Source organism: Varanus komodoensis, unplaced genomic scaffold (assembly GCF_004798865.1).
Source record: "Varanus komodoensis strain SLA01 unplaced genomic scaffold, ASM479886v1 scaffold55, whole genome shotgun sequence".
Taxonomy (NCBI): Eukaryota; Metazoa; Chordata; class Lepidosauria; order Squamata; family Varanidae; genus Varanus; species Varanus komodoensis.
Window position 1 is genome coordinate 2764994 of NW_025336157.1, and position 121498 is coordinate 2886491.

Below are 121498 nucleotides of genomic sequence, written 5' to 3' on the forward strand. Positions count from 1 at the left end.
GGCCATGCTGGCCGGGACGTGCTGGGAATGGTAAGTTTTTCTTTTTCCTTTTTTTTTTTTCTTCTTTGCAAAATCTAAATAAGATTGCACCCTTATTCTATTCAAAATATGTCTTGGCTGCCTTTCAGGCCATAATCCCTTCCCAGGAGGCATACAAAGTTTATGATCTTACGGTATTTCTCTTTGCATTATTGGGCTAATTATGGTCTATATTGATTTTCATATTGATCATAGGTTTTGTATTGCTTTTAAACTGCTTTCGAAGCAGGAAATGCACATCATCATCATCATCATCATCAATTTAATAGAATAATAGAAACTGCCTTCCCCCCCTTTGCCACCAGGGGGAGAGTTCACATTTGGTCACGCCTCCACCTCGGGCCGGAAGTGACGTCTCTCCTTTATCCTATATAGGCGGCATATCGCAATAATTTTAGATTTAAAAACGATGGGTATTTGTCTCCGCACTCTCTTTATAGCTTTTAGAAAAAGCTTCTGTCTCAACGCTGACCGTAATGAAAAATAAAGTAGAATGGGGCGGGACAGAAATCAAATAAATAAATAGTGTCGCGGTGAGACTCAAGTCACGTGCCGCGAGCCGCACCCCGACCACGTGATGGGGACCCAACGGCCTCAGAAACATGGCGGATCCCACAGCGGTTTTCTTCGCTCCTGGCGAAGCCGTGTTGCGGAGAGCGCATGCGCAGAGGGGAGGGTGGTATCCGGTGAGGAAGGAGAGGTGAGAGAGAGGAGGGGGGATGGGGGGTCCTGAGGAAAGGGGGGGGAATGGGGGGGGGGGGCCTAGGAGACTGGGGCCTGTGGGGGGGCGGCCGCGGCCGCCGCCCCCGGGGGGACTGGATGGGGGACGGCCTCAGGAGGGGGGTTGGGAAGGGGGGGGGGGCTGCCACAGCCCCTCGGGGACCCAGGCGTCCGGGCCCCCCGAGTGGGGGTCGTATGGGAAGGAGGCCAGGCTTCCGGGGCCGGAGGCAGCCATGGGACTGAGGAAGCTGGAGCTGAGGGACGTGGGGACCCAGGTGTCTTGGGGTCCGGGCGGGAGGACCCTTGAGAATGGGGGGACCCAGGCGTCCGAGGCCCCGCACGTGAGCGAGAACCCGGGGGGCCAGCGGCCCGCGCGGAAAGCGCGCGAGGAGCAGGTGCAGACCGAGGGCGTCCAGGTGGCCGTGGGCGGCTGGGGGGTCTTTGAGGACCCGGGCTTGTGGGGGGCGAGCCGGAGCCGGGCGGCGAGGCGGGAGAAGGGGGCCTCCTGGTATGGGGGGCTCTGCGAGTCCTGCGGGGTTGTGGCCGCCGCAGCCAAAGAAGGCGACCCCAAAGAGGTCGGGACCCAGATGTCCGGCCGGGAGGCTCTGGAGGTGGGCGCAGGGCTTGCCGGCATGGTCGGAGGGCGAGCGGGCGAGGCGTCGGGGGGCCCTGCGCGCGGGGTCAGTCGGAGCCACTCCGGGGGCATCCCGGCGCACGCGGGGCCCAAGAGGGACGCGACCAAGGGGGCTGCCCTCTGGGCCCAGAAGGAGTGGTGCCGCCGCGACCCCGCGGAGGCGTCCGGGCAAGTCTGGGTGCCCCGCGAGCCGTCCAAGGGCTCGGAGAGGATGGGCTTCCCGTGGCTGCAGGGGGCAGGGTGCCAGCAGAGGAAGCCGCCGGGCTGGGAGCCAGAATCCAAGGGGGTGCGATGTTCCCCGGAGCTTAGCCAGGTGTGGATTCCCAGGGAGAAGCCGGCCCCTGCCGGAGGGGGCCCTGGGGATGTCTGGGTGCACAAGGTGAAGGACCCCTCCGGGGCTGGGATCATGTGGGTCTGGGCCAAGGTGACCAATTGCAATGAAGAGGAAGATGTGGAGGAAGCCAGGGTGTGGACCTTCCGCAAGGAGGGCCACAGGAAGGGTGGGCGAGGAGAGGGTGGGTACGGGGTGTCTTAGGGGGATGTTATCAGGGTGGGCTGTGGGTTGGGGGAGGGAGGTATGGCAGTCTTGCACCTGGGGGGAGGGGGGAGGAAAAGTTAGGCTCATATGTGGGGAGAAAGGGGTAGGGGTAAAGCAGAGCTCAGGTGGGGAAGAACCTATATAGAGGGCTGGGTGGAGGGAGTGAGGCGCAAAGAGACCTTACTGCATTATTCCTGGGGTGGCGACAGCCCAGTATCCTTGAGAGAATCTGGACTGGGGTGGCTGCTGCTGCCACCAGGGGAGGGGACAGAATCCAAGGCACCTCCGGCTACAGGGGTAAGTCGGGGTCTGGCAGCTCCCCGTGGGGCTCCCAGACCACTGTTGCATGCCAGGGTAGGCGCTGGGGACATGGGGGTTGGGATGGTCGTGCTGATCTGAATGGGCATTAATTGCCATGGGGTGGAGACGGAGGGGATTTCTCTTTCTGTTTGTGCTTGAGTGCTGTGTCCGAGAGGTGGCAGTGCAATGGAGTGAGTGAGCTGGGGCCCTTTCCCGCACAGTTGCTTCTCCCACATGCGGCATCTCTCCCCGTATGCCCTGCAGTTGCCCCAGCTAGCTCAGGATGCACAGCAGCTCTCCCAGGTCCTCAAACACCCAGGTTATTCTGCCTGAGGGCAGGCTGGGTTCAGACAGCAAGATGCAAGGGCTTTACGTGGGTGTGGAGTGTGGGTGGTTCTTGAAGCATAGGTTGTTCTGTTGTCTGTTCCCCAAGATAAGAAACCAGGATGAACAGCCCTCTGTTTGCAAAACCCAACAACTAGCTGTGCATTCTCTTCATGAGTTCTTCATCGTTTACAAGCTGTGGCTTGTTAGCACAGCTGGATTCAGATAACACAACAACCCGCTGTTCCCCCAACTCGACCCTTCAGTGTGAGTTACCTTGTTGTCTGAACCCAGGCTCTGAGTTCTGCATTCAAGCATGTGCTCTATCCTTGAGCTTCCCCCACCATCTTTGTCCCTCACCTTTTTATAGTTAATGATGGGGCTGAAGGACAAATAAGGCACATTTTAACAGCCAGTGTCAAATGTGCAGGAGCTGAACAGAGAACAAAATTCACATTATTTTGTGCTACCGTCGGTGTTGTAGGAGATTGGGAGCCTAGGCATCTGGGAGCTCATACTTTGGAAATCAAATGGATCATTTCCCTAGAAATGTAATCCCTCCATCCCCAATTTGCTGGACACCTCTGTTCCTGAGAACGTATAGAATCTTAAAGATGCACTGAGTTATTACTGATTGCCACAGAAGCCTCGTTTACAGAGAATTACTGCTGCTCACACTAGAGGCAGGTGGGTGTGGCATTCCTGAGAGTGAGAACGTGCCCAGTGCTGGTTGGAGGGATTCCACTGACATGAAAAGCGGCAAAAATTCTGTGAAATGGAGTTTGCAGTGGGGCTAGCAGAATGAGCAGTTCTCTTGCTTCAGAACAACGAATGTGGAGTATTAAAGGCTGAAGTCCCCCTGGAGTGGAGCCCATGTCCTGGTTGGCATGCATGGGAGGCCCGGACGGGCTGTGCTTTCCCCCCATTCTCCACCCTTGTATGTCGAAAGAGTGCCTGTGTTTTTTGGGAGCTTCTGGGCCAATCCACTCCCATAACTCTGTGCTTGCCAAGGAAGGGAGCTTGTGCGCTTAGGCCGTGGACACCTCTCCCCTGCTAACCAGTCTGTCCCCCTGCAGGGACCTCCACGATGCAGGTGAGCCAGGGAGCAGCACTGGTCACCCTCGCGCTGTGGGCACTTTGCTCACCGGTGCTGAGCACAGAAGGCAAGCGGAAGCTCCAGATTGGAGTCAAGAAGCGGGTGGACAACTGCCCCATCAAATCCCGCAAGGGGGACGTGCTCCACATGCATTACGCGGTGAGTGCTGTGGGATAGGCAAATGGGATGCAGCTGGGGGGGGGGATTGTTGGCCAAGCCCCCCCACCGCTTTGGGAGGCTGCCAGGGTGTTTTTCTGGAAACCTGGAGCAGGGTCAAAGGCCGTCGGAACCGCAGCTGTGGTGCTTGTGGGGTGAATTAGAGGCGAAAAGTAACTGCTACAAGGAAGGGTGCTTGTATACTTGTTGGTAGATAACGTTTATGATTCTTTTCTGCAAGGCAGCGTGATCCAAATTCAGGGTTTTAACCAGATGGAACAAGCCACTAATAACATAAGTCCTGTGGCTAGGAAAAATTGGCAACCCTTTGTAAATTAAGCACATTTAAATAGCCTCCCTCCCTCCCTCCCTCCCCTGCAAGGGAGTTGCCCCTTGCTGACCACCGCAGCTCTTAGACAGCGATTCCTCCAGCATCTGAGGTGTCACTCGTACTTTCCCACCCACTATCAAGTTCTCCTTGTATCATCACAGGGACTAGAAGCATAGCTCTTCTTTTGAAAAGTGCGAGTCTTCTGGAAGCTGGCTTCCTGCCCCCTTGCTCCTTCCCAGCTTATCCACAGTCCTGTGTTTCAGCCACACTCCCTTCCTGACTCACAGGAGCACGGCTTTGATGACTGTGGTGTTGGGTGACGGGGGAAATGGACAACGGCAGAGAGAAGGGGGCGGGCGAGGCTGGGGCAGCGTTTGGCTCCTGCCAAAGAGCACAGCGTGCCTCAGGTTCCCATTGCTTCTCCCCTGCAGCTCCTAGCACTTTCCTTGACCGCAGATCAGCACAGAGCGCCTGCATTTTTGCCCATGGCTTCCCCGCCATGCCTGCTTTCTGCCCTCCTTGCCTGGCCCAGGAGAAAGTGCCTTGGACTGTAGGGCAGGAGCGGCTCAGGTGAGGCAGTCACCCGCAGCCTCGGCCCTCCGTGTTCTCCCTCCACTGCTGCCACGCCCCCTGTCTCTCTCTCTCTCTCTCTCGGGGCCTTGCCAAGGTGAAAAAGCCGCGGGAACTTCCCCCTACTCAGCCCAAGTGCACGGCTTCGCTCGGAAGTGTACTCCATAGCTGGATAAGCGCCCGTATGGTAAACCGCCCCGAGATGCCGGTAGTGGGGCAGGTTATAAAAGCCTTAAATAAATCAGCCAGCCAGGGTGCAAAGTTCAGCTGCTGAAATGAGAGACGGCAGATTCTCCGGATGATGTCAGACCAACCTAACCCTGCGTGGAGATGCCAAGACTGGAGTCTGGAAGGGCCATGCTTATGCTCACCACGTGGTCTTCCTGCTGGAGCAGAGCCGCCCGACTTACGCTGAGTCAGGCACACAGGAGGACTGACTCGCTGAGCACTGTTTGCAGCAGGGGTGGGCATCTGCCTTGGGTCCGGGGAGGGGGCTGTGGTTCACTCCCTCATGCCCTCAGACCCTGCCGAGGTGGCGCTCCCAGTCCAGCCCAGCGGTCCAGCTCTGGTGTCCTTGTGAATCAGTCCCCAGACGTGTGTGAGCTTGGTTTTAGCTAGTCACTGTGCGGCCGAAGCGCTCTGGAATGTCCTGCCCCTGCACGTGGGTGGCGGCGGCAGGAGCTGCTCTGGGGGTGACTAGCACAGGATTTCCGATGCGCGCACCAAGCCCGGCTTACTCACGTCCCTTCTCACTGCTGCCATTTCCCTTGCAGGGAAAACTGGAAGACGGGACCGAGTTCGACAGCAGCCTGGCTCGTGATCAACCGTTTATCTTTACCTTGGGGACTGGACAAGTCATTAAAGGCTGGGATCAGGGCCTGCTTGGGTAAACTTTGGCTTCCAGCAGAGGTTTGGGGTGGGCTGGAACCAGGCTGGGGTGGCTGTAGCCGGACAGGTGGCCCCGCAGCACCTAGGTGAGGGCAGACTGTCTCCCGTGGACTCTGTCTTATCCTTACCCTTCTCATATTGCTTTCTCCAGAGGATACTCACTGGCCAGCCACTTCTGCCCCCGTTTAGATAACTTATTGAGAATTCCGTAACCAGAGCACAACCCCAGAGAAGGCTCTTGTCTGCAGGTGCCTTTACCTGAGGCGCCTTTAGTAGAGGACCTGGGAAAGCCTCTGTGGTGTGTCTCCCTGTCTCTTCTTTTTAAAACATGCAGCTAAATCTGGCCATTCAATGCGCTTTTAGTTTACTGCTTCTTTGTGGTCTTAGTCTGTCGTATCACGTGTGGCTTTATTTTAATGTTTATTTGGTTTCAAGGGTGTGTCTATGAATTGTATGTGCTTTATATTATAACTGCTGTCTGCCTTAGACACCATGGGGGGGGGAGGATCTTGGATTTGGTAATGAAACTAAATCACAATTATTTTCAAGTAAGAATCTAGTGCTTGTATTTTCGGAGCAAAAGTGGGAATCCTTTTTGCTGTTTATACTGTTTCTGTGATTCCTTTGATCCTTCTAGGATGTGCGAGGGTGAGAAGAGGAAATTGGTAATACCCGCTGAACTCGGTGAGGAACCAAATAATGGGTTGTGGGGTGGGAGGAGGGAATGTAATCAGCCCCCCTCCCACTGGGAACAAAGCTGGTAGGGGGCGGGTGTGTTGGCACTTGAGCGCTTCTAAGTACCCACCACTAAGCACTGTCTTGGCGTAACTTGGTCTCTTGAGTGACTTTGCTTCTGTTCCATCTGCTCACAGGTTACGGGGATCGGGGGGCACCCCCCCAAAATCCCAGGTAAGTCTTACATGCACCCCCTCTCTGCCCTGCAGGATCAATCCTGTTGTGGATCCTCAGTCAGCCCCCGAGTTCAATGTGCTGCTCCCACTTCCTTGTAGGCACCTGACACCTGTCCTTCCCTGAGTGAAGTATCAGCATCATCGATGTCAGGGCTGGGCAGAAAGCTGCGCTCCCGAAGGTTGGGATGGCATCTCCCAGCATTCCTGCCCATTGGAGCGTCTGAATTTAAAATACTTGGAGATTAACTTTCTGCCCACCTCTGGCTTACCTGGCTTATCATCTGACGTCCCCCTGTGGTCTTTGGTCATGCCAGGACAAGAGCATGAAGGGGCTTGAAAACGGGTGCCCCAGTTTCGGGCTGTCAGCTTTGGACCCACCCAAATTCCCAAGTGACCCTCCAGCATCTGTCACATTGGAAGGGATCCCGTGGTCCTGCAGCCCTCTTTCCCTCCGCACTCTTGACTTCTCCTTCTGCTCTCTTTGGCAGGTGGGGCAACGTTGATCTTTGAAGTGGAGCTGCTGAAGATCGAGCGGCGGCAGGAATTGTAGCTATATCTCTTCCGGGACCAGGGGGTGGAACGTGCGGCACGTGGGGCAGGGCGTCAGAGAGAGAAGCCGGGGAGGCATCCAAAGAAGCGACTCGGGGATTGTGGATCATTGACGGGCCAAATAAAAGCACAGACCAGATTTGTACTGTGACGGCAGGAGGCGGTGTCCGTGGGCGGAGAGCCGGACCCAGTGCCGAACTGGGCCGGAGGGCGTGTGCAGAGTGCTGCAGCTTTGGGCCTGGGGGAGAGGAGGCCCCTGCTCCGTAGCAGAGTCCCCGCGTTGCACGCAGAGCACTCTGGGTCCCTCGCTGCCCTCTGCAGTTGAAATGGCCTCCAGCAGGGGGATAGGAGAGGCCTCTGTCAGAGAGCCACTGCCCGGCAAGCACAAGAGCTGGGCCTTCACTCGGTCTGCACTCCTCCTGGAGCCGCATTATGCTGTGCTCAGGGCGGCCTGCGTACAATCCGGGCATGACTGCCGCGTCTTGGCCACGTTCCCCAGCAACTGGTATCCGTCAGCAGGCTGCCTCTGAGACTGGAGGTCGCCAAGAACTACCAGGGCGTCTCCAAGCGGGTGCCAGTTCCTTTTTAAAGCCCTCCAGCTGGGCAGCCTTTGCAACATCACGGTGGGAGCAGGCGCCACAGTTTTCCTATGCACTGTGTGGAGAAGCCCCTTTCTCTGTCTTGAGTCTCCCCCGTCAGCTCCGTGGGACGTGACCCACTGGTTTCCCCGATTACAAGAGAAGGGGAAACCTCCATTTCTCACAGCAGGCATAATTCCACACCCCTCTCCTGTCTCCCATTACTGACCTTCGTTCTTCGCTAAACAACCCCGGCCGTTGCCACCTTTCCTCACTGGGGAGTTGCTAGACGACCCCCCAGCTTTCCAGTAAAGACAGCTCTGGGTTCTCCCAAGTCCTCATCCGCCGTAACGGTGCCTTTGCACCCAGCAGCCCTGGCCCAGGAAGCTGGGAGCAGCCTTCCCCCTTGGAGGAGAGAAGCATCACCCAAGTTTGCTTTTCATATTAACAGGCTGGGGAAATAGCCTTTCTCAACGGAAGACTGTAGAGGTGCAGTCTGTAGCAGATAATAGCCCCTGCCTTCTTACCGTTGGCAGCTAGTCGGGAGCAGAAGGGGCAGTCCCCACGGTGAACTCTGACCTCACCGGAGGTAAGGGAGGGAAACCCCTTTTGCTGCTTGGCATTTCCTCCTTGCTCAGACAGGTAAGAAAGGGTGGCTCCCAGCAGCATGGTGATGTGGAGTGGGGGAGCTCGTGAGCTGGGGGGCACCAGGTGCAAGAGGCCCTCTGGCTCATCCTTGCAGCACTGCCGTGGCCGCCCCCCTGCAAACTTGCTGGCAGCGGGAGGGCAAGAGCAGGTAAAGGCGGCACCCGCAGGGGAAAGGAGAAGCACCCGCCAAAGCAGTTGCCTCAGCTGCTGTCCTTTTAATTTCCCCAGAATGCCCTTGGACCTTGCACTGAGAAGTATCCTGTTAGATGGAAGCCGCTGCAGCCGGCCCGTCCCTTCTGAGCACCTGACCGTTAAGCCACAGGTGTCTACAGGTGCACGTCTTAATTTTGCGGGAGGCTCTCCGCAGCAGTGGTGGGCGGTCGTGGGGCCAGACACTTGCCCACCGGGCTGGGCACTGGCACCAGACCTGGGCGCAAGAACTTAGGAACAGCCAGGCTGGGTCTCTCTAGGCCAGCCTCCTTGTGTGCACAGCAGCCAAACAAGCCACCCCGGCGCTGTCGCAAGGAAGCAAGACGCCTGCCCTTTCTCAGTCCCGCTCAGTCCCGGCTGCCCTCCCATGGAGTCGGTTTTCCAGGAGCAGGGCCAGCACCCTGCAGCAGGTGGTGTGGGCTGCAGCGCTTGCCTTGGCAGTAATGGCCTAAGGTGAAGGGGGAGGTTTGAGCAGAGGGCATGTTGCCAGGCTGCAAGCAAGACACAGGACCCAGAAAACCCCAGGGCATGTTCAGACGACTATCCCGGGAAGGGCTGTTTAGGTGGGCTTCACTTGGCAGAAGGCTGGGGTCTCCGCCTTGGTCTAGCCCTGGTCTGATGCTGCCTTCGCTCCTGGCCAACTCCGTCCCCCATGAAGATGAGCTCCAGAGAAACTTGGCCACTGGGTGGCTTTGGTGGAAAGCGATGCATCCCAGAATCCTCCTGTGGTGGCTCAAGGTATTCTGGGCGCTTGCTTGTTTGTTTTTTGCTGCATGCCCATGTCCCTGCTGTTCGAACTGGGGTGCAGAAGCTCTTTAGCCCAAGGCCCAAATTCTTGGGCGGAGGGGTGCGTTCCAGGGGCACCTGGGACTTCAGCAAAAGGAGTGAGGCCAAGGCAAAGTAGAAATGGTTTTGTTGAGGCTCTTTTTATCAGTATTGAGAGCCCATGTAGTGGGAAGAGTGTTGGACTGGGGTGCTGGGAGAACTGGGTTTTAGGCCCCACTTGGCCATGAGACCCACTGGGCGACTCGGGGCTTGTTGCAGAATGTCAATCCAGATTGCTGGGGTTGTTTTTGGAGCTAAGCGAGCTGCCTTGGATTCCTCACAAGTGGAAAAAAGGCAGCCTGATAGCCTGAAGGAAATGTTTATGGTCTTTTAGAGGAAGATCTGCTCAAAAGCTGGGAAGCTGCCACCCCCCCCCCAAAAAAAAAAGTTGAGGAAAGGTGTGGGGTCTCCTGGGACCCCCAAGACCGAGGTTCTGCGCCCATCCTAGGGACAGGGCTTTCTCTGGCTAGGTTGCCAAGGGCCTGCAAAAGAGTCTTCCCTGACTGTTTGGTAGAAGTTGGGTTTGCCAAGGACAGAATCAACAGAAGCGGCAGCCGTTCCGGCCGTATGGAGCATGGCGAGAAAGTGAGATAACAGATGAATCTGTACTGCTGTACATAAAACAGACGAGACATGGGGTGTGCTTCTCCAGTTAAAATTGCTGAGTGCAGGCACCGCTGGACTCCCGCCAGCATTTGTGCAGTGTTAAAAAGAACAGTGGTTCTAAGCATCACAGTGGCGACGCAGGGACAACGGGCTTGCTCTATGCTTCCCCGGGACCCAGGGAGCGATAGGTAGGGTCCAGCTTGCACGGGAAGCGTTCTCCACGCTCCCTTGTTCAGTGTCAGCGAAAACAGTTGAGGCTGTGTGTCCACTGCCCTTAAGGAAAAAAAGTAACAATCACATTTGTGCCTAATTTTGCAACCTCCATAATTTATGCCAGTGAAGCAATTTGCATATGGGCTGTACTTGTTCCTGTTAGCGCTGTGGAGGAACAAAGAATTATATTTAGCAGGATGTGTGCCCTTTCTGAGATACAGCATCGCTCAGTTCTCGTCCCAATTTTGTGATTCTCACCACATACTTCCGCTAGTAGTTTCTAGGTTGCAACAGCCAGAAAGTCGTCCCCCACCCCCCCACCCCAGTGTAGAAAGAAGGGTCTTAAAAGCCGAAAGCCTGGTTGTCCATTCTAAGTCTGGAAGAATAGTAGTCTTGCTACCTTGCGCAGAAAAAATACAGGACCTGTAGAAATCCACCTTCCCAACCTGGTGTCATCCTGCTATGTTGGACAACCACCCCCATCATCCGCTGCCAGCATGGCTTAGTAAAAGGGCTTTGGAAGGACTCCTGCTTCCTTGTAGATGGGGAATGTTTGTATTATTAAATATGTGTTTCTCTTTCCACTGTAAAAACCACAAAATGGAAATCCATTCATATAATGGTTGGGTGGAGGGGGAGGCGGGACCTGAATTGGAACGAAACAGAATCAGGAGAGTAGTATAAATACTACTAAAATAAATAATAGGAAGATGTGGGCATGTGGCCCCTTTATAAGATTCTGCTTAAACCACACTGAGAAATTGGCTGGTGTCCACGTGTCGCCATCGTCTCCAGTTTAGGCCGACCCCCTCCATTTGCGTTGGCGAATAAGTCCCAGAATCCCCAGTGGCTTGCTGGGGATTCTAGGAGTTGTCCGGTCTGTCCGACGGGCATCACCGTGGGTCAGGCCACTGCAGCCTGTTGGTTCAAAGGGGAAAGGCAGGGGTGCTTTCTGGCAGAATTGTGCTTTCTTCCAGCCGCAATACAGGGCCTGACAGACGAAGTCAACACGGGAGATGCCTCCTTCTCTTTAATGATTAAATCATAATGATAATAATGCATGTAACACCAGCCTTCCAGCTCGAGAGCTGAATGAGCCACAGTTCATCTCTGAAGCGAGCGTTTTTTTACCCAGCTCGGCACACAGAAGCGGAAACGAGACCGGAGCTTATGGGCACGTCTGCCCTTTCCCTACACGCTGGCGGGGCTGCCCCACCCCTTGGGATGAGAGCTCTGCGGTCTGGAAACCCAGGACTGCTTTTTAAGCCTGCGGCGAGGCGAGGCTCTCCAAAGTGCCTTCTTGCCTTCCACCACGCCACCACGGCCGTCCTTTTGAGGCCCAGGCCAACTCCCCGTTCTCCCTCCCTGCAAAGAGGCATCTGGGTTCAAAAGAGGTGCCAAGAAGAGCGGGGAGGGCGAGACCTCCGAGCCACGTGGAGTCACAGGCCAGGAGCTGCTGGCTCCCTAGGCCAGGGCGGGCAGCTTCTGCTCCGGGACTGCTGGTGACTTCAGGCAGGAAACACGAAGGCCGATTAGTTCCAGGCCCCCAAAGACATTCTTTCCTCGCTGAGTTCAGCCACAGATGGAGGGTGGGGTGGGGGAGGCCCTGCCTGCAGCCCCCCCGGGACAGGAGAGGCCGCGTTGCTGACGGGGGGACTTGGGGCTCGGCGCGAACCTGCTCCTGTCCGTCCGCGCTTCCGGCTCCTTCATTCCGGCGTTCCCAACAGGCAACAGGCACAGAGCGGCCTTGTGGGGAGGAACCGGGTGTCTCCCTCCCAATACCCCAGGGACCAGGCTAACCAAATGCTTTGATGTCCTTTTATCTCTAGCTCGGGGAGTGTAGGAAGCGGAGGCACCAGCAAGAGCCTGTCCTTGTGTGGGGGAGCTCAGCGCTCGGAGTTACAGCCTGTTTTTTGCCTGCTACGGACGCCCCTCTTACCCACTCCCAATTTTATCCAAATCCCCCCCCCCCCCCCAGTAAGGTAGGCTGAGCTGAGGGCACACAGCTGGTCTAGGTGGGTTTATGCACATACATGTGGACAATTCGTTCTCCGTTAAGCAAACAGGATGTTACATTACAGGCACCCCCTATTTAAAAAAAAAAAAGGTACAATTCTCCCATCAAATGCCCTTTTCTCCATACTAGTCTTTCCCATCCCAGAAAAGCAGACCCCCGTTCTCAAAGCATCTTTATTAAATTTATATAAAAACACAATAATTAAAAAAAACCATTTCTAAAAAAAAAGAGAAAAAGAGACCTCCAAAACCTATTGTTTCCACCCCCTCCCCTTGGAGAAAAAGCGTCCCCCTTCCACCCCCTTCCACATCAGGAGCTGGGAACAGGAAAGGAGGAACAGGCTGATATTGCTAAAAAGATGTCCAGATAGGTTTGATTATCAAAGCATCCCAAACAAGGAACTCTTCCCTCTCTTGTAGAAGGGGGAGGAGGTACCTGATTCTCCCCAGACACGTGAAAGCACCCCTTCCCGCAAACCCCGCCTAGCCAGAGTTTCAACGACAAGCTCCCCACAGAGGATGGAAGGCAGTGATGGAAGCAGATCTGTCAGCGATTCACTTCTTCTGGGGAGTGCTGAGTTTCTGCATTCCACGGATCTTGTCTAGCAAGTCCGCCACAAAAACCTAGAAAAGGGAAGGAAGGGGAGGGTTCACCAAGCGGCAGCAGCAAAATTTCCAGTAGCAAAGTTTATGGGAAACTTTGTGCTAGTTCTGTAATCCCAGAAGTGGCCCTGGGATTTGTTTCCCCCCACACAAAATCCATCGTGCAATTACGGTGCAAACCACGGCTCTGTTCCCACCCTAAAAGGCAGCATCGAAATAATTTTAAGATTTAAAAACGGTGCCCAAAGACCTCTAAAATTAAAATAGGCTGGCTCTTTGGCCCTGCAAGACGTGGGGGCCTGAGAGCTAGCATTTTCCCCTGGGGTGGGCAGGGGTTTTGCACCCTCAGTTGCCAGACCCCGGTGGCGCAAAGCACGAGCCTTCTCGAGGCGCCTGCATTTGGCCGGCCCGTTTGGGTCGGCTCCAGCCCGCTCCCCCGCCAGGGGCAAGATGTCGCAAGCGGGAGAGCAGCTCCGATGAAGTCACCTCCTTCCACACAGCCGCTTTCACGGGAGGAGGGGGAGCCCTCCCAAAGCCCCCCTGCTCAGGCAGGCCAGGCCAGGGGCAGCCAGTCGTGCAGGGCCTCCTCGAACAGGTGCTGGAAAGCACGGGGGGCTGTATTCCCCGCTGTGGGAGGAGGAGGAGGAGGCGGCTGCGAGGCCGAGACAGCTGCCTTCCCGTCTTCCCGGGCTCAGCAGCAGCTGCCAAGGGAAGAGGATACTCGGAGCGCCACCTCCCTTGCCCCGGGCGAGGGAGGTGGGGGAGGGAAAGGATGTGAGGATAACTTTCCTACAGGTAATGGGAGCACCGCCGTGCCCTTCCAGGGAAACACTCACCTCCGTGGGCTTGTAGCAGTCAACCAAGAGCTCCTGTGTAGAGAGAGAGAGAGAGGGAGAGCGGGCAACGGATGCCGGGGCTTGGAAGGCACCAGAAGTCTGCCCTGCCCTGCCCTCCTTGCCTGTCCTCAGCCTGTGCCTAACTCCCTGGCCAGATCCTGACCGTTTGGGAAGGGAAAAGTGCAATAAAGATCCCTTCAAAAGAAAAAGACCCCCCTCCCCTCCAAAAACGACCACTTCCGGTCTCGTGCCAGCACTGCTCCCTGGGCCTGGCACACGTGCCCCTCGGCTCCAGCCACGCTAGCGCAGCCGTTGGGGAGCCTCAGGTCGGGGGACCCAACTAGTCCTCATGGTCTCCCCAAGCCCCGCCCCCTCCCCCTCGCCGCCACGGCGCGCTCCGGGCAGGCCTGTCCCCACGCGAAGGGCCAAAAGGCCTCGCGCAGGCCGGCACTGTGAGCCCCGAGCCGCCACGTGCCCAGGGCTGGGGAGGGCCGTAGCCCGGCCGGCCGGCCGTCCCCTGAGGAAGCCTTTCCGAGGGCGAGCCTGGGCCCAGGGAGGCCCCAGCCCGGCTGCCCGCCCAGCCCCACGTCCAGCAGGAGCGGGATTTCCGCAGGAGGGCCCTCCCCTCGGCCCGCGCCTACCTTCACCCTGGTGCTGCGGGACTCGTCGCTCTCCATGTCCAGGAGCTCGTCCACGTCGATTTCTAACTCGGGGATCTCTTCTTCCTGTAAGTGGAACCCGCAGCGGCGTGTGACGTTTTCCCTCATGTCTTGTTTCCCCGGCAATTTGGGTCTCGCGTCTCCGCGTGAGGGAGGGGGGAACCCAGCAACGGTTTTCATCAATAATAATTTAATCGCTGTACCAACACCCAGAAGCTGGAGCTTCCACGTTTTGTTTGGGAGCTGGGCCGGGCTCCCAGTGTGAAAGTAGGCCTCGGCTTAAATATTTCCCCCGGGGAGGGCAGAGCCTCAAAGGGGAGGCCAGCAGGTTGGAATTAGGCACCCCCACGGTGCGGGGGGAGGCATTCCTTCCACTGCCAAAATGGAGGGCTACGAAGTATTCCAATTAGCCGGGGCAAAGGGGGTGGGTGCCCCCTTTCCTTTGGCAGTACCCCCTCAGCAGTTGCTTTCAGAAGCCAGGGTAGGGGGAGCTTGGAGGTTTCATTCGTTCCCCCCAACCTCCCCCGCCATCATTTGATCACTGCAAGCATGGATCTTAAAGGGGGGCACAGGCCAAAGGAGCAGGGAATGTAAAAACCTGCCTTCTCTCAGCCTTTCCAAGGAGAGAGACCTGTTTGAGGTTTTGTTTCCAGCTTCTCCAGACCTGTGCCAGAACCAGCTCAGAGAGGTGTCCGTTACTAGTGTCTGCAAGTGTGTCATTTCACTGCTCCAGAAAGTCGCCGATTTGCGGTGAAAGTGGCTTAGCACCTTTTTCAATGCTTTCCTTCAGGAGTAACTGCAAGTTTAAGGTGGTTTCCCTCCGCCCAAAAGTCTGTGTGTGCACTGGCATCTCTGCTTATTGTTTCTGTCATCACCTGGCTCTGCTCCATCTAGGTCAGGGCTATGCCACCTCCCTTACCTGATTGACACCTGTGGCAAAATGGAGGTAGTAAAGAGGACTATACCATTCCGATAGCGGGGGGGTGGGGGTGTTCCGTTTTGAATGCTCCCCTTTGCTTCTAAATCAAATTCCCCGCAAGCCTTTTATTTTAATTAACATAAGAGCAAAGATGCGATGGGCAGTTTAGCTGCCCACAAATGGGTTTGGTCTGCAACTCCCATCATCCCCTCACCCCTGGCTGTGCTGGCCAGGGCTGATGGGCATTGTAGGCCAAGATAGCTGAACAGATACAAGTGACCCACCCCTGCAGATAAATTGTCCTCCTTTCTACTTCGCTACCTGTGTACTTCCAAGCGTGCATTCCAAAGAATGTCTCATGCGCACACATGTTGCCGTTCCTACCCAATTCTCCCGCATGTTTGTACTGGACCACAGTCCCTGCTCTAATTGTGATCTCTCAGGAGTGATCACAATGGGGGGAACCAGTAAGGGCTGCAAACTCACTCCAATCAGTTCATTAGTCAAATTATAGATTACAAGGAAAAAGACAATTCTTTGGATGATTAAAAAGTTGCCTGTTAAACGGACAGCTGGGGCAATTGTGGGGGGTGCTGGGTTTCTGTTGCTTTTGGTGCAAATACTTGGTAGGGAAGCAGTATAGTGCTCTGACCACCATTTTGCAGGGAACGGTGGGATATAGATTTTAACTTTTGTTAGCCTCCCAGAGAGCCTTGGCTATTGGGCGGTATAGAAAATGAAATGGCTATAAACGAAATAAGTGGCCATTGGTGCCATATTGAAAAAGGGCCCTTCTCTGGCTTCTATTCCACCCAGGAATAGTTACTTTCCCCAGCTGATGTGCCAGACTACAACTCCTATCATTTGCAGCCAACCATGGCTGGGAAGGCCGCACCATAAAAGGCTTCTGCTAACACAGGACTTAATTCCCCACATGTTGCTATTTATGAAAACTGGCATGAAAACCACCGCCATTCGCATGCTGCTTCTGTTGCCTATCCAAACGTTTGCTGATTGACGCACCCACCTGAATCCTAGTCAAAGGTTTAATTGAAAAATAAAAAGACCGGGGAGCCACCTTGCTCTGCACGATGAAACCCACTTAGCCTCAGCAGACGCCGGGCATGCTGGCTTTTCCCTGATCGGCACCCCAGGAGCCTCTCGTCTCGCTGAGCTCGCTCAGCCGGGTAACAGAAAAGCCCCTGAGGTGTGTTTTCTTAGCAGTCTGGGGACAAAGGTAATCCGGCCGCCCACCTGCCGAACCCCACCAAGGCTGACATTTATGGTCTTCCTGGCTAATAGTCAACTAACGTGGTTAGAAGGTCGCGGGGCAGCTTCGGAAGGCATGGCTAAGCCTTCTGCAATCTTTGACCACCTACTTATTAGCCCATTAGGCAGCTCAGACACAAGACCCATATGGCCAAATAATCCGCATCCCCCCCCCCACCGCGCAATCCATGCAGGGCCCGGGGTCGGCTGGCTGCCAGATGGTATTCCATGGGGCAGTGGAGCAAGAAAGCTAATACTGGCATTGTGTCCAGCCGGATACAAAAGACATCTCGGTCTTGCGTTCAAATGCTGCCATGATTCCGAATGTGCCGGGCAGCGACTGGGCTCAGCGGCAGTCCCTCGGCTCCTCCCAGCACCCCAAGTACCCCCACTTTGTGTAGGAGCAAAGTTGCCAAAGAGGAGGGAAGCGCAACCGGCTTTTCCTCCCTGTTTGTAACATAATCTCATTATGCCTTCGGGTTTAAGCAGCAAGAATCCTGCAGAGTTAAGAAGTGTGCACACATTAAAAAAAAAAACCCACCACATGATCCATTAATGCAGCTGCTCCTCTCAAGAGACAGCTGCCTCGGGCCCTTTCCAAATCCAGAACAATGCACCCTGCAGAGAGCCGAAGGGAACAAGATCTGGAGGTTTATAGCACACTGCAAAACCAAGAGGAGGAGGATTTAGGCCTGTGCTGGGTTGGGGAAGGGTGAAATTCGAACACAGGTTTGTGGCTACGGCAAGTCCGGAGAGCTTGCATGCTTGATGACCTTAAATGACCTTCACCGCCAACGTAAGACGCTGGGAGCGTGGCCTCCTGCCAGCCTGTGGGGTGGGCAAGCAGGGGTGGAGGCAGATCTTCCACCTGATACATCCATTTTTAGGTTTGGGGTGTGAGGGCTGCTTGAGGGGGTGGGGCTTTGTGTTGGGCGTGGCCACCAAGTGCCCTACGAAATTTGGCACATGGAGAAGAGATGATGAATAGGCAGAAGTGGCTGAGCAAAGACGCTCAGGTGTGCCAACCCCAGGAAAGGGGTATGGCTGAGTTGCTGAAATATACTCCGCTGGATGGAAAGCTTTTAAAAAGTGCTTGTTTGGGGGACCAGGGGGGATGTTTGATTCTGGCGAGGGGTTGCAGCCCGTTTCTGGAGCTGCGTGGGCAGAGTTCTTGCCACTAATGATCATGTGGGCTGAAGGAGATAGCAAAGCAATTACGGGCACCCGCGAGATACGAGCTTTTGTTTGTATTATTATTAATATTCGGGGAGGGGGAGCCCAGAGCCCTGCTGGCTATGGGGGTACATAGGCCCTCCACAAACTAAGCAAGGGCCCATGCTGGCCAGATTGGAACAGGATGGGTTAGGTGGTAGAGCAGATCCCCTATTTGGAGAGGCATCTGGGGAACCAGGAAGGACAGACAAGTCTTCAGTCCAAAGAAGAGGACGGTGTCTGTACTCCGCAGGTAACTGGACCTCATTGCCCCATGGGCTGGACCAAGTCATGACGAGTGGAGTGTACATATATGGCAAGGGGGGGGAGCAGTGTGTGGGGAGGGACCGGGGGAAGAATAATGGCCCTCATAACTGCTGTCTGACACAGAGAGGCTATTGCAGGGTGTGGGGCCGTGAACCCCTAGGAGGTTAGAACCTTTGGATCTGAGATTACAAGCGCAGTGTCGGGGTCTGGGGCTCTCCCGATCCGAGGGAGTCCGTGAGGCCGCTTGCGCTCCAAGTGAATAGGGAGTGGTCTCTCAGGGTGGGGATCGCTAGAAAACCTACCCGCGTATGTATAGACGCGGTCCAGCCATTCTCTTTGTTAGACATGACAGCTCTTCCCAGGGCTGTGCTGGGAAATTTCAAGGATATACATAAGGGGTGTGCGCGCGCGATGGAGCCGTATGGGGTGGGAGGTACTGGGGAGGAGGGTCCTGCTTGGGGACCCATTAACCCAGCCTTCCCCAGCTGGGTGCTCTCCAGATGTGCTGGGCTGCGAATCCCAGCCTGGCTGGGAGGGGGATGCTGGGAGTTGTAGTCCGCCACCTCTGGAGAGCACCAGTTTGGGGGGAAGGCTGCATTAACCCTTCCCTCTCCATTCCATCCCCCCCCGCCCCTCAAAATTTAGACTGTAACCTCCTAGCGGCAGGGATCTTTTTAAACGTCGTCGGATAAAGGCAAAGAGCCGGACACCGGGCCAGGCGGATATCGCACAAAGGCTGCCCGTTCCCGGGAACACGCTTCTCCCGGCAGGAGGGCGAGGCGGGTTCCCCGGCCTTTCGGAGGGGTCTGGCGGGGCAGGGGAGCGGGGCGTCCCGGGGAGAGCGGCAGGCCGCGGCGGGTTACCTGGCAATCGTACAGGACCGTCAGCTGCTCCAGGATCCATTCTTCCAAGTGGAGCCTCTTCCGGAGTTCTTTGCGATCGTATTTCACGGTCACCCTCCCCTGGCGCCGCACCGGGCCGTCCTCCTCCTCCGCGGCGGCTTCTCCTGCCGGGGGGCTCTGGAAATACACGCGGGGCCCCGTCCCCGCAGCCGCCGGCGGGCCGCTCTCGGGGCTGCAAGGCGCCGCCATCCGAACCGGGTCGGAACCGGAGGGCGAGAGGACGTGGAGCAGCGGCGCCGGCGACGTGGAGCGAGTCCGGCTTCTCCCTTCGCGGGCTTTCCGCTCGTGCGGAGCGGCACCACGTGGGCCCCCGGCCGGATCCCAAGAACCGAACCGGCACCGCCACCAGATGGAGCTTCTCTTCCTTCCCCCACCCCCACCCGCTGCTTCTCTTCCCTCTTCTGGGAAGGGAGCCGGAAAGCGATGCGGATCTAGACGTGTTCCGCTTTGTCCCAAACCGGCACCAGAACCGAGACTCCAGAGGAGCACGTGCGAACCGAACCGGCAAAGTGGGTGGGAAGGCGGCGGCGGGGGGGGGGGGACTCCTGGGGTGGCTTCCCCGCCCCCACCCTGTCCAGACTGTCGCACGTGCAACGGGTTCAGGATCTGGCCCCGAGAGGAACGGGACTCGACACCGAATCGGAACCGGATTCGCAAAACTCCTCCTGTCGTCTTGCTTCGCTTCGTGTCTTCGCTCGCCAAGCTGGAAACCGGGCTGGTCCTCCGCGGGCACACGCGCCCAGCCCTCGCTCCGGGCGCAACTGCTGCGCCGCGCCGCGCCGCGCCGCGCCGCGCTGGCCGGTTCCGATCCGCTTCTGCGCCCCGCCCGCGACTCGGCCCCTTTGTCCCGCTGGAGCTGCTGCCGCCGCCGCCGGTGCCGCTGGCTCCGTCTCTCCCTCCTCGCTCGCTCGCCCGCTCCCCCCGCCCGCCCCCGCCCCCTTAAAGGGGCCGCATGGCAGTCCCGCCCCCCCCCCCCGCGGCGTTCGGCCAGCTGCCCTGACCCCCGCCTGCCCCCCGGGCCACGTCTGCCTGCCCCCCCGGCCCCCCGGAGCCCGCAGCCCGCCCCCCAAGCCCCTCCCCCGGGGAATCTCTCCCCCTGCCCTGCGCAGGGTGTGTCTCCCTCCCCCCTCCCGTGCGATCCAGTCTGTCTGCTTGCCTGTCTGGTTATCTTATCAGGAAAAGAGGGAGAGGTGAGGCGGCCAGGGCGCTTCTTAGCTGAATTACATCGCAGTCGCTTTCGGTGCGGTGCTGCGTTCACGCATCTTGCCACCTCAGGCTGATCCGAGGCAGCGGGAGGCGTCTGCAGATCTGAGCCTCGGGTGCTCAGGCAAAAAGTGCACCCACTGACACATGCAAATCGGTGTGCATAATTAGGAAGAGCTGCTATCATTTAAATGTTCGGGATGGCGAGGCAATTGGTATCTTGGCTGCTTTCGGGACAGAACCCTGCGGTGTCCCAAACTCATTCTTGTTTGAGCACCGATGACGCTTTTGCAGGGTCTTTGGGGCCCAAATCTGGATGGGGAGGATTTTTTCTTAGTAAATAGAGTAGGCTTTCCTTCTGAGCAACTCCTGGCTTGCACTTCACCTCACAGCTCACCAACATGGTGGACAGCACCGAACTGGGTGAGGGGACCCAGAAGTCTTTGCAGATTATCTCATATACTTTCTTTTGAGATTCCCCAACACTCCCCCCTCCCTTTTCACTTCTTGGGTTCTAACATCTTGAAACCCTCAAATCTACACCAAATGTTATAATGTTAAATTTCTATCAGCCTTTGTAAGAAGCGGTGCAAGGCCAGCAGAGAAAAAGGGTATTTGGTTTCAGGGGAAAAAAACTCAGAAAGAGTTTTTTTTTGGGGGGGGGGACAAGAGAGAGGGGAAACATGTGGGCAGAAAGCCAGCTAATCTCGGGGATCAGAAGCAACCCCTTTGTCTTGAGTTCAGCTAATGCCATTTTTCTGCAGCGCCTTGAAAAGCAGCATCTTTCGAAAATGACTTTCTGTTCAGCGGCCGACTGCCCACGAAAGTGCATTATGCCTCAGCAAATGAGCGCACAGAAAGGCACACGAAACACTCACATCTTACCTTGTGCCAAATTCAGACATAGCTGTTCATTCAAACTTTTTGCAAGCACACCCACTGCTGTTTCCGCTCCCCCCTTCCCCAAAGTGGGCTGTGGGAAGCGGCCGGCAGATCTCCTTGGTCTGGTCAGGGCCTCCCTTCCTATAATCAGCCCTGGGCTTGTGGAAAGGCCCAGTCACAATGGATTAGGCAGTTCCTTGCAGAGGCGGCGGCACACCCGGAGAAAGCTGGGTGACCGAGGTGCTGCAGGCAATTTTGAACGCTGAACGTAATGAACATTGCAAGCAGTTTGTGGAAGGAAAGTGTGTAGGAAGGAGTTTTGGCTGTGCCCCACTCCTTCCTAATCTGCTGAGTGACTGACTCTTAAAAACTGCAAAGCTGCTGAGTTTAAAAGGTGTGTATTAAGACAGATGAAGGCAGCTAGAAGGATGCCCAGGCCGGTCTTCCCTTAACACCATTCACATGGCTGATTGCATATCACTGAAATCCATGTTATTTATGCCTATATCACTGTACCAGACTGATACTTTGTACGTCTTATTTATGTGTTGTGCACCTAATGTTTATATCTTAGTGCCTTCTACAATATCAGACAAATATTGAATCAAGACACAGTACTGTGTGTGGTTAGACGGGAAGAAAGGTGTGCGCACGGTGGGCATGTTGTGAGCGGAGCCGGCTGGAGCTGGGGGTCAGACTAGATGGCCCAGGAGGCCCCTTCTGACTCGCTCTGTTTCTATGTTTCTATGTAACTCACTCAACTCTTGTCTCGTCTGTCTGGGTATATGCAAACACACGTGTATATATTTCATGGGATGAAAAATATACATGCAGAGCTTTTAATACACACACCCTCTCTCTCGTTATGGATTGGATATAGGCTCGGTCACACTTAGCACAGTCCCATTAAAATGAACCAGACTGAAGTTAGTTATGACAAATTTAAGTCCGTTGATTTCGGACCATCTGCTTGTATGTGGCTAAATGAAGATCCAGCCCGGTTTGTTTTATGATATCTACAGATGTCCTCAGTCTACACACTGGAACATATGCACCCGTATTTCTCATGGTATTAACAGGACTGGTATTTATAAGAGCAGATGGTATATATGTTTTATTTATAGGGGATGTAAGTTTGCTTCTATATGTGTACACACGCAGCATTCAAATTGAATTGACTTTTGGAGACACAGGCCTAGGTTGCTTTGAGTTATTTCTGAAAACCCTCAGGCCGACACATTGCTGTTGTGTTGCGATGTTGTGTAATGTGCATGGTTCCCGTATTGCTTTGTGGCTTATGGCTTTTCTCCCATGTGGTTGTGATCCTTTGCTTCTGTGTGGATTCACACGTGGCATTGGTTTAAAAAAGGTTAGTTACCCTGGATACTCTTCCCTTGGTTTGTGTGTGTAACTTTCAGCTCGCTAACAGGAAACAGGGATTGCCAACCGAAGCAAGCAGAATGTGTTCATGATTTAAAATTCAGGCTTGATCAATACAGGAAGATAATTGCTTGTTTTAATCATCTCCGCTAGCCAGAGTTTATGATGCTGAGGGGTGCTTTTATTCTTCAGAGCCTGTTAAGAGCTTCATGCCAGGCCGATATGCAGTACATCGACTCCAGGAACAGGGAAGCAAAACTGGGCTTAATGGATTTTGGAATAGCTGAGCCGCACTGAAAAGCACAGGAGCCCTACTTGAGGGAAAAGGGGGCACCTTTGCCCCTGTGAAGATGAGGTGCAGGAGGGCAGAAAGTGCTGCCCACACCCTGTCCGTGTGTAGTGGGATGTGCAGACGCAAGGCAGGCCCTCACCAGATCTGAAATCCGCTCTCCTTATCTCCATCTGTGATACATCGTGATGTTCAGCACCGCCTAGCTAGTCACTAGGGAAAAGGATTTCTGTGGCTTTAAGATTCAGGATCCTTAAGGGAAGGGAGGGGAGGGGAGGGGGGAGCACGTGCTTTGGGCCCCAACAGAAGCTCAATTCAGCCACTTCCTGCCCAGGAGGAGAAGAACAAGAGCAGCTGCATGAAGAATTTAGGAAACTGAGTCAGACCATTGGCCAATTTAGTCCAGAGCCAGCCGCTCTCCAGGGTTTCGTGTGGAGATTTCCCAGCCAGTCCCTTTAGTTGCCCAGTATCTTTTCAGCTGAAGAACTCGGCGAAGCTGAAAGGGCCCACGATGATGCCCCAGAGCGGTGTCTCCGTGGCTTCGCAGCTTATAGGGCTTTGCCGTTGCTGCCCCGTTGGCAGCTTGACCCATGATACTCCCTGTTGAGTTTGGTCTCAGCACAGGGCTTTGAGTCCTACAGGACCTTCCCACCCATGCTCCCCAGAAGCTGGGGTATGTAGTCCATGCACAGTACAAAGAAGTCTGTCCCTTCAACCGATCTGAATCTATTATTATTGCATGACGTTTCTATACCACACATAGCCAAAACTCTCTGGGCAGCACACTGCCTTTTCGGTCACCCATCCAAATTTCAGCCAGGACTGACCCTCCTTAGCTTCCAAGATTAGGCACTTGAGGTGATACAGAAGGTATGGGGTCTCCCACTGACCACACCCCCTCCTCTGTTTCTTAGAGAAGGGGGTCCCCTAAGACCACGAAACTAACATGCTCTTACATGCCCCATTGTGTAGGGTTGTCGCAACCAAACATAGCATGTTCTTTTGCCTGGGACTGGACATGGGACCTGTATTTTATACATCCCCAAACTGTAAGCAGTGGGTCAGTGGGAGACCCAGAGCCTAGGATCTGCCCCTTGTCTTCGGAAACAAAATATGTTGTGCTCTGTGATGGCTTCGTGCTTGTGGTTAGGCCTGGCTTTTTTTCTTTCTCTTTTTCTAATTTTTGCTGCCCCTCTGGATCTTGTTGCCCTGGCGAGGGCTGGAAAAGGCAACCCATGCACGTGGGGGCTGGAAGGAGAAGGGTCTCCCAGCTGAACAACAATCGGCATCCTTTATGTACAACCTTGAACTAACATCTCCCCCTTCAGGCTCCGTGGAGAAGTAGTTTGGGAAAAGGACAAAGGGATCAACCCATAGAATCGAAGTGCACCTTGCAACCTTTTAAAGAGATATTTTTGTAAGTAGAAAAGGTGTGGAGAGGGCACGTCAGTTTGCTGCAGAGTTTCATTAGCACTGGGGAATCTGCCGTTCTTTCCTAAGCGAAGAGAAGTGTGCCTCTGAGCACGTGCAGGCTGCCCCCTTCCATCCCCAAATTGTAGGACCACTTTTCCTGCTTCTGCCAGAGGGGCTTTCCTAAACACCTTTGGTACACAGGTGACTATCAGCTTCTGTGAGCCTGGAAAGAGGTCCTTCTATGCATACAGATTCAGGATTGAGTTAGGTGAGCAGGAAGAAGCTAGCCATAACAGGAAAGGCCAGGTTAGATGGGAAGGTAGTCCAACCTGGCATAACCCTGCTAGTAGTTTGATCTACCTGAAGGCATGATGGATTGATTGATTGATTGCATTTCCAAACCACCTAATAGCTGCAGCTTTTTAGATGGTTCACAACAATTAAAACCATAAAAGTTAGCAACTTGACAAATCACAACAGAATACATTTTAAGATTTAAAATTATGGTATAAATCCAAAATAAAAATCACAGCAACAAACTGCAGGGTGTACAAAGATCTAAAAAACCCCCCTGAAGATTTAAATCAATAAAGACTGAGCTACTGGAATATCTGGGAGAATAAAAGGTTGGTGCCAAAAAGGTCCCAGTGTTGAGACCTCCTAGTGCCTTTAGGTTTTGCTTTAGCCCATATGATATCTGGCCAGCACAGACGTCCTTCTCCATCACTCAGGTTTAGCAATCATTTTATTGCTTAGCTATAAGCCATAACAAAAACAAGCCTCCAATGCTGAGCAACGAGTTGAGCTTTCAATTTCCTGTCCGCCAGCGCAAATACAGACCCGTGCAACCTAGGTAACCTGATTTTCGTTATCGAGAAGGAAATGGACACATGCAGCAGGTGTAACGAGAGTCTTCCGGAACTTAAACTCGGGACTAAAATGGAGGAACACACAGCTCCGTGCAGCGGGTCCCTGGGATGCAGGCGCTGGCCCTCATCCGTCTCCCAAAGCCCACTGTGTGGCCCACAGACCGGCCGTTCCAGGAAGAACAAAACAACAAGGGAGGAGAAAAAGCGAAGAAGGTGGTCTGAGTTTTGGTTTTTCCTTCTCCCCCTCAGTCCTTTCTCCTTTTGTGCTCTGACTTTTCAATCTCAAGCCTAAGGTCAGGAGCTGCCTCCTTATTACTAATCTTTGTCAGCCGTTCCCCGTGCTTTTTCCTTTCCCCTGCTTTTTTTGGCCAAAGAGCAATAAAGTTGCTTGAAATCAATAAATAATAAAGCATGAGCAAAAAAGTTGGGGGGAGGGGACACAATTTTCTCATTTTTCCAGCCACCTTTTTGGATTTTTCCAATTTATGACTCCACTTACTCCCCTCTAGTCTTCCTTATTTATTCATTTATTAGATTTGCTTAAAAGTTGCCTGTTACCATCATGCTCTCTGGGCAACCATTACGGTCCTGACTGCCCATGGGTTGCATTGCTCCAAATATTCCATTTCCGTCCCACTAGGCCGATGCTGTCCCCTGTTATCTCAAAGTAAATTTAGCCGGAGGGGCTTTTAAGGGTAGCCCCCTGTGGCTGATGCCCCAAATCTTTTATCTGGAGCCCTGCATCTCTGCCAGGCGATCTGCTTGGTCAGTTTGCTCTCCATGGACACTTGCGGAAATAAAAGGACAGAGACCCTGAGGACCGGTCTTGGATTAGCTGGCGTCCGACCCATGTGCTTCCCCTTCTCTTGCCCCCATCCTGGAATCTCTCTGCCTGAGTTCTGTTTCTGCAACCAGGTACCCTCCCTTCCTCTTTCCGTCCATCCCTTTTGAGAAATATGGTTGGCAGAATCCTTTACAGAGGCCCAAAGACAAATGGGTAGAATGTAATTCAGCATATGCGAACATGTGCTTTTTGTTTGTTTGTTTTGGCTCCCCGCTCTTTTTGGTTCCTAGCACCACAACTGATTGAAAAAAGGGCGCATGCTTGCTTGCTTGCCTAGCAAAGCTTTGAACTATTTAACCCGGGGAGGGACAGAGAGCTGAATTACTGAATGTTCACTGGAGCACTGATGTATAAAGAAGTGGCAACCACATTAAGTGAAGACTCTTTCACCTGAGATGGACCACACACTTGTTTATGCATGTTAGGTAGTTTTCACACCACCATTCCGTTCTATTTCCAAGATGGTCTCAGGCCAGTCTTTGCGAGCATGAGGTCTAGAAACTTGTTCCTCTTTTAACAATTAAAAGTTGCTTGGATTTGGGGTGAAATGGGAACACGCGAAATTCTACATCCAATATCAAGTTTTTCTTGATATTGTTTTTTACAAACAGCACACCACCCCCCTCTGTGGTCGTCCTCCTTCGTTCTTCTTTCCTCCCTAAAGTCATTTTTTGTGTAATCCTGTTTATTTGGCAGGCATAAAATTACTTTAACTGGCTATAGCGATAGACCTCCCTGCAGTTTTCCACACCTGCCACTAGATGGCAAGATTTCCTCAAGACAACAGAGATCTACAGGTGTGAAGCGAGGACACCCAAGGGACTCGCGTTCAAAAGAGTCAGAAAAATATATATATATTTATATATACATATATATATACATATATAAATATATATATATATATACACACACACACACACACACGCCCCACCCAAGTGGATTTTTTGGCCCAGTCTGCCCAAGAAACTGTATGTTTTCTTGTTTTTTTCCCATGTTACGTTGGTGATGTACTTTCCTTAGAAACACAGTTATTTCCTTGCTTTCACAGAGCTGAGCTGAAATTCACATGTTCTAAAATACACATTTTCCTGGAATTGGGCCTGCCTGTGTGATTCTAAGCTTGGTGATTAGCTCCTTCTTTAGCTAATATGCAGTTCCTCCCTTTTCCATTGTCGTCTTCCATTATTGCTTCATTTATATCCCCCTTTTTCCAGCTTTCAAGGAATCCAAGGCAGCTTGCCTAATTCTCTCTGCTGTATTCTCACAACAAACCTGCAAGGCTGGTTAGGCTGAAAGTTGCTTGGTGGGCTTCAGTCAGGACCTGGATCTCCTGAGTTGTGCTGGGGCTGAAACCAGCATCTCCCGTGTCAGAGTCCAACCCTCTAACTGCTATGCCACACCAGCTCACACAACCTTTTACTCTCTCAAATCTCTCCTTTCAAATGCTATGTAGAGGTGAGAGCCTGCCTTAGATTTGCACATGGCACTGCTGTGAGGTAGTTTCTATGACGCCTTTGGTGAGTGATTGGTAAAACTCACTTGTCAAAAAGCTGAGAAGCAGACTTAAATCGAGTGAGAAACTTGGTCCATCTAAGGCAGTATAATCCATATTCTATGGGCAGCAATGACTCTGGGAATGTTTTCAGCCTGCCCTACTTGAGCTGGAGGTTGAGCTTGCATCTAAGGCAGGTGCTCTGTAGCTGAGCTATTCTGCCCCCACCCATCCACCCAAAATAAAAGCCTTTATAAGGTCTGTAAGGTTTTGGTCTATGCCCACTATAAACTTTCTACGGGCACAAGCCTGTACGTATTTACTGAGGAAAAAGTCCCACAGCACTAACATTCCTAGGAGTTCCTGGCAGCCGTAGGGCTTTTTTCTTTCAAAACATACGTAGGATGTTCATAACATGCCTTTAGGGTGACATTTTTGTCCGTGCGGTTGCACTGTCCCCTCCACAAAGTTCCAGCCACGATTTTAGTGTTGCCTCTCTATTTATTCTGGGACATCAGATTTTCTAATGAAGAATCTGTTCTCTTCTAAATAGCCAGGAAAAATATTGGCTCACCATATTTAGAAGCATGTAAAATTGACACAAATAAACCCAGTGCCCTGTAAGGTTTCCCAATTGGAGATCATTTTGATTTAATGTTCATAGTCTTCCTTGCAATTTTGCTCTTTGTGTCTTCTTGCTTTGACTTTTATAATGCATCATGCAGGCCAGCAGGTTGAATATTGTGTGTTTTTCTTAACATTTTAAAGGAGGCTCTATTTCTTTAGAAAAATCCCTCTTAAAAGTGCTTTCCCTGCATCCCAAATATTAGACCTGGTCACTTCAGATGTTAGGTTAAACTGAAAACAATCAACAATTCTTGTTTAATAGCATTTATCAATTCATGGTGCAAATAGATCTTATTTACTCTCCACTGAGTAGGTTCAGCCAACATTTTCCTGGAGCCTTGCAATGCGTGCGTGATTCATGTGCAACATCGGTTTGTGTTAGCATCCTTCACTTCATATTTTGATCTGCTTCTTAGATTTGAATTGATCAATTATCTGAAACAAACAAAAAAGACCAGAATTCAGTGACTGGTAATTTATAGGAACTAACTAACTGACCTCAACTAAGTGTTTTCCAGTTGTGGTGGAATACAGATCCTATCATTCCCAGGCACCCTACATGTTGTGGTCCAACACTCTGAAGGACACCAAGTTAGATAAGCCAGAGGAAGCTGTCTTAGGTCTTTGAGTCCCTGTGGAGCATGCTCAAATTCTTGTTCATTTCCGCTGGGCTCTTATTACAGATCCTTTCCTGTGGATTCTGTGTGCACATATGAATTTTAGGGCAACTGTATTTAGCATTTAGTGTTTTTTTGCACAGAGAGTGTCAAACTGGAAAAAGATAGATTGAGAGTTATGGGAGCGAATGTTGCCATCTTGTCCTACTAAAATAAACTCCCCATTAATACAAGAGCAGTTGAGAATTAGAAACTAGCTTTTCACCATAAAAGGAGCCGAATTCTCAGATATTGCCCTGTAGCTGAACCATCGTGGGAGTAGAGAAACCTTGTTTGCATCTTAAAAATAAAAGGAAGTTGTGTGGGTATGTTTTCTCCCAGCCCGTCTCCTCACAAGTTTCCCACTATGACCCTAAAAGCACCATGGATGGACAAGAGGAACCAGAAGAGCCTCTTATTAAAACCTTATGGACATTTTAGCTGATGCATGTGCCTGACATCCCAGTGTTGCACAGAATATGCAAGGGCTGAGAAAAAGCGCTAGACATTTGTACTAAAAAAACCCCACACTGTTTCCATTTCTTAGCGGAGCTCTTAAAACTACAGGGGCCCTGTCTTCCGTTCCACCCTGTATATCAGAAGTGTCGAACATCTTGTGGTACAAGGACTGAATTCCTTTTTGGAGAAGCTTTGGAGGCCCACATTTTTGTTGGGGCAGGGCCAAAAGCAAAAGCAGTTTGGCCAAAATACCAGTCGCACCGGGCGATTTTCGGTGGAAGCTCTTAGTGCTGGATGGAAAGGCATTTCGGGTTTTTAGAACAGGTGCCTGGGGTGGAGTTATGGGGCGAGACTGTGCCCGGTGTACCAGACTGTGTCCCCTGCAGATTCACTCTGTGCTCCTGAGGTTGTCCACAGGTTTTGAGGTTTTCACCTGATGAAATCCAGCACGGCTCCACCAGCCGATTCCTGACAGGCCCTTGCGCTTGTTGTTTTAAAAAGATTGTGATATCATAGTGCTTTGCATATTAATACGACAGTGAACCCCATAACGGAGAGGCTAAGAAATGCCACTTTCGGGAAACAAAGAACCTTGTAGAAGCTTAAAGCAGCCTTCCCTGACTTGGTGTTCTCCAAATACGCTGGGCTACATCCAGGGTGATGGGAATTGTAGTCCAATACCTATGGAGGGTGCCATGATGGGGAATCCAGCTTCTTTCAAGGAATAACACATTTTCTGTGGGCCGCAGTCTGCTTTGTCTGATGCAAATTTCGGTGGTCAGAGCGGAGAAGCTTGGCACAGAATGCGTATGAGTAAGGAGTCCTTTTATTTTCTCTTTTTTCTCTTTTCTCTGAAGATTGACACCCCAGCTTCCTATTAAATATCCACAGCTGCCAACAATTAGGGTAAGGCTACCCCCGCCAGCTCTAAATAAAAGAGCAACCAAAAAATTAGTATCAAATACCCTCAACTGAAACTGTCCAAAAAGCATCCCAAGACAGCAGGAGAATGGAAGCGCCGGGGACGAAACTGCACATAACGTTTCAGACATAAACGCGCTTTGGCCGGCTGTCCGTGCGCGAATGGCGAAGAGGCCGTGGCAACTACCGAGGCTTTGTTTCTGCCGAGACAAGGACTCTTTTGAGACTTGGAAAAGTTGAATGGGTGCATTATCTGGGGTCTTGCTGAAAGCAGCCACAGGCTCCTTGGAAGCGGCAGCACCGGCCTTGAACCAGCAACTCTGGTAGCTAACTGCAGCCAGCCAAGCAGGCCCGGCGGTGCCATCGTGTTTATTTATTTATTAAAACATTTATATGCCGCCCCATTCGCCGAAGCCTCGGGGAGGCTTACAACATAATAAAAATTACAATAATAACAATATAAAATATAAAATAACAATATAAAAGAAGTCGCGCTGGCCAGTGTTGTGCTTGACAGGTGACATGAGGGGGCCGACAGAATTTTGCCTCGCCCCATGAATCTTCAGGCCAAAGTTGCCCTTCTCAGTATAAATCCGTGTGGTGTACTGGTGAAGAATGTCGGTCTGGGACTCCGGTGATCTGGGTTCAAGTCCCCACTCTGCCCCGGAGCTCATTCTGGACCAGTCACAGACTCTCAGCCCAACCTACCTCACAGGGTGGTTGTTGTGGGGCTAAGATTACAGGCAGGAGGAGGAGAAGGATGTAAGCGGCCTCGACTTTCTTGGAAGGAAAACAAGTGGGATATAAATATAATGAATAAATAAGCAACGTGGCTTTCTAGAGGAAACCAAGTGGACTTTCGCGACTCCCGATCATTGGCAACTGCTGTCAGGAACTTGGAAGAACGAAAGTTGGATAAACAGGATCAGTTGCAGCCTCGACATAATACTATTTCTTTAAAAAATCTCTTTTAATCCCATTTTATCCCCTCTTGGTTGTGCAAACAAACGAACCCTGCCGTGCCCAAGGAAGCGAGCAATGCATCTGTGTTTCTAATTTTTTGGAGGAAAAAATGGGTCCCCATGTTCTGGGGCTTGTTAGAGTCCTCAAGGGAGAGATTCCACATACGGTCAGGACCTGTGGGCTTCCTTTCCTCCGTGTTTACATTCTCTTCCAGTTCCCTGGAAGTCTGAAAGTGAAGACAGCTTCCTCTGTGGACAAGCGCCAAGCTGGCTAAATGCTAGGATCCTGCTAAATATCTTTTGTGAAGGCAGGGACGGGCCATATCGGTGGGAGTCCTCTCCCCGCGCAGGGAAAACCCTTAAAGTCAAAACAAAACAATAGCATTTTGTTCCGTCTACATTTTGCTTCTTTACGGCACTCAGATGACCTTCCTGAACACTGAACTATGGCAGAGGCTGCTTTTGCCTTCCACAGCAGCCTGGCAAAGGACGTTTTGGCTTGAGGGCCAGTGACTTGATCAGAGTTTTAAACATGACAACAGCGGCAGAACAGGGCCTGCAACGCATCATCTTCTCCTTCTTAGGCCTTGTTTTTGGAGTTGCTGGTTGAGGAGCTGGGAAATTCTCAGCTCAGCCAGGAGCAAAACTGAACGCTAATGATGCATCACTACAAATTCCTTGGCTTCCTGAAAAGGGCCCGCAACTTGCAACCCAAACCGCAGGCATTAGATTTTCTTTTCTTAAGGTTCATGATGTGTTCCGCCCACCTAAAGCAGCGAGGATCCCCATCTTACTGTTGATTTGTTTGCTATTTATATCGCTTCTTGTTGGATATTCTCAAAAGTATGACCCTAGGAATGCCTCCTGGGAGGTTTGTCCCCCTGCATGAAGCTGAGAAATGAAAAACCTGAGAACACCATTGAAAGGGGCCCTGGAGTGATCCACCCCAGCCCCTGTTCTCACAAACACAGAAACATAAAATCAGAGTGAGTCAGAAGGGGTCTCCAGGGCCATCTAGTCTGACCCCCAGCTCCAGCCGGCTACGCTCACATTTGTCCAGCCAACTTCTTCACTACCAAACTTAACTTCTCCTGTTGCGGATGTTTTAAAAGTTCTTCAATGTTTTCAACTATCTCAAAATTACAATTGCAAAAGATATTGCAAGTTTGAACTGCAAAGTCTCCCTTCGGTTGTTGATTCCCGGACTTAGTAATCGCTCCATGTTGTGACAGTGAATTTCAATTATGTACCGGGTAGGACAGTATTTCTTGTACGCCTTCCAGCAATTACTTCATGCCTCTTGATTTCAGTTCTTTTATGAAAGGAGAAACATCCGTCCCGTCTACACTCATCCAATCTAATTTATTTAATTGCTTAAGGCATGAAATTCTTAAGGGGGGGATGCCTCCACCGTTTGTAAGGGCTACAATTGAAAGAAAGAAACCAAGAATGCTTGCAAAACTCTCTACCCTTCCTGAAACTGGAGCTGCGCTCGACCAGGAGGAAAGCGCGTGGAACTCACTGGCGCTTACTTCCGAGTAGACCACAAGATTGCAATGCATTGCTAGGTCTGCTTTATATCCGGCGTCCCGTTTCCTCCCGGGAGCGGAGCTCGAGGCAAGGCTGACGCATTATTTTCGCCCTGCTGTTCCCAGAGGCAGTTTATATGGAACCCCAAAGGGCGCGTGTTGGGTTCGCGCTACTCTCGCCCCCCCCCCGCCCGCCCGCCCGCCCGCCCGCGCTGCCCGCGCTGCCGAAGGTCGTCCCGGTTTAACGAGCTGCAGGCTTGCACCCGCAGTGCCCTCCCTTCACAACAGCCCCGCGGAGCAGGACGGGGGCCGCGCCGCCACGCTTCCCGCCCCGCCGGGCTTGCGCGCACGGGCGGCGCACGCCAGGGGGCTCCCTGCGCGCTTTCGCTTTCGGGCAAAGCGGCGCCCGGAATGCGGCGGCCCCGCTTCCTCTCGGCCGAGGAGGAGCCGGGGCGGGCTCTTTAAGCGTCCTTCTCCGGAGCCTCCCGCGGCCGTCCCCCATCGGCTTAGTCCCCGCCTCGGCCCGGGGAGAGGCAGCCCGAGCAGCGGCCGCGGTTCCGCACGGGCGGCGGGGCGGCGTCCCCACCCAGCAGCGCGCAGCGATGGCCGGGGCGCGCCCGGGGGTCCACGCGCTCCAGCTGGAGCCCCTGCGGGTCCCGGAGACGCTGATCAAGGGCAGCAAGTTCATGAAATGGGACGAGGTGAGTCGGGCCGGCGAGACGCCCTGCCTTCCCCGCAGCCGCTGCAGGCTCTTCCGCGCGGAGCCGCGGCCCCCGGGCGCTCGTGGGGGAGCCCCCTTCCAGAGGGGAGGGGCAGCCTGCCCAGGGGGCGCGTCTCCCCTTCCCCCCAGCCCGCTCCACTCCTCGCAAGCCCCTTCTGGGCGACAGATCTGTCCCCGACCTGCCCCTGCGCTTTCGGTCCGGCTCGCGTTACTTTTGGGAACCCACTTCGCTTTTCCAAAGGGGTGCGCAGAGCGCGGCTTTCCTTCCTCCTCTCCTCCCGCTGCCTCTTGCCCTTTTCGTAGGGTGGGCATCTTCCTAGGGAGCGACCCTGCTTGCGGGATAAAAGGGGTCCCCTCTTCCTCAGGGGCTGAATTGTCCGTTCACCCCCCACGCGCTGCGCCGCGCTGCGCTTCGGAGAGGATCTTCGTTTTGAGTGTGTGCATCCTCGCTTCTTCCCCCTTATCTCAGAAGACACTCCTAAATTCCATTCCGTAGAAGCTTCCTAATTCTTTATATTTATGAGGTTTGGGCTGGAGCGGGCGTGCGGGGGGGGGGGTGGATAGGAAAGGAGCCCTCTCTCTTATGCAGACTTTCCTAAGGCAAACCAATCCCCCTTTCCTATATCTCTGCATTTCCCCCATTGTTTTTCACAGGGGACCCTCGCACACACACACTTTTCCAAGGGACTGAGCTCTGTGGAAAACTGGAAACCTCCCTCTTCCTCAACATACTTCCTTAAGTTTTCTTTCTCCATTTCACTCACGGGGACACCCCTTCCCAGTTCCTAGTTCTCCACAGTAGATCAACATTGGTATGTGGAGGAGATCTCTTTGTTTGTGCTCCTTTGATTTATATGCAAACAGTGGGATTTTCTTGGGTGGGGAACAGCCTGCTCTTTTCATGGCACCCCCTTATAGAAGTCTGTGTGCAGAAGAGCACCCCAAATTGACCCGCCAAGTTCTGTCTGCTCGCCCAGCCCCAGTGCCCTGAGATGTGACCTCTTGGAGGCTCCCTAGATCGGAGCTGTCAAAACACAGAGGGGTTGATTGGCGTTTCCTCCCGCTGGCTTCCGGCTTTCCCTGGCCAGACCTGCTCGCCTGGGTCCTTCTGGAGAAGCCCCTACTCACGCACCTTTCCCTGCTTTTCCATGCCCTCCTTCAACTTTCCCCCAAACCGTATGCTTTTGGGTTCCCTGCTCTGGATTATTTTCTAAGAAATTGCCATGTGGGGTGCAGAGTCTACGGAGACAAGAACTGTGCCCCATTGCATTTTGGTAGTCTCTCTGTGCATGCTTTCAGTGGGGTTTAAAGGGTGGGGGGAACGTGTGGATGCTCTTGTCAGCAGATAGCCAGTCTCCCCGAAAGTTGTGTGCCCCGCAAGTTGGTCTAATGCTGGGAGGTCTTGTCTGTTTATCTGGAAAGAAGGAGTTGCCCGCTTGAATAAGGGTGCTCTTTGCAGAGGTCTTGATGCTGGGGCTCCCCGGGAAACAGCGTTCTGCTGATCTGTGGGTACAGTGCACGGGGCAGATGTGGGAAGGTGTGTTCTGGGGGTGCGTATGTCCGGACAAACGTGGAAAAAGCCATTTCAGCCCATGTGGGATGGGCAGCCAGCGGTGCTTTTTAGACTCTGGCCGTCGTCATCTTGCGGGGAGGGAACACTCAAGTGCACTAATATATTTATTTTATTGCTGAGGGTGTGATCACATGCATAAAGGCCTACCGCTTCCGATATGGTCCAGCTAGTAAGTCCTAACCAGCCTGAGAGTGCTGGGAGCCGTAGGACATTTCCCCACCTAATATTTCTAGGATTGCACCCTTTGAAAGTTGCCCTTGGCTCACTTAACATGCAGTCCTTTGCATGTTTAGGAGGAAACAAGGCCTACACCTCCCATTCAGGATGGGATATGGAATCCCTGGCTTGGGAGTGAGTTAATTCTCCGTGTGGCCTGTCTCACACAGGTGCGGGGCTGCGGCACCCATGGAATTCTCTCAGGTGCGCTTGCCCCGCAGGGCTGTCATGAGGCGAGAACTTGGGAAGCCCTGCCCGGGAGGCTGGATTCCTCAGTGGAAGATCAGTGTAAAAATACAGGACATGAATTGAACCCTGGGCAAGCGCAGAGGGTTGGGTGGGTCGGTTCGTTTGGCCGGAGGGCAGAAATGAAGCCGTCCTGGGCTCCCCGTTTGGTCCCCCAGCTCCCCGCTCTTCTTTCTTGGTTCCTGGTGGGGTGGCCTGTCGCCCTTACCTGCTCCACTGCCCCAGCGTCTCCCTCCCTCAGCCCCACGTGGGGTTTCACAATCTAGGCGCTTATGACAACAGTCTCATTTCCTTCTCCATCCAACCCCAAAAAAGGAAGTGGGAGACTCAGTCCAGAAAAGGGCACTCACACAAAAAGCAAGAAGGCCTCTGTCTTTTCTCCCCTCAGATCAAAGGCGAGGGGAGGCTCTGGAGAGAGAACAGAGGCCGCTGGGCCGAAGTCAAGGAAATAAAAATTGGTGATGGGGGAGAAGGTTTGGGGTCTCCCTGAGGCAACGGGCGAGCAGAGCAGGCTGTCTTCTCTTCTGGGTTGCCTCTCCATTCCTGGATCCCGGTATTATTCTGGGGGGGCGGGGGCGAAGATGGTGGCAAAGACTGCCAACAGACCTCCTTTTGTCTCTGCCAGCTGCAAACTCCAGAGGTGGCCCTGGTGTCACTGTAATCTGTGTGTAAACACATTCTGCGTTCTGGAGCAGATCCACTTCTCCAGGCCGTTCCCCATCACATCCCTGCTCAGCTACCTCTTGTAAAAGTTTGGTCCGTCTGTCTGGTCCGTGGCCTCCTGCCGTGGGAACACCAGCTTGTTTCGGAGGCAGGGTGGATGCCTTGGGGACACCTAGAAAGCCGTGGAAGTGGGCTAAGGATGTGAAATCGAACGGCTATTTGCACAGCCCGGGGAAAATATGTTCCCGGGGTGTCTGCCAACTGGCCCTCTTTCCTCTCTTTGCCTCAGAAATGCTTCTCAAACAGCTGTGAGGGGAAAAAAATGCCTCCAAGATATCTCCCGGGGAATCCTGTTTCTGGCCTGAGCCAGTTCAGGGTAGAGCTGATCCGTGGGGCCAGTATCCGTGGGAAGCAGGAATGGCTGTGGCCTTCCCCAGCATCCACCACATCTCAATCCTGCTTTCTCCCACTCCTTTCCTTTCTGTAGGGTCTTAAGAGCTTCCCAGATGAACTGGTTTGCTCTGCTTAACAGTAGTAGCAATCCCCCATCTCTCTCTTCCCCTTCTTTTCTCTGTGAAGTTCACTTCATAGGATTATTTTGAATTTTAAGTTGGAAGGGGGGAGTCCTTATAGGTCTCCCCAAGTTTTTTCCAGAGAGAGCATGGTAAAAATTTAATATTTGTAACCACAGAGAAGCCTGGGATTCCAGTGGAGTGTTTCCAGTGGGGTCTTTCCGATGCAACCAGGGTAACCAGAATAGGATCTAGTGTGTCGAGCCCCTTTTAGTTCTTTTCAGCTGGTGGGGTACCCCTTGTTTCTTCCAAATGTGGTGAGTCAAATGTTTGGGGAGTGTTTCATTGATTTGATTTGATTGCATTTTTGCCAAGCTTTCCACATCTCTTTATTTTTTTCGGGGGTGTCCTGTGTTTTGTCTCCACTCCCCTTCCCCTGCCTGGGAGAAATATCCATGTGTGAAGATCAGATATTCCCCTGACTTGGGCCTCCACCCTGCTTTTAACAGCCGTTTCCTTATCGCAAGTGGGAGAACCGGGAACAATAATTATTCTGGTCCAATGTTCCCACGGAGATAACTGTTCAGAGGGCAGAAGATGAGGGAAGGGCCATGCCTTGGGGGGGTTATGTAAGATGGGGGGCACGAGGGTCAAAATCTTCTTGGAAGCAGTCATTTGTTTCCTCCGGATCCAGCACCCCTCCCCTGTCCAGCCACTTTCCTTTTCATCTCCAGTCCAAGAGGCTATTATCCAGGATGTCAGAGATATTTAGTGCCTTGACCAAGGGGGGTGCATATGGTCTCCATTAAAATTCTTCAGAAGTGCCCCCCACCCCCTACTCTCACAACTTGCACATGGAGCCTGAGGGGAACTCTCACAGTCCTGCAATGCCAGGGAGAAACGGGTTTAAGAGGCTGTGCTGGGAACTGCCACCCTTCCAGAGACGATAAAAGCATATTATTTCTGTGCGTGTTTTGGGGGTGGAGGTGGTGTTCCATAGTGACTTCTGTGTAATTGGATACAGACCGAGGAAAGAATATCTCTGTCTGTACAGGTAGAACTTTGTGCTCTGGTAATTAGTTCATTGCCGTTTTAGTTAAGTGTTTGCAAGGCTGCAGAATTTAAAAGACACAATGTCCGTAACCTTGTTGGAATTAGATATTCTTAGAAATGCTATGCAGGGTTCGTCGTATCATGGGGTGTTGGGACCTAGATGAGTGCTCTTGTTTTTTAAAATCGTTTTAGCATACAATGCTTTGCATGTTTAGAGAAAAGATCTAGAATTTCCCGCATTGGGATTGCAAGAGCTCCTTTCCATCTAAACCCGGTTAGGATCAGGCCCTTAGGATCCCAGCCTCCCAGCAGTGAATAGGGGTGGCAGGGGGGCAGATGAAGCATTTTATAACTGTGAGGACCCTTCAAGGCGAGGCAAGCTAAGAGAGAGGACAAAACTGGAGATTTTGTCTGAGAATTTCTGAAGTACTCAAACCTGAAACCGCTGATCTAACCAAAAGCTGTGAGTTGTAACTCAACTCGCATGCCTTGGAAAGTAGTGGAACATAAAGCTATTTTTTTACGGAATTCAGAAATGATCCAGGAAATGGAAGCTTAATATCTGTCCCAGGTGAATTGATAAGAAGTATTATTAAAGCCAGAATTCTGAAGAACAAGCCTTGCTGAGAAAGAATTGACATGGTTTCCACAAAGAGAGGCCCGCCCTTGCCAGCCTCTTAAGCGTTTTGGTACAAGCAAGCTTTGAAATGAAAATTATAAACTTGTACTTCTGACAAGTTCTGAAAAGCTGACTCTTGGCAAAGTATGCTAAATAAACCTAAATGCATTCTGCTACTAATCCTTAATTGCTTAAAGAGCAGGAAGGAGAAAGGGTAAGAACAAACTGTTAGTGTTCATAAATGATTTTGTGCTGTGGGTGACAAGAATGTACTCAGGATGATGGGAATTCAGGAAGACTGCATGGATTTCTCTGGTGGGTGAACAGCCAACAAATTTGTATGGTAGTTAAATATAAGGCAGCTTCAAGGTGTAGTGGTTAAGAGCATGGGACTGGGACTCAGAGGATCTGGGTTCTAGTCCCCGCTCAGCCATGGAGCCAACTGGGTGACTTTGGGCCAGTCACAGACTCTCAGCCCAACCTACCTCACAGGGTTGTTGTTGTGGGGATAAGATGGAGGAGGAGAGATGATGTAAGCTGCCTTGAGTCCTTTGTAGGAAAAAGGCAGGATATAAATTGCAATATATAAATAAGGTTTGGTGGGGTGGGTAAAGGCAAATGGCGACATTCTCATAAACTGGTAGTCTCTAAAGGGGGAGCAATTTACTAGCAAATTTATTAGCAATTTACTAGCAAATGGTATCCTGGGTCAAGTAAGAATATCCACTTGTTATGCAAGTTCAGTAATGATGGGAAATTCCTAGCTAGGTTTTCTTTGGTAAACAACCGAAAATAAATATGCCAGTATCCGTAATATTTCTTGCTAAGTCTGTGGTACAGCCACATTTGGAATGCTGTGTACGGGTCCAGTTGCCCTTCCCAAAAAGGGATCTTGAACAGCTGGCAAAGGTGGCCAGAAGGGGGCCTGAAAGGCCCAGGGGGCCACAGCAACATCCCCAAGAAGAGTGGGAACAAGCTTTGGGGTCTGATTAGTTTGGGTTGGGGGAACGCATGGAGGTACATGATTACATTTTATACATCTGTCATATATTAATGCTGAATTGTAAGCTATTCAGGAAGGACAAGAAGCGGTGCCTGTGTTCAAAGCAGAGGTGTTGCCAAGGAAAATTCCCCTCTTCAGGACTTGCCCCGCAGGAAGGCATTGCTGGGGTGGGGGAGGGTTAATGCCCTCCCCATCCTTCCTTTGTTTGGAGATTCAGTTTAGGTGGGGAAAAGTATCTTTGCTTGGTTTGGAATGACCTCAGGCAAGGTGCAAATGAACTGAAGGATTTAATTGTGTTTGTGTGGATTTGGATGACAACCTGTGGAGTTCACACAGGTCCCTGTGAAATGTTAAGTCAGTCCATCTGCAGATGTGTTTCCTATGGACCTGGAACCTTTAAGCTACTAGCAGCATCCCCCGGGGCATAGTAAAACTCTGGAATTCCAAGGCATACTAGCCATGATAATTGAATTGGGCTACCAAGTTCAGGGGCAGGCGCCCAGAAGGACTATATGCCCACATTTCTTTCCCTCAGGCTTTTGGGAGTCTCAGCTTCAGGTTTTGGGAATCTCAGCTTCGTCACCCTGGGCAATAGACCTTCAATCTGATCCCGCAAGATCCTTGCATTCTCAGAACCCCTCCAGAGAAGTTTGGGTGGGGGAAAGCATTCCCCTAATTCTTTCTGCCGTTCCACCATCATCGTGGCTTTTCAGTGCTGAAATCTGGGCCTCTCCTTTAAGCAATATTGCTTTTCCACCATTTTCTCTGGGTGTGTGTTTTTCCCTTCTGCATTAGTCACTGTGGCAATACAGTGATCCGCGGACTCTGGCTTCTTCCTTTCTACCTTTGTCACAAATATGCGCGCCTCCTGCTTTCAGTGTTAATTTCAGGTGTTTGCTGATGGAAGTCGAGTGTAGCTAAAAGTGAATTAAAAGCATGGATGGAGTTGAGAATTGCAGCCCCTTTAGAGCTTAGAGGGTAATAGGATAGCTTGCTTTTCCCAACCAGTGTAGCTAAACTGAAAACAGATTTAACTGACATTTCAGCTCCTCCAGCAAATTTAGGGATAAGAGTTTGGGGATCTCTAATGAAGAAACCCTAAAATGCATCATTGGGTGATATTTTTATTAGTCACCACCGAGTAGGTAAGCTTTGGTTAGGCAGAAATGGGGCAGGCGTCTGTTGGGTGGGGGTTGGAGCACTGGATTCAGGGAAAATCCTGGCTCTAGTCCCCAGTTGGCCATGGAGCTTACAGGCTGCCTTTTGGATAAGCACTGACTCTCAGCCGAAACTTGCTCCGTTTTGTTGTGATGATAAAACGGAGAGAAGGAAGATCCAGTACACTATGCTGGGGCTCCCTGAAGAAACAAGAGAAAGCAAATACATCTTGGAAAATATATCAGCACTCAGGATGCATTGGGGGAGGCACTTGGTGGTGGTGGTGGTTGTTGTTGTTAGTTGCAAAGTTGTGTCCGACCCATCGCGACCCCACGGACAACACTCCTCCAGGCCTTCCTGTCCTCCACCATCCCAGGAGTCCACTCAAGCTCACACCAACGGCTTCAGTGACCCCATCCAGCCACCTCATCCTCTGCCGCCTCCTTCTTCTTTTCCCGTCAGTTGTTCCCAGCATTAAGCTTTTCTCCAGTGAGTCCTTCTTTCTCAGGTGGCCACAGTATTTGAGTTTCATCTTCAGCATCTGGCCTTCTAAAGAGCAGTCCGGGTTGATCTCCTCTAGGACTGCCCGGTTTGATCGCCTAGCCAAGGGCAAAATCCAATGCATGTCAAGGCAAGAAAAAGACCCACGACTTCTGGCACTCCTCAGCCAGCCACAGTGTATAAAGCCCTTGAAATTGTAGGATGCTATTCTGTTTTAAGCGTACATAGCCTTGCATCTTCAAACAGGTACACAAGTCTGTACTATAGACTCTTCTGGGCACTGCAGTTTAAGAAGGGTATTAACAAACTGTCTGGAGATGGGTGGCGGAGCTGAGGTTCACAACCCCTGGGGAGAAGCTTATGTGGGTGAATTTCTTAGAATGGCGGAGCTGGGTAGCCATCTGCAAATATGTGAAGGATAGGAAAATAAAGGCTGGATAAAAGTCGCCCCAGGAGGCAGGACACGAATCCGTGGGTTCAAACATCAAGAAAAAGTATTTCAGCTAAATTTTAGGAACAATGTCTGGGTGGAACACACTGATCCATGGTAGCTTGGAAGGTTTGGTGAGGGGCAGTTAGGAGAGTAGATGGCTGGGAACCTCCAGGAGTGCAGAGACCGGACTAGAGGAACCATGAGGTCCTTTCCAACTCCAAACCCTTGGAGCGCTCCGATTCCAACGGAAATTGTGTCGGGTTGCTGTTCTCCCATCTCTGTGAGTGGAGGCTTGAGTTGGAGCTATCATGTTACATGATTTGCCTCTTTTGTGGAAAAGTTATTACGCCTAAAATACTTACAACACCATCTGTACCCTCATTCCCGTGTCGTATTCATAGTGAGAACCCTTAGCTATTTTGAAGATTTAATGTGTTGAGTTCCAGTTTAGTTCCCCATGTTGCTACATAGCCTCAAGCCAGTTGCTCTTCTGTCTGCCTCAGTGCTGAATCTGTGAAATCTGTAAAATGGGTACAGTGGTGGCCGACTTTATTTGATTTTTAAATATTCCATAAAAATCACAGTGCCTTTTTGTGCATGTAACAAGCAACTGATGCATTGCAATAACAACTCACAGCTGATTCTAGAAAATGTATGTGAGTAATTCATTCCTTACTGAACAAACAGCATTGAGAATTATTTTTAAAAATCAAAATAGGGGGCTGGACTTTTAGTTTAGCAATGTAAACATGGTCTTGCTAGACCAGACCAAAACTCATTCGGGGCAGTATCCTGCTTCTAACAGTGCGCAGTTAGATTCCTCTTGGAGGTTTCCTTACATGGAGGTTCCATTTGGTACTATGGACTTGTAACTATTAATTTGTCAAATCCTTTTAAAAAACCTCATGCACGCATCCAAACCTAATGGCTGTTGCAAACCGCTTGGAACAGATTGCATTGCTTTTGACCATGGAGTTGAAACTGACATTTACTGCCGCAGAAGGGAGTGATGCTGCCTAACCCGCATGGCTTTAAAAGGGAGCTAGGAATCCCTGGCTATTAGCTATGACTGTGGATGGCCTCCAGGATCAGAAAGAGGCAGGAGGCTTTGGTATCCCAGCTGCTGGGAGCAGGAATTTGAAGATGCTCTTGGGCGCATCTCCTGCTGGGGGTTAGCCAGCATGGGAGCAGAATGGTGAGGGCCGATCCTGCCGTGTTTTCGTATTAATCTGCTCACATGTGGCATGCATGTTTGAAAACACTCTAGAAATAAAACCAATTTTACTATTAACTTTTCTGATGGGGCCTAGCAAGCCACCCGCAGTCATCCAGAACGTAGCAGGTCTGTAGGTCTGATCTACGCCTTCAAGAAGAGGTCATGTGTTGGGTGGTGGAAAGTCATAACCTCTAATTTGGCAGAAGAGCGCTGACTTGTTCTGTTTTTCTTTTCTTTTGTAGGAACCAACCAGCCGGATTCTGGTGACCCTACGGGTTGACCCACAGGGCTTTTTCCTCTACTGGACTGGTCCAAATAACGTATGGATATCCTGTCTTAAACATGCTTTTTCTAAGCCTCTTCCCCTCGCTTTCAAACTGTGGTTTTTTAAAACGCATTTTAAAAATAAGTCATGCTTCTTATCAGTGGTAACGGATGACCAAGCCCGGAAGCGCTGGGGTACTTTTGAGCATTGGGGGCAATGTCAGGGAAGGGAGGGTGTGAACCCCGTGTTGGGAGACAATGGACAGGCCTTCCACTCTGCCCAGTTTGAGCTGCCTCTGAAGTTGAATGCTCCACCCCCCCCCACACCCCACTTCCCACCTCCACCCCAGGGGAGGGAGTGATATTCAGCAGGCCTGGATTCTTAATTCCTCTCTCTTGTCAATGCCTTGAGTAGTTGAGCTGGTTTGACTAGAATTCTGGGGTGAGGGCCAAAGGGAGAGACAGAAGGGAGGGAGCGGAGAGAGGCTAGCCTGGCCGTGGCTTAAAAAAAAATCAAAATAAAAAGCTGATATAAACAGCCGCATTTCCCTCTTTCTCCCTGGGCAACTCACTTCCTTTGCTCCCCTCTAATGAGCTACCCCAAACTTGACCCACTTCAGCGGGTCGGCTGTGCGGAAGTCCTCTTGATGTCTTTGGAAATCCTGAAAAATCTTGAAAGCAGGCTAGTCAAGACTGTAGCAGAGCTGCTTTGCTCTGGATTTTGCCTCCTTTGCTCCTTTTTATCCCACCCTCCTTCCAAAGGGATTAAGGTAAAGTGCCGTGATTCTCTCCCTTTTGACTTCTGCAACATCCCTGCAAGGTAGCCTAGCCTGGGAGGTGTGGTGACCCGATCAAGGTCACCCATGATGGCTTCAGGGCTGAGTTGCTACCCCAGCTATCTGACCAGGGGGGTAAACATGGGCGAGCAAGAGCTGAGGAAGATGGGATAGGATGATATAAACTGGGCAAGCGGCAGGGAGACTAGGTGGCACCACAGAGATGGGAATTCGGCTGAGGAGGAAGTTCTCGGGGGGCACATTCCACTAGGGGTGAGACTGAAGGCAAAAGGGACCGAGGCTGAAAATAATGTGGCCCTATTTCATGGCAAAGTTCTGCCGACAGCGGAGCCATGGGACAGGTGTTCCAGCCTTTTAAAATCGGGAAATGGGGGCAGATATGTGGAAAAGCTGCAGAATGATTCAGTGATTCAGGTGGGGTGGCTTTTTTAAGCCTGGCTTTCCACCCTACCCTACCCGTTCTAGAATTTGCTGTCACTTATTATCCCGCTGCCCAGATCGCTGCTGGGGCGATCCTCCGTCACCCACCTCGGATCCTTTTCCTGCAGCACCCTAAATGTGCCTGGGAACCCCTTTGCTTTGCTCTTGCGGAACTCCTGCCTCCGAAGGGAGTGTGCGAAGGGGCCGGGTGGAGGCGAGGTCCCATAGCAGGATTAGGGGATTCATATAAACCCCTCAGCACCCATTCAGTCATGCCGCTTCTGCAGTTTCGACTTGTGGACAACGCCAGGTGGGTGACTAAGGAACAGCAGCCCTCAGCAGGGGGTCCGGAGCGTATTTACTTACTTATTTTTGCCATTCCTTTTGAGGCTTTGTGGAAAGAGACCCCTGTATTTTCCTGGCGTGGCCTGAAAGCCTGTTTTCTCCTCTGCTCCCCTGCTTTTTTCTCAGGTTTGCCCTCTGTCTGAATCCACTTTCCAGAGCAGCAGTTTGGTTCTTCCCCCAGGCTTCCCCCTTTATTTTATTACTGCATAATTTGCCTGTGGTTAAAAGCTCTTTTGCATTGGAAGAGATCCAGGACAGAACAGTTAGTTTAAGTAGCTGCATATACAGCTGGAACTGCCTGGTCTTCTCCTTCCTTTGAGCAAGTGCTTGAATGGCCAACGAAAGAAAGAGGAGCGGGAGGGAATCTGGTCTGGCAGGGCTGCGGGGAAAGCCAACAGAGTTGGAGAAATCGTCTTGTGGATCTGAAGGTGAGCACTGCCAAACTGGCGGGTCTAGGCCCTGTCCTTGATTCGGACTGCGATATGCATTTGGTCGGTTTAGCATTGAGTGGCCTCAGGGCACAGTCCTCTGCCTGATTACTCAGAAAAAAGTCTCCCAGCATTCCCCACCCATGGACTTAGTAGTTGGGCTTAGACTAAACACGTGCAGGATTGTGGCCCTTCAGTTCAGTTGTGGCTGGGCAAGGTTTTATTTAAAAACAAAGGCATTAAAATACAAGACAGTAGTGGAAATCAGCATGATGAATTTTTATTTCGGAATTAGCTAGTCTGGGTTGTTTGCCATTGTTTAGGTTTACTTACAGTGTGAACCCTTTATTTAGCCAGTGCTTGGTTTGTGTTATCCAGGGAGACAATCAAACAAATGGCTGCTCATTTCTTTCCTTCTCATGTTCTGTCCTTTTACTCTAAATGCCTTTGCGTGATTGTAGAGCAGGCATATAGGAAATTTTTTTGTTTAAATCACTCTTGCCAGCTTCCTCTGTAGCCTGTCAAAACAACCCAGGAACAGCTCATGAGTCTGTTTCACACATAATGGCAGCCCATGGATTAAAGAATTCAGAATTCACAGTGACTTCTTTTTCTGGGGTGTTCATATTTAACAAACCACATTTGTTAGCGTGGTGGCATTCACTCATCAACCCAGTTTGCAATAATGGTGGCACATCATGGGTTAATTAATGGGGCTAATTAGTGGGGACATGTAGCGTGTATGAGCTGTTTCCAAGTAGCAGAGCAATCTGCAGATGCCCTCTTTGTAGGTTGTTAGTGTGATGTCTGAACCCAGATACTTTGGTGTGTGGGTAAAACAACCCAAAGTTAATCTATGATTTGGTCTAATTTGCTCCAGCAGCTATGCCTTACGAGAAACATTTCAACTTTTAGACTGTGCAAGGCCCAGAAAACCACTAAACCAATGTGGTCACAGGAAAGGATCGGGCCATTAGAATAGGGCGTGACCATTTGGGGAACCTCAGTAAGCCACATTGGGATTTCAGATGGGCTGGATTTGACCACCAAGCTTGAGGTCTGACAGCACTGCCCTAGATGTTGGCACTGGCTTGTTTCCACTAACTACAGTTAAGGTTAATAGTCTAGGGTTTAGCTGATAAAACTAAACTGCAGGTAATCTAAAATGAGAAAACACCTTTCTCCTGCACTGATACAGAGGTGGGGACTGCATAAGTCCTGTTCATGAAATACTAAAAACAACAGTGCCTCAACTCATCTAATTCTGATTATTTTTAATGAGAACAAAATAATAAAAATATCCAGACAGGTTGCATCCGTGTCCATGGCTTTGAGCCCAGAAGGTGGGACTAGTTTTCCATGGAGAATTAGCTTTAATCACACTCACACACCTTTTCTCTTATCTCTGTAATGAAAAGGGCCAGAATTTTTTTTCTTGTTTTAAAGAGGACTGAAAATGCATGGAGGAGGACAGAATAGCCCTGGAGATGCCAACCCCTTCCTAAGTTCCAGCACTAAGTGGCAAACATTTCTGCACTTCAATATGAGGAAGGAAATAACGGTTATAATGAAAGGAAATATTGGCTGATAAAATGTAAATGATCGCCTGAGAGGAAATGTAACATTCTGATTAGTATGAAAGGGTAAATTGCATTTAATGGATAGCCTCCAGCATTATCTAATGGATATAGATGTGTGTAGTTGTGCCCACCCCACCCCCCACCCCTAATTATGCCAGTGTATGCTTGTGCAGTTCTTTGAAATATTGCAACTGGCAGAAAAGCTAAAATTAATGCATTCCTTGTTATGGAAAGAGAGACCTCGTTATCTAGACTAATTAACACATTTTGTGGTTCTTGTTAGCAGAAGAGGCTGCTGGAAAAGGTGTCTGCATCTGCTACTAACAAACCTGAAATAAAGGGTTCCTGTTTGTCTCCTTCTGGTTTTTCTCCCCCTCTTCCTTCTAGGATGTGGACCTTCTAGACATCAGCTGTATCCGAGACACTCGGACCGGACGCTACGCCAAGCTCCCCAAGGTAACTGACTGGTGATATTCTGTGTTTCAGCCATTCACTTCTCTCTCTCTCTTCTATTGTTCATAGCTCAGATGTTTTATGACATGTTGCGTGGTGGATAAGCCTTGCCAAAGAGCCGGTGTGGTGCCGTGGTTGGGGCTTGGAGATTTGAGTTTGTGTCCCTATTATTAATCAGGACCTTTGTAGGTAACTTTGGCCCAGTCACTGACTCTCAGCCGAACCTACTCCACAGGGTTGTTGTGAAGTGTAAATAGAAGAAGAGGACCACACAAACCCCCCATAACAGAGCCTTGAAGGAACGAAGTGGGGATATTAATATCATAATATAACTAATTAATTGGAATAAGTGTATGTCACTGCAGTCTAAGCAGACTGTCGGTGAGTCTAGGCCGGTGTTGCCAGCCGCTCTCTTGGCTTCAAGGCCATGAAGGATCTTTTCCACCACCCGCTCATCTTTTTCTTGCTGAGAATAGAACCGTGCCAAGCACATGCTCCGTGGCTAAGCCATGACAGGGGATGCGTCAGTCCTGCATTCAACGCCTTGGTGTCTCCATGGATAGCTGGGAAAGGTCTGTAACCCCAGAACCTCCCCCCAGCTGGTGGGTCCAAGCTTCATACATGGCAGTCTTCTTGACTCTTTGCCCACCTGTGGTCAAACACTTCCTTGCAACCCTAAGGACTAGTCACTTTTGTAATGAATCCCCGAGATTCTTTGGAAGCGGAATCCCCTCCCAAGGAATTCTGTGCAGAAGAGTTACTGCATGCGCACAGACCCTGCTTCTGGGGAGGACCTGTATCCCGTGGCACAGGTGCATTTCAGCAACACTTTCCAGGTGAACCGGGGGCCTGCTCCTGATCTCACCATAGGTGGGGGGCACTGGGACACACCCAAATGGGGTTGGTTCCCATGTGTGGGGACATATAGGAGGCCGTTGTCACAGCGCAAATGATACCTCCCTGCATGGAAACAGCTGAGGCCCTTTTCCTGTGGCTAGAATTGCCTGATACTTTTTTTAAGAAGCAGGCATGCCAAGGCAAGGTGGGAGGAGTTTTGGTGCTGCATTCCAGTGGTGGGTGGGGCCAAAGACGAAAGGGGCGGGGCCCCGAATAGCAGCCTATTGCAGCTGAATACTCTTGCCACTGGAACTAAGTATTGTGAGAGGCTTTTGCTCTTCTTTAATGGGGGTGTGACACAAAAGCTGGGGAACCCCGAAACGATCCAGAGTGATCAGGAAAGTGCGGGGCCAAGCTTTGGCACCACTGTGCTGAGGTGGCTTAACTTGGCGGCAGAGGCCGTGGCAACCCATTTCCCCGCTCTCGTTTCCCTTCGACCTCATGGAGTTCTCTCTCTCGGATCCCCACCAGTCCTGATGCCAGTTTCCATCGGCACAGTTAACGCACCCGCTTTGCAGGGCTCAGAGCAGCATTCACATGGGCAGAGGAAGACTCAAACTCTTCCTCCCTGCCTCAGTCCCAGAAAATTCGCTCCCTGAAGTGGACATTTGAATTTCAAATAGGAAGCATTCCCTTTTGGTGAAAGTCCCCTTCTCCCACTGCCCCAGCTCTTTGCCCTTAGGGCGTTCGAGCAGGTGAGCAAAACAACCACACCACAAGGCGCGCCTGGATTAAGCTTGCCTCTGGTTTGGTCCTCAGGAAAACAGCGGGAGTAAGCACCAGGCTGAGCTGCCTGCACTGGCTCACCTCCTTCGCACCCTTCCTTTTGTAGGACCCCAAGATCAGGGAGATCCTTGGTTTTGGGGGGCCAGAGCAGCGACCCGAGGATAAGCTGCTGACTGTGGTTCATGGCCCTGACCTGGTCAATGTGAGTTTCCTCAACTTCATGACGGTGGTCCAGGACGACACGGCAAAGGTAGGGCGAGGGAAGGTTGCTGGACTGTTTTGGGGGGCAGTTGGACAGGTGAGGGTGTTTTCAGCATGGGTGTTGGACACAGAGTGGAAGGGGCCATTGGGGTTGTTAGGAAGTGGCGGGTGTAGAGAGGTGGTGACAGGAATCCGGTGCCATCTTTGTACATAAGTCTGAACCGGCAGGTCTCTGCCTGCAAGGAGCTGCAGCCAAAGGCCAGCATAGGCCTGTCATTAGATGAGTCTTTGCACTTAAAATGCAGGATCGCTGTGTGTCTTTGAATAAATAGCAAAACGCTTCCATGGTTTGTATGGGGGGCAGGGGCTGCTTCATGGAAGCGGAGCAGGCGCGGAGGGGAGAATTTTAAGCAAAGTTCCTCGTGGTTTGAATAATTGCTTTAGAAGAGGGATTTTTTCTCCTGACTGTGGCAGGTACAGAAAGGGTTACTAATTCTCTGCCTGTGCCTGCTACATACACACCCAGCTGCAATTTGCATTTTTAAAAGCCTGCAACTTAAGATGCAAAAATGCATTTATTGTCTGGTGCTGCTCAAGGGAAAGATGCCAAGGGATAATTGACTTTGGTCCAGAGATAACTAGAACCTACCAGTGCAGGCTGTTATTGTGTGTTGTGGAGGAGGCCAAATGTGGACCTGTGCCTTGACATGCTGGCTTTCTACACACGGGGAGTTTATTTCCCAGAAGAGTGGTTGAGCCACTCCACTCCCTGCCTGGCCTGCTGTGCAGCAGGAAAGCTACAGCTTTATAAACTTATAAACTGACCCCAGAAATGACTGCATCGTTTCCCCACCCCCAACTCATGCCTGCTTTGAAGTGGGGCTGGGAAGATGCAGAAGCCCCTCCAGGATTCCTGGTTACAAGCAAAGGGATGTCCTTTGATCTGCTGGATTATTCATTACACTGGGTTTCTTCGAGAACACAGGCAGGCCTGCTTCAGGCTTGGGGTCAAAGGTGCTTTTTAATGGGACCCAGAGTGGGACCAACAGGTACCAGCTACTGGCTCAGATCGGCAGACATACGCTAAGAATTAAGGACCAAGATTTCTCTCTTTGCAGGCTCAACCCAGGAATTCACAGCCAAAACTGAATTCACTCCTGGATTTCCTCCACATATTTTCTGCAGCCTGATTTAAGGGGGTGGGAACACTTCTTAGTTAACACTATTAATAGTCAATGGAGAGAGAGGAATCTTTGCCAGGGAGAAATCTTTAAATCACCCAGCAATGTACTGGTGAGTTAGTTCTGGCTTTACAAATATCTGGACTGTTAGAACCCCCTGCAAACTTAGCCCATAATACATTAATCTGGGAGAACAGTACCAAGATTATTTTATCAGGTATGTGAAGCAGGGGGCATTGCTCAATGAAGAGCACTTGCAGAAAGCGCTGTAGTCAGTCTGCAGCATTTCCTGGCAGGGCTGAAAAGCTCATGTCTGAAGTCCTGGATTGCTGCTACTGCCAGTCCGTGTTGGTAATACTGGGCTTACAAGGTCCCTTGGGTCTGAGTTTGGGATAAGACGTTTCCAAAGTTGCTAACTATGTGGCTCTTCCTTTTGGTGATCTCCTGAAGATTCCCCCCAAATCTTGTCCTCTTGATTTACCTTCTCCTACTTGAGGTCTGAGTCTTGGAGCAGATCCTGGTGGATTATGTCTGCCAGCACCCTGGGAAATGCGGCGCAGGCCAATTTCGTTGCTGCCCTTCACCAAGTTTAAAAGCTGGCCTTTATTTCCCTGGTGTCTTTGCAGTGCTGTAACTTAATCACTCTGAGACTATAATTGGCTTTAATTTACAGGTTTGTCATTGGCATGGGATGACTGCTTTTGATTCACTTTGGGGCTGCTATTCTTGCTAGTTTGCCAATGCTCGTATTTATTTATTTATTAAGTTGTCCTGGTTTTATGTCCTCAGCAAAAAATTAGAAAGATTCTACAACGCGGAGAATAAAGATGAACCTCCCAGGGTGCTTCATCATTTTAGCATGAAATTCCAAAAATTTCACATGAAATTCATAATCATAACTTTTATTATTAATCAGGAGAGGTCTTTCGGGGGGGGGGAAAGAGAGAGAGAGAGAGAGAGAGAGGGGGGGAGGGAGGGAGGGAGGGAGGGAGGGAGAGACCGACCGAGACCTGCTCACATCCTCAGTGCTGTGTGGTCTTTCCTATCCCCTTTTCCTGTGTTGTATTTTTGTTGGTAAATCTTCCTAAATGAAAACGCCACCAACTTTTTGGCTTTCCTTGATTTGCAGTGGGGTGACTGGTGTTGTTTGATTGCGGTGTTGAAAGAGCATGCTGTTAAGGAGATCGTGCGTTGTGCCCCAGGCGTAAGCAGAACGAAGCCTGGTAGCGTTGTGTCTAAAGTCACCCTATTCTTTCTTTGGCTCCTCTTCCTTCCAGTTGTGGACTGAAGAACTGTTCAAGCTCTCCACAAACATTCTGGCTCAGAATGCCTCTCGGAACACCTTTCTCCAAAAAGCGTGAGTGACTTGGCCGTCCTAAATAGGTGCAGGCTCGCTTCGGATCCTTGCAAACGGTTGGTCTGTGGGGTTTGTTCAGCCAGGTTCCTTTCAGGGCTCTGACCAACCCGCTTAGCAGAGAAGTACCATTTTATCAAGCGACGCGATTAAGTTCTGTTTCTGATGCCAGTAAACCAGCCGGACACTCCGGAAATGATCCATCCGCAAACAGCCCTGCTTCTTTCTGAGCATACACATCAAGAGCCGCCCCCTTCCACCTGGCTGCGGCATTTTGAAAAAGAGATTTAGCTCTGCGTGTTTTGTTCAGAGAACCCTTAAGGAGAATACTAAGGGGTATAAATTCCCAGGCGCTCCCGGGGTCCTGTTCATCTACATCGGAATTACAGATTGTTCCAGAGGTTTCTGTGCCAGAAAGGAACCTTGTCTTGCATCCAAGGAGGGCTGGAGCACCGGATGCTTCCAGGAAGCCCAAATCTGTTCCCAGTTAGAGAGGTCATTTAAGAAGGCGGTGCCGCTTGGCCCTGTCTTCACAACCCAGCTAAGCCGCTTTGCTTATTCTCCCCTAATATTGGACAGGAAAGGAGAAGGCCAAACTTCGTCCTTCTAATAACAAGCTCTCCATGTTGCCCCTGCAGCTACACCCGGCTCAAGATCCAGGTGAATCAGGAGGGGAGGATACCTGTGAAAAAGTAAGGCGCTCCAGTTGCCCCCATGCTGGTGTGGGTCCCGCTTGTGGTAGCGCTCTTCCAGTTTAATATCCGCTCCTCGGGCTCTCGCGCTTCAGGACGGCTTTGCTTCTGGGAGCTGTTCCCACGGGTGCTTGGTGGATGTTGCAGGGGAACTGTCCTTTCTGTCTGCTGTGGGATGGTTAGAAGGAGCGAGCTGGCAATGTGTGTTTGCGCGCGGCCTCTGTGTGTGTGAGGCGCGTGCCTTGAGGAACTCTGCCCAGGCGGCCTGAAGCAGCTACTTAGCAGGGCGACTGGCTGGCAGTCCCTTCTGCTTGACAGAGCAGGTGGGGCGCTTGCTTGTGCGCAACAGCCGGACTCGCGCTTCGCTCGTGCTGCTTGCAACAGCTCAGCCTCAGCAGCTTCAGTGCGAGGAGGAGCAGGAGGGGTTGTTTTCTGCTGCAGGGAGAATCACAGGATGGGAGGGGATGCCAGAGGCCTTCCAGTCCAGCCCCGTTTATGCACAAACCTGCAGCATTCCGGACAGGTGGCTGCCCAGCTCCTGTTTAAGACCAGACCCCCCCCCCCCCCCCCCGGCTCACTGCTCAGCTGTTTTTGCCCCTGCAAAATTCTGTCTCTGTTTAGCTGCTGCCTCGCAGTTTCCAAAACTCCACAAGGCCGTGGGAACAGCCCTGAAAGTTCACCTCGTCCTCTGGGGCAGTTGGTTGGACCTGGGAGCAGCCAACCAACATTCTCCACAGTGCAGGGCTTTACAAACCGATGTCCCCAAGCTGCCACCCTACAGAAGCGTTGGACTGCAATCCCATCTTCCTGCCTGAGAATGATGGGTGTCGCGGTCCAGTCCTGCTGGAAGGCCCTGGCTTGGGAGAGGCTGAGCTGTGCTTTTGATGAACCCTACCTGCTTGACCGAGAGATTCCCATTTCTCTCACCCCGCAGTATCCTCAAAATGTTCTCAGCTGACAAAAAGCGGGTGGAGACAGCCCTGGAGTCCTGCGGCCTGAATTTCAACAGGGTACGTTCTCCATCCTGAGAGCCCATTCTCTTCTCCATGCTTCCTTCTGCCAGCTCTCCTTCTCCATCCTGCCTTCCTCATCGTCGTCTTTTGGAGGCCAGCTGGACTTCTGCCTGCCCCCCTGCCCCAGGCGAGCTCAGTTTAGCACTAGAGTCTGGATAAGGCCTAGCTTACACGTGAGCCACTCAAATCTCTGAGACGGGGGATCATGCTCTGCCCCTTCAGCCTGTAGATGGGAGACTCGCAGGTTGGAATGCTTCCTCACATTAAAAAAAAAAAAAGCTTCCCCCTGCAAGTAGAAACCTAGCAGAGCAAGGCTGGGGAGATCCTTTTCTTTTAACCCAAAGGGAACGTCCTCCTCCTCTTTCTTCTGCCACTGCCGCCTTCAACATGGCTGCCTCCGGGACTCACAGTCCGCTCAAAGATCTCTTATTTACTGCACTCATAGTCCCAGGGCTGAGTACTGTTCCACTTGCACCCAAGTTTTGGCCTCCTCGTTCCGTCAGGCCTGCAGGAGAAAGTACCCGCCTTGCTCGGGGAGCATCCCTCACCGCATTCTACAGATTAGGGAGCGGAGGGGGCAGAAGATCCGAGGCGTTTCAGCACCGACTTAGCTGCTTCCAGAGGAATCAGCATCAAGCAGTAATTCTTTGCTTGCTCTCTGCATTTCCATCCCATTTTTCCTACTGACTTTCAGCCTCTCCTGCACTGGGCCCAAGCACCATGCCATCATCCTGTTCTGCCCCCCCCATCCAGTTTAGTCAGGGATTGGCTCAAAGGCACCCAGGAGCCCACAGGACGTAGTGGGGACTTGAACCTGAAGCTGCTGCCTCTGGAATAAAGGATGCCAGAAGAATGTGGTTTGACTCTGTAAGCTGCCCAGAGAGCCATTGTGGCTAATGGGCGATACAGATAATAAATAAATCACAGGCGGAATGCAGTAGTACCTCCACAGCCAAATTCTCTTTCTCGATACGGCTGCAGGCATTGGGATGCCGCCCTGTAGGAGCCAAGTCCAAGATGGGCTGAAAACCTGTTATTTTGCACCTTGAATTTCTTCGCTTCTCACACCCCCCATTAAACGGACGCACCTTGCTCAGCGCATTTTGTCTAGTATTAATCTGTTCGCTTGATTTCCTTCCCACCAGAGTGAGTCGATCAAACGCGACGAATTCACCCTGGAGATCTTCGAGCGGTTCCTAAACAAGCTGTGCCTTCGCCCAGACATTGACAAAATCTTGCTGGAGATGTGAGTAAAGAGAGTGCGGAGCGGACGGTGGGCCTGGAAATGCAGGATAATTGGCAGCACAGTTGGAAGTGAAACACCAGATGCCATTTCTCCTGTGAGAGTTGATTGTGGAGGAGTGCGGTATATTTTGGGATTTCCTCTGTTTAACAACAGATTATATCAATGCTCACACAAACAATGATGGAAAAACCAGCATAATCCCTTATTAAACAAGTTTGCACCCTGCATAATTCCAAAATCCACACTGAAGGTGATAGATTTGCTTGGTCCGGCCAAATGGGCGAGCTTTTGAGGTCCACAGAATTCTTTGTTGGGTAAGATGTGGGGAGTTGAGGGTCTGATGGTCGGAGTCATGGGAAGAAATGAAGGAAGAGGCACATGTTTAACTGGATTGGCCCAGGGGTGTGGCATTTGAGGTCTGTAGGCTGATCTGGCCTCCAGGACCCCCGGAGGGCCATGCCCCCTCCCTCTGTTCCTGCTCCATGCCTGTTTAATTTCAGCAACACATTTTAAAATTGATTGGCACCCTTCCACAGAGGGGCTGAGCTTCATTCCAGCCAGCCAGGTTGCCATGTGAAATGGCCGAGAATATCAGTCCCTGCGTCGCAAGGCAGCATTTAATTCCTCCGCTTCTCTCACGCGTCTGGCCCAGGCCTAATAGCTCCTCCTCCCTTGTCTCCCTCTGGCGAAAACAGCGGCGCCAAAGGGAAGCCTTACCTCAGTTTGGACCAGCTGATGGAGTTCATCAACCAGAAGCAGCGGGACCCCCGTCTCAACGAGATCCTCTATCCGCCCCTGACCCGAGCCCAGGTGCGCCAGCTGATCGACAAATACGAGCCCAACCAGCAGTTCCAGCAGCGGGGTGAGCGCCTGGGTGGGGGTGGGTGCCCCGGCTGGTGCGTCGGGCCCCCGCTCCTCTGACTCCCCGGACCTGCCCTTCTTTTCTCTCCGTTCAGACCAGATGTCGATGGAGGGCTTCGGGCGCTACTTGGGGGGAGAAGAGAACACCATCGTGCCCCCCGAAAAGCTGGACCTCAGTGACGACATGACACAGCCGCTCAGCAGCTACTTCATCAACTCCTCACATAATACCTACCTCACAGGTACCACGCTGTCTCTGGTGGCATTCAGAAAAGGGAATTGCTAGGTCCTGGGCGGCGGGGAGGTAGTTTGGGGCAAGCTGGACCTGGGAGCGATCCAGCAGGGCTCTCCTTACTTTCTTAAACGTACTGCCCTTCCCAAACTCACATTTCTTTCTCCCTTCCAGGTCCTTGAGACCAACTCTCCTTTTACCAAGCACCTAATACTTGTGTGTGTGTGTGTGTGCGTGTGTGTGTGTCTCTCTCTTTCCCATCCTCCCCACCAGCTGGACAGCTGACAGGCAATTCCTCCGTGGAGATGTACCGCCAGGTGCTGCTCAGCGGCTGCCGCTGTATCGAGCTTGATTGCTGGAAGGGGCGCCCCCAGGACGAGGAGCCCTTCATCACGCACGGGTTCACAATGACAACGGAGATCCCCTTCAAGGTACTTGAGGGCTGCTCCCCCTTATGCTCGCCCGCCCCTGCCGTCAGGGACGCCTGCGGTGGGTGGAAGCATTCAGGAGATGGGACCCATGGCTGCACAGGTGCGTGAATTTCCGTTTTTCACAGCACATCAAAAAAGATCAGAGGTAGCCGAAGAGTATTCTCGGTTTATGCATCCCGCCTCGTCCAGTTTTTGGGCGGCTGCTGAGGGGGCCTCTCAAGGACCCCCCTCCCTGGGTGGCTGAGGAATCGCCTCAGGCCTAAAACCATGAGAATATTCTGCCATGCTCGGCTCCCCAACCTTTTTGGACCGTGGGCCCACCTGGGAATTTGAGGAATGGCGTCAGGCACCTCACAAAACACCGAATCTGTAGGTTTTCTGTTTTGGCGTCTACCTGCAGATCGAGGCTTTGGCATCAGCATCCCCAGATCTTAAGCTATAATTTACTCTGCAAGAAAATTGGGTCCCTCTCGGTCGGCCACCACAGCATCACTGCCATAAGCAATTGCCTAATTTGGCTAGTTGCTGGTGAAGTAATTTGACTAATGCTTTTTTTCAAGGGTATGTTTCAGGCTTGTCCAGACTGCATCTTTTGTGGGGGGAAGTTTATGACACAGATCAGTCCTGTCCTGGGAAAATTCTTTTAATATTCCCTGATGCCTGCACTTTTTAAAATAGTTTCCTGCTTCGTGTCAATTCACCAATGGCTCGGCACACACAAATTTCTCTATCCCATTTTACAGCTAAGCTTATGTGTAATTGCTAGAAAGTTGTATGTGTTTCGTACAAATCCATATGAGGTTATTCAGGAACTGGGAAAAAGGAAGAAGATAATTTGGGGGATGAAATAATTTTTGGGAATACAATATATTGGAGGTCTTTGTGGTAGTGTTCACTGATTGTTTAATGAGTTCTTTCTTGAATTGCCTAGGAACGGCCCTTCCTTTTTTTAAAGGCTTCTTTGGGGCTGACAGAGCCCACCTCCTTACATCCCATGATTAATATTAACTATTACTTCATTCCTCTAGCACCCCATAGCTGAAGCTTTCTGGCAGTTTACCACCATCCATAAACAGTACAACGAAATTCAATGGAACTATTTGCATAAGAATCAGGAAAAAGGTTAAAAAGCTTAGAAGAGCCCAAAACGAACATCAAAGAAGGACTCTTTGGATAATTCACTCAAGTCCCTGGGGGTCTCTCCCGCCAAGCTGTGGGGGGTGTAGACTTGGTGGATCCATTCGTGATCGTGGGTGGGAACACACGGGCCCAGACTCTGTCTGATATTCCTCAAGTTTTTTCAGTGGTGGGGGACTCTTGTTTGTGCGATGGACTCCTGAACCTATGTGCCACAGTGGTGCAATGAACCCTTTTTATTTTCCCAATATTTTAACGGTTAATTGGTTTTATCCTTGCTTTTATCATCATTTATCGGGCGCAGGGTGCTGTGTGTTGTTCGTTGTATATGGTTGCTCTGCTTTTTGGTTTTTGTAAGCCATCCAGAGACTTTCAGTATCGGGATGGCATAGAAAAACTTAAATAAATAAAAATAAATCTCTGGGAAGTTCCCATACCTGCATCCCTTCCTTTTCATTGCTGTCCACAAAAGCACTTTTGATTCCTTCTGCCAGGGTTCCCCTGTGCAGAGCCCGCTCTCTTGGAGTCCACTGGGATCCTCCTGATTTTTATTTTCGTTCTTAAGATGTATTTAAAAATAGATTATTTTTAGCTGGCAGGTTGCAAGGTGAAGTACTTCCCTCCGGCACCTTTTTTAATTGGGTTCGAAAGAGTGTGTCTCACGTTGTGGAGCTTCGTCTCTGCTTTGCCCTTGCACAAGTTGGATTCCTTTTAGTCGCATCGGTTTGTCCACAGCAGTGCCTGGCCTGATAGCCGTTTCATGAATGCGCAAGTGTCCCTTCCCCACCCCGGCAGCCATCTTCTGAGGGTGGCCGCTCTTTGCAAATTCCAGATGTGCCCCGTGGCCCATAAAGCTTCCCCACCCCACTTTGACCCCTGTCCCTGCCTCCCTCTGCCACAGGAAGTCATAGAGGCCATTGCTGAAAGTGCGTTCAAGACGTCACCCTATCCGGTGATCCTTTCCTTCGAGAACCACGTGGACTCGTGAGTAGCTGCAGCATCCCCACAGCTGGAACGAAGATGCACCCCCCTTCCTCCCAGGGTTGGGTGATCCGGAGGTGCCTGCACCGTGCATAACCTTTTATTCCCCACTGTCTTTCCTTTTCCTAGGGCGAAACAGCAGGCCAAGATGGCAGAGTATTGCCGAAACATTTTTGGAGATGCGCTTCTCATTGATCCCTTTGAAAAGTATCCAGTATGTTTGGGATGAACGGGTGGGGATAACAATGTGGGTGCCACAGAGAATAAATCTTGGCTTAATCCAACCTGGCTTAATCCTGGCTTAATCCAGCCTGTTGGGTGTGTGACGAGGAGGCTTCTGTCCCCCTCTTCTAATTCCAAGCAGGCTGGTGTGTTTGAGAAGGATTTCTTGCATTGCTGGTTTGATCCCCTCGAAAAAACTACACGGAGACTACAGTTTCCCTTCATTCTGACTGTTGGCTGGGCTGATGGGAGTTGTAGTTCATCAGTGTCAGAAGGACTGCCTGCCCTTGGTCTGGCTCCAGGAGACCCTCCAAGGCTCCTGGTTCCCAGCCTTGTGGCGTTCTCCAGTGCTCCCTCGGCATTCTCGTGCAGCATCTGTTTGCAAATCCTTTAGGTACACCGGGGAGGCACTTGGAAAATCACTGCCTAATTACCTCTCAGTTATCCCAGTGCCTTTGCCTCACTGGTCTAATCCACCGGCAGGTGTATGCAAGTTTCCTTCTTAAAGCAATTGAGTTAAATACAGACTGCACACGTTCCCTTTCATGTCAAGTATACAAATTCTGATAACTGGTGTTGTTTCTTAAGTTGAGAATTCCTGGAAAGGGCCTAGAATATCTTGGAGGTCTGCAGCAGCCCCGGTCTCCAAGTTCTCCTTTGGGGGTTGTCCCGCTCGCGTTCTAACACGTATGAGCAATTTCACCGCCATTCAGTTTAACATTAACAATTAACTTTCTGCTTCTCTGCCGCTCTCTCCCCTGGCAGCTACAGCCTGGCATCGCCCTGCCAAGTCCCCAGGAGCTGTTGGGACGGATCCTGGTGAAAAACAAGAAACGGCGTGCGCACGGCAAGGGGTCCGAGGGCAGCATACGGAAGAAGCTGGAGCAGACGCCCAGCTCCTACAGCGATTCCTCAGGAGTAGGGGAACCAGGTATGTGCACATCCCTCTTCCTTTTTGAAGAGAGTTCCTTGTTGGAAGGAGTCTGTCAGAAGCAAAGCCCAGGAATGCTTTCATAGATGACTCATTCTAGAGCCAGGAAATACTATATGTCAAAGAAGTATTATACGTTATGTATTTTGGAATTTTATTTGTGCAAGTCATCCTGAGACTCTCGCAAAGGCGGCATACAAATATCTTGAATGAATGAATGAATGAATGACCTGCATCATTTTGTGATGAAAGCTTTTGGCTTTGTAGGAGAAGGAGCGAACAAATCATGCAGAGACTCTTCCCCAGGCTTAGCTGTACAGTCCACCTGCTTTGCACTTGGGAGGTTCCAGGTTTAGTCCCAGTTTCTCAAGATTAAAAGGGAACAGGAAGACAGGAAGCAGGTGCCAAACCCCAAAGATCCCCTGGCTTCTTAGATGTCTTAGCTTGCCTTTATTCTGGGTAAACTTTGCAGCTGTGAGAGCTGGAAACTTGGGTCTGAAAATGACACAGAAGCTATTTTTCTGACGACAGTGGTGGAATGTGAATTTCTGGGGTGGCACATGTCGCTGCTTCAAGCGCAAGAGTCTGTTGGCAGCGGGGATTAGAGAAAGGGGCGAGTAGATTAGGCAAAAGACCCCCTTTTTGTGCTCTCGCTGGTTCAAAGGTTTAGGAATTTTCCAAATCACAGGGACAATAGTTTGGACGTCACCTGGAGGACTGTACCTTGCTTGGGCGCCTCACTTCAAGATGGGTTCAGATGATGGATTCAGGGTCTGCTGAATTTACCGAAGGGCAGCAGAGATGATCGGGGGATAGAAACAGAGGCCTTCAAGGACTGACTGAATGAGTTGGGTGTGTTTCGCTTGGGAAGAGAAGACTGAGCAGGTTTAGGCTTTCAGTACCTAAATGGCTGCCATAAACTGAGCAATGCGCTTGAATCAGTGGCCTCTTCATGATTCCCTGAACTGAAGATTTTTCTCTTCCTTTTTCACCCGTTGCTTCTCCTTTCAGAACGGACTCTCCGTGTCGTTTGCTCTGATCATTCTCTCTAATGCATCCCTTTCCCCCTTTCACTTTCTCCTTCCTCCTCAAATTAGGTTCCCCTTTTGCAGAACAGGCCGAGACTCTCTTGCCAATCATGACCAACGGCGAGGTGAAGCCCGACAGGATAGCAAAGTTGGTTGAACCTCGCAAATCTATTGGTGAGTTTGCCTGGGTGCAGAGGAGCAAGGAGTGCCCCTTTGTCAGGCCTGGGAGGGCTGCCTTGCCTTGTCCCCAGGAAACATTTCACATTTTTCCCAGAGTGGTTCATCTGCAGTCAGTAGAACAAGAGAGTCCCGGGTTACAATCTACAAAGGCACAGCATGAAAGGAAGAAGGGATGAGGAGGGAAGAGGAAAAAAAGCACAGCAGTCATTTTTCAGCAGGGTTGGTAGAATGACCATGCTCAGCCCCCTCTGCTCATCCTGCTGGGAATGACAACAGCTGAGGGAGAAGGGACTTCATGGAGTGGCTGAATGGTCCCATTCCTTCAGTATAATACAAGCCAGGACTGTCACTCTGAGGCTGGTATTCAAGGGAAGATTCGGTTCTGACACTCATTCATATCTGCATCTTATGACACTTCCCAAGACTGTCTGGACCAGGCCTCTGTATCGCTTTAACTGTGGTGCCTTCTCTCAAAGGGCCCATAGATTTGTAGTTCAGTAAGGTCTTCCCCAGAGGATTTCCCAGGTTTTGTGAGGGACCAGAACTGCCATTAAGCCAGTGCCAGGTCCGCAGTATAGACCCCCTGCTCCTGGTCAGTGTCCTTTGGGGGGGATCAAGCTTGAACTTCACCGCACTGCTGTTGGACGTGTCCTTCTAACCCACCTCACTCCCCCCCATGCCCAGACCGTGAAGCTGAGAGCGAAGAGGAGGAGGAGCAGCAGGACCCCAAAAAGCCCACGACGGATGAGGTGCGTGCCAGAGTGCCTGCCTTTGGCTGGCGCACCCACGATTCCTCAGGACACAGGTGCCGCCTTCTAAGTGGTGTAGAACTCAATGCGGGTGGATTGTCACCGCATGCCGAAACGTTGCATCGCATTCCCTTACACCCACTTCCCCACCTGGGGCTCTCCGGGTGTTTTGGACTGGAAATCCCAGCTTTCCTGAGTATTGCCCTGCTGGCTGGGGCTGCTGGGAGCTGTAGTCTGAGAGTTGTGGGAGGCTGCAGTACCTTGCACTAACGGCAATAAACCTGCATGATGTCATCGCTTGATGGCTTGTCCCATACTTGCAGTCCCCAAAACTTGCATAAAGCGTATCACCTTGTTCAAAGATCACCTTTGTCTGTCAGGTGGGTCTGTGGGGGGACCTCGTCCATGGCTGCTTTTCTTTTGAGCTACGTGGGAGCTATCCGGAGTGCTGAACCCTCTCCAACAGCTTCTTCACTCTGGGGCACCACGGCCAGCTCCCATGAAGTGCGAATGAACTGGGGACCCCTCCAACAAAGGCCTCTCCCGCCGACTTTCTCATGAGGCGTTGTTCATGTATCTCCGCGGAAGCTCCCTGCCCATAACCTGCCTTCCTCTGTCTTGCTAGTAGTACTGCGGGAGTCTGAATCTCCCTTATGTCAATGAAATGAAATCTCTTTCATTTTGCCGCCCCGTGCTGTCGCTCTGGCTTCCACCGTGTCTGTCTCGCGCGACAGGGCACGGCGAGCAGCGAGGTCAACGCCACGGAAGAGATGTCCACGCTGGTGAACTACATCGAGCCCGTCAAGTTCAAATCCTTTGAGGTGGCCAGCAGTGAGTGAGGGCTGCGGAGGGGGGGGATGTGAGACGCCGGAGACTGGGCCGGGGCAGGACGGGCCGGCCGTGTCGCGCGAGCAACACCCGTGCCATGTCGCTCTCGTTCCCTTCTCCCAAGAACGCAACAAATCCTACGAAATGTCTTCCTTTGTGGAGACCAAAGGCTTGGAGCAGCTGACCAACAGCCCCATGGAGTTCGTCGAGTATCCTTCCTTGCGGCTGCGCGAATGGGAAACGGTGCCCGGCCAGAACGGCCCTGCCGGTCGCTTTCCAGCCGAGCGAGCCAACCCTGGGGCAGCTCGACAATTTAACGGGGGGGAATCGTCCCCGTTAGTGGTTCCCAACCCACTAAGACTTCCTACAGCGACGCTAAAAATAGATTTTTGAGCAAAGAGAAATAAGATTGGTATATATCTCTTTGTGGACGCTACGCGTGGTTGTTTCTTTACGACGCTGTGGTGATTCGTAGCGGCTCTCATTTTCCCTTCTTCTCACGAGAGGCTGAGAAGCCTTTTGTGAGAAAGCGGTTCTGTGGTCGAAGGAGTGCTAGCCTAGGGCTTGGAAGGCCCAGGTGTGGTTCATGGCATATGATGTGATACGGCGTCGAGGGCTAGTATGAAAGGAAGCCTGCAGGGCCGTGACTCAGGAGATCCGGGTTCAAGTCCTCACTCGGCCTTGACACTCACAGGGTTGTTGTGAGGATAAGCTGGGGGAGAGTTCCCTGTGCCGCCTTGGATCTCTTGCAGGAAAGAAGGCAGGGTAGAAATAAATGCATCGATGCCTTCCAGGGCTTTTTGGATATTTGTGGCACATGGTGGGTGCTGACAGCCAATCCCCAGAGAGAAGCAGCTCTTTCACCTGCTCGCGGCAACCCTTCTTCTTGATGTTACCTTGACCGACATGCCTCCCCCAGATACAACAAGAAACAGCTGAGCCGGATCTACCCCAAGGGCACCCGAGTAGATTCCTCCAACTACATGCCTCAGGTCTTCTGGAATGCCGGCTGCCAAATGGTGGCGCTCAACTTCCAGTCTCTTGGTGAGTCGCCAGCAAGATTAACAGTGAGGACTAGCAACTTGATTTGTATATACAAGGGGTTTGGTGTGGGGAGGGGATGGTCTGTCCATCCAGTATGGACAGGCAGGATAATGTGTCACACTGCAAGTCACCAAGGAGGGGAAGCTGTACCCTGGGGCCTGCAGAGGCCTCCCATCCAGAGAGTCAAAAAAGGCCAGCAGGTTGTGTTTGGCTCGGTTTGTGATAAGCAGCACAGCCCTAGGCTGGCTCTCTGCTTGTACTAAATTACTAGATGTTTTTAAATGGTTTTTAAATTGCTGTAAGTCGTCCTGAGATATTTATATAAAGGATGGCATACAAAAGCCAATAATGAAGATGATGATACAGAAGCCGGTTGGCTTTTGGAGTGAAGTTCCTGGGCCCCGCAGGATCGTGCGGTGGAAGGGAAGAGTGAAAGAAAGAGCTCACGGTTCTTACTTTCCCGATCTCCAAGCCCTTCTCCTGCTCTCCTTGTGTGCCCAGACTTGGCCATGCAGCTGAACCTGGGCATCTTTGAGTACAACCGCCGGAGCGGCTACCTGCTGAAGCCCGAGTTCATGCGGCGCCAGGACAAACTCTTTGACCCCTTCACCGAGGACATCATCGACGGCATCGTGGCCAACACCGTCAAAGTGAAGGTTTGCATGCCGGGGGGAGGGCTTATTTATTTATTTATTTAGAAAATTTCTGTGCCGCCCCATTCGCCGAAGCCTCGGGGCGGCTCACAAACATCTCTGTCTTGTGCTGGTGTCCTTTTGGTTTTCTTCTGCTTGCCATTTTCAGTCCTGTGCCCATTTCTATTCTGATTCTGAATGTTTGGCACCAGAAATTATCTTGTGGACCCGCAAGAAATATTCTGAGAAATATTTTAAATAAATACAAATATCCCCAGATAATTTCCGGACAATTCCTGTCGGACAAGCGAGTGGGCATCTACGTCGAGGTCGACATGTTTGGGCTGCCAGTGGATACCAAGCGCAAATTCCGGACGCGGACTTCTCAGGGCAATTCGTTCAACCCGGTGTGGGACGAGGAACCTTTCGTGTTCCACAAGGTGAGCTTCAGTGCGCGGAAGTGGCTCGGGGTGCAAGGTCCCCCGAAAGACCAAGAGATGGACGCAGTGCCCTTCTTATTCACATAGAGGTATATCTGTGTCGTCATGTGACACAGCCCTCCCAGGGAACCCTGGGAATAGTAGTTCTGTGTGGGGCAGCAAGGGCTGTCTGTCCATGTTCCTGGCCTGCTGCTGGGCCACATTGCCCAGGATTCCTTGTGGGAAGCCATAACAGTCAAACCTGGCATAAACTGAGAGGGCCTGTGCAAAAGAGTGACAGTGGCACTAAGAAGTTAAACTGAAAGGTTTGGCCAGTTTTGTCCTTCGCTGTATTAGCTGAGATCAATTACATCATCAGGACCAGAGGCAGTGTGGAGTAGTGGTTGGGGCAGTAGCCTGGGAAGGCCCCAGCTTCTGGTGCTGGCTGGGCAATGAAGCTCGCTGGGACCTTGGCCCAGTCACTGACTCTTAGTCTGGCCTACATCACAGGGTTGCTGGGAGGGTGCAGTAGGAAGGAGGGGGATGGCTATGCCCTTTTGGGCTCCCTGGGGGAAAGGTGGGAGATAAATAAACAAACATGGAGGTCTTCAAATGGAAACCAGGCGGGCGGCCATCTCTTAAAGATGTTCTGGCACGCTATGCTGTGCGTTTCGTAGGGGTTCAGATGGATGACCTCTAAGGCCCTCTCCAGTGCTAGGATTCTAAATACTACGAAAAGATTTGTGCTGTCACATTGCCCGTCTTTCCCCACCCCCAGCAATGAACCTTCATCTCTTCCCCATCAGGTGGTGCTTCCAACATTAGCTTCGCTCCGAATAGCTGTATTTGAAGAGGGGGGGAAATTTGTTGGCCATCGGATCCTCCCCGTTTCGGCCATCTGCTCAGGTGAGCCAGGCCCCTTTGGGTCATCCCCCCCCACACACATCCACACACACACACATACACAAAGAGAGTCTGACCTGGGCATTGTCGTTTGATTACCTCTGTGCTTTTGTGCTGTCCCACAATGCACTTCTGTGAAAGGCATGCCCCCTCCGTCGCCCATTTGGTTTTCCTTTGGCACCTAAAACGGTCCAATATTCACATCCCGTCATCTCCCTGGCTTGAAAAAATTGTGGGCCAGACTTCTGAGGAGCACTTCTTTTTTGTTCTTTAAGGTGAGATTTTATTTCACAGTCAAGTGACCAAAAGAATGGGAACAAAATGACGATTCATAACAATGAACTAATCAACATTGCTAAAGGTGTGTTCTTGAACAAGAAAAAGGCCTCTAACTTCCAGCATGCTAGAAAATTAGAAGCCTTTTTCTCCATTTGGAATTGCATATGATTGCAGCCTAACCAGACAAAGGCATTTGCTAATTATTCTTCCTCAGTAATTGATAGCCTAGTTTACTGTCAAGGTTCATAAGCCTAAGTTGGAGCTCGGTACCTAATGGAAGAGTAAAAGTACAATTGCTGTGGCGTATTAGCAAAAGATGATTTTCTGGGAGCAGGCTCCACTGTTGGGTGTATAAAATAGTTTGGTGATATTGTGTATTTATTATTATTTATGTATCTATTTTTGAGGGCTTAATTTTTTGTGAACCACCCATGGGAGTGTTGGCTGTTGGGTGGTGAAAAACATCGCCATAGTCTGCCCAGTGCGACCGGCTTCATCAGAAACCCCCAACTCTGACCACCTCCAAATATACCAGCCTTTGCTAATGGCTCCTTCCCCTGAATTTTCCACCCCACCTCGAATTTCACATTGTGTGCGTGTGTTTTCCCTCTGCCTCTCAGGATACCACTACATCTGTCTGCGCAGCGAGAGTAACCAGCCACTCTGCCTCCCGGCGCTGCTGGTCTACACAGAAGCCTATGACTACATCCCAGATGATCACCAAAGTAATTGGCGGCTTCAAGTTCCAGGATGCAAATCTGGGGAGTGGGAACTGCCACTGTCTTCTGCCACTGGCTATGTGAGCGAAGACGGGCGGGGATTCCAAGCCGGCAGCATCCAAGGGGCCGCACGTGTCCCCGGCGCTCTCACCCCCTACGGCAGATGGTGTAAACACAGTCACAGGGTCCCTGCTGGGTGGGCCAAAGATCAGGGTCATCTGGCATCCTGCTTCCTGCAGCGGTCGGCCAGAAACGTCCAGGGTGGCGTCAAGCAGAGCACAGAAACGCGAACCTCTTCATGCAGCTGCCAGCATCCGTCAAGGACCGCCTGGAGGCTTTTCTTGCTCGTTGCTCCTTCCGAGAGCGAACTTGGGCCTCGAGCGCCGACAGGATTGCATCCAAAATGGGGTGGCACGGAGGAACAAGAGGAGGGTTGTCCCAGAGCGCTTGGGCCAAGCTCTGCAGAAGAACAGAGGGGGTTCTTTTAAAACCCTGCGGGGTCTTGCATGCCGACCGGACCGGGAGCAGCGTCAGTCCACCTTGAGGGATTTCTCGAGCTCTCCTAGGGGGACAGAAAGACAGACGCGATATTCCCTGGGGGAAAGAAGGTTCGGGGGCAGAGTGAGAGAGCCAAGGAGAAGCACGGGGGAGGGGGTGAGGGCACAGACCAGTTTTCCTTGGCATCTGAGCCGCCGTGCTGGCTGGGAATCACGGCCAGCGCCAGTGCATGAAGCGACAACTCCCAGCATTCTGAGCCAGGCGGCTTGGAGATAATGGGAGTCGAAGTCCAAAGCCTCTGAAGGCACTCGGCCGAGGAACGGATCGCCAAGCATCACGCTGGCAGGTGCAGGAAACGCATTTCTTTGCACGTGACGATTTACGGATCGTGGTTTTCTCTTTCCCAATGTAGATTATGCGGAGGCATTGATCAACCCCATTAAGCACGTCAGCCTGATGGACCAGCGGGCAAAGCAACTGGTGGCGCTGATTGGCGAGAGCGAGGTGAGGGCAGCGGGGGGGCAGGCGTGGCACGGGCTGGAAGGGGGACCCTGGGCGGGTCTTGTGGGCAGCCAAAGGAGGAAAGGCGCACGGTGGGGGGGTGTCCAGCCCCCTCTCCGTCCTTGCTGATGCCGCCCGGCGTTGTCTGCAGGAGAACACGGAGAAGCCGCGGGAGAGGCTCTTGCGGAACTCCTCCAGCGCAGCCATTGGGCCCGCCGAAGAGGTGCACAAGCCGCCGCTCACCCCGCTTTCCCCGACCAGGAGCCCCAGCGTGGTCCCCACTCAGGGTGAGCGTCCGGAGCTTCGTAGCGCCCTGCCCTGGGTGTGACAGCAGCTCATCTCCGCCCAGCCGCCTGCTTGCCCCTCGCAAGACTGTGGCGGTGGGGCTCCTGGCCCTTCTGCCCCAGTCGTGGCTTGCTCCGTGCTGCCGGAGACTCGGCGTCGTGTGCGCAGTCTTTGCTCTGCCCTCCAGCCCCCAGCGTGGCCCACGAAGAGGGATAATGACCGAAAGACACCATGCAAAAGGAAAATGGATGGGGTGGGAGGAGGAAACATGCAGGCGCCAGCTCTTCGCATGGTATTCATCACATGCTCCTTGCTTCTGTGTGCGTGCAGTCCGGTGGGGCCTGTTTCCGCACCTCCCACTGCACCCCCTGCCCTTATGAGAGCATTGCTGTAGCAGAGGCTGGGCAATGCATCCACCTCATGCAGGGCTGGACCTCCCCTGGAGGAATACGCTTCTTAAGAGGTGCTCTTCCCCCCGATTTAAGCTTCAGCTCCATCTTTTTCTCCCTTTCTCCTTCTCTCAACTCCACAGTGCAAAGGGATGATCTGATCGCCAGCATCCTGGCAGGTAAGGCGGGCGCACAGGTTGGGCCAACACCGGTAGCAGTACGGGACGCGTGTTCGTTAGCTCCGTGGGTTCTCCTGAACGAGCAGTCCTGCCTCCAGCAGGATCCAGGCTGGGTTTGCGCTGCCGTGGCACTACAAGCGCGCATAATTCCCTGCTCCGGAGAATCTCCACTGCCTTGCGCTCGTGTTTCTGCCTGGCTGGCTGGCTTGTTCTCCTCAAGCTCCTAGTCCTTATAATAATGGTGGAGAGATGCTGGGGAGCGTATGGGCAGGGGCTGGCCGAATGCGCCTCGGGCTCCTTCGCCTGGGCGGGCGCATGTCACTCTCTCAGCCACTGTGTGCCGTCTGCCTCCCTAGACGTGTCCCCCCAGTCTGTGGAGGAGCTCCGGCAGCACAAGGCCTTCGTGAAGCTGCTGAAGAAGCAGTACCGGGAGCTGAAGGAGCTCCGGCGGAAGCACATGAAGAAGATCTGCAGCCTCAACAAGAAGCAGAGTGCCCAGTCTCCCGTGGGGGAACGGAGCCGGGCCCGCAGCCTCGGAGGGTAAGGGGGCCAGTCCTCGGGCGAGGGAGCTCCCGTCCGAGGCCGGCCCACCTCTCCTGCGTTGCCGGAGCACACGTCTTCCTCTTAGTGCGCAGACTTGAGTGCCGGGTGCATCCTCTTTGTGGGCTGCCAGTGCCGCGGGGAGGCTTGTTGGGGTGTCTGGCCATAGCGAGATGCTCCTTGGACACCTGCTGGGGAGGAGCCTCCATCATCCTCCGCAGGGAGCCGTGCCTGAAAAGCGTAGGTAGCTGCGGGCGATGCAAAGGGCACAGCCGGGGCACTTAAAAATATACTTGCTGGCGTTGCTCGGGTCTTTTGGTCCACTGGATCCCCCCCAGCGCTGCCACCCCCACCCAACAATAAGAGGAAACCGGATATAGTTTAAAAGTACATTGCAGCCCCAAACAGGCTTCCTTGAAAGTGAACTCTATCAAAATCCTTATAGCACGTCTGAGAAAATGTCAAATTTGAGATTAAAGCAAAACATATCAGTCCTCTTGTTCCAGAAATCTCAGCACCGGAGGATGGATAATTTTAGCCGGAAGCCAGTTTGGAGACGCTCCGGAGGAGGGTGTGGGTGGAATTCTAGTGGAGGGCAATTGAAGGCAAAAGAGGCAGAGCCAGAAATACCGGAATATTTTACCTTTCTCTCCCTAGCTCTCAGTGTTCTTTGGAAACCATACGCCAGGAGCATGAGGGAACACGCCGGAAAGTGGATCTGCAGGACTGGCAGATAAAAGGGCTGCTGCAGCTTCGGGAATCTCAGCACCAGTTGGAGAGGGACTGCAAACGGGAGCACCTGCGGCAGGTACCCGAGGGGACCAGGGCCTGGGAAGGGCAGGTCCCCGCTAAACCAGCCCCACGGCTGCAAGGAGGAGGTGCTCACAGGGAATTTTAAACTGCGTTTTTCCATTCTGAAGCGAAATAGCCAAAGCAGAATCCAAATAGCAAAGATATTTATGTTACGCCTACATACATTTAAACGTATCTATTATACATAATCTTCAAATATCCATATATTTGGTCTGGCTTATGTATAAGGCCATATGAGAGTGCTTTCTTGACGTCGTTCACTCAACTATGGAAAGCAGCTTTAGGCCTTTGTCCAGGTCACTACAGGAGGTGAGGTTTTTTTCTTTCCAGCATTGTCGTATCCATCTTGTAGCTGTCAGAGGGGTGTAAGAAATCCATTTAACGTCAGCCATGCTCTTAACTTCCAAGAAAGAGATAGGTGATTTAAAAGAAAGCATATTAAAAGACAGCATATTAAAGACTATTCCAGTCCAAAGCTGATCTGTATTACTATTTCATTTCAAGAAGAGGTCAGCGCTGGGTATTTTCAAAGGGTAAGAATTAAAAGAACCATATGGCAGTTAGCCAACTTGCTCAAATGAAATGCAGACAAACTCACAGAGCTGTGATGCATCTCCAGTTGATAGTACTGAATTGCCTAAGAGTTCGGCCCACAATTTGGGCCTGTTTGTAAAGAATCATGCCTCTAGTCCTCATGGCAAAACCTGAAAAAGTATGTGTGTTTGTTTAAAACTTTTCTATACCATCCCATACTTAAGTCTTGGAACAGTTTACAACCAATTAGTCTAAAAAACAAAAAAATAAGAATAACATTTTGCAGTTTCTTGCTTAAACATCTGAGTTGGGGATTCCTGTAATCTACTGGACTGGAAAATGGAGCTCGACTGCAAAAGAATCTAAATGACGTTCTCTATTTATGTCAAATCTGATGCTGCTGAAAAGCCTCAACCCAGAGGGGGCTGATGGGATCTCCTGTCATTTACGACAGAGCTACATAGTCACCAAGGAAGAGGCAAAATTAAGTTCAGCTTCTTAAATTTGTGCAATTCCATTATTTACATAATTGTATACAGAAGGGGATTCTGACTTTCCTTTTTTAAAATCTCAGGTTGCATGCTGACCAGGGTGCTAGCATATGTAGGGCCATTTAACGTGATAATTTTAATCTTCCCAATAACCAGTGTTCTCTGGGCAGATTGCAGACAGTTAAAAGACTAAAATGCAATTCAAGTAGCTTGTGTGAGAACAATGCAAATGTTTACAAGAATCAAATAGAGCACAGAACCATGGAGCAATGCAGGAACAGATACAGATCTATAAAAACAGCCATTAAAATGTCAAACTAGGTCTTTTAAACGCCTGGAAGGAAGGAAAGGCCTTTGCTTGGCACCAGAATGATAGCTGGATGCAGAAAAGATAACCATCTCGGCTCCAGGTGAATCTGAATGCAGAATGGGGGAGTTTCTCCCGGGTGTATCTCCTCCTTGCCCCTTTCCCACAGGCAGCTGGTTGACTGCTATGTGAACAGGACGGAGCCTTGGTCCAACCCAGCGTGGATTTTCCATTGCGCTCAGCCCCTTCGGGGAAGGCCCGCCAGAAGTGGGGTGCTTCAGCTGAGGGGCCCTGCGCCCGGTAGCCCTCTGCCCAGCCCTTTTCAGCCAGGAGTTCCTAATCCCATGTGTGTTTCTGCCCTCAGGCCCAGCAGCGCTTGAAAGAAATCGCCCGGGACTGCCAGGCTGCCCAGCTGAAAAAGCTGAAGGAGACAAGCGAGAAGTAAGTTCTGGGATGAGGTGCAGGAGGAGAGAAAGCAGCAATCCGCCCCTTAGTCTTTGCAGGAGGACCTCCTGAAGCTGCCCGACTCTTCTCCGGAGGAGCAAGGGACGCTTCCTCACACCCTGGTTCAGCTTTAGAGCTGTCTGTACTGGCTGGCAGCTAATTTCAGGATGGCTGTCTCTCCCAGCACTAGGCAGGGGTTCAGACTGGGCCTTCCTGCCTGCAATTCGGGAGCTTTGCCATCAAATGGAAGTGCTTCCCCTAAAAATAAAGTAAGACTCTAGTCCTCATGATTTTGGATGGAATGTATAAGGCCGATTCCATGGGAATGTATAAGGCTGCTTTCTGCAGAGTCAGACTGTTGGATTATCTCGCTCCGTACTTTCTACACAGGAAATGTTAAAGTGGGAAATCTGGTAGTTTCCCATCCCAGACCCGTAAACAAGCCGGGAAGTGTCCAATAGCCGTAAGCCACAAATGGAACCCATGGTCCTCTGTTGGCTTATGAAGTCTGGCTTAAACCATAAGCCTGTTTTGATGTGAGAACAGTGACTTATGTCTGGCTGGTTTCTGTCCCAGAAGAGAGGGAACCTAGTGAGAGCAACTCAAAATGAAACCGCTTTGAAGGCTGACAGAATGGATGAGAGAGCGAGGAACCAAAAGCTCCTGCCGGTTTGCTTATCTGTAAGGCAATTCACAGAGAAAGCAACAGGCCTTGATTAAAACAAAACCACAGCTTAGGGTTTCATGTGAATTCACACATCCCACTGTGGTTTTATTTACCCGTGGGAAATTCTGTGTTGCACCGAGCACCCACAAGCATCATTTTTGCCCAAGAGCTCGCAACTTGTCCTGTCATGTGAACCCAGACAGCAGAACTGGTTTAAGCTAAGCGTTAGGCAGCCCTCAGATAAGCCCAGAACAAGCTGTGGGTTGTTTGTTAGCTGTTTAACCCTGAAGTGGCCACGTCTGTGTGGTTCTTGTGACATGAGCCAGGGCAAAGTCAGTGAGTGGCCCAGGGGTGGCTGCCAGCACAGTGCAACAGCCCCCATGGGCAAGGTGGGCTGCGGGTGGCCATGATGTGAGCCGCTGCCGGGGCTTCAGGTGGGACTTGATTGTCCGGTATAGGGGAAGGACACAGAATATACCAGCCACTGACTTATGACCCCTTTTCTCTCCTGCCCGGTCAGAGAGAAGAAGGAACTTCAGAAAATCCTGGACCGCAAACGGCACAACAGCGTCACGGAAGCCAAATCTCGGGAGAAGAGCAAAAAGGACGTGTGAGTTTGAGGCGGGAATGAGAAATGGTTAATTTCATCGAATGTTTTTTAGTCTGTGTTTTCCCCGGAAGATCTGTGCCAGTTGGAAAAGATTAAAAACTCAAACCTGGTGGAACCTGAAAGGATCAAAACAGGAAATGAAAAACCCCACACGAAAAGGTTGCCTTCCAAGTTCGCTGAAATTTACCCAGCTCAAATTGGTGTTTCGAACCTCGCCTGCTTTCTGGTGATGAGCAGAGCTGAAGGGGAAAGCCGGCACAGGTTGGCAAAAATGCCAGCAAGTTTTAAGTTAAAGCGTTTATTGCCGAAGCCTCGGGAGAGAGACATTGCTCCTTTTAGGATGGGGGAAAACCGCACAAAGGTTAGGAGACCACCTGTCAGCTGGTGGCTGTGGGAAAGGTGCGTGCGACCGTGCAGGCCTGCTTCAGCATCCCTCTTAAACAGACGCTGATGGGCTGAATTGACTAGGCCCGAACTGTTAGACCGATTTCCTGCCAGGGTCATGACCACCGCCTTCTGCACTGGGTGTGTGTGAGTGTGTGTGTGTGTGAGGAAGGGAGGGAGGGCGCTGGGAAATAGCGTGTTGTCTGTTCACCTTTAAAAGGCTTTCTCTCCTCCCACAGGGAGCTGACAGAGATAAATAGAAGGCATATCACCGAATCCGTGAATTCCATCCGCAGGGTACGTGTTTCATTCCGTTCTTGTTTCATATGCCACAATAGCAAGCTCAGTTCTTCATGTGCCAGTTGCTTTTTTAGCCAAAATTACCTCACTCATCGCACAACAAGAGGGAAGTATCGGCAGACTTATGGAACCCCCAAAGTTTCCGGAAGTAGACATAATTTTTAGGGATAAACCCCCATAAAGGCCTGGAGAAGGAACCTCTCCCCAGCAGCCTCAAGGAGACGGAATATGCTGAGCGGGCATAAACAAGAGATGGATAAAAATGACACTGTGTGGCAGGAAGACAATGGAAAACCAGTGAACAGGGAAAAATGGAGTAGTGTATCCTGAATATTATGTTGTCCCTGTAACCTGTCTTGACTATTACCCCTTTTGGAGCAGGTGCAAGTGGGCCTTGTCTTGCTCTGAATAGCTCTATGCTCCAGGCAGAGCCATTATTTTAAGAGGATGTCTAATATAGAGAGTGATGGGGAACATGGGTGTAGAGTGCTTGGTGCAGTCCTTGGCCAAGGGATGAGTGTCTTTGTATTTTGAATGCTTAGTCACATCGCTAGCAAGTTCCTGAGGTTTGCTGTTTGCTTTCTTTCCCAGATTTTGTATGGTAAACGTCAAGGTCAGGGCAGTTTGTGACTGCAAATCACAGCAAAATTTAAACGCACACCTAGCTCTAAAAAGACATTTTAAAAAAGCATCGTTGGAAATGATCCCTGCAGCAAGCTAAAAACACCCTGAAGGCTCAGCTTTAAAAAAAGAAGCCTTCTGGCCTCAAGAACTGGTTTATATGCTTCTCAAGAACAGTTTACTAGTGTTGGTGGTATAGTCCTCTCCAACTGGGCTTTTAGGGGTCGAAGGCTGCAAAGAGGGGCTCAGGTCAAACACTGAGTGAGATTTGCATGGAAAGACTTCCTGAGATTCTCAAACTGCAGCAATTTGGGGTGTTGAAAATCCTTTGAAGGCAGCCTGGAAACCGATTTGGAGAATCATGAAATGCCTCCCCGCCCCCATATCTCCCCACTGTAGTCTGAGTCTTTGCGAGCTTCTGGACGGTCAAGGGCCGCCCCATGTCAAGGGCCAGCGCGTTAATGCAGCCCGGCTGTAAGTCACAAACAGCCGCACTCCGTCTGCAGGAAAAGGGACAGCTGGCAAGCCCAGCTACTTAGCAATAGCATTACATAACTATTTCCTCCTTCTTCCTTCTGTCCCAAAGCTTGAGGAAGCACAGAAACGGCGCCAGGAGAAGCTGTTGGCCGGTCACCAGGGAATACTGCAAATGATTGAGGATGAAGAGCCACGAGTGAGTGTTGCAAAGGGTTCTGGGAATACCCAGATGATGATTATGCTGCTAAGGGGACTTTTTACGATGCCCAGGCAGGGAAACATCCTGGTCGTTTTGAGGACTGTGAGGAGCGAGACAACAAGGTTCCGGATGCAAAGTTTACCTTCTAGGGAGTGTCGCCAAGTCGTTAAAAAATTCTGCAGCCTTCTGGCAGCCTCCACTGACAATTGCAAAGCGGTGGAAGCACCGTGGCTATTTCTGGCACTCCAAGGCGCCCATCGCGGGGCCAGGGAAAGCACCGGGGCTGCCACAGGAACATTTCCATGCGGCCTCCGTCCTGAGGCGGCCATCAACAGTTTGGACTCCGCAGAAACCGCAGCGACTCTGCGCAGCTGGGTCAGCCCCTGCGCACCTTCGCATCTTTCTCCAGTGCCGTCCGAAAGCGCCGGATGTCAGGAGGGGATGTTAAGAGCATATGTTTGGACCAGGCTTTCAGAGCTTTCCATGGTGGTTTTTACGACATGCTCCGCTGGTTCATTTCGCTTTCATAGTACGAGCTCGAGGGTAGTGGGTGTTGCGGTTATTTTAATGTCAGGTACGACTGTTGGGAGGACACACTCCATGCAGTTGGGGTTGGGGTTCGGTTGTAACAGCCTCCCTGTTCGGGGCCTGTGCTGCAGGAGTCGCTTTGGGCATGGCTCTCAGCTGTTGGCGCTTGGCTCAGATCCTCATCTTTCTTCCTGTCCTCCTTTTCCCTTCCGTTTCTTCCTCCCCTGTTCCCCAGTTGGCCGCCCAGCTGGAACGCGAGTGTGAGCTGGAAGGCCTGGCCCTGCCCCAGGAGATCGGACGCTACCTGCAAGAGGAGCAGGACGGAGGGGTCAGCAATGGGCATCCGCCCGGATCCAGTGTCAGCCCCAGCCCGGCGGAAGAGGACCTGACCGTCCTGTGAGACGTGGAGGGGTGGCAGAGCCGTGCCACCGGCCACACGCGTGACGGGAGCCGTCTTCCAGGCATCTTCCCTCCCTCTCCACCCGGGATGTCGCCACAAGTGTGAGGGCGGCAGGCAGAGCCAAGGGAAGGCCAGCGGAAAAAAAACACACTAAAGGCACTTCACTTTTTCTCCTCCTTTTTTTGGTTTAAAGGACAAATTTTTTATTTTTTTAAACTAATTTTTTAATTAACTAACTGTACTTTGTCATCTCCCACTTCTCAGTTTGGGGCAGAAGATGGAGAAAGGCTTGGAGGGGAGGGACATGTGTTGAACAAGCCCCCCCTTGTGCACCCGTGGCAGAAATGCGGTGGGAGCACAAATGCTTTGGGTGGTCTCCCAATGCACTATTTAGGGTGGGGGGAATCTGGAACACCCCCCATCCCAATCCTCACCTGACCAAAAGGAGAAGAGAGGAGCAAAAAGGGCTTTTAAAACACGACCTCCTGCTTTTTTATTTAAAAAAGAGAGGTTGAAACATATTGCAGCAGAACTGTGCAGAAATTTTAACTCTCCCCTGGGGTCATTTGTGCTGGTCAGGTCCCATCTCCCCCACGGCACATCAGGAGAGCAGTTGAGGCAGCTGTGTAGGGCTGAGAGCAATGCGGGAAAGACGTGTTAAAAAAAGACTTTAAAAAAGAATTTGGGAGTCCGGTCCCTTTCTTTGGAGGATGGGTGGGAAGGACCAAGACGGGGCTGCTGTCGTTCCAGGCATGCAAGCTTGTTCCGGAGTTCTAACCTGACCCCTCTCTTTTTCTGGATGTAAGTTTTCCCTGTCTTTTTTTAACATAAATAATAAACCTGTAATTCAGTTGCCTTTTGTTTTGTTGCTTGGCAAGGTCAGGGCAAAGAGCGCTTGGATCCAAAGGCCTCCAAATCTTCAGGGCCACAGTTGCCATCATCCACGGTCAGTGGCCGTGCTGGCCGAGGCTAGCAAGAGTTGTCCAAAAGGTTCAGAAAGCCCAGGTTTAGGAAGGCTGGAAAGTGAGAGAAAGAGAGAGAGAGAGAGAGAGAGGATGCGTTCCAGGCAGCCGTTCTCCAGTGGCCATCGTTGTTCCAGACTCCGTAAGTGCATTTCAGAGGAGGGGTGTCCTTGATGCGGCACTTTTCGGCTTCCAAATGTGGTACTCACCTCACGGGCCTGTCTGAAGCCGTCCAAACTGGCTGCCGTTGCTTCGGTCTTGCGGTAGTAAATTGCATTGTTTAATTACCTGCTGCGAGAGAGTCCTTTGTTTTGTCTGTCCTGAATTTCCCCCGCAAGGCTCCAGGGAACGCGTCTGCTCGGACTCTGGTGTCATGAGAGAGAGAGAAGAAACTATTCTTGTCTCCTTTCTCGAGATTTCTTCAGCTAGAGCAGCTCCTTCGTGCACGAAAGATGCATCTTCCGCCACTGAGCGACAGCCAGCTTGGTTTTCCAAAGAGCTCGCTTTCGGCCTGACTTGCCCAAGGCTGCCGCTTGCTGGCCACACCGGGGTTCTTGGCCGTGCCCTGCCTGCTAGCCCACCACTACTCCTGAGCACGTCTAGAGTGGCCCCAGTCCCAGAGCTGAAGGCAAGTTATGGTAGAAATAGACGCTGGGGAAAACATCTTTTGGTGCCAGAGTGTTTGCCCAAACATGTCCTTTGGAAACCCTGTGAATGAACCTGTGAATGTTATGGTATCCCCCCCACTCAATCAATCAATCAATCAATCAATCAATCAATCTCTCTCTCTCTCTCTCTCTCTCTCTCTCTCTCTCTCTCTCTCTCTCACACACACACACACACACACACACTTTTGCTGAGACAGCTGAATGGTTTGCTTTCCTTAACATTTTGCTTTTAAAAAGAAGGAAAGGCGTTGATGGATTTGACAGCTGACAGAACTGTCAGAGTTTGGCGACACGTCGTCTCGACCCAGTGGCCTCCCCTAGGGAGCAGTAGGCAGAGGAGAGTGAAGGAGTTTCTCACCTCTGAAATCTACTTCCCAAGATAGCCATGCCGCGGTTTGAAAGTGATCTAAATATACGACGATGCAGCTCTGTCTTCAGGGGAAGAGCCGGATTGCAAAGCCTTTGGCAAGTGGCCGGTCAGAAGCTCCGAGGAGAGCGATCTGTCCATTCCCTGGGCAATCTGCGGGGTGGGGAGGAAGAGGATGTGGGAATTGGGTGAGATGAGGAGAAGCAGGAAGAAGGGGTGTCCTTTCAGCTCCACTCATCAGCAGGCCCCCCCAGGGTGGCAGGAGTCGGCCATGATGCTCCCAGGATGACTTGGGACTGTCACAGTCTCAGCCCAGCCTACCTCACAGGGTTGTTGTTGTGAGGATAACATGAAGAGGGGGATTATGCAAGGTGCCTTAGGTTTCTTGCAAATGGAAAAGGGCAGGTTATAAGTGCAAATTAATATTAATACTATTATAATAAATCAAAATAGGAGATAACACTTTGCCTGAAATGCAGCTCATCCACCTATGCTTAGATGCATAGAGGGGAGTGTGTGATTTTAATGGCTTTATTATTGTTTTATGCTCTCATATTTTATGCTTACCATTTCAATAACTTTCTGGATACATTTGAATAGGAAACCTCTCCCTTGGTAGGACAAAAAACAAAGCCAGCATTATTGCTAGCTTGCTTCAGTGCTTTTAGTAGCAGCCTGATGGGCAGAAATCCAGCAGGTGAAGCTCCTCTGGGCATGGAGGCAAAAGGGACGGGAAAATCTTTGCCTTTCTGCATTTTTAGGCTGTCATTAAAAGTCAGAGAGGGGGAGAGCTGGAGAAAGATTGTGAACCTCCTTGGAGGAAAAAAGGGGGAGTCGGGAGGGGGGATGTTGGGGTCCTTTCAGTAAAGCTGGCAGTGGCAGCTTGAGGGCGCCCTCTTGTGGCCACTGGTGCAAAAAACACCTGCACCCTGCCTTAAATTACTCTGCTGCACTGATGAAAGTTTGGGGTATCCGGGAAGGGGTGGGTTTTTGTGTGGAAGGACTCTGTGCTCTGCCCCTTCCTGGTCCTTAAAACCAATTCCCAGGCTCTGGATTTGTATTTCTGCATTTGTGTGACTTTCACAGCAAGCTCCATCTTGCAGGATTGGAGTAAAAAACTCCAACAAATTAGCGTCCTTCTGAGCTGGAAGTCTGCCTACACCTGGAATAGAGCAAGATCTTCCATGAACATTTTAGTTCGGGTTGATTTATCATTTTTTTTAACCACCTGTATTTTTCTCTTCTGCATCAGCATCCATAGCAGGCTACTTTTTAAAAAATGTTGCACGCTTTGAAAATAATATCAAGATACACAACTGGATGCTGTTTTAAAGGAACCTGGAGCTGTCTTCTCTAACTTAGTGCCTTCCAGATGTTTTGAGCCCCATCTCCCATCATCCCCAACCAGCACCGCCTGTGGTCAGGAACCCTTGGAGTCGTAGCCCAAAATGTCTGGCGAGTTCCAGGTTAGATTAGAAGCTTTTTTTTTGCAGAAAGAGTTTAACTCCTCCGAGTGAGGCTAGCTGGACGTCTGACAAAGCACAGTGGCTTTCTGACCATACGGTTTTTGTTCTTTGATCCATGCAGACGTCTCACATCTCAGCCCTCTCACTCCAGCACTGCTCTGCTAACCTGATTAAGGAATACACTTTTTTCCCCATGGTGTATCTCTGGATTGGTAATGCTTCTGGCACAGCAGGGGGAGAACAGCTCATCTTTTATATACATCCAATGTTCAGTGATCTTTTTGTTATATAAGTTTCCAGTTTGTTCCTGTTCTACAGATGCTGTCGTTACATGTCGTCTCATCATCTTCGACTTAGAGCAACCCTAAGAATGAGGGCCTGCCAGAATATCCTGTCTTTGACAGCCCTGCTCAGCTCTTGTACGCTCATCCAGTTGGTTGTCGCCATCTTCTTTTGCTTCTGGCTTTCCCTGGTGTCTTCTCTAGTGAGTCTTTCCTTCTCATCATGAACCCAAACTGTGATAAAAGTCATTTCCCTCATTTTTTGCTTCTGAGCACGATCTGGCTTGATTTGATCCAAGACTCACATGTTTGCCTTTTGGTTAGGTCGAGGGTATTCACAGAACTCTCCCCCAACACCCATGTTTAGAATGCATCCATTTTCTTCCGGTCTGCTTTCTTCAACTTTCACATCCATACATAATGATGAGGAAGACAAGATTGTGGAAGAGAAGGTCTTGGCCTTGGTGGTCTCCAGGTGATCTTTTCTACTTCCTTCACCACTATCCTTCCAAGTCTCAATCCTCTTCAAATTTCTTAGCTGCAGTCTTTGAGTTGATGATTGAACCATGAGATGCAAAATCTTTCACAATTTCAATTTCTTCCTGGTTCACAGTAAAGTTGTGTAATTCTTCTGTAGTCATTATGTTTGTTTTCCTAATGTTGAGCTGCAGTCTTGCTTTTGCACTTCAACAGGACTCAATTCATTGCTGCTTTCTGCCAGCAATACTGCATTCTCCACATCTATTGATCAATCTTCCACCCATTTTCACCTCCTTTTCCCTTGATTCTAATCCGGCATTCCCTATACATTCTGTGTACGGACAGAACATATATGGAAATGAAATGCAACTTTGTCTGATGCCTTTGTCTATAGGAAACCATCCTGTTTCTCCAGATTCTGTCTTAATAGTAGCTTCTTGTCCACAGTACAGGTTACGTATTGGGATATTCAAGTACCTCCATTCAGCCCCATTTTTCCGGGTCCATCCAGAGCTTCTCATGATCCACACAGGCAAAGGCTTTGCTGTAGTCTATACAGCACAGAATGTTCTTCTGAAATTCTTTGGTGTGCACCAGTAGCCAACAGATATGTATATAGTTGGAAAGCCAAACCACTGGAAAATAAGTTCTCGACACACAGCAATCAGCCGCATCAAATCCTCACGCCCTGCACTGCTGTTCATCTTGCAGGAAAGTAACCCCTTTGCACAGGCCCAGGACTGTTGAGTGGGAGAGGTTATTTTCGCAAAGGATTATAGAAAGCTGCTATACAGCACGCTGGATGCTCTGGCCAAAGAGGCTGGTATTGTCTGCGTTGAGGACGCTGAATCTCTTTCAGTTGGAGGGCTGGGTTCAGGCTTGTAATAGGCTGTTGGGGCTGCATTCCAAAGACGAGCAGGGCCAAACACAGGCATCTTTTAACTGAAAAGCACTCCCAGGACCTGGGCCTTAGGAGGAGCCTTTCCACCTTTTAGAAGGGGGGCAAAACTGTGCAGAAGCTGAGACACGGCCAAATGCGTGGCGGTTGGGGTAGGGGCGGCCCGCTGAGGCTGAGAACCCCAGAGCTGAACTGAGCATGCAGGATGCAACCCTCAGGCCTTAGCCTGCACAGGGCCGCGTTGGTACGCAAGTGAAGAACGAAAGTAAAGAACCGGCGTCTTCTGCATGAAAACAAGACTTGTGCATCTCTAACCTCGATACCGCTTTTTTGGTGATGTTTTTTCTTTTTTAAAAAAGCACAACTTCCTCCAGCAAGTTTTAAATTTTTTTAAAAAAATACACACACTTGTGTACACACACACACAAAACACAAATCGAAAATAGCACAGGCACCTGGACATAAAGGGAAGGAGACGAGTCTGGGAACCGGACAGCAGCCACGAGCAACTGGCAAAAGACAAACGTGCAAGAATGAACACCGTGTGACGTACAGACACACACGGGGCTTAAGAAACTGTCATGCAAACCGAGGGCATGAAATGCACGGATGTTTTCCCCTCTTCAGGGTGGGGGTGGGACCGCTTACTGCAGCTATGACAAATGGGGGGGGGAATAAAAGGGAGCCCACATTAAGGGAAGGGACAGATGTGTCAGAGCTTTGTGGCGGGGTATCCTTCCTTTTTGTTAAACAAAAATAAGTTGTGTTTTTCGTTTCAGTTAAATAACTCTAACTCAATAGAAATCAGTTCTGTACAGGAAAAAAAAGGATATGAACGGATTTGGGGAAGCAGGGGGATCTGGGAACTGTGTTGCGAAGGTTGTGGGGATGGGGTAGGAAGACGAGCAGCGATTCTCTCTTGTTTGTTTTTTGCTGTTTGAGATTCTTGTGCTGTTCTGGTCTGTTGTAAGAACACAGATATTTGGAGAGGGAATGGAATGTGCTTGGAACAGGACCCAGTGGGAGTTTGGTACCCTTCTCCCACCCCTTTTTCTTGTTTCCCCCCTCTGTGCCTCCCTCCTTTTGATGCATTTGTTGGCCAGGAGCAGGAGAGGTAAGGCTAACCTGACCTTAGCCTTACAATCCTGGCCTGGCCGAGCCCCGTGAACGTTGTCCAGGGTCCCGGCCTTCGGGCTAGAAAGAGGTCCAGACGCAGAGGTCTCTCCCTGGCCAGTGCTGGAGGCAACAGAAGACTCGTCCATCCGCTGGACACAGAACTGAGACGCAGCACGAGCTGGCCAGGGCTTGACCTGCTCCTGCGGAAAAGGACTCCGTTCCCATCACTGCCAATTCTAGGAAAGGCCTGTCTCTACCAGCAGCAGGAGGTGTCCCACACCGGGCAGGGAAAGCAGGGCTGTGGCCCAGCATGGGTGCGTGTGTGTGTGAGGGGGTCTCCTTTCAAGTCATCCAGGGCTCAGTCTCCCAAGATCTGGGCAGGGCTCACCCTTGCACCAAACCCGCAAGTGCATCTCCCCCGTCCGGGCTCGTCCCTTAGAAGCCCTTAATGTGGCAGTAGGCCTCCAGAGCTGCCAGGAGGATGTAGATCAGCCACAGGCAAAGGAAGAGCAGAGTGGTGAGGGCTTTAGGGGTTCGCGGGCCGCCCAGTTCTCCGCTGACGGGTGCCCGGCGCCGGTAGAGCAGCACGGCGATGCTGATGAAGGCAAAGATGGTAAACAGTGTGACCGAGAAGGCCAGCGTGCCCGGCTGCACCCGGAACGGCTGGCCCTGGCTGGCCCAGTACCCAGCTGCAATGGTCCAAGCCACGCCGATCCCGAGGAAGACGTTGACCGCATTGCTGCCCGTCACGTTGCCGATGGAGGCGTCAGCGTACTGGTCTTGGATGGCCGCGACTTTGCTGGCGAAGGTGTCTGCAGGGAAGAGAGAGAGAGGGAGGCGTGGCTGGACGGCACGATGGCTGGCCTAGTGCAGGGGTGCAGAACCTCGTAGCTGGAGGGCGGAACTGGCGCAGCTCTCGGGAGGGCCGGTGCTGGGGTGGGAGGAGCCGGGGCCAAAAGTACCACCATGTTCTAGTCTGAAGCCTTTGCTGCCAGTAGTTAAGCCTTAAGAGAGAGAGTCTAACCTCTCGGGAAAGGGAGGAAGCCTCCGACCTCTTGGTAGCTGAGGAAAAAGGGGGTAAGGCTAGCGGGGGAATGTCAAGAGGGCTGGATCTGGCCCTACAGTTCCATCCTCCAACTTGGAGAATATTGTCCAGCCTTCTGTCTTGAAGCTAATTTAAGTATAGGAAGTTTATGATGGGTACCAACCGAATGGGAAACCATGATTTTCACAGAGAGGGTCTAGCATCTTACTGCTTTAAATCTTCCAGAACTAGTGCTCTGGAGTTCCTCCACCCAGCTGCCTTCATTTGGACTCCTGTTGCAATAAGCCAAAATATTGAACAAACCTTTAAAATTAAATGTAGCTATGGCTAAAGCAATAGCACTTGATGGGGAAAATACTTCAAAAATGTTGCTGGCTTTAACAGAAGCACTATGTTCTTATCTGGTTCTTTTTTTATTGCTGAACAATCGATTAAACATTTCAGCCATATATAGATATAGATTTTACTGGGGCTGCCAACCAATTGTAGTTAATCTCCCCACAAATCCATTCATTATTTGAATGCAGTTAAATCATGCCTATAACTCACAGGTTTGCCAATGAAAATTGGCCACTAGCCTTTAGCTAAAGCTTTCAACCAGCTAAAGCATGCAGCCCCTTGTAAAGCAGTTCAGGTCTGGCAAAGCGTTTTCTTTTGGAGCCGGTAGCTCAGGTTCCACAACACTTCTTTTAATTCACTTGCCAAAGAAATGTTTTAGCAAAGCAAAAATGAAGGCCGCGGGGGGGGGGGGGGAGCTTTGCCATCAATTAGCAAACTCAGCTCTTGGGATGAAAATGATTTTACCTTATGTGTTAATTATTGTGACTAGGAGCGTCAGCCGAAGGGCTCGGAACAAGCATGCAAGAGGTTTTGAAGCAAGGCCCAAGGCTCATCATCTAAGGGGTGAGTTGTTGCCCAGTGTGGATGCTGAGATGTATTCAAAAGCATTCAAAAGACTCTGCATCTTCCTAGGATGCTGTGAGATCAGAAGGAATACTTTCTGGAGGCTAAGCTTCAACAATGCGCATGTACATGGTGTTAACCCCTCCATTATGATCAAACTTTTTAAAGAGCGATGCTTCAGTGTGGGAAGGAGAAGGGAAAAGTCTTATCTCTGACAAGAGGGCGAAGATCAGTTGGGGATCTCTTACAGGCCAGAGCCAGTCGCCGTCCAGAGATTTTTCATCCCTTCTTTTAAATAAATAAATATTTCTCCCAGCGCCATAAAAGCAGCTGCTTTAAAAAATGGCTGCATCATTCCGTTTTGCAACCCTGCTCCAAATCCTCTCCAGAATCTGCTTGCTGGGACACTGCCTGTGTAATATATATTTGGGCATTTAAGCACTTTCTGGCGCTGGCGTCTCTTTCCGAATGAGATTTAGCCTTATCGTTATTTCTCCACCAGCCTGTCGAGAGCCAGCGCGAGGGAGCTTTTCTCGTTTCTAATCCCGTTCTCCAGACAGTCTGTTAAATACAGCTGCCTCTCTTCTCCGCAATCCTTGCCCCTCCGCCCCAGCCTCTGCAGCCGCTTCTGGCTTTGTCAGCCGCGTGTTCAAGAACCGTTCTGCTTTTTCATCCAAGGCATTAATATGCGCACAAGGGGAATGCAGCTTAAACGGCAAGAGCAGGCGTCGAATTTTCTGCGTCGAATTTTCTATAGCATGCCAAAGTATGTGTGTCTTTGGGGGGTGGCTCAGGAAGGGTGCTGGTGAGGGTGAGCTAGCCATCGTTATATCTTTTTGCCCAGCTCTGTTCACCTGAACGCCTGCTACAAGCTGCCTGTCGGCTGCCTTGAAACTTAAAAAGCACTTTATTTTCTAAGGTGCAAAAGTGCCTCATCTGCTCATACCGTGCCCCATTTGCTTGTGGTTTCCTGAACACTGTAATCATCACACGCATCACCACCAGGAGACAAAAGCAAACTCTAAACTGGGGTGTTGTTCGTTCACACTGGCCCTTTTTTGATGGTGGGCCCAAGTCTTTAAAAAAAAAAAAAAGGACCACCAAAACTACCTGGAAATTATGATCAATTGAGTGGTGCCCCAGTGGTGTTTTCTATGAGCACACCTGCAAAGGTACACTAGTCAGAACCCTGGCGAGCTTCCGTGTTTTTCTTCCCGTGACAACTGTCAAAGCACTAGGGGCGCTGAGCGGGGCTGGTGCCACGGGGGCATGACAGGGCACCTGCCGAGGCCCCACCCCTCAGCTGGCAAGAACACCACAGCATTGTCTCATTTCCACGGTGGCCAGTGAAAGGCAGAAGTGGGGAGAAAAGGCCAGGCTTTTGCGCAAGGATCTTGCAGCTGCTGGGTGAGCATCAGCAAAGCCGGCACGGCCCTCCGGGGAACAGTCAGAAGGCCGGATTGTGCCCTTGGTGTTACCATGCCGAGGATTTGCCCTCTTCCCTCACTTACCGGGCACGGAGGTGCCCAGGGCCACGAAAACCACTGCCGTGACGGAGTCCTTGAGGCCGATGGTGCAGCCGAAGTGGGCGGCCAGGTCTCCGGTGAGGGCTGTGAGCACCCCGATGAGACAGATGGAGACGAAGAAGCAGGCCCAGCCGCACCAGTACTCGGTCGGCGGCACGAACGCAAAGAGCACTTTCCAGAACACCGTCAGGAAGTGCATGATGTAATCGAAGCATGACGGGAGGCGCTCTTCGCCAGAATCGTCGTCCTCGTCATCACCTGGGGGAAATTATTATTTAATGCATTGTTATACGTGATTTATTCAATGCATGGGCCCAGGCACTCTGTGGCAGGGCAAACAACCCTGGGGCATCAGGGGGTGCCTGAGCTACTCCCTGCTCCATCGTCCCCACCCACCCCACCTTTCCCCTGTTCTAACATGGACCGCAGCAGCCCCCGCCTGATTGGTCCATTGCAGCCCCAAGCCAGGCTCACTCTTCTCCCCTTCCCCCCTTCCAAATGGGCCTGCAGGACTTCGCAGCCTCCTCAGCCCCCACAGAGATTTAATTTAATGAAAATAAATAGTTTTGTTGCACTTGCCCCGTCCTGCCTCTGTGCATTTCCCCCGCTGTTTCCAAAAAGCAATAAATCGGCCAATAGGAATAAAGAAAGCCATGACGCATCTGTTGCTGGGGGGAGTGGAGGGACTGATACGCAAAGGCTAGAAGTGGCCACTTTTGCGGCCGCTCTTGCCGGGAGCTCTCTATGGTGTTTCTATGGCAACCGGGGTAAAATGGCGGATCCTGGGCCTAGACGACTGGAGAAGCCTGGGAAAGTGTCAGAAAATGGTTCTCGCCGCACAGAACTGTGGAACCGGGTCCAGATGGCGCAACAGTCCCAGCACGGTAAGGTTTCCTTGCGTCGTGTGAACCTGCCCAGCATGTTGTGAGGGGGTCCCCCTGGGCGAAGACACTTGGGTGTGGCCACAGTGAGGCCGGGAAATGGCGCCATAAAAGCTTTGCTCGGAAGCCCCTGTGGTGAGGCGCTTGTTGGACGTGGGTTGAGGCAGCTGGTTAAGCACATGTAATGTCTGGGTTCATCCAACACAGCAACCTTGCTGAAAAGTTGAGTGCGGGCTGCCTCAAACAGGACTCTTTTGTTTATAAGATTTATAGCCCGCCTTTTTTCTTACAAGGAACTCAAAGCGGCTTACATAATTCTCGTCTCAGTTATACCCTCACAACAACAACCCTGTGAGGTAGGCTGTGCTGAGAGTCTGTGGCTGGCCCAAGGTCACCCAGCTGGCCCCCAGGCTGAGCGGGGGCTCAAACCCAGATTGCCTCACGCTCTAACCACTACACCACAACAGCGCTTGGTGAAAGGCGGGCCCAGCCAGACTTTGGCCCGTCAGGCCAGAATTGCCAGCAATGACTCCAAGGGCTTCTCTGGGATGTCGGGCAGGAATTTCCCCTTGCTCTGTTGCGTGGCATCGGAGGCTGCACTGGGGACGTGCACAGAAGCAGGCCCTCTGCCCCCAAGCAGCAGCCCCCATCTTTTGAGCCCCAACCCCCATGTTTCAGTGCCTTTCTTACCAGCGCTGACAGTGACGGCACTGACAAACTGCTCCCTCCAACTGCTGCTGCCAACCACAAGTGCCAGGTTGGTTTTCTTGATTAATTTATCCACAGTGCTCTGGAAGAAGAAGAAGAAAAGCGGGGGTGAGTTGCGGTGAAGGCATGCAGGCAGGTGAGGTGGTTTCTGGCCACTTTTCCCCACATCTGCCACCACGGCAGGAATTGCTGTCCGTGTTGACTTGGATGTTCCGGCCAGTGGCCAAGGATGGCTTGGGAAATGACATTTGGCACGGTGCCTTCACCATGCCTGTGCAGCCCAGCCAGGAAGGGTATTGGAGCATACGGTGGCATGAAAAACTGGGAGACAGATTCCAAGCAGGGTTGAGAAGTGAATACTGGGAAAAATAAAACACCACTCTCGGTTATTTTGGTTCCCGACTCCTAGCTGAGCAGATCAGAGGAAGCTGCCCCCACTGGTCAAGGGACTGTTGGATGCAAACAAGCAAGTTCCCAGAGAGTGTCCAGTAAGTGTGAGGGAACAGGGGGAGCTTACAGGAGTTTGGCAGCAGAATTTGGAGGGGGAGGTCAAGGGGGAAGGTCCTACGTTTTTTCTTTTCATTTACCTCTTTCCCCTGAGTCCCCCGCCCCTTGTTTTCTTCCATTTACTGGTAGGACTGTGTTGTTAACCTTTAGGGAAGAGAGGAGGAAGATCTAGTTGTTACTAGATCTGTCTGGATTTAATTTGTTGATTTGATTGTTCGATTTTATGTGGTTTTAGTTCTATCCTGCCCATTAGCCAAAATGGGTCTCTACTTGGGATACAAAATATATCAGAATAATAACAAAATACATAATGAAACATAATATAAAAGGATACATGTATTACAACAATAAAAGCACAACACTCAAAAAAAATTGCACAATAACCTCAGTTCTGAAACCAGTAGAAGGCACAGTAGCACAAATGTAATAAATACCATAAAATCTTTAAAACGACCTCCTTAACAACTAAAGTGTTGAGTAAATAAAAAGGTCTTCACCTGGTGCCAAAAAGAATAGGAAGAAGGTGCCAGGCAAACCTGTTTGGGGAGCTGATTCCAGAGTAGGGGTGCCACTACCAAGAACACCCTTCTCCTTATAGCCACCCTCTATTGTCATCAGATGGGGCTCTCTGGCAAGGACCTCAGATGGCAATTTTAGGGCTCAGGTAGGCATTTATGGGAGAAAGTGCTCCTTTAGATAACCTGGCCCCAAGCCATTCAGGGGTTTAAATATTAATGTTGACATTTTGAATTAGGCCCAGATTTCAATTGGTAGCCAGTGAAGTTTTCATTATTCATTGTTATTACATTACATTTGTACCCTGCTTTCATTCCTCTTGCAAGGAACTCAAGGTAGCTTCCAAGATTCTCCTCCACTCCATTTTATTTTCACAACAAAAATCATGTGAGGCAGGTTGTGTTAAGAGTCTGGGGCTGACCAAAGGCACCCAACGAGCTTCATGGCTGAGTGGGGACTAGAACCCAGACTTCCTGAGGCCCAGTCCAGTGCTCTAACCATTGCATCACACTGGATTTATGCTGTGATATGGATACTTACATATAAGCAATCATTAATTTCAGGTTTGTTTTTTAATAGATTTTTGTCACAATGATGCCCATGCTGGGTACAAAACTGAGTGTTATATAAAATGTTTCCATATAACTAACTTGGGAACATCATCCTTGACGACACCCACACCAAAAAAAAAAAAAAAAAAAGGTTTTGGGATCAACCGGAAGCTAAAGGACTGTCTCCAGTGCAAAGAGCATATGGAGTCTGTGAGAGCCAGTGTGGTGTAGTGGTTAAGAATGTGAGAGTGGGACTCAGAAGATCTGGGTTCGAGTCCTCTCTCATCCATGGAGCTCACTTGGCGACTTTGGGCCAGTCCCAGATTCATAGCTCAATATACTTCTCAGGGTTGTTGTGAGGATGAGATTGAGAAGAGGAAGAAAATTATGTAGGCCGCCTAGAGTTTCTTGAAAAGAAAAAAGGTGGGATAAAACCATATCCAATAAAATAAATAAACTGGGTATGAAAGAGAGGAGTACATTGAACTGGGAGAAGATTGATTAATGGGGGATACGACAGCTGTCATCTTGACATCGGAAGAGCTGCTGCGCAGCTAATGGAGCGGATTTGCTTGTAGTGGTTCCACAGGGCAGGATTAGAAGCCAAGGGTGGAAATGGCAAGGAAGCAGATTTTGGTTAAACAGTAGGGAAAAGTTTCCTCACAGTGGGAACTGTTCATGGAGGCAGCCCATGAGCCATTGTCGGGCCCCTTGTGAAAATACTGCAGGGAAGGTTTGCAAGACCAAGAAAGTCGGAAGAGGAGGGACTGGGAGGAGTCTCTGGCAGATACTAAGCTGAGAAAATCTCTAAATTGGTCTTGTTGGGAGATGAAGTGAACACTGGAGAATGAGGAAGGGGAGGTGACAGCAGTGGAGAACGTGGGGGAACTCAGGGAAACTACAGGCATGAGAAAGGGTGTTATTACCTTGAACTCGTAAGATTCTTCAATGATGACTTCGAGTTTGGGGTGCTCTCCTAGGCTGGGGCAGCCCATTTTCGCTATGATTTCTGCTTCTCCTTCAGGAATCCGGTTTTCATTGGTGTCGCCTGGAGTAGGATGGCAGTAAATTGACTGGTACCCAACATCCTACCCTCCCCTGCAGTCTCTCGTTCCTCCTCCATCTCTCTTTATTCTCAAGCCTTGCAAAACTGCCCCACTGGCAGGTCCCCAGTGCCTGAAGGTTCTGCTGCTTAAATGCCAGCTTTTCTCCTGATTCAGCTCTTGTGCCTTTTTGACATACAGAAATCTGATAAGCCAAGCCTTTTCTATTATTTTATTTCCCCACCATGTTTACTTTCTGCACATCATGTTGGTCACTTAAAACTGTAAGAGCAGGACCAAGAAATGATGTTTCCCTTTCCCTTCCCCTTCCCATACCCCACAGTATAGGAGATCTCTGGAAATGAGTCTATTACCTTATCAGTTCAGCATTGGATTTGCCTCTTGTCCAAGCTGGACAAATCAAGTTATTTCTGGTTCAATCTTAAATCTGTTCCATTCCATTTCTACATCAATCTGTAACATTTAAAATGCACAAAATGTGCATTTATTTCTCCCTTAATAAGCATATCTTGGTACATAATTTTTAAAGCTGTTAGCTGCCTCTTAACATTTGGAGAAATATGCAATTCCAAGAGTAACTTGGCAGAATCCAGTGCGGTGTTTATTCCCCACTGATTCCCTTATGCAAGTGATGGATTCCACCAACTTTGTTACACAATTTGGACCCATCATTTCCACGAGGGGGATTTTGCACTTCATCGGAGAAGCCCCAAAATGGGTAGGAATGCTAGTTTCTGGAAAGAGGCAGGGCATGAAGCTGCCTTATGGAAGCTCTGCAGACCCAGCTTCTTCCAGAATTGTGCCTTTCTGCTCATTCTGGGTTCCTCCAGAAGCACGACATCACTGTTGTACAAGAGAAGGTGGCCGACATGTAATGGAATTGGCTCTAGGGGCCACCACAGTGAGTACCTGGCACTTTGGAGTCACACCACTGTTCTGCCCGGTGCCACATTCCATTCCCTTCCTTCCCAGGTCTCTGTGCTTACCGTGCCGTGGGCCTGTGTCCAGCAGCTCTGGTAGTCCCAGTTCCAGGTGGAAGTTCTTGTTTTTCTCGTATTCCTCATCATCGATAATTTTAATTTCAATGTATTTCCTGGGGGTGAGAAAGAAGGCCCCTTTCAGGGAAGTGAGGAATACAAGGTGATTCCTCACCCACACTTCCCAGGAGTGGTCATGCTAAAGTATCAAGCCATTTTCCCCAAGTCAGGGCCAGCTTCAGGTTTTGGGGGGCTCATGGACAAGTTCCCCTCCATCCTCTCTCCATAGTGAGGGTCCTTGTTATATTGTAATAATTTTCATGTGATTTCACAGTCTTTCAACAAAAGTGAACACCTGCTGAGAATACAAAACAAGAGTAGAACCACAAACACATGTACAGAAAAAAGGGGAAAACCAAGCCTAACCTAACCACACAAAAACACACCAGCCCCCCCCCCCGCCCCGTGAATTGGCCTGCTCACCACCCTGGTCACCTGCTGAATCTCTTCCTGCTGCCCCTTCCTCACCTCTTGTTTCCATGCCAGGCAGAGAGCTGGGGGGCAAGAAAGCTGGGGCATCTGTTGCTCCGCTTTCTCACCACCCCTGGGGAATTGGGCAGGGCAAGCAGCTGGGGGGAAGGTCGCCTTGGGGAAGGGGAGGAGCGGCTCCAGGGAAGTCTGGTCTGTGGGCCCCTGCCAGAGTGGATCCCTCAGCAGGGGCCCAGTCATGCTGGTCCTGCCCAGCAAAAGGCACTTGCTGCCTTTTCTTTTTCTCCTGGTTCTGCTGTTAGGCTTCTCACTGGAGCCTGACAAATGGGAATTAAGCAGGCAAAGCTCTGTTTGGCAAGGAGATGAGGAGAGGAAAAAAGCATCGTCGGCTTAATTTTCGCGTAGCGGGCAGCTGCTGAAGATGCGGGAGAGGGGCCAGTGGCAAAAAGAGCGCTGAAGCTTCCCCCAGTAACCTCTCCCAGCGTCTCACTGGTGTTTTCCCCAGCACCAGAACAGCTTATGCAGCTTTTCCACAGCCCCATGACCTCCCTCTGGCCAAGCTGCAACCCCACGTAGCACCTTTCCCTAACCCAGCATCCTCCACAGGCATGATGTTGGGAGCTATAGTCCAAAGTAACCAGGGTGGGAAAAGGTGCTCCGTAGTCCCTTCCAACCAGGCCAGGAAGTCTGGTCCCACTTGTGCTGACAGTGGCCTAGGAGAACGGATGGTCCTAAGGGAAGATGGGTGCCCTTTATTGGCTTGATAGGGTATATCCCATCTTCCTCTAAGAAACCCAAGGCAGCAGATGTGATGCTCCTTCTCTGCAGCATATTCTGACAACAGCCCTGAGGGGTAGGTCAGGCTGAGAATCAGTGAATGGCCCAAAGTCACCTAATGAGCTTCATGGCTAAGTGGGGACTAGAACCTGGCTCTCCCCAGTCCAGCACTCGAATTGTGACGCTACACTGGGGTTGCTTGGACTGCACTGTTTCTCTACTTTATATGGCTTTTTATTATTTACCCCCATCTGAACCATGTGCCATAGACACAGACGCCCCTGCAAACTGCTGACTTTCCCTCAAAATGCAGAGGAAAGGTGTCGCACCTCCAGTGTCCCTCTTGAATAGCAGCCCGCTGCACAGAGCTTTAATGGGCAACGGGATGGAGAGAAGAAAAATAATAAAAGATTTCCTGATTTCATTTCCCTGTGCTGCTAAAAGATGTCGGAGCAGAGCCACTTATGTGCAGCTGCTCATTCTGAAGGTTCGCTCAAGCAAAAGCCGTGAAGCTGGTTTCACCTTTCCCAGGAAGAGGCGATGGTTCCAGCTAGCTCGCATGCACACCGCCTGCAGCCTTTTCTCCCACGCTTAACTCACGTCTGCCACCCCACTCCAGGTCGCACTTTTGCCCCCTCACTCACTCGCACGCGCCTGCTCTTGCGCGCTTCTGCTGAGCCACACGCGTGCCGGCTGAAATCCGCTCTTGCCCGCACCGTCTCCACCAGCTCGTGTCCCGCCAGCCCCTCTCACCCCTGCTCTTTCCCGCTTTCCTGCGTGTGCCTTTGGCCAGATGTGCCACTCATCTTCACCCCCCCACACACAACTACACCACCGCTCCCCCCCCCCCCCCCGTTCAATTAGGTCAGCGCCTGTCAAACCGAGAGCTGGAGGTTGCCGCAGTGATGCTTGGCGGGTGAAAGATTAATATTTCCAGAAATTAATTCCATGTGTCTGATGGAGCCGGAGGGAAAGCAGGGGTGGGAGAAGCGGTCGCGGGGAGAGGTTAGGGCAGCCAAGCAGAAAATGATGAGGGGAGGATTTCTGAAATGGACGGATGTGTCTGTGCTTTCATCTGCGCATCCCGAAACTGGCTTAGCAATGCCGCTTCTAAAGTTTCCTCCTGGAGAAAAGGCGCAACTGGGGATATGCAGCGTGCTTCATCCCGTGTAGCTAAAATCAGCATGATGTGCAGTAAACATGCTGTTCCCCATGTCTTCACTCTTGCCAGGTGGAGCTCTCAGGCAAAATCTCAGCGCATGTCAGACAAGGTTTAAAAGGTACAGAAGAAAGATGATGGCGGGGCGGGGGAATTGTGAAAAGGAGCTGGACTAACATTTCCCGCAAGCAATATGGGGGAACAGGGCAGGGACGCAACTTACAAGTGTTCATACAGAAAAAAGGCCTTGCCATGCTGGATGTTGCAGACCTCTTTTCTGCCTAAACATGCATAGGATTACTCTTTCAATGAATAAAGAATATAATTATGATGTTTTCTTGTGGTGCCATCAGCATAAGACTTTGGGGCAAAAAACAAGGTTGCCGCTCAGCAGAATAGGCAGTTGTGTGCGCCCTCCCTTTCCTTAAAGAGCAGCTGCAGGGCTGACTCATCACATTTCAACGGAAGTAGAGAAATACCACAACTATTTAAAGACGGTAATTTGGACTGGTAATTGGAAGATCCAGGTTTTGGTGCCCAGTCAGTCACGAAGGTCACTGGGTGCCTTTGAGCCAGTCACCAATGTTCAGCCTAGCCTACCTTGCAGGGGTGTTATGAGGATAAAATGGAAGAGGGGTTATCTAAGCCACCTTTGGTCCCTTGCAGGAAAAAAGTGGGATAGAAATACAATAAATAAATCTCTCAAGAGGATGGTGGAGTAAAACCGTTAAGTCCCATGTCTAAGAAACCTTAACTACGACACTGATCTTTTGCATGCTGCCTCTGATACTTGAGCCATCAGGAGTAGTCTTCATCCTTAGCGTTCCCTTTCATGAACGGCTCCAATTCCCTTGCAAAGTCCTCTGGCTGGTAGCCATCTCCACATCATGTGGAAGTGAATTCCATCATTCAGCCGTGTGCTATATAAAGAAGCCCTCTCTAAACTTCCAGTGGTCTTCCTTCGTCCTAGGGGAACGGCTCCCACCCAGTGATTCCTTTTGGTTCCTCTTCTCTGCCCTTTTTTCCAACTCTGAATGGTTCCACAACCAGATCTAGCCTGCTTTGTTTTTTTAACAGTGGCTGGCGGTAGCTCTCCAAATCTGTCAGCATTAGACCTTTCTCCTCACCTGCTACCAGATCCTTTTAAGCAGAATTGCAGGGGATGGAACCCAGCATCTTCTGCCCACAGAGCACATTCTCTGGCAATGAGTTAAGGCCCATCACTGACTCTTTGCCCCCTTTGATTGAGGCCCCCCGCTTTTTCCCCTTGTTCCCTTCCTCAGCTTGACCCTGAGATGAAAGGGCATGAACTGGCCCCTTCCATGGAAATTCCCTTAGAGCTGGCCCTCCCACGATGCAAGGTAAAGGCCACCATTCAGCTAGTGCCCCACACACGTCATAGCAAGAGAGCAGCCTGGCAGTGGGCTCCCCACAGCAGCCACCCCTGGGGTCCTCTCCTCTTCTGAGAGCCCAGCTGACTAGAATGCCAGGCTCAGAGAGGCTCCCAGAGGAAGGATCTCCCAAGAGAGCGCCTTTGCGACTGGCAGTCTGTTCTACGGACAGACAATAAGTTGTACACTGGGGGTCCACTTCTCTCTTGAAGTAATGTGGTACGTTTATTCTTACTCTTACTGCTATGGTTTTCTATCCTCCCCGCACCATTCTAGGCCTTTAGGGCACTCCACAGCTGCCTTTCCCCACCTGGTTCACAGGCTGCATTTTTTCAGAGCTCATACCACAAAAGAAAAGGGTGGCCATGTGCCTCCAGAGAACAGAGAACTGGCGGGGTCCTTTTTTTGAAGGGTTATCTGGTGCACATCTGGTTTAGAGAAAGATTCACCTGGCCAGCTGGCTGGGAGGTGCACCTGGCCATGGCCCTCCCTATTATGGTGAGATGGAGCTTTTCTGCATGAGGGATTTGTTGTGCAGCTCTCACCCCCTGCTCATGCTTGTTCACAGGTTTTTTATCTGGTTATACTTCTGTCTTTTAAACACCATGTTTGGAAAGTGTGTGTGTTTTTTTTAAGAAAAATAAGGTATTATTTAAAGAAGTTGAAAGAAAATGCTATTTCCCTTTGTGTTTGTGCTATTCCGCTAAACCACAGTGCCACCTAGAGGTTATGTAGCAGATAAGCAGGAAATGAAATGTTCTTCAGGTGGAGCTTAGATCTCGGCTCTGCAGTGGAAGCAAAAGCAGATACAGCAGATGGATGGCCTCATGTAGGAAAGTGCATGGGTTGTTGAAGTCATTGCTTCTAAATTTGCATCTATTCATGTTAACAAGCGTATGCAGATTTTATGCAAATCTGTGGTCTCTTGTGTCTTTCCTTTTTTTTTTTTTTTTGGTGGTGCATTTCTGCTTTCTCAGTAATGCCTAAGTGACCTCCCTATGGTGAACACAGCAAGATTTATTCCAGAGCAGGCTGGCTGCTCTAAAAATGTCATGCCTGTCTTCACCCCTGTCTTCTTTGCATGCTTATTAAAGACATTTCTCACCTGCTTTTCCAGCAAATTCCTATGGCAGCCTATCCTCCCCCCGACTGAAACAGATTAAAAACAGCAAAAACCTATAAACAACCTACTAAAAGCAGTGGAATTTTTATTATCACAGAGCAGTGTAAGACTGAGCAGAGATAAAACAGAGTGAAGGCTTAATTCAATTAGGCCTCCAAGCTGGGGGCATTAAGGCCATCCCATTCAAGCGAGGAGGATTGTGGAACGAAGGGTGTCCGGCAGTGCGGTTTCAGTGCAGGAGGTGCCACCAGGATATATAACTTGGCAGTGTTGGCCTCCTCCCATTAGAACCTCCACAAGTCCCTTCCTGGAGTCTCTTTTTGGACCTCAGAGAAGCCACATTCTTTCCAATGCCTGCCGCACAGGGATGGAGGGGAATGCGCATTGCGCACAGATCTGCAGGTCTGGGGCAGACTCTTTTCTGACCTTGTAGCTGGAAATGCAAATGTGGCATTGTGACATTGTCTGGGAGGTGTAGGATTGTGGCAGAAATCACACACTTGGAAATGGTTGTTTGCAGTATTTGGCTAGTGCTGAACTGAGAGTAGAGTAAGCGTGATTTAGGGTGGCCGTCTTTGTCTTTTGCAGAGGACTGTCCACTACTTGAAGAATGGCCAGGTGACCTTCTATACCAGAAGCTTCCTTGTTTTGAAAGGCTGCTCCATCCAGTTCCAGTTTTAAGATAAAGCTTGCCCGTTATCCAGAGCACAGCAGATTGAAAAGGCAAGTCCATTGGTCACCTGGTTATAATCTTCCACATTATGATGAGATGTGCTGTATTGCTATTTAAATCATAATAATTATTTCTGAATCTGTATTTATACATATGAATCAGCATGTGCAAGGGTAAAGCTGAACTTGAACTGTCCTGCCCTGCCCTTTCCCTCTCTCTTTCTCTGTCTTTTTCCTGCAAGGGATCCAAGGCCACATACATGTTCTTCCTCCTCTCTCACTTATGGTCACAACACCCCTGTAAGGTGGGTTAGGCTGAAAGGCAGTCACTGGCCCAAACTCACCCAGTTCACCTTCTGGCTGAGTGAAGACTTAGAATCCAGATCGTCCGAGTCGGACACTCGGAACCACCAAGCTGCACTGGCTCCCCTACTGGCATCATTAATGGGCAAATGTATACACATGAAAACTGTCGCATTGCAACCCACATGTCCCATACAGCCCTGTTTGCTACGCCTGGGAAACACATTCGGGTACTCAGTCTGAACGCAAATGTCATCAACTGTGTAGGTGATCTCTTCACGTTTTTTGTTTTGGTATTATATAATGTTTTCAGTTGTGTCGCTTGCATTGGCTGGGGTGCGTCATTACAGGGGGGTAATCAGCCATGGTGAATTATTACTGGCTTGTTATGTGGACATGGCTTGTAAGTGCTGCAGGCAAGTGGCCACCCAGAACCCTACAGCCCCCTATGCCCAGATTCACGCTGCAACAAACTGTCCTACGGAGGGTAGTTATGTGCATCTCCTCAGCGCATGTGGAGGAGGGTGAAACGACTCATTGTGACCTATTTCCCTTCCACGATTGTGTGAACTAAGTTACATATATTTAGATGTTTAATTATAGGTCTGTTGACTATAAATCAGCATATGCAATGTTTATGTGAATCACAGCCCTCCTTTGGTGATGCATTTCCCTTTCTTTGGGGTGATCCCTCAGTGGCCATCCCAGCTCTCCCAGAGGACCACATGCCGCAATGGTGGTGGAACCGCCAGGAAGGCCACTGCCCTATGAGCAAGGGTCTCTGCAGATTTTGGGGGGTGGCCTTGCGCCCGACACCTTCAGTAGGTGCACTTCCTCCTTCGCACCCTTGCAGAAATTATCTCTGCCTGTTTCACCTGTTCCCATCCCCAGGCCCAGTCTGCCTACAGCCCAGGTAGAAGAGGCACTGCAGGTGGGAGCTGGGGCTTCTTCTGTGTGTTCCCCTTGCTGTTCAGTCACTCAGGGAAGGTGAACAGACATGGACACAAAGGAGGGAGAGCAGCGGGACCAGGAAGCTTCAGGAGCTGGCAAAGTCCCACCTACCAGCACGTGGACCATGGCAGGTCCCCAGCAATGCTGGCAGTTCTGCTTCAAACAGTTGCACACAACTCTCCTCCTCACTGCTCATTGTCAACTTCCGTGCATACTTTCCTTCCCTCCCAACCTCAACGGTCACTGCCCCTTCCAGCTGGCCATCTTCTCCCACACACAGCATTCATCCCCATCATCTCACCCCCCCTGCCCCAATTCCCCCATCTCTTACATGGTCTCGTCATTCTGGAACTCCACTTTGCCAGCCACCTCCTCGTAGTCCTCTCCGGCCTTTGCAGTGCCCTCGATGGTGTGGAAGGGGATGGCCACTCGCCCACGAGCCCCCGAGGTCCTCAACACTTTGATGCGCACGGTACCCACACTCTCGCTCACCCGCATAGAGGCCCCATCAAAAGTAAAGATGCCGGCATGGTCATCGTCGAAGATTGTGACGGTTGCCTTCTTGGAAGGCCCCAGGCAGGCTTTGGGGTGAGGTTCAGGACTCGGCTCAGCCCAGGTGGCTCGCACATTGCTGAGGTGGACGTAGAAGTACTCATCCTCTTCAAAAATGTCATCATCAATTATTCCAACCCTCACCTCCTTGTGGGTCTCGCCAGGCTTGAAGAGCAGAGTGCCCTCTGCAAACTCATAGTCCGAACCTGCATTGGCCGTTCCATCCTCCGTGCGAAAGTCCACTCTCACCGTGACACGGGCCGTGTCCCCTCCTCTCCGGGCCACAGTCAGCACCACTGAGCCACAGTTCTCAAAGCACTGATAATGTGCTGGCTCAAAGCCCACTTTGATCACTGAGTCGTCCTCTTCTGTGTGTACTTCTTGCATGCTGATGGCTTTGCGGGCCTGGTCGGCTGCATGTTTCTTGAGGATGTTCCCCGCCCCGATCATCATTCGAGTGGCCTGAATGCGGTAGAAGGCCCGGCTCTTCTGCTGTTGGACCAGCACTTGGTAGTTGGCCATTTCAATTAGCTGCTCCATGTCCTTCTCTGGATGTTTTTGCTTGAGGTCCCTCAGAGTGCGTGCCATCTCATGGCGGGCCTCATCATCTTGGTCCTTTCCACCATCCACAAGGCCTTCGGATCCTTCCTTTAGTGAGTTATCCATCTCCATGTCCAGTTTTGGATAGCCAGTGTCGCCTTCCGTCTCGATAATGAGGCCTCGGGCCTTGTCGGCACGGTACTTCTTTTGGACGTACTTGTAAAAGAGGAGCCTCCGGTCCGCCACCCAAGCCTGGACCACGCAGAGCGGGAAGAAGAGAAAGGTGAGGAGACCTTCCCACAATTCTACCACGCCTGGAGAGAACCAGGCGAGGATGAGGTACAGCCAAATGTAGGCAAAGATGCTCCATGCGGCAGTGACAAAAAACACCCGCAAGTGCTTGATGCGCCGTACCTCTCCCTCTGGGACCACGTGGACACAAACGGCAATAATGATGAACATGTTGAAGGCGGCACTGCCAACAATGGTGCTGGGCCCCATGTCTCCTGCGTTGAACCCATGGCCAACGATCTCAATGATGGAGAGGAGGATCTCAGGTGCTGAGGATCCCAGCGCCATCAGGGTCAAGTTGGAGACAGTCTCGTTCCAGATGCGGATGGTGGTGGTGGTGGTCTCTCCGTTGGGCTTCTTGATGGTGATCTCCTTCTCCTGCGAGGTGATGACCTCAATGGAGGCCATGAAGCGGTCGGCAATGATGGACATGCCCAGGAACATATAGATCAAGGCCACAAAATACACAATGGCCCGTGCCACTTTATCACCCACAGAAGGGTTCTGGGGGAGCCACACTGGCAAGATCACGCCTTCCTGGCACTCCGTGATCTCCTGGCACTTGGCGCTCTGGTTGCCGCCGTCTGGAGTCACAGCCCCAGTCCCAGCGGGGCCCATGTGGTCATCCACTGTTGCCAGAGGCGAGGGGAGGAACAAAGCCAGCAGCAGGGCGGACGCCTTCAGCCGAGACAGGCGCGGCATGGTGTGGAAGACAGCGCCTGTTGAGAAGGGAGAGCGTTACTGGCAAGGTCCTGGCTGGCATTTCAGTCTCTTCCCCAGCAGAGCTGAAATGGCCAGGCGGCAGGCAATCTGGGGGGCTCTGGAGAGGAGGCGCTGGGCAATCGCATCAAGGGTGATGGCTAACATCCGTGGCTCTGGCATCTAGTTGCCCAATTACATCCTCACAGCCCACAGCCCAAATGCTCGGAACTCCAGGCTCACCTGAAGCTCCCCTTTCCCAGGCCTTTGTGCAGTGGCGACAAGGTGAGGTTGGCCAGCCCACTGGTGGGAGGACGAGTCATGGTGCCCCTCCAGCGTCTTTTCTGGGCCTTGAGCTGCCTGCTAGGAGCACCGAAACTATCGGTGGAGCAAGTTCTGGAGGAGTCAAAGCAGAACCAGACAGGGCAGGGTTGGCGTGATGAGGATGGCCATGAGGCATCTCTCTGGAGGGCTGTCAGGGTGCGGTTCTCTGCATAAGGAGTCTCCTATTTGGATGCTGCGCAATATACAGGAATATGGTGGCTTTGAGGAATTTGGGGTAGGCTGAGTTTTTAGACCTCAGTACTGGAGACCAATAGCTTTTCCTGGGCTGGTGGCTTCCCTGAAATAGCTATGGAACTCCCTGCTACCTCCAGAATTTGTGTAACCCTGGACTATGGCTCCCATCATTCCCAGCCAGCCAACTTGCTTCCAAGTGGTTGAGGATGGCTGGTATATCTGCTTTCAGTCTCTGAATTCGGTTTCCCCCTCCCTACTCCCTCCCCCTCCCTCCCCCCCCCCCCCCCCCCACACACACACACACCACCACCACCACCACCACCACTTATCCAAGAACAGATTCTGTGTTTAAAGGGTTTTGTTTCTTACATTTCCAGAATTCTTGAATAAAGTGCTTCCAAAAAGAGACTCTCCTAGCCTTCCTCCTTCATGCCTTTTCTGCCAGAGGGGAAACAGCCCCCTCTCCTCCCCCCTCCCCTCCTACGCCACTGCCACCAACTGATGCTGATAAATACGTTCCATTCCCCGGGCCTGTCTCAGGCCCAGAAATAGAAGGCAGGAGCTATTTTCTGCCTCTCCTCCACACACACGCACATTCTGATGGCACCAAGGCAAGATCACACCCCTGTGCCCCCCCTTCATTAATCCAGAACAACTCCGCGCTCTCATTCAATATTTGCCGTTACTGAGATGGATTAGAATCCTTAACCTTCCCATAAATATCCACTGAAAGGAAGCCGTAGGAGGGAATGATACACCTTTAATCGTCCTCCTTTTGTTTTGGTAGACTTCAAACTGAACTACTTTTTCATTTTCAGTTTTTACTAGCACCCCAAGATCCCCTGACTGAAACCAGGTGCAAAAGACATTCATAGAAAAGTTTTTAAAATGTTGGGCAAAGGAATTTGTTCCGAGTATGAGAACTGAACAAGACGTAAGGTTTTTTTGCACAAAAAATGACACCTGGTCACCGCTACCTTTCTTCCTTTCAGCACTGTACCTTTGTTGAGTATGTGTACCTCCTTCTATCCTTGTGATTGCGAAATGATTAGGAGTTAGAAAACTTTGTGGATCTATGGGGAATTATGCAGAAATCACTCAGAGCTGACCACTCCACTCTCTGCCTCTTTAGTCCAGGAGTGCAGAACCGGTGGCTTTCCAGATGTAGAAGGACCACAATTCCCAGCAGTCCTAGCTATTGACTGGGGCTGATGGGAGCTGGAGCCTAAAGCTTGCCCATCCTCCGTTTTTAAAATGAGGCCAGGATCTGAGAAAGCTGGACAGTTTCCCCCTGGCCCATCTCTTGTTATATTAAAAATGTGGGGTCACCCCAGTAAGAGTCATTGGCACGAGATGCAGCCCAGGCACAAGAGCACTGCTTCACCGCAGGGCTTACAATAGCGGTGCTCAAACTTTGTTTCTGGCCACACAGCGCACAGCAGACCACTTCATAAAAACATTTTCTTGGTCCTCAATCCTGCATACATACGTATCTTAGGCTTCCCCATCCTGATGCCCTCTAGGCAACACCCATCATCAGTGCCAGCACTGGTTGCACTCGCTGGGGATGACGGGAGTTGTAGGCCAGTACTTTTGGGGGCCCTCATGATGGAGGAGGCTGTAAACACGATTTAACAATTCTTGCCTTGCCATTTCCTCTCTCGTTCTTGTGGGTGGAGTGCTGCCAAGTCAGCTGGTAAGGAGAACAGAGTAGCTCTTCCCAGCATCTTACTATGAAAATGTAAGGGCCTTGTTAGCCTGTTTGATGATCTGGCCCTCATCCAACTAGCCTTAATCTCCAGGATCAGAAAGTTTGTCTGGGGGAAAATCAAAGGTAGGACCGAGTACAACTATTTTTGACTAACCCACAACCTCCCCTGAATAGAGGTTGAGGAGTAGCAGTGGCCCATAAACACCATTTGGGACATATGGCTCTGACATGTGGCTTATACTGGCACAAGAATCCAGAACTGGATAGCTTTGAAAGCAGGTTAATCACATTAATTGAAGATAAGTTCACTAATGGGCATTAATCAATGGGGCCCATGGGAAGCTTCCATGTTTAGTGGCAGTCCACCACAGAATACCAGTTTCTGGGAGAGAAACACTGAGAAGAGGGCAGGAAGCTGTTGCCCTTTTGGGCTTCTCAGGGATGTCTGCCTGAGGCCGCCATGGGGGAGACGATGCTGGATTTGGTGGACCTCTGTCTCACCTTGCAGGTTCCCCGGTTGTTTTGGTGCCACTGTCCTTCCTTTGCCAGCCCAGGAGCTGAACATGGTCTGCATGCAGAGATGCTGTTTGCAGATGACATCCTCTCCTCCCAAGTCTGTAGAAGTTAAGGGTGGTTGCAGTTTGCTCTTGGTGTGCGGGCATGACAGTTAAGGGCCATTGACGCAAAACGCCAATGCACGGCTTTCTCATTGTCTCCCCACAGCCCCACCCTAGCTGCAGATTGCAAATGCTACCCATTTCAGCTCTGTAATAAATAATACAAGCAGATTTGCTGTAGGATGAAGCCTGCTATAAAGCATCATTCGATGGCGATCCTCTACCTGTTCGCCTGGGAGTACACCCCACTGAACCCCGTGGGAGCAACTTCTGAGTAGGCTCACGCAAAATGGCCCTGTCACTCTTTTAAGAAAAGAAATTATGGCTAGCTTGCAGAAGCATTCTTTTTCAAGAGCCAGATCAGGAGAAGAGGCAATTACAGAGTTAAACAAGCCCTTTGGGATACGTGGCCAGACCTACGGCTCCTCAGGTGTGGAGAGCAGAAGAAACAAATCAAGCAGGCGGCATAAAAATAAAATGTTCCCGGTTCCTACATCTGCAGGCAAGCCTTGTACTTTTAAAGCTCCATGGTTATAGGGCTGCCAGGGGCGAAGGCACTTTATGAATGCTAAAATATTAATTTAAGCATTAACCAAGCATGGGTTTACATTTGATTGCCAGGCATGGGAATTGGGCAGTGGCAGAGAGGGAAATAAGCAGATGCCACGCTTGGGGAAATCAACCCAAGTCTCAATCCTGTTTCAGCTAAGAAACGGGAGGGAGACAAATTTCTCCAAAGTTGTGCCTTGGTTTCTCTCCCAGCCTTCTCTAGCCTGCTGGTCTCCAGATGTTTGGAACTACACACTGCATCCTTAGTGGAAGTCATAGTCCAAAAGATCTGGAGGGCACCGGCTTGGCGAAGGATGTTCTAATATCTTTCCCCCACCCATTCTGGGGAGGAGGAATCTTGGGGGGTAATTATCAGCTTAACCTACCTCCCAGGGTTGTTGTGAGGATGAAACAAAGAGGAGGAGTCATGAGCTTGCTGCGAGTGCATTCCCCTTTCAACTAAATACAGACAGTCCCAACACAAGGGTGTATAATATTTATAATTTTAAACTTTTGTTAACCGCCCAAGGAGCTTTTGGCTACTGGGCAGTATAAAAAGGAAATAAATAAATAGCAGCTCTTCCAGGCTGCGAGCATTAACGTGATGCATTGATTTCATATTACTAGTAAGTAGATTACAAGATTACAGAAATGGTGGCATAGTCAAAAAGATGCCCAGATTTAAATAGAAAGAGAATGTAAAGTGCTTTGTTGTGTCTTATCCCAGCAATCCTTAACAATGACCCTGTAACAGGATGGAATCACTATGACAGGACTTCAGAGATTGCAGAATTAGGGGGATTTAATTAGATTAGGAAGAAAGAACAAGTGGGAACGGTGCGAAGATGCAACTTGTTCCCAGGGCTGGCTCTGCCATTAGGCAGGGTGAGGCTGGGACGTGGCAACAGAGTGTTGGAAGGGAGAGCAGTGAGCCACGCAGCCCAGTGTGTGTCCTCAAGCTTAGTCCGCTGGATGCTGCTGCCCATTTCCCAGCACCGAGGAAAGATTCAACTGCCAGCCTTAGCACGTGGAGAGCGGTTAGGAAAGCAAGTTTGGGGCCCCAAAGCGGGCCCCAAATCTTTCATTTGGAGTCCCAGATCTCTGGGAGACCATCTGCCCCATCACCCTGCTGTCCAGGGGCCTGCTGTGCTTCTTACCCCGATTCCAGATGATTTCCGAAAAGCAGTCCCTCATCCAGCACCTGTAGAGGACCGAGGAGCAGCCCTGACTCACTGGGCAGGATGGGATGGGGCAGGCATACAGCCTCCTCCTTCAACAGGTTGGCTTCCTTTAGTGGTCCCAGGTTCTGTCTCTCTCCCAATATGTTGCTGTCCTAACTCGGCCCTTGTGCCCATTTGGCTGGGCAATCTGGCATTGTAATCCCCATCATTAATCCACCGCTGCTATTTGTACTGGGTCATGGGGGTAGTGAGGAGGAAAACTGATCTCCCCCCCCCCATTATTCTCCTCCTGTTTGCCCTTCTCCCATCAGGAATGACTCTATAAAACTCACTTTATGGGGATACTTTAACTGTAGCTCTAGTTAAATCACTCCTTGTTTAACCAGCCCAGCGTTTTTCTCCTTGCGAGTTCTTCCTTTCCTGTTTTCTCTGTTTGTCTCTCTAACACCCAAATTAGCCAGTTTGGGTTTGCCTTTTTCATTCTTTAAAAATATAAAAACAAAGAACCTGATTTCCCTTTTTTCAAGCATTCCTAGGATGGTAACCAACTGATTTCTTCCGTGGCCTAGGAGGGTCAGACCTCGAGTGCAAATAAGATCCTATAGAATGAATGGTATCTGGGTGTGGGGGGGATTGGAAAACTCTTAGATGGTAATATATATTGTACGTCACTTAATTTGTAAGTAGGCAAGCCAGCTTTGCTGCTAAGTCTGGGGCCCTCCCGCTCATTCTGCTGAGGAGGGTTGATAGCATTTGCCCCAAAGTCCTGTTCTGATGGTACTGCTGCAAAGCCTGCTGATTTAGAAAGCAGGAGAGTGTTCTCTCTGCTCTTTTAGTATGTGACTCCAAACATCACGGCCGAATTTGTGTCTGTCTGGAGTGGTGGGGAACGTGGCAGAAGCCTTCTGTCTCTCAGGCTTTCATTGCGTGTACATTTTACTTTATTACTAGTCTCTGCTTGTTACTGGTGCAGTGGGTATGCAGTTTCCCACAGAGCTACTTACACTGGAAATCCAGCAAGTGGGAAGCAGCAAGATCTGGGAAGGAAATGGAAGGACGGGGTTCAATTGTGGAGGACACTCGCATTGGTGTGTGAACCTTTCTTTTGTGAGTTCTGAGGCAAAGGGAGGACATGGACAGGCATATGGTTTGTGAGAATGGGCAGCCCAGGGCTTGTGAAAAGTGCCCTCTGTGGATGGGCAGGTATGTGCTTCCGGAGTCCATGCATCTGTAGTAAATCAGCAGCTCGAGGGCTGGGTTCAGACGACAAAGCTTGACCATGGGCTGTGTGTGGGTTTTGTTGAGCCATGTTCCTAAGCCCAGTTATGCTAGCGAGGCATGGCTTGGTAACAGCAAACAACCCATAAAGAGAACCCCTGGTTTGTTTTTGGGCTGGGAACTATGGTGTGTTGTCTCGGTTGGGTTCAGATAACGTGTTAACCCACACTCAAGCCACATGTAACCTAGTGGCTCAGGAATGCTTGGAAAGTCTGCAGAGGTAAGCAGAGGGATAGTAAAAACAGCACCGGCCAGCAGACAGAGCCGAGCATCTGCAAGATGCATCCGTACACAACGGATACCCAAGCACAGAGGGTTTCCGCAGGGCTCAGTGCCATGGATCTGAAAGACCTGCCAGATGCCATGCCCCTGTGACCCAGGAGTCTGTCTCTCCCACCCTGCATGCATAAGGCCTTGCTGGGCAACAGCGGATGAGCATTTTGCACATGCTCAGATATTCGTATTTCCTTTAGTATACCAGACCCTGACCCTGAAAAGCACGTCCTGAGGCTAAGCAGGGGAACCTGTGGAGTGATGTGAAGAAAGTGCCAGGATGAGATGGGGAAGAGGCATTTGCTCCGGACACGGGAGTGCATATTGATGGCGTGTTTTATGCACACCCGTGCGGGGCAAAAGCTGCAGAGGCTTTTGATCCCTTCCGGTTGTGACACAGGTAAGGGCAAGCTCGTGTCCACATCCCTTGGTGGTGCCTAGTACCACTGCCATGCCAGGCACTGGCTCCAGGAGGACATCCCGAGAAGTCCCCTGGGGGAAGTGTCATACGCCTGGGGCTCTTTGGCAGAACAGGGATGCCTTGGCACTGGAGTTTCTGGCTGGGAGGCAGCCATCCGGCACCGGCCACATGAGGCCTGCCCCCAGAACACCAGGCCCAGCCAGGAAAAGCAGCGCTTCTCTTTCCATGCTCCTTTGAACTCCGCAGCCTGGAGCACGTCTGTTTTGTGTGTTAACTGCTCAGATTATGCTGCCTTCCCTCTCGGGTGCAGCGATCTCTTGAGTGTGGTAGGTTTGCACTGCCAAGCACGTTCCTTTCTGCGAGGCTTGGGCCCCTCCACCCCCTACTTTGGCCAGTCTCAGGTACACTGAGACCCTTGGTATCAACTAATAGCTGAGGGGCAGAGAAGAAGGGCCACCCGGTAGGGCTGCGGAAACCCATGCCTAACCCACTGCTGGTGACGATCAGGGTGAACAGTTTAGGCTAGAGAAACTGACAGGCTGCACCAAATCAGACCCAGTTTCCAATATTTCCATGCGCACACGAGTGTGTGTGTATACACATACAGACACCAGAAACAGCGTGCTTCGGTTAGTATGCAGCGGGCGTCAGAGCTCGAGGCTTCGCACTCCTCTGCGCCCAATCGGCGCTGCAGTGCTGGTCGGGTACTCGGGAGCAGAAAACCCTAACAAACCCGGGGAGCCTTTGTACAACCTGTTCTCAGCCGCTGCCTTCTCGGTTGTGTGAATGCACCATCTCCCCTGCCCCCTCTCTGGAAAATCCCTCAAGCATGCATAGAGCCGAATGCAAGGCACGGAGCCATCCTCGTGCATGGCAGTGTGAGCGTCGGTGCCAGGCAGTGCACCCACGTGCTCCCTGGTTGCCCCAGCCCTCTTGCGGTGGTCCCCCCCCCCCAAGCCCTGTTGTGTTCACGACTGTTGAACCTGGAACCTTCCCCCCAAACTCATTTCATGCAGAGTTGATGGGGCAAAGGGGAAGGAAGCGCCACAGGGGAGGGAGAGGAAATCCCTGTTAAAGCCTTGGCACTAAACACTCCAGGAGGGAGTCCAAGAGGCGCCTTTTGTTGTGTTGATATAAAAGTCATTCCTGGACAGAGGGTGGTGGTGATTTTGGGGTGGCGGGGGGAGGTGGAGGATGGGGTAGAATTCCCAATGAGAAGGAAGGGCCAGGAAAGCTGCAGTCTGTGTTTTGGAAAGGAGTGGAGTACTGACCGTAATCACTGAACCCAGCAACTTCTTGTTTGGGGGGAGTCAGTGAAAATGCATGAGGTCTGTTACCCAGATCTGGGAAACGGGAAGAGCCAGAAAACGGTGGCAGGACCTGTCTCTGGTCTAGTTAAATTATTCCCCATTTTACTCCCTCCCAATTTAATCATCCCAGTTCTCTCGCTAGTTTTCCCTTTCCTAATTTCTCTGATCTCCTGTTCAACCCCAAATATTAAGTGGGTCTGGTTTGCTGCTTCCTCGTCCTCCTCCCTTTAATAAACATGATATCCCTTCTTTTCAAGCATTTCTCAGCTAGTGTCCAATGTTAGTCCTATTTAGAACAACCCCATTGAAATGAATGGGATGTAAGTTTAACAGTGGATACAACCCCCTAGCCTTGTTTTCTCTCTGTCTTCCCCATAACTTATCCTCTATCCCAACACTCCATGTTTGAACCCCTTAGCCCAGACACGTCGGAATGCAGAATATGGCTCCATAAACCCCACTCACATCCTTTTCCTTTAAAAAAAAATCCTTCTAAAATCCCAAATCTATTTCCATTCAACTTTTCTCAGGGGGACAGGAGGAGGAAAATAAATTAGGAATATATTTGCACCTGAATAGCATTGCACCCAGAAAAAACTCAAAGCTGCAACAGAGTTCTCCTCCCCCCCCCCATAACCCCCCCCCCCATTGAAATGTGCCCCCATCCCCCCCCCCCCCCCCCCGACACACACACACAGCCCAAAGCACCTTACCTGGTTGTGCAGGAGGTCTTGGCAGACACGGGGACAGAACCAGTGAGGCGGGAGGTGCTTTTTTCCGTGCCCCCCCTTCCGATCTGTGCAAACCCACCAGGCTGGGAAGAGGTCTGTGGCGGGGAAGGGGAGGTTGAGTTGTCGGCTCAGATCACTTGTCCATGTTGCAGGCGAGCTGATGTCTCTTTTTCTCGCTCTTTTTCCATCCAACCTCTCCGCCCCCCCCGCCTGATTTGCCCCCTTTTGCTTGCAAAGCCAGAGCAGATCCAATAGATTAGGCTGGGGGGGGGGGGGCGGAGAGAAAGGAGATAATGTGGGGTGCCGGGATGCCAGCAAAACAGCTCCCCCCACCTTCCCACCAGATCCTGGCACTGGAAAGATGCTTATGCGATCAGCGGCTTCTTCCTCAGCTCCACCCTGGAGTGCCTTGTAGTGTGTGTGTGTGTGGGGGGGGAGCACCGCACACAGCTTCTGCAATGGAGCGGTGGCAGCGGGGTGGTGGGGGGAACGTTGCTGCCTCCAAAACTGCTCTCAGCCTACATCTTCTTTTTCTTCTTCCACATCCTCCTCGTCATCTTGCTCCCCCCCACCTTCCTGCCATGGAACCCCAGCCGGATACCTCAAACCCATCCGTCTGTCCGGCACCCAGTGACACCCGCAGCTCCGCTGCTCTCGGAGACCTCAGGCAGGCAGGAAGCCCATCGATTTTGTCCTCGGAGGGTTGTGGTGGGTGCACAGGCAGAGCCAGAAGCGAAAATAAAGGAGAACAGGAGCCGGGGATAAGGAAGACCATGCATGCCTGGACGGGGGAGGGAGGGAGGGAGGGAGTCAAGAATTAGGGTCCTTTTCCATGGGTCAGACGGGAAGGCTCAGGTGTTTCTTAATAAGTGTTGGAAACCCTAAGTCCCTCCCCCATTGGGTCAGTAAGGAGGAACCTAGCCTCTTTAATCAGTTCAGCATATTTGACTGACCCCCCCCCCCCCCCCCCCCCCCCCCCATCCCCTTATTCTTTTCAGGGATCAGTAAAGATCACTGGATTCTTTGAGGTGGTGGGGAGAACTCTAGACCCTAATCCCGCCCCGATCAATAAGGAGGAGTGCCTCTTCCTCGAGTTCCTTCCTCGACGGGTCCTCCCCCGTCACTTAGGGGCAGTGCCTTGGTCCTCCTCACAGACCAGTAAAGGGAATCTTGGTCCAGCTACAGGAAGGACCTGAATTCCCCTATGACCAGCAAGAAGGTTGCTGGTGTCCCAGCCATCTCCCAGGGAAATCCTAACCCCTCTCCCATAGTCCAGTATGGAGAACCCCAGTTCTCCCATTCATATTGCCCCCAACATCCCCCCCCCCCAAGGCTGGGGAATGTGTCACTCCCTGGATGAAAGCCACAGAATGAGAGGCGCCCTTCTGGATCAGACCCAGTTCGGTATTCTGTTCACCCTGCGGCCAGTGCGGAAGCAGGGTGTGAACTGCACCTTCTTCTGCCCATGTTCCCCAGCAAGTGCTGTACATAACCATACCGCCTCTGATCCTGGAGGATGCATTCCACCATGAGGACTAGTGTCTATGAATTTGCCCAAGCCCCTTGGTGGCCGCCGCTGCATTTTGTGTAGTGTTGAACGAGCACTCCCATCCTCCTTCACCATGGGGCTAGGGCTAGTCAGGACTCACGGGGTTAATCCATCTTAGGGGTGTCAGTCCAGCTCCCAAAAAGGATCCATGTAAAAGGCATTAGAACCCCCCCCCCACACACACACACGATTGCCAGTCCCCCAGGCAAGCGCATCTTTTGACTCGACAAGAGTGTTGGTCTTTCTCTCTCTCTCCCAAACCTCGGGGGAGGACAGGACCGCGAGATTGGAAGAGGGGGAGCAGAGAAGAGGAAGAACAGCCCCCCACCCCATTATCAGAAAACCGCCCTGCCCCCACTTCCACTCTCTGCTGCCAGAGGGCGCTATGCAGGAGAGGTGCTTTGCGGCGCTGGCCAGCCGTTGCTGCTTCTTGGGGAGCGGGTGCTGCTGGCTAGGTCTGTATTCCGGGCACGCTGTCTTGTTTCTCTGGCTGCAGTTTCTCTCAGCTGGCTTTTCATGCCAAGAAAGGGGGTGGAGGGGAGGCGAGGGGAATGGGGGTTGGGGGGCGTCAGCCTTGTCCTGATCTGCTCCCTGCTCCCAAATCCTCCCTCCCTCAAGAAAATGCCCGATTTTGCAAAGCGGCAAAGATCTGCCCTCGCTTCACTCTCATTATAGGCAGAGAAAGATCACAAACACGCGCGGCCCGCAGGTAACATTTGAATCCTTTAGCTTTGGTGTTTTGCAGTGACTTGAGCTGGGAGGGATTCCCTCTTAATGTCACCTGGGAGTGCGGTGATCAGCCACGTCTCGGGGTGGCCAAGCGGACGAAGGGGAGATGGATTCCCTGGAATCCACCTGTCCCACTTTCTAATGTTGCACCGAGGAAAAGCCCTGGAGAGAGTTACAGCGTGGTAGGGAGGAAATCTGCGTTCAGAAGGCGCCGCAAGGAAAAGGGGTTATTAGGTTATTAAGGTGGGGTTTGTGCTAGCCAGAAAAGCACACGCGCGCGCGCAGGCCTCTGCTCCCCCCAACACACACTGCAGGAATCTCTTGATGCAGGTCCCTTGGATGCAAGCTCCTTTCGAATTTACAAGATCTGCAGCTTTTGAGGGGGAGGGGTGCTGGGTGTGGAGAACAAAAAGCGTTGCATCGAAGAAGAAGAAGAAAGATAGCGCATCCCAATAGAGCAGGAGCAAATGCCTAATTCTCTCGCCCTCTTGCCACATCTATTCCCCCAAACATTCTCGCCCAGAAATCGGTGTGTGGCGCCCTCTGCCGGCTCCACCTCGCCACTGTAGCCAAAACAGCCCTTCTTATTTTGAAATTTCCTCTCGCTCCCAACACGGCACAGTTTTTGCAGGGAGGGGGGATAGAAGTTTAGCGGAAAGTCTGTACGCTGACACATCCTTTCCCAGGGCCTGTCATCTCCCTATCTGATGATACGTTCTTGGAAGGACAACTGTGCTCAGCACTGCCACGACCTTCCGGTGGAATTGTAATCTGGTTGCAGAGTAAGGAGAGGATTATAGGAGAAGGTGCCCAGGAGCTGTGGATGAGTCCTCCAGTGATTCTGTTAGGGTATTCCAAGAAGCATGGCCAAGGAGGCACGTCTCTGCATTTGTCTAAGGACTGTCCTATAGAGTTTACTGTCCTTTAGGACACCACTTTTGAAAAAAGGGATATATGGACAGGGAAAGCAAGGCCATTGATGGGATGCCATCTGAAAAAGGGCCACCAAGAAGCAGGAGGGAGCCATGGCAAGGCTGAGGCAACACCAAGGTTTGCAGAAGTACCGAAACAAAGATCGTTAAGAGAAGACCTAAAAAGCTTGGAAAGCTTAGCACCAATTGGGAAAAAGTGGGAAATGGAACGTGGGTGTGTGGAATGCCATGTTTGAGCCCCAGCTTCGACTATCCAAGGGCCGGGGGGAGATGTGGCTGCCTGGGAGGAACCCTGAACAGAAGCTCTTCTTTTATCCTCACAATAACCCTGCGAGGTAGGGCAGAGAGTGTGCGCACTCAGGCCAGGATCGCCCCGGAAGCACTGGGTGCGCAGACAGCAGCACAGTGCACTGAGTTCCAGTGGGACGTGGCGAGTGTTGGACAGGAACTGGGGAGACTCGGGGTCTAGCCCCCACTTGACCATAAAGCTCTCAGGGTGACTTGGGGTCAGCCCCTGACGTGCAGCACAACCTACCTCACAGGGTTGTTGTAAGGATAAGCTTGATAGGAGGGAGACTATGCAAGCTGCTGTTTCTCTGGAAGCTGTCCCTCGGAGGACAAAAGGTGGGGGATACATATAATAAATAAGGGGGGAACTGGGCTAGAAATGTAATGGTCTCCCCTCCTGTGCAATACAAAGGGCCCACGCGCGTGCAAGGCGCACGATCTAATGAACGGTCTCGCATACACCACCTGTCCCTAAACGTGTGGGACTACAAGGCCTACTCTCCGCAACCAGCACCGGTAATAGGAGCTGCGGACGGCTATGCACCTCCAGCCTTTTCTCGATCGCTTCGCACGCCCTCGCGGGACGCGTCCGCCGCCTCCAAGGCCCCGCCCCTCGCCGCGCGCCCTCGTGTTCCGGTTGGATGGCGACCGCTGTCCATCCGGGCCCTGGTCCCCGCCCACCCGCCGCCGAGGGCGCGTGATCGATTCGCCATGCAGCAGGAGCTGCCCGCGTCCTGGTAAGGGGCCGGGAGGGGTCGTTTTATCCCCCCCTCCTGCTTTGTGCGCGTGCATGCAGCTGGGTGGGCAGTGCGGTGTGGCCTGCCTGCTCTCCTTGCACGGGGCGCTTGCACGAGCAAATGCGTCCCTAATGCACAGCCATCGGGGCCGATGGCCCGCTATGGCTTGAGCCCCGAATCTCTGGGAAGTCGTTCGCCCCACCAAGGGCACTTGCAGAAAGACAGGTCCAGGGGCCCTGGTGGTTTCCGGTGCATTGGAGCCCCCTGAATTAGCTGGGTCACATGGCCTTGCCCTCTGGCTGCTCCCTAGGAATTTTTCTGAAACCCAAGGCACTGTTCCTACATCCCTCCTTACAAATAGGGTGTCCTCGGGAGGAAGGGCCTCTAAGGGCCTCACACGTACTTTGCAGCATATATAAATAAGCTTATGCAGAATTTTGCGGGGGGTTTTTTCCCTCCTGGACCTGAGCCCAGATTTTGCTAGATACAAATGAAGATTTAGGAGCAAGGAATTGGCCTTCTTGCCCCATCTAAACTTGCTTCTGTTTTTAAGCAAAGTTGGAGAGTGTGTGACGGCTGGGAATGGCCGGTGGCGCAGTGGTAATTTTGAAGTGCTCCTTCTGGAAGCACTCCATAGACCTGCTTCCCAGGAGAGCCCAAAAATCCAGCTGTGTCAATCCACACCAGCCAACCTCGTGGAGCACTTTTCATTTCTACCAGGGACAGGTCTTTTGTAAATCTAATAGTTTTGAATTGCCCATTCAAGGGCAAGCTACCCACAAATGCATTCCAGTAGGAAACCATAGATTGTTGCTGGGAAATCCATTTCCCCCCAGCTCCTGGGAGGACCCCGGCTAAGCTCAGAAGAAACGGAAGTCTGCGCTCTGCTAGAAGGACAGTGGCATCTTAATATTCGGCATTCTGTCCCTTCCAGGGCACCGAAGCGCACAGTCTGGTTGAATACTGGAGCACCCATGCCGCTTTTGGGGCTGGGCACCTTCCGCCTGCAGGGCGAAGAGGCAGTACAGCTCAGCCTGGACGCTGCTCTGGAGAACGGCTACCGCTTGCTGGACACAGCTGCCGTCTATCACAACGAGGCCGCCATTGGCCACGCACTGGGCAAGCTGCTGCCACGCCACGGCCTCACTCGCAGCGACGTCTTCCTGACCAGCAAGTTGAGCCCAAGGGACCACGGAGAGGAACTGGCTGAAGAAGCCTGCCTCAGAAGCCTGAAGGAACTGGGCTGTGATTACTTGGACCTCTACCTCATCCACTGGCCAGGCACGCAAGGACGGCCCCAGGAGGACCCAGGAAACCGGGAACGCCGTCGACAGAGCTGGCGGGCTCTGGAGAGGCTGCATGGAGCCGGGAAGCTCCGAGCCATCGGTGTTTCTAATTACACCGTCCGACACCTAGAGGAGCTGCTGGAGGACTGCCAGGTGCGCCCAGCAGTTCTCCAAGTGGAATTCCACCCAGAACTGGTGCAGTCGGAGCTGCTGTCCTTCTGTCGCCAGGAGGGCATCCACCTACAGGCCTACTCGTCACTTGGGGCCGGCCAGTTAGTGGGGAGGCCAGAGGTGGCGAATATCGCTGCGAGGCGAGGGCAGTCACCCGCCCAGGTCTTGCTGCGCTGGGCTCTTCAGCAAGGCGTCAGCGTGATCCCCAAGTCGGCCTCTCCCAGTCGTGTGGCTGAAAACAGCCAGCTCTGGAGCTGGGACTTGAGCCAAGCAGATATGGAAGAACTGAGCTCAATGGATTGTGGGAAACACTACTGCTGGGACCCCAGCGGTGTGGCCTAGGAGTGCAGGGCAGAGGCAAGAGCGGTGGCAAAACCCGGTCCAGAAGAAAAGACCCACCTGGCTCCGAGGTGCAACCTGGCCTCCAAATCTGGAATGGTATGGCCTTCCTCTTCCACTGCAACCAGCATTTGAGGCCTCTCTCCGAGCTTCACCCCCCACTCCATTTTTGCTGGACAGCCGTTTTCAGCCATTTGGCTTGGAGGGAGAAAGACGGGGGCTGCAGGGGGACAAATCATGCCCTCCCCTCTGCATTCTCCCTCACTCTTTACCCCCTCACTGAGGCCGAGTTCCCAGCCTTGGTGTGGCAGGCAGTGCTTCCCATGCTGAGCACTCTTGTCACCGACCTCAGACATGGCAATCTGAAGTATTCTGCATCCGCCTAGACCATGCCTAGCCGGCAGTAAAATCGCTCGCTCCCTAATCTTGTTCCCGTTTGCGGTGGGTCATCTTTATTTATGGGAAAGGGAGCAGAGGGCTCAGCCCAGTGGGGCTGCTGCGTCCCTCATCAGAGGAGGATGGTCACAGAGGCGGTTCTCGTCTCCGGATCCCTCCTCTGCTGAAAGTCAGCTGAATGGCTGAGTTTGACTGTCTAGCTGCAGCAATTCCAATGGGGAAGGAAGCAGGCCGGAGCACTGCAGGGCATCTGGCTGACCGCCGTCCCCTGGAACATCCTCTTCTTCTGCCTTTTCTCTGAGGTCACCCGTAGGACCTCAGAGGAGCAGCCACTGTACTTTGTTCTACATCAGCGGTGAGGTGGGATTTGAGTGTGGAGTACCAGCTCTGAGGTTTGGCCTTTTTCCTCTCCTTCCAGACACATTTGGACTGCAATACCCAGAACTCCCAGTGAAGAGCCCGACCGGATGGGAATTCTGGGAGTTGCAGTCCTAATGCCTCTGAAGGCCAACCAGGTTGGGGACAGCGGCATAACAGCATACAGCCCTCGTAAGGACCATAGGATCACTCTGTAAGAAATCTGGAAGATAATTAACATCAACTGTAATCATATCGCATCTGTCCCAACAATGTTTAATTTTAACGAAGGAACAGCACAATGAGAGCTGCAAGTTTTCCTCTTCCCTGCTCAAACTATCAGGACCCAGAAACAGAATTCTAAAGCACAAGAATCCAAAATCTGTGATTCCCTTTGCGTATTTCCAGATTCTTTTGTGATGTAGCAAAGGCCCACTTATTGTTTTGACTGGCTTCTACTGCGGGATGGTGCTTCTGTCCTAGAAAAGTTGATGAGCAGGAGAACAATAAATGATGGCCTGAAATGTAGTCAAAGGCAGTGACACACCATAAGACAGAATTAACATTTAATAAAAGCTCATACAAATTTCTCCATAGGGAAATAAACTTAGGGCTCTTACGTTAGCAATGAATTCAGTGTTTTTTCTTTTGTGAAGGTACTGTCTGTAGAAGGTGTAGGATGAGATCCCCTCAGAATTAAGGGTGTAGGATACTATGTGTGAGAGAGGGTAGAAAAGGCGTCGATCCCATACAGGTCAGATTCTTACGCATCATGGTATACTGGGGGGGACTTTTGTAGGGAGGTTGGGAATAGAAGTGCTAAGCAATGACCCATACCCACCCTTCAGATATTTGGGGACAGCACAGTGAAGAGTGTGCCACACTGACCCTGTAGATGCATCCCTCTGCCCCTTTCCCTCATTTGTAACAGACAGTGGTCAAACACCATCACGGGGAGCTTGGGGGGCTCGCATTGCCCGGAGAACTTCGATGCCACCATGACTGCAGAGTCTCCTTCCAGCCAGACCTGTGGCGCATTTGGGTGGCGGTCCCAGCGCTCTTGGGGCGTGGCAACTTCTGCAAGAGAGGGGGAGATGTGGTCTTCACTCTTGGTCTCTCTGTTTCTCTGTGTCACACCCACCGACCTCCTACCCCACATTCAGACAGTCTTGTCTTGGCTTCATGATACGGGATATGAACGAGCTTTTCCTCAATACACAGAGCTCTGTCCTGTGAGCCAGCAAACAGAATGGGAAGTCTACAGCTGGCTCCTGTTTCCTGTTTCATGTGGCCCAGAAACTGAAGTTCGAGTCAGCCAGGATGTCAAGCCATGGTTTGAAGTGGGTTCTAACCAAGTCCCAACAAGCCAGGACATTAAACCAACTTTGTATCATGGTTTGATAGCCTGGCTTGTTCCAAAGCTGTTTGCCATGGCTTGCCAACTTGAACAAAACAGGAAATTATAAGGTAACCAAAGGCTTCCTGGTTTATCTCAGCTCATTCTACCATACATACCAGCAAACCTGAGAAATGATTGAACCCACCCTTTGTCTGTTTTTCTGTGTGCATGTGTCCAGTTTTGCTAGAATTATACCACCAACTGTGCACAATTGTAGACTTTTGTACCATGGGTTATACACCCAAGACAAGTGCTCTGACCAGTATAAGTGTCAATCAAAAAATGTTAATACCTTTGGTGTTTCAAGCCCCCCTTTCCCACAAGCATAATGCAACACCCCCAGTAGGTATTAACAAGAACGGTCCCCATCATGAGTGATAATGGTGACACAAACGGAGTGTGAGCGTCAGCTTTGTGTGTGCACATGCTTCCAGAAACAGGTCTTCATAAAGGTGCCTCACCTGCAGTGCACCGTGGAATTCGTCACTCATCCTGCGCAGTTCCTGCCCATACCGCTGGGCAGCCCACAAGATGGGTGGGGCAGAGCGTGAGCGTGCCCGGAAAGCGCCCACCTCATCTGGGGCTTCGGAATCCGGCAAGGGGGGGTCTGATCCAATGCGGCGTCTCAGCTCTAGCACAGGGCAGGGGAAGCAAAAATCCAAAGACAGGGATGGGGGTTACACCACGCTTGCAAAGGAGCTGTTCACGCATTGTGCAAACTGATTTTTACAGGGTTTCGGGCACAGAAAAAAACTGTAGTGGATTAGATACTGCTGTTTCCGCTAACCTGGCATTTTCCTGATGTGTCGGGGCTGCAGTTCCCGTTCTACCCAGCTTAGACCCCTGTATGAATCTTTAGAATGGCAGGCTAACATCGCAAGGCTGCAGTGCGGCGCTCAGTTACCTGGATGAAAGTCCCACTGCATTCAGTATATGGGGTTTTACCGTTAATCTCTCTATTCATTATATGTACATTGATTTGCATAGAACCATTTGTCATGAAGAAATACGGGTTGGTTGCTGCATGTCAGGACGGGGAGCCTTTTTTTCCCTCTCTCTCGAGGGCTGTGTATTTTTAAGGAGGCCCTTGACTGAGGAAGAATGGGGGAGAACTGTACAGAAGTTGCAGAACCACCAATGGTCAGTGGCTGGGAAAGGGCCTGGCCATGGGGGAGGGGGGCGAACTGGGACCCACGCCTTAGTGGGGCTGCTCTCAGGGGCTTCTTGCAGGTGGTGGGCAAGACGGATGCCCCAAATAACTACAGCATGCCCATGGTTTAATTTCTTTGCCCTGTCCCTGCTCTCTCAGCATACGGACAGAACACCATTTCACATATTTGATGAAGCAATTTCTCGTCCTTGAACTCTAGGCCACATTAACGTCACAATCTGTATACACTTCTCTTGGAGTAAGTCCCACTGATAAAGCGGGACTCCTACCTAAAGCAGGCCTAGGATTGCCCTGCTTATCTGCTTCTGTTGCCACAGGATACTAAGAAGGCCATTCCAGAATCCTGACAATGTTTGCTCAGAAGCAATTTCCTCTGCTCATCATGGGACCTGGCTCCCCTCAAAAGTTTGCTTAGACTTCCTGCTTTGGAATTGGTTTTCCAGACTAGTGTTTAAACAAGCCGGGCCAAGGTTTCCCCTACCGGCGTTCCTCAGAAGATTGGACTGCATTTCCCAGGGTGGGGAATTCTGGGAGCGTCAGTCCAGTACTAGGTTAAGCTACTACAGATGGACATGGGAAAAGAATGTAACACTTTTAAGGGCAGGAACGGCTTGACTGAGTAGTTCATCAAACAGAAAAAGCAGAAATCGGCTAAACTGACGGTGGAGGATTTACGGAGCTATAACAAAGGTTCCCCGCCTGCTGCCCATGTATGCACAGATGCACCCCAGCTGCTTGCTATCCTCAGGATCGTACGCCAAATCTGGCTGGTGCATATTCTGGCCCTCAGGTGGCCATGCCCCCATTCACCCAAGTGCCAAGGGTTTGGTGGTTCCATCACTTTCATGCAGCTCCTCCCATTTCCAGTTCTAAAAAAGCTGAGCTAAAGTTCAGTTCCTGACAAGAAGAGCTTTAACCTAAAATAGGCTGGTCTTTTTGGTCGGGCACCTTTCGTCTTCACACCTGTCCACCACTGGTGTCTGGCCCCTGACAGTTATTCTGAAGTTGAATTTGGAAAAGGTTAGTCCCCACGCAGGGGTAGACAAGAGGTGGATTGAGATCAGTTGGTAGATTTCTGGGTGCTGAGAGCCAATGTAGTGTAATGGCTAGAAGACTAGACTGGGCCTGGGGAGACCTGGAGACTGGGGAGACTATAACACCCCCACTTGGGCATGAAGCTCATTGGATATCTTCGGGCCAATCACTGACTCTCTGCCTCCTCTACCTCACAGGGTTGTTGTGAAGGTGAAATGGAAGGGGTTAAGTAACAGGACTTGGGTTCCTTGCAGGAAAAGAAAAGTGGACTATAGATAAAATAACCAGATCAGCAAGGATTTTTGACTCCCAGATGTCTAATTTTAACAACGAAGCATCTCCCCATGTCAATTAAGACTGCTGATAGCTTGTGCAACCCAGAAACAGAGTTTGGCAGGAACGCAAGTTGAGATCAGTAGTGAAACTCAAAAGCTCAGGGGGTCTCAGTTCTTTCATTCTACCTTTCTTGCATCTGGTCCTAGCTGCTGGATTATGGGATTCCGGTAAAATCCAGGGAAGATTCCATGAGTCTCAAAGGGCCCCACGAAGAGAAACATGCTTCTCAAGTTCCCAATTTCCACTGTACAAACCTGAATTTTCACCGCTAGCCACACTGGCTGGATCCTTGTTCCTTCCTGCAGCTCCTCTGCCGGTCAGCTTGGGATCTTGCGGTTCTTTCTCTCCAGTCAGGAAAGTATCATCTTCATGATACTCAGCAATCTGGAACATTGTCAGGGGGCTGGCATGGCCCCCCACCCACCCAACTTGCCGCTTTCCTGCTGGGGAAGAAAGGAAGGGGGATTATGGGAGCACAGGAAGCTTTGTATAGCATAAGGCCATTGGTCAGCTGAGTCCGGAATTTTAGACACTGCATAGTTTGGCAGACTCGGTAAGTAATTAAACCATTATGATTCTGGTTCTTTATGATGAACCAGAAATTATTATGGTTCATTATGATTGGCTTGTGCCATCCAAACCTGGGCAGTGGTGCTTATTTAAGGGTTAGTCAACCCTCACAGAACCCATGGCCTGTTTAGGGTTGTGCAAGGGTTGTTTAACCTTTGGATAACCCCTGCCAGCCACGTTTGGATGACAAGCCACAGCAGCCCCTGCTCAGGACTTGCATGTTAGAACAGCAGCCAGCGTGCCCTGCCTGGACATGCTTGGGATCAAATCTGGAACCTCCTGTGGGCAAAGCTGGAGTTCTCCTATTGAATTACCATCAGAAGCCTTTACTGAAGTGTTTGACGCCCAACCTGCTGGCTTGGGTATTTTCGGGTTAGGGTATTGTGACAGTACGCGCCATTCGTTGGCGCTTGCTTGACGACTGTTGCGCTGTTTCCCTTTTGGAGCAAAGGTGGGGGCAGAAGGAATAATGACATAGACCATGTCCATTTCGTCACTCAGTGGTTGAGCTGCGAACCAGGAAGCCTCCCGCTCAAATCATGATTTCTGCTCTGACTCATCAAGGCACAACTATCCTTCCTTGACTTCAGCCCTCTCCAAAGCCCTCCTTCTGCAACACAAAGGCAAAAACACCCGCCTAGTTTGCAGGGCTGTTTGTTCTCATCCAGATTGTTAAAATAGCTCTGTGCAAAAGAAGAGGCCTGCTGGATCCGACGGAAGACCAGGATCTGGTGTCTCCCAGGGGCAAGCCTTGGGGAAGCTCCCAGGCCAGGAGTTGAGGCTGCAGCCCTCTCAGGCAGTGGATCACCACAGCCTGATGCACAGAGGTGGACTGCTTCCGATCATGGAGGTTCTGCACAGTTAATCGCTGCGTTCCTTCAAGAAGTTGCGGGATCCCCTTGTAAAGCCCCCAGCCTTGTGGGCACATTTTGTGGCAGTGAGTTCTGTAGACTCATTGTGCACTGCACGCAGCCTTAGGAACAGAGGGATGCCGCTTCTGCCGAGACAGACCCTCGGCCCATCGTCCCCAGCATTGCCACAGCTCCGTGGCTCCAGCATTTCCGGCGCGAGTTTCACCCATCCCGCGCCGGCTGCCGACCATTTTCGCCGGCGAGCCCCCCAAACTCGAGCTCGGGGGAAAGTTCTGTCTCCGCGCCGCGCATCGGCTCGCAAAGCAACTTCCTCATCGGGAAAAGCCAAAACCTTCCACTGACAGCCAGCCCCCCGTTCTGCGCTCTATCAGCAGCCTCCCGCCTTGGCGTACTTTAATATTTGGATGTAAATCCCACAGGCACCCCTTTCAAAGTCTGCCCCTTGCTCCCCGGCAGTCTAAAATACCTTCGCTTCGACCAACTCGCTACCTGCAGCCTTGCAATCCCTCCGTCCCTGACCTGCTGAATTAGGGGCTCCCTTTTATCGATTCTCTCCCTCTCCCTCTCCCTCTCCCTCTCTCCCTCTCACTCACACACACACACACACACACACACCATTTACTCGCGGGGAGAAAACCCATCAAGATGGTGCAAAAACAATTTTGCGGGGGACACCAAAAAACAAGCCTTAGCCCGAGATAAAAGCACGATCCGCAGTAAAACACGAAAACAACGCCATAATTGAAAAGCCTAGGCGAAAAAGACGTGTCTTCGCACTGGTTCGAAAAGCCATTTCCTCAGTGATGGATTTTCCTGCCTCCATGTTCATTCTTCCCAAATCTTAGGGTTGCTTCTTCCTTTTGCTTTGGCGCGCCGGGGTTTTTCATTCCCCCCCCCCCACACCCCAGATCTCGGGGACTTTCACTTCCTCCCTCCTGGATTTAAGATTATTAATTTCTCCCGCCACTTCCTCTTTCCAACCCATGCAGCCCACCCTTCTACCCCCCCCCCCCATTACCTAAATAAGGGTCGCTTCCCTTTCTTTTTTCCTTAGCTGTTTACAGACTGCAGAGACCCGCCACTGTCGCCCGGGCGATGGAGAACTGCCACCGCTTCTGCCCAATCAAGGCCGGGGATGCCGATGCTCCGCCTCCCGTTGCGCTCAGCTCCTCCCACCTCCTGGGTTTCCACCTCCTCGCACATTTAATTAATACAGAAAGGTATGCAGGGGATCCCCAGCACTTAACCCTTTCGAGAGATGCGTTCACTGCATCTTTCATGGATGTTATTTCACGGGATCCAAATAGATCATTGAGGAAAGAGGCACATAAAGGAAATTGAGGCACGCTGCTCCCCTAGCACATCCTCGTCCATTCAGATCAGGCAGCACATTGGACTTGGGTGCCAGTTATCCCCAGACCACAGAAACACATAATGGTGTCCCCATTTTGGGAAACAGAAAGCAGAGTTGCTAACCCCGTTTTCTGTCCAGATTGCAACTGGCACAGATGGTGATAGGGCCAAAGCTGAAGCAGTTGTATGCGGCGGGAAATCTGTGCCGCTTGCCTCTGAGTAGACAAGCACAGGCTTGCGCGGTTCATATCCTGCAATTTCTGCTGCCGTCTTTTGAGTGATTATGAACCTCTGCAGTAATGCCAAAATAAGATGCACTCCACGTATGGCAGTCCTGGTCCTTGGCCTGGCAGGTGATCCCGAGGCGTGCCTCTCTACAGCTAGTTAGCCCCAGGCTAACCAGCAGCTGAAGATGGGCGTACTTGCTGGCACGGAGTGGGGAACAACACCCTGCAGCTGGGCCTTTTCGTCATTTCTACCACTTGGTCGCCTGAGGGGCAGAGAGAGCCATGGAGCAAGCAGGCCGGGTCATCTCCAGTTCCTCATGCCCCCCATTATCAGGGCCAGAGCAGAGGCAAGCAAAGAAGCAACCGTGCAGAGAAGCTGCAGAGGGCTCCTGTCCCCTGCTGGGCGTGGGACCTTCGCAGCTGCCCAGTTGTGCCTACCCTCAGTGGGATCCCAGGGTAAATGGCCGCTAAAGTCGACCACAGCTATTCATCAGCTGGTGCCAGGTGTTCTTCCCATTGCCGGGATGGTCTTCCTGGGAGGCAGGAGCACTGTTGCTTTAGGTCAAGTCCTCTGACTCGTGGCGCCCCGTGAATAAGAGCCCTCCAAAATGACCAGGCCTTGGCCAGCCCTGCTCAGCTCTCGTAAGCTCAAGTTCACAGTTGGTTTTCCTCTTCTTCTTTTGCCTTTGACTTTCTGTA

General features: G+C 51.3%; 6 protein-coding genes across 9 annotated transcripts; 3 read left to right on the forward strand and 3 right to left on the reverse strand.

Annotated features, from left to right (window-relative positions):
- The first annotated feature begins 613 nt into the window (after positions 1-613).
- FKBP2 (FKBP prolyl isomerase 2) lies at positions 614-7195 on the forward strand. 2 transcript variants are annotated; one of them, XM_044448810.1, is made up of 6 exons: positions 614-739; positions 3632-3810; positions 5482-5594; positions 6234-6280; positions 6469-6505; positions 6996-7195. In XM_044448810.1, the coding sequence occupies exons 2-6, from the start codon at positions 3643-3645 to the stop codon at positions 7015-7017; spliced, it is 387 nt and encodes a 128-aa protein (XP_044304745.1). In that variant the 5' UTR covers positions 614-739; positions 3632-3642; the 3' UTR covers positions 7018-7195. The 2 variants fall into 2 exon arrangements, with proteins under 2 accessions (XP_044304745.1, XP_044304744.1); XM_044448809.1 differs by lacking the exon at positions 614-739 and adding an exon at positions 2101-2228.
- Positions 7196-12500: 5305 nt separating this feature from the next.
- Positions 12501-19594, reverse strand: PPP1R14B (protein phosphatase 1 regulatory inhibitor subunit 14B). 2 transcript variants are annotated; one of them, XM_044448825.1, is made up of 4 exons: positions 18781-19592; positions 14233-14316; positions 13592-13624; positions 12501-12776 (listed from the first exon to the last, which is right to left on the reverse strand). In XM_044448825.1, exons 1-4 carry the CDS (start codon positions 19006-19008, stop codon positions 12708-12710), a joined length of 414 nt encoding a protein of 137 aa, XP_044304760.1. In that variant the 5' UTR covers positions 19009-19592; the 3' UTR covers positions 12501-12707. The 2 variants fall into 2 exon arrangements, with proteins under 2 accessions (XP_044304760.1, XP_044304761.1); XM_044448826.1 differs by lacking the exon at positions 13592-13624 and having other exon boundaries at positions 18781-19594.
- Positions 19595-32909: 13315 nt separating this feature from the next.
- PLCB3 (phospholipase C beta 3) lies at positions 32910-75454 on the forward strand. The gene is made up of 33 exons (XM_044448512.1): positions 32910-33046; positions 42502-42579; positions 46481-46549; positions 48276-48419; positions 50829-50908; positions 51544-51597; positions 52532-52607; positions 53756-53856; positions 54552-54718; positions 54813-54959; positions 55223-55380; positions 57419-57501; positions 57628-57712; positions 58486-58651; positions 59749-59853; positions 60544-60608; positions 61343-61439; positions 61561-61645; positions 62356-62480; positions 62982-63136; positions 63391-63552; positions 64338-64437; positions 65334-65438; positions 66343-66434; positions 66583-66718; positions 67249-67284; positions 67641-67824; positions 68482-68632; positions 70334-70410; positions 71601-71690; positions 72314-72371; positions 73582-73668; positions 74435-75454. The coding sequence occupies exons 1-33, from the start codon at positions 32948-32950 to the stop codon at positions 74597-74599; spliced, it is 3582 nt and encodes a 1193-aa protein (XP_044304447.1). The 5' UTR covers positions 32910-32947; the 3' UTR covers positions 74600-75454.
- Positions 75455-80094: 4640 nt separating this feature from the next.
- LOC123032683 (sodium/calcium exchanger 1-like) lies at positions 80095-99442 on the reverse strand. Its single transcript, XM_044448777.1, has 7 exons — positions 99351-99442; positions 96712-98482; positions 89525-89631; positions 88401-88522; positions 85883-85982; positions 84297-84569; positions 80095-81649 (listed from the first exon to the last, which is right to left on the reverse strand). Exons 2-7 carry the CDS (start codon positions 98463-98465, stop codon positions 81273-81275), a joined length of 2733 nt encoding a protein of 910 aa, XP_044304712.1. The 5' UTR covers positions 98466-98482; positions 99351-99442; the 3' UTR covers positions 80095-81272.
- An 11802-nt stretch (positions 99443-111244) lies between these two features.
- LOC123032687 (glyoxal reductase-like) lies at positions 111245-114464 on the forward strand. Its single transcript, XM_044448782.1, has 2 exons — positions 111245-111287; positions 112222-114464. Exons 1-2 carry the CDS (start codon positions 111262-111264, stop codon positions 113084-113086), a joined length of 891 nt encoding a protein of 296 aa, XP_044304717.1. The 5' UTR covers positions 111245-111261; the 3' UTR covers positions 113087-114464.
- BAD (BCL2 associated agonist of cell death) lies at positions 114386-120335 on the reverse strand. Of its 2 annotated transcripts, none has more exons than XM_044448784.1 (4): positions 120238-120335; positions 118032-118217; positions 115697-115866; positions 114386-114913 (listed from the first exon to the last, which is right to left on the reverse strand). In XM_044448784.1, exons 2-4 carry the CDS (start codon positions 118168-118170, stop codon positions 114785-114787), a joined length of 438 nt encoding a protein of 145 aa, XP_044304719.1. In that variant the 5' UTR covers positions 118171-118217; positions 120238-120335; the 3' UTR covers positions 114386-114784. The 2 variants fall into 2 exon arrangements, with proteins under 2 accessions (XP_044304719.1, XP_044304718.1); XM_044448783.1 differs by having other exon boundaries at positions 118032-118220; positions 120238-120319.
- Positions 120336-121498: the final 1163 nt, after the last annotated feature.

What these genes read in the sequence shown, in the direction of transcription:
- FKBP2 (XM_044448810.1), top strand. Translation starts at nt 3,643, where the DNA reads ATGCAGGTGAGCCAGGGAGCAGCACTGGTCACCCTCGCGCTGTGGGCA. An exon ending in TGCTCCACATGCATTACGCG is followed by an intron (nt 3,811 to 5,481) that starts GTGAGTGCTGTG and finishes TTTCCCTTGCAG; the next exon opens with GGAAAACTGGAAGACGGGAC. An exon ending in GCACCCCCCCAAAATCCCAG is followed by an intron (nt 6,506 to 6,995) that starts GTAAGTCTTACA and finishes TCTCTTTGGCAG; the next exon opens with GTGGGGCAACGTTGATCTTT.
- PPP1R14B (XM_044448825.1), bottom strand. Translation starts at nt 19,008, where the DNA reads ATGGCGGCGCCTTGCAGCCCCGAGAGCGGCCCGCCGGCGGCTGCGGGG. An exon ending in CGGTCCTGTACGATTGCCAG is followed by an intron (nt 14,317 to 18,780) that starts GTAACCCGCCGC and finishes TTCCACTTACAG; the next exon opens with GAAGAAGAGATCCCCGAGTT. An exon ending in CCCGCAGCACCAGGGTGAAG is followed by an intron (nt 13,625 to 14,232) that starts GTAGGCGCGGGC and finishes CTCTCTACACAG; the next exon opens with GAGCTCTTGGTTGACTGCTA.
- PLCB3 (XM_044448512.1), top strand. Translation starts at nt 32,948, where the DNA reads ATGGCCGGGGCGCGCCCGGGGGTCCACGCGCTCCAGCTGGAGCCCCTG. An exon ending in GATCGCCAGCATCCTGGCAG is followed by an intron (nt 67,285 to 67,640) that starts GTAAGGCGGGCG and finishes CTGCCTCCCTAG; the next exon opens with ACGTGTCCCCCCAGTCTGTG. An exon ending in AACGGGAGCACCTGCGGCAG is followed by an intron (nt 68,633 to 70,333) that starts GTACCCGAGGGG and finishes TTCTGCCCTCAG; the next exon opens with GCCCAGCAGCGCTTGAAAGA.
- LOC123032683 (XM_044448777.1), bottom strand. Translation starts at nt 98,465, where the DNA reads ATGCCGCGCCTGTCTCGGCTGAAGGCGTCCGCCCTGCTGCTGGCTTTG. An exon ending in TTCCAGAATGACGAGACCAT is followed by an intron (nt 89,632 to 96,711) that starts GTAAGAGATGGG and finishes TCTCACCCCCAG; the next exon opens with GAAATACATTGAAATTAAAA. An exon ending in TGCCGTCACTGTCAGCGCTG is followed by an intron (nt 84,570 to 85,882) that starts GTAAGAAAGGCA and finishes AATTTCCCCCAG; the next exon opens with GTGATGACGAGGACGACGAT.
- LOC123032687 (XM_044448782.1), top strand. Translation starts at nt 111,262, where the DNA reads ATGCAGCAGGAGCTGCCCGCGTCCTG. An exon ending in CAGGAGCTGCCCGCGTCCTG is followed by an intron (nt 111,288 to 112,221) that starts GTAAGGGGCCGG and finishes TGTCCCTTCCAG; the next exon opens with GGCACCGAAGCGCACAGTCT.
- BAD (XM_044448784.1), bottom strand. Translation starts at nt 118,170, where the DNA reads ATGTTCCAGATTGCTGAGTATCATGAAGATGATACTTTCCTGACTGGA. An exon ending in GGCTAGCGGTGAAAATTCAG is followed by an intron (nt 115,867 to 118,031) that starts GTTTGTACAGTG and finishes GCCCTGTGCTAG; the next exon opens with AGCTGAGACGCCGCATTGGA. An exon ending in AATTCCACGGTGCACTGCAG is followed by an intron (nt 114,914 to 115,696) that starts GTGAGGCACCTT and finishes CCTCTCTTGCAG; the next exon opens with AAGTTGCCACGCCCCAAGAG.